Source organism: Erpetoichthys calabaricus, chromosome 8 (genome assembly GCF_900747795.2).
Source record: "Erpetoichthys calabaricus chromosome 8, fErpCal1.3, whole genome shotgun sequence".
NCBI classification, from domain to species: Eukaryota; Metazoa; Chordata; class Cladistia; order Polypteriformes; family Polypteridae; genus Erpetoichthys; species Erpetoichthys calabaricus.
The window spans coordinates 153,618,340-153,762,518 of NC_041401.2; the positions used below are offsets into that span (position 1 = coordinate 153,618,340).

At 38.7% G+C, this 144,179-nt stretch overlaps 1 pseudogene; it reads left to right on the top strand.

Moving 5' to 3' along the window:
- Window positions 1-18,904: 18,904 nt before the first annotated feature.
- LOC114656632 (ATP-binding cassette sub-family G member 1-like) lies at window positions 18,905-57,296 on the top strand (annotated as a pseudogene).
- Window positions 57,297-144,179: the final 86,883 nt, after the last annotated feature.

The window sequence follows — 144,179 nt, forward strand, 5'->3', positions numbered from 1 at the left end:
GAAGTGAAGACAAAATCGAGCCCGGTGCATTCTTTAACTGCCTTGTAGCGCAGTGGTAGTGTTGCTGCTTTGCAGTAAGGAGACTGTGGAAGATTTTGGGTTCGCTTCCTGGTTCCTCCCTGTGTGGATAGCACTTTGAATACTGAAAACAAATCAATGTAATGAAGTATTATTATTCTTATGTGTCCAGCGCTCTCTCTTGCGTGCGCATGCCTGTATGTGTGTGTGTGTCGCTCGCTCGCTTGCTGCACGTGTTCCTGCAGGAATACCAGTAAGTGAATGAAAAGATGGAACTCTGGAGAGAGCAACATACAACTGTCCGTGACTGAAAACTGGTTTTGGCAGATACATACATATCTTTTTGAAAGTTTGGCCCTGTGCCTTATTAATTGTCATCGCAAAGGCAAATCTAACAGGAAATTGTCTTCGTGTAAAAGTAAAAGGCAAATTATCCGCGACAAACAAACTGTTTTACACGCTGCATACCAAACTGCGGCGTAGTATACGCCGCATAATCACGCCGCTTTTTTAATGTTTTTTAAGCAGAGGGAAATAAATGAACATTTGCAAAATCCGTAACGCTGCTTTCAGTAAGTACAATGCACATGCGTTTAATTTGTCGGCCACTTTTTGCCAGCTGTCTTTTCTGGTTTGGGCTGCTTTTGCAGTGTTGCCGCTTGTGCATATTAAATCTTGAAATCCTTCAAGTAACTAATTAACATACACACACAGCTTGTGTGAAAAAAATGCGCCCGCTCTTTCATCATTTTATTGCAGTCTATCAAAGACTTGCTGATCATGTTTTCTAGACTCAATATACATTGGCTTTTCACTCAGCGCGGGGGCGCGCATTGATCTTGGATTATTACATCCTGCTAGACTAATCTGCTACACGGCTGCGTTTGAAAAACCGACTTATCCCGGATGAGTTTCACCAGCATTAATGATTAGGAATCCGGTTGGAACAAAACCCTGCAGCCACAGGGGTTCACCAGGACCGAGTTTGGGAAACACTGCTGAACACAGACGAAACCGACTCAGGTGAGGAGTTGGGGTGGGCAAAGTAGTTGTAGCTATTGATTATTTAGTGTTGTTTGCCTGGGTGTCTGATCTGCTCGATGGGATCAGAAATAAAAGGAAAACAATGTGAAGGCAATGTCACAGGTGTTCCTGTAGTATAGCGGGTCCACAGTTCCCCTTCAAAAGGCCATTTTTAAATAAATAATCATCGAGCTCACAGCGCAGCGAGGGGCGTGGAAGTGTGGCTGAAACAGTTTCAGGGTGGAGTCGTGCTGGGGGCGTTTCTCCCCTGTGCAGTGTGCGAGCGAGTGAGGAGAGAGAGAAAGCCGGTACGTTAGAGTGAGCGAGAGCAGGCTCGAAGGCAATGTGTTCCTGTGGTATAGCGGGTCCATAGCTCACCTTCAAAAGGCCATTTTTAATCAGGCGACTGACAGTATTGGAGTCAGGCACAGAGAAGGTCAGCTGCTGAGAGAGCGTCTCGACTGTTGCAGGGCCTGCATCGGTGAAGCAGGTGAGACGCTAATGAAAAAGAGGCACAGGGCTTATTGGTTTTTAAAGACTGCTTCCTTCATTGTGTTTTAACCTCAGTTTTAAAGGATTGTTTTAAGGATCCCATGGGATACCCCTCGCAAACTGTTTTACACACCTCTATGAACAGTCAATGTGGCTCAGAGGTGCATGTGGACTCTAGCACAGACGAACATAAATGACACCATGTTTTCTGAGTCGTCGCATCCAAGTTGGTGGGCGTGGCTCTGTGAGTTGTCGTATCCAATGGTCTTAGAGTTGGTGGGCGTGGCTCCATCCTGCGTGCTTCCATGGGTGTCTTGCTTGCTCTGGCGGCGGCTTAGTGAATTATATATATAGATATATATTTGTATTGATGGTTTTATATATGTGAGCTTCAGCTTCACCATGATAATAAATTTGATATTTATTTTATATTTTACAAAATGGCTTTCAGGAGTGTGAATAGACTGGCATCAATGGATCCTCAATAGCTTCTTCATCTGTTTAAATATGTAATCAAAAAGAGCAGGTTCAGAAACCACACAGCTGGAAGTTTTTTTGTTTTCCTTAAATTTAAAGGCAACAAAACATCCACCATTTCTAAATTGCTTTTATTGCATCTAGAAATAAAGTAAATGTTTTAGTAATGCGTTATGTGTTATAAAAAAACACTTATGTGCCTAGCATACAAATATGTATTTTAAATAAATTTTTACTATTATATTTTTTGCTCAAAAAATTATTTGAAGGTTCATGTCATAACTGTTGTTATAAGTGGCACAGAAGCAGACAAGAAGCTATATCATGCTTAGGTGTACATTAATAACTTGGAAAGAAGTCAAACACAATCTAAATGTGGCAGCAGTTAGCCCAAAGTAGGTCAGAGAAGACAATGGCTCTGCAGAAAGTCTTTACAGACAGAAGAGAATGTCAGGAAGGGCAAATAATAAGTTTATGTTGTATTTAGAGGCCACTTAAGTCCTGTACAGAAAGGCAGTGAACCCCCAAGTTGAGGGCAACCATGTGTGATTTTTGATTTATGGTATTACTAAAAAGCCTGCAGCCTGTAATACATAATCATGAATTTGAACTCATTGCTTACCCATAAGGTGTTTTTTTGACAGAGGCAAGCTCTATTAAAATATCAAGGCATTGACTCAATGCATTGGAATTTATTACTTTGTTAAATAAATAGTTTTACAGACTTACAATGAATACCTTACTCAATCACATAAAAAACAACATCTTTTTCAAAGGTGATATCTCCTTCATCCACTTCTCTATATAACTAAGAAATCAGAAGGTTTAATGTGAAGTAAGCATACTGGACTTATTAACTTAAAGGTTATGTTGCACTCTAATCAGGGTAACGTTCACCTGGGGCCTCATGTATAAACGGTGCGTACGCACAGAAATGTTGCGTACAAACCTTTCCACGCTCAAATCGCGATGTATAAAATCTAAACTTGGCGTAAAGCCACGCACATTTCCACGGTAACTCATTCCTTGGCGTACGCAATTTATCCGCCCGGTTTTGCAGACTGGCGGCACCCAGCGTCAAAGCAGTGCTACTGTTCCTGTGTGGTTACCCTTTCTTAGATCCACATCCACGGCTGCGGCTTTATCAAATACACTGAAATTAACCGCATATCGTTCATAAATTTAATGCATCTGATTGTAATTAACCTGTAACAATATAATGGTCCACAGAATGGTCAAACTACTGTTCCTGTGTGCTCACCCTTTCTTTCTTAGCTCCACATTCCTGACGCGGCTTTATAAATACACTGAAACTAACTGCATATTGTTTATTAGTGTAATGCATCTGATTGTAATTAACCTGCAGCAATATAATGGGCCAGGGAATAGCCATAGTATTCCAAATACCAGAACTGCTTTAGCGTTTTTACGCTCACTGCATCTTGTTCTTCTTTTTGCTGTTCCCGTTAAAGGTTGCCACTGCGGATCATCTTTTTCCATATTACTCTCACTGCACCACTCGGAGTATTTATATCACTGTATCTGAGTGTGAATCACAGCAGCAGATGATCGGAAAGAGAATTATCGGTATACAGTTTCAAGTACACACTGCCTCAACCACGGCAAAAAGCGTCAAAGCCTTTCCTGTACGGACCTCGCGTTTCAGAAACAGTTTCATCCCAGGAACTATAAACGCACTCAATCACCTCACTGTAAACTTGCACTACAGTTATAATACTGCACAACCTGCGCTACTTTATAAAGCGCGTATGATGACAATATCATTTTTAAGATGAAATGCAGCAAAATATGTTGCTTATAGTATACAGATAAAACTTTAACTTCATTTAAATAATCTGTATTGCTAATAATTAAACATGTGAGGACACGGTGCCGCAGCGTATAGCTAGTTCAAGGATAGCTCCTGCCTTGCGCTGTATTCTTGCTGGTGCTGACGCGACACTGGAAGGATAGATGAATAGAATAATTAAACATGTACTACGAAGATATTTCAATGTTCCTTAAAAGTTTTGAAGAATCAGCGTTCTAAGCTTACAAATGGCTTAACGTCTATTACAGTGCTGATTGTGTGGCGATTGGAGAAAGAAAAGTATGGACAGGAATTGGAGGTTAGTACGTTTGAAAGAGACAGTACTTCTGTAATAAATTATTTCATCGAAGGTCACACATGGCGCAGCAGGCCTCTTGCGTGAGATATGAACAACTGCGCCACTGTGTTCCCATGTTTAATAACATGCTTTCATTCCTATCATCATGAAAATGATATCACGTATACATCTCAGTATTTTAATTATTCAGAGAGCTGTAATATCACGAATGTAATGGATTCTGTGTCCTGCCGGAGAAAGAGAAAGAACGGAAGCACGTAGTGATTCACACACATAGAGCACATAGAAGATCAAACACAGAAAAAAGCGTTTAACATGCTACTTGAGAAACTAGTAAAATAAACGATTTTAAGATGAAGTTTATGATGTTCTACTTTAATGGCAAAATAAACTACGTGATTAAAGTGGAAATTTCGAGATTAAAGTTGACATTTCGTGCTTTTTTCCCACTGTGTGCCTATGTTTTTTGTCTGTACCCTAATACGCTTTCATATGACACTCAGACGGTGGGCTACAACTCGCCTTTTCACAGTGACTTTGATATGTGATTTCTTTTTTATTTCGGGCACTGTGCGACTTTGTGAATTTGATCCTTCGAGTTTTTCCGACACTCTGTCACTCGATCAACTTTCTTTTGTTGATTATACCACTGTTTAAACCAACAAATAGTATGTTTTTCCTTTCCTCCACTTGGTATTCGCTGAAATTCTTATATTTTCCCCTGTGCTTTTCCCATTGTCTTTTCACAGAAGGCTATTTATATTGATTTGCATATTCAGAGAGGCGTAATTCTGGGAGGAGTTGGGGCGGGACAGAAGGTGCGTGCACGTGCGTTACTTTTCACGCAAATCGGGATTTATGTAGTGGAAGAACGTGAAAGTATGCGTGCGCACAGATTCCTGCATCTGGATTTTTCTGTGCGTACGCACAATCCCGCTTTTGTGCTTACGCCATGTTATAGTGTGAGTTCTACACACGGCGTTATACATGAGGCCCCTGGTATCTTCTAAAGCCAGGGCCTAATAATCATTTTAAATAATGATTATCTAAAACAAAGCATTTATATATATCGTTTTAATACAATTTTAAATAGATATACAACTGATATTCAGAGTAGGCTAAAATGAAATCTCTAATTAAATATAGCAGAACCATTCACTAACGTACTGTAAGCAATGCTTTAAAAGAGCATAATTAAAACCTGAATTTCATTATTTGCATGCAGTGAACAAGAAGAAATCATTTTTATTGTATTTTGCAATATAGATTTACTTCTTTTATTATTTAAATATACACAGTGATTCATCTAAATAAATTAGAATAATTAAGAAAAATATAATTGCATAATTGTCATATATATATATATATATATATATATATATATATATATATATATATATATATATATATATAAAGCCAACTGATAAAACATAAAATATTATATGCGGTGTAACATTTATTTTTACAGAAAGGAACTGAGACTGCATCTATAAAGACCATAAAGTATAAAAGCATATTTTTCATGTTAATTTAAAGCATTATCTAGAAATCTGCAGCATTCAATTTTGTCTATTAGGTGAGTAAATCTCTATCCACACATATATTTATATTTCTGCTCTCATTAAAATATTGCTTCATTACTCAGTGAATATTTCATGTATCTTTATATATAATACGCTACCGTGGCTGTTCGTTTGTCTGTCCAGGATTTTAAATCACCTGTACCTCGCAAACTGTTTGAACTATTGACCGGAAAATTAGTACACATATACTATATGATGTCTACTATTTTATTTTATTGTATAATCTATTCTCGGTTGCACAGCCACCATTCTCATTCCCTACCATCTTCGCCGTCACTTCCCCTACCTCTTCATATCTTAAATCATTCTTGAGGCAGATTGAAGACTTAAGTGCCAACTTAAATAAAAAATTAAAGAAAATGTACTAAGTAATTGCAACACAAACACTGACTTAATCAGTTTTAACGTAAAAAGATGGAAGAAGAGTAGAAGCAGGCCGCTAGGGTGGAGAAAAGAAGAGCTGCTCAGGAAGCAGCAAGTGCAGCAACCTCTGAGCAAATGAATGCTAAACGTACAGAGAAAGAGTCTGAAAACTATGAATGCTCAAGTCAAGTGTATTCACTGCATGTTATCGTGCAGTGCGCCGTTACTGGTGTATATGTATTTGTTTCACAGACTGTATCTGCAAAAAAGTATAATTTTTTAATTGTTGTTCACGTTTATTTAATTTCAAAGTAAGCCACAATTTTGATTTAAATTTTATTAAAATTGTTCTACACAACTTACAACAGTGTAAGAATGAATTTACTTTAATTATAAACATACAAGATGCAATTTCAAAAGTTATACAATAAGATCCATCCATCCATCCATTTTCCAACCCGCTGAATCCGAACACAGGGTCACAGGGGTCTGCTGGAGCCAATCTCAGCCAACACAGGGCACAAGGCAGGAACCAATCCCGGGCAGGGTGCCAACCCACCGCAGGACTATACAATAAAATGTGGTGTCTAATTCTTTATTTTCTTGCTAAGTACAAATGCTGGATATTCTGATTAATGTGATTGCTGTAGAATGAATTATTAACATGACATTGAAAATGTCTTTTCTTGCACTGATTTGAAACTCTTTTTTGTTACTAGTAACATTGTTTACATTATTTTTAAAATGTAGTTAACAGTACATCAAAATTATGCACTTCATATTGCAGAGTTAAAGTAAAGTGAAATAATATCTGATTGTAACCAAATGCACACTTCTTTAAGAAGTGGGAGAAAAATATCATGAAGACCTTTGAGAGACTGTTCCTGGACTACAGTAACCCACGTGAACCCACTCCAGTTTGCCTATAGGGCAAAGATTGGCTTATTCTCACCTGGACAAAGCTGGCAGCACTGTTAGGATTACGTTTTTTGATTTCTTCAGTGCTTCCAGTAAGCTCAGAGTGATGCAGATGGATGAGTCTATGGTGTCCTGGATAATGGACTATCTATCAGGCAGACTGCACTTTGTGAGACTCAAGGACTGTGTCTCTGATATGGATGAGATCAGCCCTGTAGCACCACAGGTAACAGTTCTGTCTCCTTTTCGCTTCACTATGTAGATCTCAGACTATAGATATAACAAGAGGTCATGTCACTTGCCAAAATTCTCAAATGATTCTGCACTTATTGGATGTATTGATAATGGAAAAGAATCAGAGTATAGGAGTCAGGTGGAGAATTTTCTATTTGGTACAGAAAGAATTGTCTGCAACTTAATATTGACAAAACCAATGAACTGGTTATTGACATTTGCCACACCAAAGAGCCTCTATGTCCAGTCACTATTCAAGCAATCTCTTACAAGTACTTGTGGATACATATCAATGACGGGTTGAACTGGTCTCTTAACACAGAGGAACAATATAAGAAAAGACAGAGCAGGATTTTTTATTTTAAGAGACTGTGTTACTTAGGTAGCAACATCCTTTAAATCTTCTACAACTCTGTGATGCCAGTGTAACTTTTTATACTGTTGTGTTCTGGGGTGGTCAAGAAAACCTCCTGGGGCCCCTTTATACCAGTACCAATATGCTGTAACTGTGACTGTCAAGTCAGAAGTTTCCTTTCTTTTTAATTTTTTTCCATTTTAGTCATTCTGGTGTGTGTTCACAGCATAGTGTATATATATCTTATATATAAATGTCCACGCGTGGAAGTGTGTGTGCCTGTCCGGCTTGGAAGTGAGAGGTGGAGCTGGGGTGAGGGCTCTGCCTCCAAGGAAACAGAAAACTTGCTTAGCCGCTAATAACACAAGCCAGACAAGCACATCAGCAAAACCTCAGAAGAAAGACAAAGTCATTTAGCCGCTAATATCCCTTTAACTTTTCCTCCTGCTGCTAATGCATAAGCAATGCAAGCATATCTGCAAAACGCCCAGAGTAGTTCCTTTCAATTACCTGAGATCTGTATATTTCAATTTTTTTTCTGATAATTTCAATAGTTTCTAGGACCCTGGGCTTTTTACAACATGGGCTTACACAGCTTGTTTATATATATATATATATATATATATATATATATATATATATATATATATATATATCCATATTACTAACCGAGAATGCTAAACCGGATGGACGCAGGGACATCCGGCCATGGGCCGTAGCCGCAAAAAGACGTACTGCGCAGGCGCCCCAAGAAATGAGGCGCCGCGAGAGGCGGCCGCGACCACATAAAAGCCGCGACCACAGAAAAAAGGAGTGAGCACAGAAAAAAGGAGTCAAAGAAATGAGGCGCCGCGACCACAGAAAAAAGGAGTCAGCACACAAAAAAGGAGTCAAACGCAGGCGACGCACACAGCGCCGCACGAAAGCCATTGCACACAAAACTAGCACACAAAAAAAAAGAAGCCGCTCGCGCCCCACGAATCCCACACCCACCTCCAAGCACCCCCCCCCCCCCACAAGCAACGGACGGGACACACACAAAGAGGACGATTCAACAAGCCCCTGGCACACAAAAAGAAAGAAGACGCTCGCGACCCACCAATCCCACCACCCCCCTCCAAGCAACATGCCCCCACCCCCCCCGAGACGCCGGCAAAGCACACAGCGCCTCACGAATCCCATTGCACACGAAACGGGATGCACACAAAGAGTAGGATTCAACAAGCTCCTACCACACCAAAAAAAAGAAGCCGTGACCGCCACACCAAGCCCATTAGAGACAAAACGGGACAGACTACGGACATGGCACACGAAACGTTCACAACAACGACGATTCAGACCCACAAACACACTAACATCAATAAAAAGTGACACCCAAAGGCCCATTTCTAAAGGAACCGTCCGCAGACACCTGCTAAACGATTGCGCCACTTAGCTGACAACGCGTTCGATAATGAGTCCACTATTGAGGAAAATTCATTGGGATTAATGAATGTCTTTTGCAATCATTGTCATTCATTTAACTTCCCTGAAGAAACAACTGGCAATACAAGTAATGAATTTACACGTTGTTGTCAAAAGGGTCAGATTAGACTGCCTCCTTTACATTCATATCCTGAATATCTACAGAAGCTTCTAACTAACGATGTACCTGAAAGTAAAAACTTTATGAACTGCATTAGATCCTACAATAGTTCATTTGCTTTTGCATCTACCGGAGTAAATATCAGGCCACCAAAAGGCAATGGCCCATACTGCTTTCGCATATGTGGACAAATATTGCATCGCATTGGAACAGTACACCCTGAAACAAATCAACAACGCAAATATGCACAAATCTACACACAAAGCCCCATTTCTAAATGAACCGTCCGTATTAAACATACGTCATCTCAACACGTTCACACTATGCAGCATAGGTGGATCTCATTACAATAAGGCACTATTAACCGTTCAACCGCAGAAAAGGCTCCATATTAACAGTGAGTGCGATCCTCCTTATTACTTATCCATATTTATCACGCTCAAGAACAAACAAGTCATAAATTCACGATCACGGGTACAAATCGATACGGCTCGGATAACGGGACCAAACACAATTCACACTATGCAGCATAGGTGGATCTCATTACAATGAGGCACTATTAACCGTTCAACCGCAGAAAAGGCTCCATATTAACAGTGAGTGCGATCCTCCTTATTACTTATCCATATTTCTAACGCTGAAGAACAAACAATTCATGATTCACGATCACGGGTACAAACCGATACGGCTCGAGTAACGGGACCAAACACACGAACCCGCATGAAAAAAAACAATACACGTCGGCTCCAACGCGCTTCTGAAACTCTGGAAGAAAAAATGTCTCGGCTCCAAAAACGCAAAGCTCAACTAACACAGTTACAGAAACGAACCCAAATGTACAGACACACTGGACGTGGACGCATGCAGCACGCATCTCACAGTACTGCATCGAAACAGGCACGGCTTCAAAACGAAACACCTCCCGTCTCAGACATACAGAAACGGCAGCGAGGGAAGATCAACGACAGACACCTGCTAAACTAGAAACAACTGGCAATACAAGTAATGAATTTACACGTTGTTATCAAAGCGGTCAAATTAGACTGCCTCCTTTACATTCATATCCTGAATATCTACAGAAGCTTCTAACTAACGATGTACCTGAAAGTGAAATCTTTATGAACTGCATTAGATCCTACAAATCGATATCCACTATGAACATTAACAGTGGCACTGCACATGACATCCGTCTTGCAAAACTGTTAATTATTGATGAATGTACAATGGCATCCACTCACTTACTCCACACCATTCATAAACTTCTACAAACGTTTATGAATAGTGATCTTCCCTTTGGAGGAAAGGTACTTTTATTACGAGGAGATTTTAGACAGTGCGTAGCTATTGTTCCACATTCCATGCGCTCAGCTATTGTTCAGTGCACCTTACAATACGCAGACAATTGGCATTGCTTTCAAAAGATAAAGTTAGTACATAACATGCGATGTCCACATCCAGATCATAACAATTGGTTATTACAACTGGGAGATGGTACACTCACCAATACAGATAGACTTCACCCAGATATTATTACAATTCCTCAAGCCTTTATCTGCGCCGACTTAGTTACAGACAGATTTGGAACAGCAATCTCATTTGACCAAATGCCCCTTTTAACACAACGCACTATATTATGTCCAAAAAATATTAATGTGGAAAACATAACTACACAAGTCATTACATTACTGCATCATCTACACCTTCACACTATTCTATATCTCATTCATACATCACGCTCTTTCTCATTTCCAACACCAGGGGTTGGCGAGCGAAGCGAGCAGGGGGCGGAGCCCCCTAGTATATATACACACAGTATATATGTGTGTGTATACATATATATATTATATATATATATATATATATGTAGTCACAGATGGCTGGGGGGGCGACCCAGAAGAGGGCTTACGCCTGCCTCAGACCGCATGGGGTCGACCACCCTGGTTGCTATGGGGACCACGGGTACAGAGCTTGGAAGCTCAACCCTGCAGGGTCCCATGGGAGCCCTGGACCTCAGCACTTCCTCCACACCCAGAAGTGCTGGGGGGGAAGAGAAGCAGAGACACCCGGAGTGCTTCCGGGTAGGCAGCCGGCACTTCCGCCACACTGGGGAGTGCCGGTGGAAGATTGCTGGGAAGCACCTGGAGCACATCTGGGTGTGTATAAAAGGGGCCGCATCCCTTCATACATTGGCTAGAGTCGGGTGGAAGAGGACGAGGTCTCTGGAGAAGGCAAGGAGGCGGCCTGAAGTGAGGAGATAAGGCATTGTATTGGCCAGGACTTTGGGGACTTTTGGGGGTTTTGGGTTGCACTTGACTTTGTAAAATATGTATAATAAATGTGTTGTGGGTGACGTCAACGTGTCCGCCTGTCTGTGTCAGGGCCAGCTACCACAATATACAGTAATCCCTCGCTGTATTGCGCTTCACCTTTCGCGGCTTCACTCTATCGCGGATTTTATATGTAAGCATATTTAAATATATATCGCGGATTTTTCGCTGGTTCACGGATTTCTGCGGACAATGGGTCTTTTAATTTCTTGTACATGCTTCCTCAGTTGGTTTGCCCAGTTGATTTCATACAAGGGACGCTATTGGCAGATGGCTGAGAAGCTACCCAACTTACTTTTTCTCTCTCTCTCTCTTGCGCTGACTTTCTCTGATCCTGACTTAGGGGGATTGAGCAGGGTGGCTGTTCGCACACCTAGACGATACGGACGCTCGTCTAAAAATGCTGAAAGATTATCTTCATGTTGCTACCTTCTGTGCAGCTGCTTCGTGAAGTGACATGCTGCACGGTGCTACACATACTTAAAAGCTCAAAGGGCACGTATTGATTTTCGATTGTTTGTTTTTCTCTGTCTCTCTCTATCTCTCTGCTCCTGACGGAGGGGGTGTGAGCTGCCGCCTTCAACAGCTTTGTGCCATGGTGCTTCGCATACTTAAAAGCCAAACAGCCCTATTGATTTGTTTGCTTTTCTCTATCTCTCTGACAGTCACTGCTCCTGACGCGCACTCCTTTGAAGAGGAAGATATGTTTGCATTCTTTTAATTGTGAGACGGAACCTGTCATCTCTGTCTTGTCATGGAGCACAGTTTAAACTTTTGAAAAAGAGACAAATATTTGTTTGCAGTGTTTGAATAACGTTCCTGTCTCTCTACAACCTCCTGTGTTTCTGCGCAAATCTATGACCCAAGCATGACAATATAAAAATAACCATATAAACATATGGTTTCTACTTCGCGGATTTTCTTATTTCGCGGGTGGCTCTGGAACGCAACCCCCGCGATGGAGGAGGGATTACTGTATAATATATATATATAATATATATAATATATATATATATATATATATATATGTATATATAAATATATATTGTGAGATTTGCCCAGACACCACCAGTTGGAAACCACTTCTTTATAAATTGCACACATTTATTAATCATAAATAAACACAGTCCCAACACTACACACAATGCACTCAGCAATAATCACCCCAAATAATCTGTTTCTCAGTCCTTGGCCGCCTCTATTCTCCTCCTGGGAGCTTCGTCTTGCTCCCACTCCCGACTCTGTCTCCCCGACTGTAGGAAGGCGGTGCCTTTTATCCCTGCCCGGATGTGCTCCAGGTGTCTGATGACGTCCATCCGGCAGCACTTCCTGGTGTGGTGGAAGTGCTGCCCTTTGAACCAGAAGCACTCCGGGCGTCCCTGGCAGGTTCCTCCCCCATCTTGCCAAGTGTGGCGGAAGTAACTATTTCCAAGTCCTATGAGGCTTAAGGCGCACCCTGGCGGTGGCCACGGGTCCCAACAGGCCAGAAGCTCTTTGTTCTTCTCCTGTGGTCCTCTCCTGCTCTATGTGCATTATGGCACACAGACCAGGGGCCTCATGTATAAACGGTGCGTACGCACAAAAATGTTGCATAAGCCGTTTCCATGCTCAAATCGTGATGTATAAAACCTAAACTTGGTGTAAAGCCACACACATTTTCACGCTAGCTAAAGCCTGGCGTACGCAAGTTCTACACTCGGTTTTGCAAACTGGCAGCACCCAGCGTCAAAGCAGTGCTTTTGTTCCAGTGTGGTTTCCCTTTCTTTCTTAGATGCACATCCCTGATGCGGCTTTATAAATACACTGAAATAAACCACATATCGTTTATTAGTTTAAGGCATATGATTGTAATTAACCTGTAACAATATAATGGTCCATGGAATGGCCAAACTATTCCAAATACCATAGCTGCTTTAGCATTGTTACTCTCACTGCACCTTCTTCTTCTTCTTCTTTCAGCTGCTCCCGTTAGGGGTTGCCACAGCGGATCATCTTTTTCCACATTACTCTGACTGCACCACTCGGAGTATTAACAGTCATATGAAAAGTTTGGGAACCCCTCTTAATTCACTGGATTTTTGTTTATCATTGGCTGAGCTTTCAAAGTAGCAACTTCCTTTTAATATATGACATGCCTTATGGAACAGTAGTATTTCAGCAGTGACATTAAGTTATTGGATTAACAGAAAATATGCAAAATGCATCATAACAAAAATAGACAGGTGCATAAATTTGGGCACCCCGACAGAGATATTACATCAATACTTAGTTGAGCCTCTTTTTGCAAATATAACAGCCCTCTAGACGCTCCTATAGCCTTTGATGAGTGTCTGGACTCTGGATGGAGGTATTTTTGACCATTCTTCCATACAAAAAATCTCTCCAGTTCAGTTAAATTTGATGGCTGCCGAGCATGGACAGCCTGCTTCAAATCATCCCATAGATTTTCGATGAACATTATCCTGAAGAATTTGTTGATATTGGGTTGAATTCATCCGACCCTCGACCCCCAGTCCCTGAACTAGCCACACAGCTCCACAGCATGATGGAACCTCCACCAAATTTGACAGTAGGTAACAGGTGTTTTTCTTGGAATGCAGTGTTCTTCTTCCGCCATCTGGCTTGTCTAAATGAGCATTTGCATACAACAAGCGACTCTGTTTGTGGCGTGAGTGCAGAAAGGGCTTCTTTCTCATCACCCTGCCATACAGATGTTCTTTGTGCAAAATTGCGCTGAATTGTAGAACGATGTACAGATACACCATCTGCAGCAAGATGTTCTTGTAGGTCTTTGGAGGTGATCAGTGGGTTGTCTGTAACCATTCTCACAATCCTGCGCATATGCCACTCCTGTATTTTTCTTGGCCTGCCAGACCTGGGTTTAACAGCAACTGTGCCCTGTGGCCTTCCATTTCCTGATTACATTCCTTACAGTTGAAAACTGACTGTTTAAACCTCTGAGATAGCTTTTTGTAGCCTTCCCGGTAAAACAATGATACTGAAACAATCTTTGTTTTCAGATCTTTTGAGAGTTGCTTTGAGGATCAAAGGGAAGCACAACTTGCAATTGACCTCCTTAAATTCCTTTTCTCATGATTGGACACACCTGTCTATGAAGTTCAAGGCTTAACGAGCTAATCCAACCAATTTGGTGTTGCAAGTAATCAGTATTGAGCAGTTACATGCATTCAAATCAGCAAAATTACAAGGTTACCCCAAATTTTTGCACAGCCAGTTTTTCACATTTGATTTAATTTAATACAATTAAATACTGCTTCACTAAAAATCTTTGTTCAGAAAACACCCCAGTACTCAGATGTTCCTAGGAAATGAAAGACATACCACTGTTATCTTTTTTGTTGAAAGTAGACTAAATTATTATGCAGGCTGAGAGGGGTTCCCAAACTTTTTCATATGACTGTATATCACTGTATCTGAGTGTGGAATCACAGCTCTACAGCAGCTGATTGGAAAGAGAATTATCGGTATACAGCATCAAGCACATGCTGCCTCAACCATGCTGTCTATTGAACTGCTTTCATACGGCAAACGCTTCAGAGCCTTTCCTGTAGGGACATCGTGGTTTAGAAACAGTTTCATCCCAAGAACTATAAACGCACTCAATCAGTCCATCAAGTGCTTCTTGTAGAACTGTTTGTACTTGTTAGTACAATTGCCTCGCAGTAAACTTGCAATATAGTTATAATATTGCACAACCTGAGACACTTTATAAAGCGCATATTTACATATGATGACGATATCATTTTTTAGATGAAATGCAGCAAAATATGTTTATTACATTATACAGATAAAATGTTAACATCATTTAAATAATCTATATTGTTAATAATTAAACATGTGAGGACACGGCGGCGCAGCGCTAGCTATTTCAGGGATTGTTCCTGCCTTTCGCTGTATTCTTGCTGGTGCTGGCGTGACACTGGAAGGATAGATGAATGGAATAATTAAACATGCACCACGAAGATATTTCAATGTTTCTTAAAAGTTTTGAATAATCGGTGTTCAAAGTTTACAGATGGCTTAACACTAGAATTACTAGAGTCTACGAAAAAACTCGTAGATCCGGCCCACCTTAAAACCGTTCTCACCTCTCTTTTGTCTTCTAAATGTGCTGATTAAGACGAGCAGCAAGTAGCCGGCTGTTCCATTCCCCACTGTCGCAGAACGTTCACTAAGTTTTTCCAACTCATGCCTTGTTTGATTATAATTATCTGGGAGTGAGTAAACTGCTGGAGTTTTAGAATGGAAATAATAGATTGTTATTTGGAATACACACATTTCATGTGTGTTCCGTTTCTACAGTAATCTGTGTAAACACATTGCTAAAACAGAAACATTTTCATATTTTAATAATAAATGTTACAAAATGTAGGAATAAACTATAGAATATGTGAAGCCTGAACTCCAAACATCAAATAAACACTTTCACAAAAGGTTTCATGGATGATACAACAGCTTCTGTGGCTTAACGCTACAGTTTGCTGACTTGGAGCACAGCTGCCCTATCGTGCTACAGAGACGTGAGTTTGATTCTCAGCTTTGAAGAAAATGTTTTTTTTTTCCTCAAACGAACATTGAATTTATAAATTGGTATGCACTGTAAATCGTTAACTTTAAAATGTCAATCGCGGTTATTTCTGTTGATTAATTCATGCTTTTTTACTTAGAGTCAGAACAGGAGCTTTTTCAGCTTATTCAGCTTCTGACTGACTCAAACAGCGCCAGTATAACTTCACATCCGATCTGACGCCTGTTCGTTTTTCAAATAATATTGCATTACTTCGACGATGTTTTCTGATTGGTACTATTCGCGTCACATATATTTGTCTCTTTCTTTTTTTAAAATGTGTGTTGTAGCACTCAGCAATTGGCCACCTGCATGTTCTTGCGCACACTGAATAAGACAGCGCTATATGCAATCATCAGATTCAAATGTTAACAGTTATATAGCACGGAATGGAAATCAGCAGTTCTTAGCATTCCACCACGCAAGCTGTCATATCAACCGCCTACTGTAACTTGCTTTCTGTTTTCTTCGGTTATAGTCTTGAATAAATGTGCACTTGATTTGTTATACTTTTACATCAACAAATGTTCCTGTGTTTGAGCTACATGGGCATGCTCAAAAAATACATGTATAATGCCACGAAAAGTGCATGCAGACACTTCAGTTCGCAAGCATTGGTACGACAATGCAGTCACAAGTACACTGCAGAGATTTAGCGCGTCTTTATGTGAAAACAGCATCAGATGGGGAGTGTCTGATGATTGCATATAGCGCTGAAGTTACTGCTCTTTACTATACTTTCCTCTGCATGTCCTGGAGTACAAAAGAAACAGCATACAGCAACACGTGGGGACTGGCAATATTGGGGGAAAAAAACACGCGGTCGTATGTATCGTGATACACTGCAGAACCATAGCGCGTCTTTATGTGAAAACAGCAGTGTCAGGTGAGGGGCGGTAAGGAAGGATCCTGAAAGCGACTGAGACCAATGAAAAGTGAATTTAAAAAAAAAATAAAGCTAACCTTTACAAATAGCATAAATTACACCGGCTGTTACAGACTGAAATCAAATGTATCTTTTTATTCTAAAATAGTGAAAAAAAGAACTCTTCTCAAAATGGAGTTGTGTAGGATCGAACTCATGACCTTCGGATTCCCAGTCAGCGACTGATACTGTTGCGCCATGGAAGCAGTGATAGCTAATGCATGTCAATGTCGCACACTAAGGTGGCTTTTTTTGGCGGTAGCTTTTTTTTTTGTGCCTTTTGTGAAAGTGTTTTTTTTGATATTTGGACTTCAGGCTTCATACATTATATATAGTTTATGCCTACATTTTGTCATTTGCTACTAGAATATTGTAAAACGTTTCTGTTTTAACAATGTGTTTACACAGATTACTGTAGAAATGTAACACATATGAAATGCGTGTGTTCCAAATAACAATCTATTATTTCTACTCTAAAACTCCACTTCACTCCCAGATAATCAATCAAGGCATGAGGTGGGAAAAGCTCGTTTACGTTCTAAGTCGTTGGGGGGATGGAATAGCCGGCTGCGGGCAGCTTGTCTTTATCAGTACATTTAGATGACAAAAGACGCTGGCGGAGAGGTGAGAACGGTTTTAAGAAGCGATTTAAGGTGGGCCGGATCTACGAGTTTTTTCGTAGGCTCTGGTAATACTAGTGTTAACATCTATCACAGAGCTGATTGTGTGGTGATTGGTTACTTGGAGAAAGAAAAGGAAGGACAGGAATTGGAGGTTAGTACGTTTGAAAGAGACAGTACTGCTGCAATAAATTATTTCATCGAAGGTCGTGCATGGCACAGCAAGCATCTTGCAGGATGTAGGAATAATCACTGCGCCACCGTGTTCCCATGTTTAATAACATGCTTTAACTCCTATCATCATGAAAATGATATCAAGTATACATCTCAGTATTTAAATTATTCAGAGAGCTCTAATATCACGAATGTAATGGATTCTGTGTCAAGTCAAATGAAGAGAAAGCCCGTTTAAGAAGCACATAGACACACATAGAGCACATAGAAAAACACATACAAAACAAAGCATTTACCGTGCTACTTTAGTTACAATGGGATTTGAGAAACTAGTAAATTAAACGATTTAAAGATGAAGTTTATGATGTTCTACTTTAATGACAAAATAAACTAAGTGATTAAAGTGGGAATTCCGAGATTAAAGTTGACATTTTGTGCTTTTTATCTGTCCCTATTTTTTTTCCTTTTCTCTGTACCTTAATAAGCTTTCATATGACATTCAGACGGTGGGCTATGACTCGCCTTTTCACGACAACTTTGATATCTGACAACTTCTTTTTTATTTCGGATACTGTGCGACTTTGTGAACCTGAGCTTTCGAGTTTCTCCGACACTCTATGTCACTTGATCAACTTCCTTTTGTTGTTTATACAACTGTTTAAATCAGCAAATAGTATGTTTTTCCTTGCCTCCACTTGGTATTCGCTGAACTTCTTCTATTTTCCCACGTGCCTTTGCCATTGCCATTTCACAGAACGCTGAGCTTAAGGGCTATTTATATTGATTTCCATATTCAAAGAGGAGTAATTCTGGGAGAAGTTTGGGTGGGGCAGCAGGCACGTGCATGTGCGTTACTTTTCACGCTGACCGGGATTTATGGAGCAGAAGAATGTGGAAGTTGGCGAACACACAGATTTATGCATCTGGATTTTTTTTGTGCATACGCACATTTCCGCTTTTTGTCCTTACACCATGTTTTAGTGTGAATTCTACGCACGCCGTTATGCATGAGGCCCCAGGTGTTGAGGCTTTAGACAGGACCCTACAAGACATCAGAAACACAACAAAAATAATGGGAGGCTTGACAGTCTTGATGGCTGGAGACTTCCGGCAGACCTTACCAGTTGTCCCAAAAGGAACACGTGCCGACAAAGTTAAAGCATGTCTGAAGTCTTCATACCTATGGCCTAAGACCAACGTTCTTACCGTAAGAATAAACATGAGGGTTTACTTGAACTGTGACAAAAAAGCCAGCGTTCGCTGCTCTCCTCGTTCAAATAGGTGATGGCAATTTAATTGAACAGAACTGTAAAATCAATGTTCCTAACAATCTCTGTCTCCTGGTTAATACCTTACAAACCCTTATTGAAAATGTTTACCACAACCTACAAAATCTGCATTAAAAGGACGTCTCATGGTTGAGGGAGAGAACTATTCTAACACCAAAAAATGACATGACTTCACATATAAAGTCCATTTTACTTCATCAACTAACTTCAGAAACAAAAACACACAAGTCTGTCGAATCTGTTATAGAACTAGAGGATGTGGTGCACTATTCGGTAGAGTTTCTTCACACTCTTAATCCTCCAGGGATGCCTCTGCATATTCTACTTTTGAAGGGTGCACCAATTATGTTACTACGAAACTTACAACCACCAAAACTTTGTAACGGCACCGGGCTTCAGATCAAATCTCTGCACAAGAACCACATTGAGGTAACTGTCTTCACTGGAACTGACTCAGGGGAGACTGTATTTATTCCTCACATCACTCTCATACCCTCTGACCCTCCCATTCCAATTCAAACACTTCCTATTTCCAGTAAGGGTCTGTTTCACTATGACAATAAATAAGTCACAGGGCCAGACTCTAAAAAAGGTTGGCATTGACTTGACACAAGATTGCTTCTCATATGACCAACTGTACGCTGCATGCTCAAGAGTAAGCTCAGCAGACAGCTTGGTCATTTTACAGCCCGAGGACAGAACTACAAACGTCGTTTACAAAGAGATCCTTTTATCCTAAAAATGTGCATTTCTGATATACAACATTTACAATCATAAATTAAACTCTTTACAATCATCAAATTCACTCTCAATACTAAAATAAACCTACGACAATTACATTGACAATCATGTTACATTATTTTTAAAATGTTTTCTTTTCTTTTTCATAACTTCTTTAACACACTACTTCTCTGTTGCGAAGCGTGGGTATTTTGCTAGTAAAAATATGCTTCAACAAATCTTTTAATATAATGTTTGTGCTCCTCGTTTTTTTTAAGAGATATATTTACTTTTTCAATGGGCGCATTATGAGACATTCCTCACAAGACTGACCGACTGTGAGAGAAGTTTCTGAAAATCGTTATACAGAAAATACAATAGGAATTTGTAGTTTTTTGTATTTTGCAATGGATAGTAACACAGTAATGCAGGTTGTGAGAAATTTAATTGAAAATGAAGAGTTCATAGATACTATTTCAAATGCATGCAGATCATATCCCCGCCCAAGTACAATGGAACAAACGATATACGAATTGGCTACGTGTTCAACATCAACAGTCCACACTTCTAGGCAATAGCAGACACCTCAATAGGAAGTGAGTAGTATTTTCAGTAGAGGACATAAAGTGCAGTTGCCGGTGTACAATCTGAGAAAGAACTGTCGATGTTCAGGAGGATTTTACAGGTACGTACAGGCTGTAATGTAGAAGCGCTGTAGACAAACTGCCTAAAGTAAGACATTTTTGTTCTTTGTACTGTGGCGGAGAACAATCAGACTTATATTTATACAAATGATAAAACTAAGCTTTTTTCTAATTTAAAGTGTTCTGCCCTTCTACCAGTTGTGATTTTTTTACAGTGGGACACAGCTAATATAACCAAAATTCTTCCGAAATAAAACGGTTCATTTTGCTTTCGGTAGCATGTATATTTGAATGCCTTTATTTTAGAAAACTTCTTGGATCGGGAAAACCGTCAGTAGAACATCTAACATTTTCCAAAGAAGTTGTACTCCTCCCAGATGCTGAATGCCAGAAAGTGCCCAGAGCTGCAATTAAGCGTGGCTGTTTGTGTCTGGTCATATCAAGTCAGCGTTGGAATTCAAAGTGTGTTGGGATGAAGGCATGGTGATGAAGGCAGTTCATGAAGCTTTCAAGTCAAAGGTTGATACATGCGGGTTAGTATTGCATTTCCTTTTGTATATTTTTTCGCTGAACGTGCATATCTTGTAAATGTAAAATTTAATAAACTATTATTTAATTACGTTTTATATTTAATTTTAATTATTTATGTAATCTGTCAATCATCTAGCCTTTCCAGTTTTTACAGAAAAATCACCTTGGAAAATAAAGGAGCTGTTACCAAAAATGTCGCACATTGGTGTTATTTTACAGAAAACAAGAACTCCGTCTGAAAGGTATACAATATCAGTTTCATTAAATAAATATTTATTCCTTTTTATACCCTGAAAAAACAATGTACTTTTCTGAATTTCAGATATTTATTTCATAAATTAATCAATGTGTACTTAAATATTTTATTGTGAAAGTGTTAATTACAGGTTCATTATTGTTACATATACAGTACATGTAACATATTAAATATGGAAGTAGTTATAGGAATTGGGTTTTACTGAGAATTTTTATCTTTTTATTTATAGATTTCAAGAAGGACAGCAGAGCCTTGGAGTTCTTTCAGGATTGCAGCAGTTTCCACAGCAGCTTCAATCCATTTTATTAAATTGGAGAAAAAATTAACAGCTATTGAGGTTTCGTATGTCAGAAGAAGGAAGCAACAGATATGAAGATGAATTCCTTGTAGTGGTATTTTGGAGAGACTATCTGCAAGATTAATTTTATGTGTATTTTAGAGGTGGCATAGTAGAATACTATTACTTTACAGATCCAGTGTTCTGGGGTGGAATTCCATGCCAGGTTGTTATCTGTGTGAAATTGTCATGTTCTCTCCATGTCTGCCTGGTGTAAGTTAACTGGCATCTCTGAATTGGCCTTATGCAATTCTGAGTTGTGGGTGTGTGCTGTATTGTGTCCTGTGATTGACTGGTGTCATATCCAGGGACTGTCCAGCCTGGTGAATGATCATGCCAGGTTTCACTCTGGTTTCTTGAGACTCTTAACCTGATTACATGTATTTTACAATGTCATGTTAAAATACTACAAAATAATAGTTATATTTAAACTTCATGCTAAATGTTAAATGCTGTCCCAGTCTTAACATTAATCAAGGTTAGGTGTAATATTAAATTTTTTGCTTGCCCTTTTAAACTGAGACACTCAATGAATGTACTGAGGCGCATAGTGTTATGAATATTTCCTCTGTAGAAAATATGGATGTTGTCTTTGCAGCTACGCGTCAACTAAGAGATTTAAAGTTGAAAATGGGTTAACATACTACAATGATGCAGGCCACATTAAGAAGTGGTTCATTGGGGTTTATATGAAACTATATTTAATGCTTGGGTAAAATAATTTTTCTGGTATATTTCTGGTACTGTGGCAGGAGGCTGGGGGCCAGACCCAGCTGAGACGCCTGGAAGGACCAGGAGGAGATCTATATGTCCCCTGGGCCACAAGGGGGCAACCGCCCTGGATAGAAAGGGGACCATGGGGAAGTAGCAGTGAGGCTCAAACCTGTGGGGGCCCGTAGCTACCGCCAGGGGGCACCCCAAGCCTTATAAAGCCCAGGAGATCTGCACTCCCGCCAATCCTGGGAAGGTGGAGGAAGTACCTTCCAGCGACGCCTGGAGTGCTTCCGGGTGCTCATGCGGCACTTCTGCCACACCAGGAAGTTATTTGTCTCAAATAGTCTACACTATACTGTTTTTCTTTTATTACAAAGTAAGATTTCTAGTCCGCCATTGGTTATTAAGTGTAAAAATATAAGTTAAATCTGTGCTAACTAAAGTAACTTTTTCTTATTTTCAGTTTGTGTTGATGCAGTGACACTGGAAGAAATACTTATTTTTGCAACAGGAAGTGATTCAGTTCCTCTTCTTGGTTTCTTTCCTGAGCCATCTTTGGAGTTCTTGTATTGCAAGTCAAAATACCTACGACTGCATACTTAGAATTCCTCTAACCAGCAATTATACTGACTTTAAAAACAATATGAATTTTGGTATTAGAAATTCCCCAAGGTTTGGAAAGGGTTAATGTCAATGATGTATATGTCAAACATTGCACATTAAGCAATAAAAAAATCTTCTGTGGTTTTGTGGTATTTGTACATTTTTGAACATGTCAGAATGTTTTATTTGCAAAACGTTGCACTGTGTTTTTAATTATTGTTCATATATTTGAAAGAAATTAATTTTGTATTGTTTTGTATTGTTAAGGAATCAGGCATTAACAACTTTAAGTTTACTAGAAATATAACTTTTCATTGTTTTCTCTATTAACATTGCTTATGGACTTGTTATTTAAGTGCAGTGTATACTTCAATTTTGATATTTTTGTATTGTGGACAAGATAGTTTCTGTGTTGTGAAAAGTCATCACAGGCTAAATTAAAATTAATTAAGTTTTTTTTTTTTTTTACAATAACTCACTTCTCTCGCCCACCCCCGGGTTTGTTATTTTCATGGGAATTGTTACATATGCATTATTTTCACTTTTACTTTAAAACTTTTGTAAAAACATTTTTTGTCCTTTATTTCCGGACCTGGGCGTGGTTAAATCTCTTTCTCGCAGGACGTATAACACTACTTGCGTTCTGAAGGTGGGGGCTAAACACACGCTAAGGAGATGTGGTCGGAACAGCTGCTGGCAAGCTGCGTGCTCTGCTTGTCACGCTGAGTGTCGATCATTTAAAAGCCTGTACAGCAGCTGTTCTTTTGCCACTTCGTGTCTCTGCCGCTCGCGTTGTGAAGGTGGGGGCTGAACTCACGCTAAGGATCATTTGCTGGCTTGCTGCTGCTGCTGGTGAGCTGCGTGTTCTGCTTGTCGCTTGTCGTTGTTTTAAGAGTTGGGAGCACATGAAGTGTGTCTGTCAATAGCATTCCAACAACTGCTAGGTTAGATGTCTGTGAACTTGTTTTAAATTGTTTGTAAGTAGGGCGTGATGTGTAAAAGTCACCGTCTCGCGGGTTTTGCTTCCTAAGATTGTAATGTCTAGTCTCGTGTGACATCAAAGTGTCTCTCCGAGCAGCGCTACGCTCCTCCCACTTCACGTCTCTCCCGCTCGTGTTGTAAAGGGGGGGGAGATGAACGCTCAAAAAGAGATGCGGACATATCAGCTGCTGACTTTGTGCTGCTGCTGCCAAGGTGCGTGTTCTGCTCTTCGATCATTTAAAAGCCTGTATAGCAGCTGTCCTTTTGTCTCACTGCCTTGTCTCGTGGGACAACAAATTGTATTCCGAGAAGATCACGTCTCTTCTCCCTTCCAGAATTTCCCAAGATTTTTTTTTTATAATAGACAGATTTATTGGCTAATACTTGGGTTATAAAGGAGGCTCAGTTTCAGATCTTTTTATGATTCAAAAATAACGCATTACATTTACAGGTATACAGCACTCTTCTCACTACTTAAAGCGATTTGGAATCAGGAGCCACTTCAGCCATCACCAATGTATAGCATACACCTAGATGATGCAATGGCAGCCATTTGTGCCAGTACACTCAGCACACATTAGCTATTATGTGGTGAAGGGGGAAGAGAGATAGTTAGATAATTAAGAACAGGGGATGACTAGGTCCAGAATGACCAGGCTGTGGTGGGCAATTTAGCTTGGACATCAGGATACACCGTACTCTTTATGAAGCATGCCCATGGATCTTTAAATGATCACAGAGAAGGACAGCACCATTTTTACAGCATAGTGTCTCCATCACTGCACTGGGGCATTGTGATCCACACACAAACTGCAGGGTAAGTGCCCACTGCTGTCCACTCCACCAACTCTTCCAGCAGCAACCCAAGTTTTTCCTAGTTGGTCTTCCAGGCAAGTACTAACTGGGCCCGAACATGCTTAGCTTCAGGTGGATTACCTCTTATGAAGTGCAGATGACATGGTTACAATGGGCTACAAAGAGGCAGTTGTGTAGGTGTGTGGGGTTATTTATTCAGAAATTATGCAAAAGGAAGAAAAAGCCAAAGATTTGATATTGGAAACTTGAACAGTTTCAAGAGCTACTAATTTAAGTGACTTGCACTGAAGACAGCTGTGTTTCTCAATTTATCACAAGAAAAAGAATGCTGAAAATACTGTTCTCATTGGTATTTTAAGCTTTTACTTATACGAACAATATAATAGTAAGCAAAAACACTGTAGATTTAGTAGTGTGAAATTCATTTTAGAAAGAATTTACATATCTTGACAAAACAATATCCTGTCATAACAAAACTGCAGATACTGTACTATTTAATGATACATTATTAATGTAAATCCTTTTGACAAATTCAGCATTTTTGACTTGTATGTACTTATGACGAATCACTACTAGAACTGTAATTATTTTCCAGAAAATCACATAGGGTGAGATAGTGCTGAATTCCATGATTACCATCATCAGACAATGGATTGACTAAGTTTTGTAAATTATTTTCCACCTGATTATCAAATGCAAGTTCCAAATCATCATCATTATCAAAAATATTTGTATAATCAGACATAGGTCAATACCATAACATAATTTAATAATAATAATTTATTCTTAAATTATTCTCCATAAAAAGAAATATTTCTTTAAAATACGAAGACAAAACTCTATTCAGTTTAGACCACAATCTTTCAATTCTTTGATTATGAACACTTTGGCCGACTATTTAACTTCCTTGGTTGACACCTCTTTCAGCAATCATAAAGTGGACTACATCAATATTTTCGCTTCCAGCATCTGTACGTACACAACTTGGTAATCCACATCTGTTTACACCATACTGAAAAAGCTGAAGGACAGTGGAAAACTTACTGTTGTTGGTACATTGCAGGTAGATTATGCATCTACTGTAGCCATCAACACAGCCATGAAAGATGAATTTCCATTGGCTTAATTTGTGATTGCTATCCAAGTGCTTATAATATATATATATATATATATATATATATATATATATATATATATATATATATATATATATATATATATATACTGTATGTTTTAAATAAATGTTGTTTTTTTTTTTAAAGTCTTTCTTACCAAAGTTGATTTGGTATATGAATATTGTATGTTCTTCTATGTTCTTCTTCTAATACGTTGTCTTTTTAGAGCTCTTGCTACAGGACCAATTAGGCAAAGCCGTTCTCTTATTCTCCAACGCTGAATTCTAATTCCACAACCTCTCAAACTTCCATATATATATATGTCTCTCCAGAATATGGTGTGGATGACAAAATATCTATTATTTACTGATCCAACATTGTATTAGACATTACACTGTATTTACCATAGTAGGCAAGATCCAGTTGTTGTCTGTGGTTGACACACATCATCCTTGAAATTGATGTCCAAGAAAATCCTAAATCTCATAAAAAACATGACATGAGCTGGATTAATGTTGTATCTAGAGAAGGAATATTAAGTTATAACCTATTGGAGCACCATTAAACAATACAATGGGAGTCTTTTAAAACAAAATGATTTCCACATTACAGACTACAAATATTTATTCCTTTTTTTTTTAACATATTGTCAATTGCCAGTTAACCTCAACTACATTTCAGTATATTTTTAACAATACAGTAACAGTCTGCATGAGTGTGAGCGTGGGTGTGGGTCCTGTGATGTACTAGTTTTCTATCCAGAGCTGTATTGTAACTGTATCCAGTGGTGGCAAGGCTGGTGCCTCCGCCTCCATGATTGGTATTATGCTTCTTTGAGAATATTAACTTATGTTAATAGCCAACACCTAACACCATGTATTTTAGGTACCTTCGGCTGTTCAGTTGAAAACACCAAAATTAAAAATCGACTCGATCAGATAGGTATGGCATATTGGTTAAGGGTATTGTCTTCACTACTGGCTTCAGGGACTGACATTGTGTGACCATGAGAAAGTTACTTTACCTGCCTGTGCTACAATTTGATGAAGAAAAAAAATACATTAATAAAAAAATTGTAACCTGATGTATCGCTCATGTTGCAAGTAGCCTTAAATAAAGACGCCATCCAAATAATAAGTAATAATAATCAAAATTCATACATCGTGTCCATCGCATGACACACTCACATGAGTGCAGTTTATTACCATCGATTGATTTGACATGAGCATCTTTAAGAAAAATTAGAGAATCTAGACAAAAGCAATGCACAATCAATGTCATGTATGTATTTATGGCATATAATAATAATAATAATAATAATAATAAATTACCTTGGTCGACCCTCCTTGGATATTATCTCACAAACCAGGCGAAATTATAACCGTTACGCATTCTGGATGTGCACCCCCTCCAAGAGACAATATTTGTTCTGAAAGTGAGCCGTAAATATGATTGAGAAATTAAAAAAATCACATCTAAAGAGGATAACAGAGTTTCGTGATGTGTATTTTCAGAAACATGTGTATTAATGGCCAAGATAAATGCAAGAATGATGCGAAGATGTTCCTCGGCACATCTAGATATGCGCTCTAAACGATTTAGGATGTTGGGACAGTTCACAAATAAAATGGTCTAGTTCCATCAAATACTCACTAATTTCCATGCTTGTCATTTTACTCATACTAGTGAAAGAAAGCTTTCATTTTGAGCAATGGTTGAGGTAAACTTCCACAGAAGCCCCTCAGAGTTGATCAGGCTTGTGAGGTTCATCCAAAAATGAGCCCATACAAAAAGAATAAATAAATGCAGCGTTCAAAATGCCGGGCACATACATCATTTTCAAAACATTAACCAAGCAGTGTCTTTTTCTTAAATATTTTTCTGAATATGTTTTTGTTAACTTATTTCAGTCATTTCAATCAATATATTTTGACTTTGACTTTATACGTTCAGGAGTTTATATACTCCGACGCTGACTTTATATAATCAGGCTTTGATGTTATACCATCTATCTATCTAAAAACCAAAGTACTCAGAAAAAATCATCACAAACACAAATAGAACATGCAGACTCCAAACTGTTATTTACAGAACCGAACTCAAACTCATGGCATTGTGAAGCACCATCACATAGTTTCCATTTATTTTTCCATCCTTCTCTAAACTGGTAACATCGAACTTTACAATTTCTTTGATTTAAAAAAGCAGAGTAAATAACAAACAACTCAAAAACTAATTTTTGATAAAGTACCTCTTGTTAGCTCAAAGATGGCTGCTATCATTCTGGCTAATGGGTTCTTGGGCACCATTTTCCAACTTTTCCACTTCATCATTCATCTTGTCTGTTTTCAGTGATTGAGTGATTGCTTGATACATTTATTGTCCCTTACTGGATGCTTTTCATATAGGTCCATGCCCAACATTACAAGTCCTCTCCACATGCCTTGGAATGCAAAGATAAAGCTGAACTGCTCAAAGGCAAAGCTAAAATCTGTGTGCATTGAATAAAAGATTTCAAACATTTCAAGCTTTTAGAGCACATATACTCATTCTGCCCACCATAAAAAAGTGAAATAAATGTATTGTGAAATGTGACAGAGGTGGATTCATCACTGGCCATTCCAGTTGAAGTGATAAAAGTTGTTGATGTAGTAGAGATGGTGTGGGAGGGGATTGATCATTGGAATAAGTTGGCAGTGGGAGGAAAAATCTATTAAAAATATTAGCTCAAGGCATTAGCTTTGACCACATTCTCTTCTAGCACAGGAGGCCTGGATTGCTTGAGCTCAGTAATTATGCTCAGCCCATTCCAGATATCTTTCATGTTAATCTGAGCGAGTCTGTTTTCTATTTTAGCTTTGTAATCTTCTTTTCCTTTACTCAGCTTTTTCTTCAGCACTCATTGCGCATCCTTCTGAGTCTCTTTGTCACTGGATTTGAATGCTCTTTTTTTCTCATTAAAGAGACTTTTAGCTCATTAGTAATCCAAGACTTATTGTTTGCAAAGCAATAAGTCGTCTCTGAGGCTACCACAGTGTCGACACAAAAGATAATATAGTTTGTGATGCAGTTGTGGAGTCTATCAGTATCATCCCCATGTAACTCACACATCATATCCCAATCTATCATTTGGAAGCAGTCATGCAGTGCCAATTCAGTTCAGTCTCCAGGCTGTACTATCCTGGTGGTAACAGGTTGCCGTCTAATAACAAGACTTGTATCTGGGAATAAGATGAATCTAGTTGTGGATAGATCTCCAAAATTGCCAGAAGTTTACTCATAAGGCATCTTTAACATTTGAACAGAGCAGGTCCAGCTTGCTATTTCCTTGAGTGAAAAAATGACAAAAACTGATGGAAGTTTGTCACTGTTTCTTCCAAAGTCACATGGCTGAAGTCACCACTTATTATAACTACAGAGTCAGAATGAATAATTTCCTTTGCCAAGTCCCCATTTACAGAGGGAGGAATATAAACATTAATAAGGATGATGTCATTTACCTCCCTGGGCAAAAAGCACGGACAAATTCCGACAGCCAGAATTTCAGTGTCTGAGTTACAAGCTGTAGTCTTTACTGTAATTTATCAATTGATAAATGAAGTCTCCAGTTACTACAAATTGTATTCCTTGCTGTGGTGCCTACTGGTGGAATTTGCATGTCCTTCTGTTTGTTTGGTTTCCTCCAACAGAATATAACAACATAAAATAAGATTTATTTAAAAAAAGTTGACAAGTTAAAAAATAAAAACAATCTTGAAAAGTTCTCTATCACCGGCTCTACCAATCATTTTTTTCAGAGGCTTCTTGAGTAACAGAAATCTGTATTGCTAAATGTCTTCTTTAATTCCTGAGCATTACAAAGGGCTGTAATAGTGAAATAATAAATACTACCTTAGTTACCTGGCATTACCTGATTGAGAAAATAGAAAGGTGGACATGCAAAATATATTTACAAATTATATATTACCAGACTTTACTATGTTGAATTTAGTTCATAACTGTTGTTTGTACAGGAAAACTTATTGGGAAATCAGATTTATGAATGTGTAAATTAATACCATGTGTTTTCCAGCATTGTCTGGCTGTTATTGCTAAATGTTGCTTTAAATTTAAAATGAACAAATTTTGTTTAGTCTAAATATGATCAGTAATTTTAATCCATGGGGGTGGTTTGGGACAAATGACAAAAATATTGAACAAAAAGCTTAATTAAACAAACAAAATGTAAAATATTGCCAATGCACCATCATCAAAACCTTCATGGCACTCTTCCTCTGTCGATAGATCGTAATGTTGTATTTCTAGCCACTCACTTCAATGCCAAGTGAAAAACCTGACTTGGAGTAATTAGTACCTCTGTGTCAAATTTTAAGTCATTGCGTTGAAAACCAGACAGATTATGCTTTTATGATCTAGAGATTGGCTCTCTCTGGCAGTGCAGACTCTGTTTCTTATATCTTTGATCTTCAATGTGCTCCTTGCTTACAATTATAATACTTACAGAATGCCCATCTTCCTAAATTTTTTACTCCACAAAATTTTATGTAGATAAGCACCCTCGGCATGAAATATTTAACAAAGGGTGTGGTCTTGAAACCTAATACAGTGCTTAACTTAATTTAAAAATAAATATTTACAAGGGCAACCCAAGCATATAAATAATATTTAGAATAATTTTGTAGCAAGTATTTTCTAATATTGAACACTAAAAGAGAAAGGGTGATACACTGAGAAAATGACAGAACTTCAATTAAATCAAACTAATTTTAGTCATACCAGACTTATTTAGAATCTCCAGTTCTTATAAACTAAGACTGTGAAAAAGTGAAAAGAAACTCCACTCTGAAGGAGAATCCCATACAAACACAGGGAAAACCACAGTCTCCAATCATGGTATTGTACACTTTTTTTTCCAATATGAAGATTTCCTGTGTATCAAATTAAATTAATGCAATGGCGTTACAGTGACATATGCAAGACCAGACACTAACGTGTGCACAAAATGATAAAAGAATGATCAGTGCTGCAGTGTACAGTATTATAAAAAAGTAATCTGTGTACAAAATAGCAGTATTTTATCAGTTGGAAATTCAGACAACCTAAAGGAGTATATTTAATGTTTAAAAGAACTATAGGCAATACCTAGCCTAATTAGAGAGACTTGGCAGAGAATTGAAATGTATGCTCATGAGTAAAGTAGATGCTCTTTTATATTGTTTGCTCTTTGTTAGGGGATCTCTGTTAATATGCACACTGTCATTTAAATATAGGAGGCTTGAAAAAGCTTTTAAGTGGCTCAGATTAGGCGTTGGATAAAAGGAACATGAAATCACAGGAAACTGTGTAGCCATGCACTGTTTACAAACAGTATGTGGAGCTTATTTTTGTGCCTTCATATTTATTTTTTTCTGTTCAAAAGTATTTCTTTGTCTAAAGAACCACACAAAAAACAGCAACATTTCCTTTCATGGTTTAACAAAACCAGTGATGTGTTTAAGTAGCACAGTATAAATAGATCCATAGATTTTAGTTTTGCACTATAACAATGATTTAAAAGAATCCACCACTGAGAAGCATTTGAATCACATGCTTCTGGGAATGCTGAAGGGAATTCACAAACCCTCCATCTCTCAGGACTTCTAATCTTTCCTACAGCTGAAAAATAATTGAAGAGTCTTTTCTGAAGGTTTCTTTGTTTACCATTCCCTTCATTGCAGTCCTGCAATCTCATTGAATCCCACCATGGTTAAATGAAATATGGAAAGCCTCTAATGCACTGCTTGTGCATGGTGACAGGAGTTTTAAGAGGAAACAGAATCAGGAAATGACACAGTGGAGTCAGAATTCATGTCAATGTTGTAACAGAGAAACAATAAAATGTAACTGTTTACGGCTTCCTAAAATTTTAGACCATTATTTTCACAATGAAATGCAATAAAGCATTCTGAAGACACATGTGCAAGTGTTGTACTAGCCACTTCTACAGGCTAACACCTCTGCAGTCCTAATTTATTTAATTAAAAACTTTCCTTTTGTGCATTTTTCTTGCTTGTATCAGTGCAGGGTGATCGAAAATTACTATGATCACGTGACTGGACAGATTCAAGGAGCAGGGATCACTTACATTGAGTTTCTCTATTTTGCTCACTCCTATGCTCGCTTGACCTTTACCACTTGTGGCTTGACACCACAGCACACAGAGTAATAGTGGCAGGGGTTTGTCCCGTTAGTCCCAATGGCTTGTGTATCCCTGCAATTAATTACCAAGGTGGGGTTTGTCCTACTCATTAATCTACTCATTAGTCTACTCATTAACCTTCCCCTTATAAATAAATAGTTAAAATTAATTTAAATAGTTTAGACTGTTAGTAATTACAAATGTATATGTTAATATTTGTGTCTTCTTTAAAAGTTTTGAAGACTCTGTGTTCTAAGGTTTCAGCTAGCTTTGCTTTCACTGAGATGTTTTCTGTGTCATAATGAATAATTAATATACAAAAGAGATATAAATCGGGTTAGTGTGGCTTGATGTCGTGATTTCTTTGGTAGTACAGCGGTAAGACCTGCTGACTCCTATTCAAAAGGTTGCAGGTTTGAGCCTTCCCGCATCTCAAAATAAACGTTTTGAGTAGTAAGCTGCTCTTATTGTTACTATTATACAATAAAAACATACATTTGATTTCAGTCTGTAATAGCCGGTGTGAAAGTGTGGAACTTGTAAAGGTTAGCATTTTTTTTATTTAGCTTTATTCTATAGGTCACATTCACGCTTGCCCCGATCTCACAATAAAGATGTGCTATAACAGAGATGAAATCAGATGAGGACAAGGGTTCTACATCGGAGAAAGAGAACAGAAGCTCCCCCAACCCCCACAAGAAACATCCACTCAAATATAAGAAAAATGCAGTTGCACCAGGTGTAAAGATGAAAGATGGCACCATTTGGATGCAGGAAGAGGCCGTGCATCATCCTGTCAGTCAGTCTGTCCCACACCTGTCCTTCAACGAAGCAGCACGGCTTACAGAGCTCGCTAATGTATCATGCAAAGCCCAGTTTGTGATTATGTTTTGTGATGGTCGTTACATATGAAACATTTATGTTACTTACATAAAAGCCAGATCGAATGTTATTTATCTTGATTTATTTACATATCTTCCTACAGCGTAAAGTCACAAGTAGACTGCAGAGCTTCCTGTGTTTGATCGACATCGGCATGCTCACAAATTACACATGTAATGTCACGAAAAATGCCTGCTGACACTTCAGTACGTGGGCAGTGGTACGAGAACGCAGTCAGACTTCTTTTTTGGGCACATACACCGTCCAGATCTAAACATTAGCGTGAAGAGTCACTCGTGTACTGAAGAGTCAATAGCTGCAGGTGGAGGCTGCCGGCGCACTTTTGCCATCACTGTACTTTGTATATAAAAGTCAGATTGTGATGTCAAAATTTTATCATTAGTACTAAAACATGAAAAAAGTTTGACTTTTAGGTATGTGTTCAACATTTCATGCATTTCCTGTCATCCTACACTTTCATAGATCTTTGTAGACATGGAACACAAGTGAAATTCATGTGTTCCAAATAACTATATATTTTTTAGCCTATACAGCTCTAGGTACCTAACTCACTGATAAACAAGGCTTGAGCTGGGAGAGTTTTTTACCGTTTCTGTGGCGGTGGGAGGATGGGATAGTAGGCTGCTTGGGCTTATTGACATATTTACAACACAAAAGACGCTGAATGGAGAGGTGCGAATGGATTTAAGGTGCGGGAATTTACAAGTTTTTTTGTAAGCTTTGGTAATTCTAGTGTTAAAGAGCTTCTTTAAAAGACAAATTTCCCTCTGGGGGCAAATAAAGTTCTATTTATCTTTCTATCTGTGAGAAACAGAATCCTTAAAATATAGGACTGTTTTTTTCAGTTTCTAAGTGACAGTCCAATGATAAGGTGAAATGGCCAGATTGGACATAAAAAATAGAAAAAAAAAAGAAAAAAAAAACATCTGCTGGGGTTCCAGACTATAAGACCATCCAGCCCTTACTGGGCGTTCTGCCCAACACAAATGTTCTTAAGTAGTTCATTATTGTCTTTTTTTAAGGATTTGTTTTAGAGGATTCAAAGCCATTGGATCTTGTGATGAGTTGGGTTATTTACTTTCATTCAGACATCACAGACAGCTGCGCAGAACAGATCAGTTGGTGGAACGCCACCACGGAAGAACCATGAAAGAAAACAGAGAAAAGTAAAGAATAATAATGATTACAGAGTCACTAAAGAGAATAAAAAATCTGTATATATCTAAGGTAATAAGAGTAGAAGTAAATTGGAGCTATGAAAAAGAAATATTAAAAAAGTGAGATTTTAGGAATTTCTTTAAATGTTCCAGCATAGTAGCCTGGTGTATCTCTATTGGTATAAGTATTACTGATTTTGGGTTCATAATAACAAAAAGCCTCCTCACTGCTTCTTTTTAATCTTGGCTCTTGGAATTCTAAGCAGGCTGCTATTAGAAGATCTAAGGTTACAACTTGGAATGTAGGGGGACAGGCACTCCAAGATATAGGAAGAAGCAGGATTACTTAAGGGGTAAGAGAACAAACAGAGCACGATAAAGAGTTGCAGCATCATCCTTGTGTCCCTATATAGTTGAAGTGAAATAATCACAAAAACAAAAAAAAAAAACGTAATAATTGCAGAAGTGTCTTTGCAGATGTGAGTTCCCATTTAAACAGTCTCAATATCGAGGATTTTCTGGTCTTAAAAGTCCTTCCAGCAGGAAGAGGGAAGTTCAGGTGGATGGGTATTCTGGTCAGCAGAAGGAGGAAGAGAAAAGGCATTAGGACACTACACCAACACTCTGGAGTTGGGGGAGCTTCAATCACCAGGGGCCTTATATTTAAACAGTGCGTTTGCACAAAAATGTTGCGTACACCCATTTCCACACAGACTTCGAGATGTGTAAAAACTATATAAAGTCACGCATATTCTCACGTCAGCTTTACTCTGTACGTATGCAAGTTTCCACTCAGTTTTGCAAACTGGTGGCACCCAGCGTCAAAGCAGTGCTACTGTTCCTTTGTGGTTTCTCATTCTCTTTTAGATTCACATCCCTGATGCGGGTTTATCACATACATTGAAATTAATCGCATGTCATTTATAAATTTAAGGCATCTGATTGTAATCAACCTGGAACAATATAATGGTCCACAGAATGGTCAAACTATTCCAAATACCACAGCTGCTTTGTTACTCTCAGTGCACCACTCAGAATATTTTAAACCACTATATCTGAGTATAGAATCACAGCTGTACAACAGCTGATTGGAAAGCTCTATGGTGTGCTGTGTCGAGAGCGCACGGGATTATTGGGATACAACATCTAGCACACGCTGTCTCAGCCATGTGCCCAGTCTATTTGAACTTCTCCCATTCAGCAAAACACTTCAGAGCCTTTCCTGCACAAACCAAGTATACATCTTAGTATTATAAAATGTTCAGAGAGCTGTAATATCATGAATGTAATACATTATAAGTAGAGATCAGTGCTGTAAGAAAAAGCTTGTTTAAGAAGCACATAGTGATTCACACACATAGAATACGAAGAATTTGATGTGTTACTTTAGCTACAATGGGATCTGAGAAACTGTAGTAAATTAAACATTAATTTTAAGACGAAGTTTACAACGTTCTACTTTAATGATAAAATAAACTAAAGATTAAAGTGGAAATTTCGAAATTAAAATCGACATTTCAACCTTGTTCTTCATTATGTCCCTATTTTTTTTCTTTTCTTTGTACGCTCTAATACACTTCCTTATGACACTAAGAGGGTGGGCTACAAGTCACCTTTTCTCGGTGACTTTTGATATCTCACCACTTTTATTTTGAGCACTGTGCGACTTTCTGAACTTGAACTTTCAAGTGTTTCCGCCACTGTGTATCACTCCATCAACTTCCTTTTTTTTGTTTACACCACTGCTTAAGCCAACAAATTGTACAATTTTCCTTGCCTCCACTTCACATTTGCTGAAACTCTGTTTTTTCATGTACTTTTGCCATTGTCTTTTAACCAAACAGTGAATGGGGAAGGTGATATTTATATTGATTTGCATATTAAAATATGCAAAATTCTGATAGGAGTCAAGGTGGGACTGCAGGCGCATGCACAAGTGTTACTTTCCACATCGACCGGGATTTATGGAGTGGAAGTGCGTGGAAGTTGGCTTGTGCACGGTTTTGTGCAACAGAATATTTTCTGCATACGCACATTTCCACTTTTGTTCATATGCCATGTTTTAGTGTGAGTTCTACGCATGACGTGCGTGAGGCCCCAGATCCCTTTAGCTGTACCATATGTGCACATGCGTGATAAAGTCTTGTAAAAACATAAAATGATGTAATTGAATAAAATGTATGTGTGTAAGTACAGAAAATAAGACAGAATGATCAAACTTGTTTGTGTTTTGCGTACGTGACAAAAAGCATATATACTTTCTGGAAGTTTTCTTTCAATGATGTGTGTGACAAGAAAATATAACTTTAGGGTAAAGACTTTACCAATTGGAATAATACAAAATGAGTCAGGACGCTATTTTTATTGCTTACGTGGTCAACGATCAGGAGACTAGAAAGCTATAAAAGAGCAAGGATATCTGCGCTCGAGGCAGATGAAGTGCGGTGTCCTAGGACTGTATTTCTCTGTCATTTTACCCTTGCCTGGTATGTATCAATAAAAGGTTTTTACTAATTTTAATTTTCTTCTCTGTCTTCAGTCACAAAAAGTGTCCACAGTTTTTTGGCGCCCGGACGTGGGGCAAGAGACGGCCTGTCGACTCCTCCAGCGAGACCATTTCAGTGATCCGTCTTACCAGCGGACTGCCGTCAACTTGAGTACTCCGGCAGCAGAGCATGCAGCTCCGGCAAAAGTTAGGACTGCCCTGTCCTGAAAGAATTCTTGCGTGAGGAGCCCCTGGTCTCCTCTTTGCTACATCCACGGTGACTGAACGGATTTCCAGACAGAGCTTGCACACTTCCAGGCTGGGGTAAGCACCGGGGAATTTCCGAACATTTTTTTATTTTCTAAATTACGGGAGGGCGAGTTTCCTGTTGACCGTCTAGTCATATTCATATCTCAACGGGTTGCTTAAGATGATGGAGACTTGACCCAAGCAGTTTGACGCATACGAAAGGTCTGACGAAAGGATACTGGCCTCACCCATATCCTAGACTCGGCTGGACGTATTGATGTAGTATTCTGCTGAACCGAATCGGACACGAAGTCACCTGAGCTGGAATTCGGGGATGTGAGCGGACAGGCTAACGGGACGAGTAACGGGGTGGTATATATATATGGAAACATAAACAGAAAAAGAGCACAGATTGCAGGTTTGCTGTTAGGACGGAATAAATAAATCTACATACTAATAGGAATACGGTGTTCTCCTGGGAACTGGGACAGGACCGATAGTTGGGTGTCTCCCCTTGGGACTAAAGAAGGGAACAGTAAGGGAATAGTGAGTGGCACACTTAATACCTCGCTGATTCATACGTACAAGGGATTAGACGAATCAGTAAATAGTTGGAAAATTAAATACAGGACTCAGGAAGAGCAAGGGGACATAATGGGAACTTATAACAGTAAGCCTGTTAATCGCCGTACAGGGGGATCAAAATCATTAATGCTGGAAGAATTATTTTCGGAGGATCAACAGACGCCCCGAAAAAATGGGTCTCCTAGGAAATTTGTAGAAAAGAAGACAGGTTTAGATTTCAAGAAGGCATGTAGGAAATGGAATAGACAGAGTGGTGGGCGTTGGCCAATAGAGGGGACAGGAGATGTAAGTGAAATACAGGAAGCTAGGAAGATCCTGTGTAGGAATAAGCAGGGTTGTTATAATAGTGGACCGTATCGAATGGATATGTTCGATAGATGGGAATTAGTAATAAAAGACAGAAATTTAGAAGCAGTACAGAAACAGAATGAATTGTTGCGGGCAAGTGAGGAAAAGGCTAAAAAGGAGAAAGAGGAATTACTAATTACATTACAGAAAGTTCAGACAGGCACGGAACCACAGGCAGATGGGAGGAAAAAGAAGAATAATCCAAATAAAGACCCCCTTTATCCTATTATTTGTTCCTCTCCTCAGTACCAACCTCAGGCACCTCCATTATCCCCTCCTCTATCCCCCATTCCGACTGCCCCCCCTGCACTACAACTGGCAGAAGTTTCCCCCGATGATCCCCCAGGCACAGATCACTATGACCCCTCTACCCATCGTTATGACCCACCCCGTACTAGACAAACCCCCGTCTCCCAACGCACTCGAAGTCAAACCTCCACTCACAAACCAGCTCCAACTATTTTCTCTCCAAATCCTTCACCTTTACTTACTTGCCCTTTAATAGAAGTTCCCAATTCTCATTATAACCCTGCCCATCCAGCCGGACCCCAAAATCCCACAACAGTTATGATAAATCGGAACTGGGACATCCAAGAACTAAAGGATGTCGTGAATGCACTTCCAGATCCAAAGGAAGTAGGAGGACTAAAATTTGTTGAACAACTTGATCAGTTAGATAGCATGTATAAGCCTAATGCTGCTGAATGGACCCAGGTACTTCGTCGAAGGCTTGGGACCACATGGGCCACTGTTTGCAAGGGTGTCCGCAATGACGTTCCATGGGTATGGAACCCAGCTTTAACTCGAGGACAGGGGATTGGTGGAGAAGGCGAATTTAACCCACAATGGGAGGCGTTGAGACTAAATATTGCAGAAAAATATAAAAAAGGAACGGACTGGTCCCTTATTTCTGCTGCAAAACAAAAGAGAGACGAGACGGTTGATGAATGGGCACATAGGATTCAAGACCTTATGGCTAATCACTCGGGCTTGGAAAATGTTGATGACCGCACCCGAGCTGCAGTTCCACCTTTTGTTTCCGGTTTGCGCCTTGATATACAAAACAAGGTCCGCACTTCCTGTATTGGTTGGGAAAGTGCCGCGTTTGATGAAGTCAAACGACATGCTGAACATGCCGAAAAACAAACTAAGCAGAAGGAATCGGACTCTCATACCAAATTATTGGCAGCACAGATGAACTATTATACCAGGAATACTCCTGACCGAGGCCGAGGATATGGCCTTAGAGGAAGGGGACAAGGACGAGGAAGAGGACGAGGTGGTTTTGGAGCTCCTCCTGCTGACCACAATAAGAATCCTTTTATTCTCTCTCCCTTTAATCCCAATGTTAATTCCTACTCTTGCTACGCCTGTGGTGAAACTGGACATTTTCGTCGGGAGTGCCCTCACAGACAGCAACAGCCCCCGCCTCCCCCTATTCCACCTGTTTTTTCTGACACCCCTGACCAACAATACTGGCCATAGGAAAACGCAGGGACCTCCAGCCACTCTTTTCAACTACCTTTGCTCACCCATAATTCAGAGACTGATCCTTTACTGACATTGTTCGTTGATGGCACTGAGACTATTTTCTTAATCGACACTGGTGCCACTCGATCTACCCTCTCGCTGGCAAAGGTCCCTGCCTCGAACGAGACTGTTACTGTGCTTACTGCTTCTGGACAACCTCACCTTCTCGAAGTATCAAAACCTCTTCAAGTCCAGTCACGTCCTGGCGGACATACCTTACTGCATCGTTTTCTTTTAAATCAGCTCTGTCCAGTTAACCTTTTAGGAAGAGATCTCATGACAAAACTTTCTCTTTCTATTTCTATGACTGACAAAGGTTTTTTCTGTTCTGCCCCCAAGTTGTTGTGTCAAATTGCCCCTTACCCCAAACCCTCTTTTGCAGCTTGGACTTTAAATATTTCCCCACACACCATTCTCCTCAAAGCCCTACACTCTTTTTCCCCCTGTCTCTTTCCCAATTTACAGGCCCCTGACATTTTACACTGTACTACCCAATACTTCCCTATAGAAGTAGACACCCCCTGGCTAGAATCTTTCCTTACTTCTGGTACTCGCCCCGAAACCCTTCACATCTCCTGTGTTTTTTATTTCATCCACAAAGGCAGCTGCTTCTGTTCATCTTACATGCTCACAACATATATTTTATCTTGGCGGCTCAGTGCCTCATATTTCCTTAGCTAAATCACGCACTGTTAAATGGGGGGAAATAGGACCATGTGTAGAAAAATGCCTTAAAAGAACAGACTGGTTACAAGTTACTCCAGGTATTTTTGATACTCCTGACCGTTTAATAACTAAAGTGGTGCTTCAAACTGTTTTTTTAGTACATCGGGCTTTGTGCCCATTGCAAACCACTTTCCCTTCTTGGCTCTCTATGCTCCCTGATTCACTATGGTCCCAGGGAAAGAATGATTATGGAAGGATAGCCCATTGTGAGCCTCTGGTGATCCACCCGAAATCCTCCTTCCGCCCGCACCATGCCCAATATCCTCTGTCTCCCGAAGCAGAGGCCGGCATCTCCGCCGTACATTCCGATCTCGTTAAACGCGGTGCCATTATTCCAATTGAATACTCTCCAGTCAATTCCCCCATTCTACCTGTAAAAAAGGCTGACGGTTCATGGCGTTTCGTACAAGACTTGTGACAAGTAAATTCTGTCATCTTCCCTAGGGCCCCTATCGTCCCTAATCCTTCCACTATCCTCTCTACTATCCCTCCTTCCGCTCGGTACTTCTCCGTTATTGACCTAGCTAATGCTTTCTTTTCTATCCCTGTACACCCTGATTCTCAATTTTGGTTTGCTTTTACTTTCCAAAACCGCCGTTGGACATGGACCGTCATGCCTCAGGGATACACTGAAGCCCCTTGTGTATATGGACAAGCTCTTGCCCAAAATTTAGAAGGCTTTTGGCCGGACAGAGGTAGTACATTGATACAGTATGTAGATGACATAATGCTATGTAGCGCTACGGAAGAAGATTGTACAAAAGATACCCAGAAATTGTTGCTGTTTTTGGGGGACAATGGCCATGAAGTTTCTAAAGTTAAGCTGCAGCTAATCAAAACAACTGTAAAATATCTAGGTCATGACATTACGTGTGGAACAAGAGCTCTCTCTAGCGATCGCATTACAGCCATCCAAAATCTTCCTAGACCGGTCACAAAACAACAGGTTATGTCTGTTTTAGGTATTCTGGGCTACTGCAGACAGTGGGTTCTAAATTTTACTGAAAGAGCACAGCCGTTGCAACAATTGGCTAATACTCCTGGCATCCCCCTTTCTGGCCAGGTCCAATGGAATGAACAGCCTGAGAAGGCTCTCTGTGACTTAAAAACTGCTCTTCTATCTGCGCCCGCGCTTGGTTTGTCTGATCATTCTCGTCCATTCACTTTGTTCGTGGACGAAAAGCAGGGATTTATGAATGCAGTACTGACGCAACAACACGGAGATAAACAGAGACCGGTGGCTTATTTTTCTAAAAAACTGGATCCAGTGGCCGCAGCACTTCCTCCGTGTCTTCGTGCTGTGGCTGCAACAACAGAAGCTGTATTAGCAAGCACGGATGTAGTTCTCATGAGCCCCCTAACAGTTAAAGTGCCTCACGCTGTACATTCTATCCTAGTACAAGCCAAAACTTCACATCTCACTACTGCTAGGGCAATGCAGAATGTACTCTGTACTTTGTCAAATGTTACAATTGAAAGATGCTCCACTTTAAATCCAGCCACTCTTCTCCCAATTAACAACGAAGGAGAACCACATAATTGCCATGATGAAATAGCAAAGGTTGTAAAACCTAGAGTAGATCTACAGGAAACACCTTTAGAAACTGGAGAAATGATTTTTGTGGATGGATGTTCCTTGCGATTGAAAAATGGAGCACCCTCAACCAGTTACGCAGTGGTCCAAGGGGACCGCCTGCTGGAAGCAAATCGAATTTCATCAAGCTTGAGTGCACAAGCAGCTGAACTCGTAGCACTCACTCGAGCGTGTCAGCTGTTCGAAGGCAAGATCGTAACAATTTATACGGATTCCAGGTATGCTTTTGGAGTCTGCCATGATCATGGAGTACTATGGAAACTAAGGGGATTTAAGACCAGTACTGGCAAACCCATCCAACATCAGAAATTGATCGAATCCCTTTTAGAAGCTATAACCAAACCACCGAAGCTAGCGATTGTTAAATGTCAAGCTCACACAGGAAAACAGGATCCTGTTAGCAAAGGAAATGAATTAGCTGACCATTTTGCTAAAGAGGCTGCATATAATAACACACCAATTTCTTTATTCCAACAGAGAAATGACCAGGACCCTGATAATCAAATTATTTCTTTACAGAGTGCAGCCACGGATATCGAAAGGAGAAAATGGTCCAAAGAAGGGTCCCTCTCTGATGGAGTCTGGACTCATAAACACACTAACAAACCTTTTCTCCCAAAAGCCTCTTTCCCAGGAATGGCAAAAATCGCCCATGGCCTCGATCACGCAGGTAGAGATGCCATGGTTCGAGATGTTGAAAAACATTGGGAAGCTGTAGGTTTCTCTACATATGCAGAGCAATTTTGCAGACACTGTGCAATATGTCAAAAGTTTAATGTGGGAAAAGGTACCCAGGTAAGTCCCCGCCGTTACCCCTAATCCAATGGGTCCGTTTGAACACCTCCAAATGGATTTCATTGAACTAACCCCGTCTAAAGGGTACCGATATTGTCTTGTGATTGTCGATGTGTTCTCCTGATGGGTAGAGGCTTTCCCTTCAAAACACAACAATGCCAAAACAGTAGCTAAAGCACTAATTAAAGAGATTATTCCAAGATGGAGTATCCCTCAAAAGTTACAAACAGATAATGGCACTCATTTTGTGAACTCCGTTATAAATGAATTAACCACCTGGCTCCAAATTAATGTGCACCATTATTGTAAGTACCATCCCCAAAGCGGAGGCATTGTAGAACGATGCAATGGCACTTTAAAAGCTAAACTCGCAAAAATTTGTGAACAAACTAATTTATCATGGCCGGATGCACTACCCTTAGCTTAAATGGGACTAAGGGGACGGACACACCGACAACTGGGACTATCGCCGTTTGAGATTCTGACCGGACGTCCCATGCCCATTGGCATGGTTGTAGGAAATGTGAATTTGCATACTGTGGACAATGATCTTCTCTCTAGTCTTGCAGGTCTCCGAACCTCGTTGAAGGAAGTCCACCAGCAGGTTAATCAAGCCTGGAGGACCAGCCCACCTTCTAAGGATTTACCAATTCCCTTGGGCACCTGGATCCTGGTTCGAGATACTCGGAGGAAACACTGGCATCAGCCTAGGTGGAGAGGACCATTCCAAATTCTTCTATCCACACCACATGCCATGAAAGTTGAAGGACTGCCTGCCTGGATCCACGCATCGCATTGCAAGAAATGGCTATCTTAAAAATACTTTTTCTGTTGACTGTTACCCGCACCCTCTCAGGCTACCCAAGGATGGGTGGTGATCTCTATCTAAGTACTTTACCGCCTCTATGGAAAGGGCATATATGCTACATGAGGAGCACATGTCTCGTATAGCTTCTTCCATTTTCTCCTCCCCTTCCCCTTCCCCCCCCCCTTCCCCTTCATCAACCATTTCAACTTAATTCTACTGCCCACATCATTTTGTTCAAAAAGGGAGGAGTGTTAAAACATAAAAATGATGTAATTGAACAAAATGTATGTGTGTAAGTACAGAAAATAGGACAGAATGATCAAACTTGTTTGTGTTTTGCGTACGTGACAAAAAGCATATATACTTTCTGGAAGTTTTCTTTCAATGATGTGTGTGACAAGAAAATATACCTTTAGGGTAAAGACTTTACCAATTGGAATAATACAAAATGAGTCAGGACGCTATTTTTATTGCTTACGTGGTCAACGATCAGGAGACTAGAAAGCTATAAAAGAGCAAGGATATCTGTGCTCGAGGCAGATGAAGTGCGGTGTCCTAGGACTGTATTTCTCTGTCATTTTACCCTTGCCTGGTATGTATCAATAAAAGGTTTTTACTAATTTTAATTTTCTTCTCTGTCTTCAGTCACAAAAAGTGTCCACAGTCTTTATATACCATTAGTAGTATAAAATTCTAAAAACCAGGTAAACAATGCAACAATGTTAAAACTTGTGAAATTCTTTACTTCCCTCTACCAACTGAGTCCTTGACCAAGTACCAACAGGCTTTCTCAAAGAAGTCTGTAATGTGCTAATTTGATAGTGTATTTGACATGGTGAACTCATTATTAGATACGAGTATTCCCTGACAAAGACTGCAGTTGTTAAACCCCAGTTTAAGAAAAATAATCTTGACTCCTCTGTCTTTGACAATTTTAGACCAATTCCTAACCTGCCGTTCTTATGTAAAATTCTAGAAAAGGCATTTATTAAGCAGCTTAATGATTAATAATAAACATATTTTTGATAAGTTTCAGTCAGGTTTTAGAACAAACCATAGTACAGAAACTGCACTGGTTAATGCAAACAAAGGCCTTATCTGCTCTTGTTCTCTTAGAACCAAGTGCAGCATTTGAAACCATTGACCACAGTATTCTTATAAATCACCTTAGACAGTGGATGGGCCTATCTGGCAGCATCTTAAATTGAAATTGGTTTCAGTCTTACTTAACAGGTAGAAAATTATTTGTTAGTTGTAATGATTGTACTTCGGAGACCCATGATATTGTATATGGTGTAACATAAGGATCTGTTCTGGGTCCACTGCTCTTTTTCGTATACATACTTCCATCAGGTCAGATTATCTCAAAGCACAAGGTGAGCTACCACCGCTATGCAAATGACACACAATTTTATTTATAGTGCCTGATGACCCTGATGCTCTTGGCTCTCTGGTCCAATGTCATGGCAGTAGTTCTGATTGGATGAGTAGTAACTTTCTCAAACTCAATAAGGAAAAAATGTAAATCTTGGTGATTGGAAAATATGGATACGGTAAGGACATTAGAAATAAACTTTGATGCGTTAGGTTTTTATAATGAAGGTAGAGGTAAAGCATTTAGGGGTAATCATCGACTCTGTCCTAAACTTTAAATTGCATGTTAACCAGATTATGAGGATTGCATTTTTTACAGCAAAAGTTAGACCTCTTATAACTTAACAAGATGCTGAAAAATTATTTCACTCTTTTGTTTTTAGTTGACTAGATTACTGTAATGCACTCATAACAGGACTACTTAAGAAAAAAAAAAATGGTTTGCAATTAGTGCAGAATGCAGCAGCGAGAATCTTAATTAGAACAAGAAAATTTGAGCAAATCTCACCAGTTTTAGCATTGTTACATTGGTTAGCCATTTCGTTCAAAATTGACTTAAAAATACTACTAATTGTTTATAAAGCCTTAAATAATCTTGCTCCATCCTATATTTTGGAATGCTTGTCCCCTTACACTCCAAGTTGTAACCTTATATCTTCTAATGGATGTCTGGTTATAATTCCAAAAAACTAGCTTGAGACTGGGCAGTCTTTTGGCCTTAGAAGCCCTGCAGATTTAGTTTTTTTCATTTTTTTGTTTGTTTTTTCAGTACTCTTAGTCATCTAACCTTACCTTGTTTTGCTGTTACTTGTTCTTTAATATTATTGCCTTATCTTAAATTGTTTTTCTTTTTTGTAACTTTTTCTTTGCCATCTTGTAAAGCACTGTGAGCTACATTGTATATGAAAATATGCTATATAAATAAACAAATGTTGTTGTTTACTTCCACCATAACTTTTATTGCTAAGGTGTAAAGTTATTTCTAGTACTCTCACTATTTTCATTTTAATTAATGACTAAAATTTACATTTTTTCCTTTTTTAGTTTGAGAAAGTTATCACTCACTGTGGTGGGCTGGCGCCCTGCCCGGGGTTTGTTTCCTGCCTTGCGCCCTGTGTTGGCTGGGATTGGCTCCAGCAGACCCCTGTAGTTAGGATATAGCGGGTTGGATAATGGATGGTTGGAAATTATCACTCATCCATTCAGAAATACCAGTAACACACTGGATAAGAGAGTCCAGAGTATTACGGTAATCAGGTGCTATCATAAAATAAAACTGTCTCGTCTGCATAACTCTGGTAGTTCTCCTTGTGTTTTGACATTATCTACCCTAATGGCTGGAGCATATAGATTGAAAATAACAGCAGGCCCAGGACAGATCCTTGTAGTATACAATATCATGGATCCCTGAACTACAATCACCACAGTTAACAAAGAATTTTCTACCTGTTAAAAAAGATTGAAATGAATTTAAGACATTGCAAGAGAGGCCTACTCATTGGCTAAGACAATTTATAAAAATACTGTAGTCTTTATAACTTTATAGGGATGCAAAGTAGGACATATTTGACAGGTTCGACGGTAACAGCATTTAAGCAAAAAGACAACTAATTTTTCAAATATTTATTAGTATTCTATAATTAATTCATTATTGTATTACTTATGTTTTTTTTTTATAAAATGACAAGCAGAGATGTAATTTGCACAGCTAATCAGCAGCTCTAATCAGGGTATAGTAGAATGAGTAGAGCGATTTTAGCCTGTATTAATGTATTTGGTAGCTTTGTAAGTGGTATAAAGTACACATGGCAGTAAAAATGAAAAAGAAAAACATACTTCAGAATGATTTTCAATATACAATATATTTATATACAAATATGTATTGGGCTTTTAGCAATCAAAGTAAAAGCTGCAACTTTTGCCTCTAGTGGAGGCCCCAATGTCAAACTTCACTTCTGCTGAGTACCGGTAGTTTGCCTTGGATCAAAATGACTGATGGTACAATACATCTAGAAATACACATCAATGTCATTTAAAAAAAACATGCCTGTAAACTGTTGTTTTGGAATGATTTGTGGCTTAATAGTTATTCTGTAATACTGACAGTGCTATATTCCACACATGAGTACACTCAATTACACCTGTGACATTTGGGAAGCCTAAAGAACATTATCTAGCAACACTGAAAACATGTGGATAAGGATAAATACATATTACATAGTTTCTACTTGATTGCACAAATGTCATAATGACTGGAAAACACCACAAAATATTGAGGAACTAGTTTAGCACAAGGTATACTCTGCAAACCTCCCAACATACAGATGACTTTCCATGATTTTCTGCATCATCAACAATGTACAGAAACGTACCAGATGCAAAGAAGTTTAAACTAAAGCAAACTGCTATGTTTTGAAATTTGCAATGGCGACTTGATTTGGCAATGTATAAGTTCAGCCTATTACACATACAGTAATGTTGTTTTTTGTAAAATTGTATTTCTCATAGTGATAGTTGTTAGGAAATGTCAATTGGTCTTCCCTGTCTTCCCTGTTTGTGTAAAAGGCCCAATGTACAAATCTAAGCTACCTCATTCATTACATTTTCAAGAAATGCCCAAGCAAGGAATGAGAGCAGACTTACTTTTTATTAATTAAATCCAATCACAAATGTGCAATAAGTAAAGGAGCCCACCATGGTTGATCTTAAAAGGTCTTGAAAAGTGTATTTTTTCTTGTGCTTGACATTACTATGAACATCTCTGTACTACTATTAATTGCGAGGAATTTACTGACTTAGAATTGGTACTATAACAATGCAACCTTAGCAGAGCACATCTTTGTGACCTTTTTTAATTACTGTTTTATATTTTTTTTCTTTTCCCACTCATCTACAAAAACAAGGGTCAAATTACAAAATTTATATGCGATGTAATTCTGTGTGTTTTCATTTGACAGTATAAGCTTTGGAATTTTTCATCATTTTATAATAAACATTTCAGAATAATTTAAACAGTGGTAAAAGTAAGAATGCAGCAATATTATATACGTTAGAAAAAGTCTAAATTCTTTTAAATAATTGGGAGTTTCATGAACAGAAGCCTCAACATTACATTAAACTTCATCTTTAGGCAGGTATATAGCAAGTGACACTCAGTTTCCTCAATTACTAAGAGCGACTTGCCCATATCTTGTAAGATGGAGCTGCAAATGGTTGAAATAAAACCAGCTTGTCAAATTAAGTGAGGCTTGCATGCTTAGCTCACTTTGTGGAATATTGCCACCGCCATGAGGCCTGTTGCAAAGACTATTTATCTACAGTAATCCCTCCTCCATCGCGGGGGTTGCGTTCCAGAGCCACCCGCGAAATAAGAAAATCCGCGAAGTAGAAACCATATGTTTATATGGTTATTTTTATATTGTCATGCTGCATCACAGATTTGCGCAGAAACACAGGAGGTTGTAGAGAGACAGGAACGTTATTCAAACACTGCAAACAAACATTTGTCTCTTTTTCAAAAGTTTAAACTGTGCTCCATGACAAGACAGAGATGACAGTTCTGTCTCACAATTAAAAGAATGCAAACATATATTCCTCTTCGAAGGAAACAGAGAGGAAAGCAAACAAATCAATAGGGCTGTTTGGCTTTTAAGTATGCGAAGCACCGCCGGTACAAAGCTGTTGAAGGCAGCAGCTCACACCCCCTCCGTCAGGAGCAGGGAGAGAGAGAGAGAGAGAGACAGAGAAAAACAAAGTCAAAAATCAATACGTGCCCTTTGAGCTTTTAAGTATGCGAAGCACCGTGCAGCATGTCGCTTCACAAATCAGCTGCACACAGAAGGTAGCAACGTGAAGATAATCTTTCAGCATTTTTAGACGAGCGTCCGTATTGTCTAGGTGTGCGAACAGCCCCCCTGCTCAATCCTCCTACGTCAGGATCAGAGAAAGTCAGCGCAAGAGAGAGAGAGAGAAAGTAAGTTGGGTAGCTTCTCAGCCATCTGCCAATAGCGTCCCTTGTATGAAATCAACTGGGCAAACCAACTGAGGAAGCATGTACCAGAAATTAAAAGACCCATTGTCCTCAGAAATCCGCAAACCAGCAAAAAATCTGCGATATATATTTAAATATGCTTACATATAAAATCTGCGATAGAGTGAAGCTGCGAAAGGCGAAGTGCGATATAGCGAGGGATCACTGTACATACAATTTTCATCTACGGAAACAAGAAGCATCACAGAGATGCAACATGGCCCAAATGTAGATAAGATATGGGAGGACAGAAATATATAGATGGAGGTACTGTATGTTAGGGAAGGAAAGTCCTTTCCCTTTCATGCAATGTAATCTTTATAAATAAATTTTTCTATATCAATAAATACAATTTGTATATAATAAAGTGAATTATGAACAACTAAAGTGAAAATACTGTAAAAGTAATGTTGCTGTTGCTGATGTATGTACTCCTTAATGTGATCTTTTATTGAATAAAATTACGCACAAAAAATGAAAAAAGACAACACTGTTTGTAGATTCATTTTTTCCTTGGAACAAAAACCTAGTTGAGACAATGTTTTTATAAGAGAACAAAAGTAACAGAACTTATTACCTCATTTTAGTTAAAATCTCACGCCACATCCACTATACCTTCATGTGTCTATGCCATTGTCTTCTCCATAAAATTTAAAATCTCACATCTCTGATGAAAAGTGACTGCAAATCCCTGCCACTTGACAAGTCAAAACAACCAATTAATCTCTTTTGGATGAAGCTCTATTTGTCAGTGTAGCTTACAAGCATAGAAAGATGAGAAAGGTAATTTATGTCAGTAGTTTCATCTAACTGCCATGCAAAGAATGGTGCTGAATTAATTTCAAATTGAAATTTTACTCTTAACAGTTACAGCAGTAAATTAAGTTAAATAATTCAGTATTATTCTCATGCCAAAAATAATACATGCAAATGCTTGGCTAGCAGTCGATCACAGGGCAGAATCCATTCAGTCATCTCTTGTTTACAAATTCCAAGATTATTACACATGTGAAACCATATTTGGCCATGATCTGGTAGATTGATCATGTGGATGCTAGACAACTGTTTAATCCTAACCCTAAAAGCTAAGTTCATATCCAGTAAATCAGGTAAAAGCAGATACTCATTAATTTGGAGAAGAACCAGAAATCATAATCAGAAAAATAATACTGTGAGGTCAACGTTGGAAAATCCTGTTAAAATCATGGTGTGTGTGTATGTGTGAGTGTGTGTGTGTGCATGCATGTGCATATAATGTATGTGTGTGTCTGGTGTAAAAGAAAACCACAAAGCCAGAGAGACAAAGGCAAAGTGCTTTTAATTGAAAAAAGCATTCTTAAGCACTAAAACACACTTCCTCTTTCCAAAATCAAGTAACACCAGACTTCCTTTGATGTGTGGCATACTAAAGCTAATTGTGTATTTGGGGGCTGGTCTCATGGCCTTAGAACCCCTGCAGATTTTGACTTTTTTCTTTTTTTTTTGTTTGTTTTTTTCCATCCTCCTGGCCATCGAACCTTACTTTATTATTTGTTACTTAGTACTGCCTAATCTTATTTTTATATTTTTCTTTTTTCATTTTGTAAAGCACTTTGACCTACATTGTTTGTATGAAAACGTGCTTTATAAATAAATGTTATAGTTGTTGTTGCATTATGCTGAATTTTTGCATGCTAAATATAATTAAATTTTCACATACTTCTTACATGCGTGTCTCTTTGACCTTCATTCATCAGGGTAATAGTTCAGTATACATTACCAGCCACATGATATTTTATTTGATTACCAACATACACAAAAATGTTTTCTCCACTAAAGACAAAATACCTCTTTGCTCATGTTTTTCTTTTTTGTTTTTGTAAAATCCTTGATAATAAAGCTAATACTCTACTGTGTCAGGCAATAAGGTGTCATTTTGATCATGGCTACACTTTCATACAAGAGACTTTGTATATCAATTACAAAATAATAATTCTCATTTTGGTATTAAGTTTGAACTGTTAAGAGTTACATGCCTACCTAGTGCCTAATTTATATACCACCTTCAAAAATTGTTTGAAATATTTTATTTTAAACTTTCAGTTACTTTAAAACCATTATTCCCAACACTTCTGTACACTGTGAGCATTTGTGCATCAAAATGGCAGACACATGTAAAAGGTACATACTAGTAACTGATTTTGTTGGCAATTTTTCTTATTTCTCACATATCCAGTAATATATATAATGAGTCATTTTTTTTAATTTCTAGAATGTTATTAAGGTGTGAGGCACATGTATAAAGTCTGTTAAATGTCTCTTTAAGTTTGTACCATACGTGTTTAGTTAGAAAGGGCAGACACATTTTAGCTTGCAGGATCAAGTTTTGAATCTGCAAAGGTATTTAGAAAAGCATGTGGAATGAGCAAAACAGCTCAATTTAATTTTGTAGTAAACTTCGGAATTTTAAAAAATTAAAAAGAAATTACGGTTAAAAAGAAGTGGTGTATAATTTATACAATGTTTTTTATGCATACGTTCTGTGTTATGCTGGTTTTTGAGCTAATACTTTTAATTTTTTCTACATTTATTTCCAAAAATAATATTTATTGTTTTGCCAATTGTTCAATAAATGTATTACATTGTGATGGTATTGTATTATGAACCCTGTATTGGAATACAGATTGTATGTGGAGTTAGTGTTCGGATCTATGCTTAATCAGGATATACATGAGGAGACATCAAAAATATCCTTGCCTCAGGTCATGTGCCAGTCCTGCTGTTGTTTATACCCATCCTGTGCCTCAGGTCATGTGCCAGTCCTGCTGTTGTTTATACCCATCCTGTAACTGTAAAGTATGAATAGAATAACTGTTCTCATTTAATTAGCTGGTCTTTTTCTCTTCTCTTATTCTGCATTCACGAAAGCACAGGAGTATGATTTTTACATTTATAAGACGTTTAGAAATATTGATTTTTAATACAGCTTTAAAAGTTTCACTTTTTTATGTTTTTTTCCTATTATCTTGCCCCTTTTCTGTGTAGTTTGCTCCCTTCATTGTATCCTAATAACATCAATTAAACAAATGAAGAACAGATACCTTAGGCAAACAAAAGTGATAGATAGACAGATAGATCCTTATTTGTCCCCATGGAGAAATTTGATTTTCACAGAAGCTCTTTAAAAATATAAAAATAAATAAATAAACATACATACATACATACACACTATGGTCTAAACACACACCAGAATAACTATAAAGAAAGAAAATTCAAAAGAAAGAAAAGTTTTGACTTGGCTGCCATTGTCACAGTTAGGCATTATAAAGATGCATTACTGTTGATATAACAGAGCTCCCGTAGCGTTTCTTGACACACTTCTGCTGAATAATTTGTTAGCTGAAAGTCCTCAGTGTTAGTGTGTAAGCGAGAGATGATGTACAGCATTGTTTACAATGGCATTTAGTTTTGTTTTAATTCTCTTCTTCGCTGCTACCTCCAGGGGGTCCAGAGTGATTCCTATAACTGGGAAAGGCTACAACTACTTCAGTATCAGACCCACTACTAATTAATAAATGGATTAAATAACCAGAATATCAGGATGAAAGTACTGCTAAAATGTAAAAAAAAACCACAAAAAAACTACATTGTCTCCATAAAACTGCTTAGTACATATAAAATTGCCAAACTTAGTTTTACAATTTCTACATTGACACAAAAACACAGAAATTTGGAAATATCAGCTGACTTAATTGGGTAGGAGTCCAACTAAATACAGAAGATGACAGGAACAAAAACTTGCATCCACAATGGGTCCCCCAGTACTGAGTTAGGGAACCACTGTACAATATAAGAGTATTTTTTCCTAAGATAAGTAAAAGGTTAGAGTCCAGAGGTATTATTGTTGAATGTAGAAGTATATTTTTATATTCTGCAAATTCCAAAGAATACTTCTTGTTTATCTAACCTAAGCAGCTTTAAAATATGTGTGTCTGTCTTTTGAAAATTCTGTGTCAAATGAAGCAGGAAGCAACCAGACCCCTGCAGACAGTACTAATTTGAATAAGACTAGAAAATATTCAGCAGGGCATTCTCTTTTCGCACCTGTCTGAATGGCCAGCAGTGATTATTTGGTTTTGGATCTCTCAAATTCTGCCCCATGTGTGATACTTGGGTTCACCACAATTGGCGTTACCATCCTTGAACCCAGGCCATCAATAGTCGCAACCTAGGACAGACTGGGCAATGAAGACACAAAACAACAAAGGTAAGTGCAAAAAGTGTTTGTACTTTTCTTATTGAAACAGTGCCCAAACAAATTAAGAGCAGTGCTTCTTCTTTAAATAAATAAGTCAATAAATAATCCAATAAACTCTATTGTGGAGGTTAAAAGTCACAATAAAAAGATCATAAACAGGTCAAAGGTTAAAATCAAAGGTGAAAAACACATTCCTTTCCTTTAAAATCATTCCCAAGCCTCTGTGCCTCTGATATACTGATGTATCCTTTCTTAACCACTGCAAACTCCTCAGCAAGAGGAGACATTCTCCGACAGGTGCAGTCAACCCTTTAAATCCAGTATGTGTTTCCATCACCATCCCATAGCCTTCAGCAGGAAACTCGGTGAGCCCTGATGCTTTCTTCCACCACTGTCACTCGGCCTTCAGCAGGAGCCTACCTGGAGTGGTTGGTCGCTCCTGCACCTTAAGCATATAATAGGAGCATGCCTGCCCTGTAAGCACTGTCTGCTCAGGTTACACCCCTGGCAAAAGGGAGAATGATTAATAAATCAGACTCAACACACTGTTTCCTCAGCAGTGTTTGTATTACGAATTTATTTACAACAGCAAAATAAAACAACACTTTCAGTACTATAATTGCCCCTTCTAACTCTCTTCAGCACTTTACAGTCTTCATATGCATAGCTTCCACCAACTTATAAACATTATTGCTCATCTTTTATTCTTCATCTCTATCTATTATACTTTCCTTATTTCTATATTTTCTAAATTGTTACAACTATTTACATCATATTATTATCATTCTACACTTTCTCTTACCGTATATACTTGCGGATAAGTCAGGACTTTATTTTACCATATCATTTCTAGTATTTTATAATGTCGGTCGTATAAGTCGAATGCGAAAAACTCACACTGTTGGTCCAAGTGATTATGATATGCTAATACCCACCTGAGAGAGTAAACACGGTGCACACTGCCTTTTTTTTCTATGTGGGTGCGGCAACGCACTGTATTAGCACGTGCTCCAAACCTCTCTCTCTCTCTCTCTCTCTCTATTGTGCCTACGTGACCACACAGTAATACCTGAACAATTCCGAAGCAACGTTCGCACTGATTTGTGTTTCTGTATCTCACACCCTCATACATCTTTATCATAAGAGCATTCCTTATCTACGATAGAGTGTTCGATCAGAAGAAAATATGAAGGTGGTTTTAAATTAAAAGTAGCGAAAGAAACTGGTAACTGCGCTGCTGCAATAAAATTCAATGTGTCTGAGAAACTGATGTGAGATCGGAGAAGGAAAGAAGATGTAAAACAAAAAAAATTAAGTGTTGCCTTTTTGAACGAGCGTATGAGTCGGGGACTGTGATTTTTCGGGTTTCAAGGCCCGACTTATGCGTGAGTATATATGCTATTTATATGTTATAGGTTTCTTTCTTATTTATTATAAACAGTATTATATATTAATATGCATAACAAAAACATAATAAACATGTCATAAATGCTGTATATACAAACTAAATACAGAAAAATACTCCCTTTAAGATGTATAAATATATAAACATAAGCCTAAGGAAATACGAAGGGCATTCTGTTATAATATCCTTAACAAAAGACAGACACTTTTACTTAAAAATTCCTCAGTTTTCCTTATAAACGTTATAAATCTTTAAAACTGACCTGCTGCTTTAATAACAGGCTGAACAGGCTCCTCTTGCATACAAACTGAAGTAACTTTACAAGCAGCCATATATAAGCATTCCTTGTTCTTGAAAATGCTTCATTACCGACTAGAAGTGTTACAAACTTATGCAACATGCTTCTTTCTTTTTTTTCCTTTTACAAACGGGGTAGTTACGACTTATCCTATATTACAACTAAAAGTCTGCTATGATAGACACCATGCACAACCTGTATGCTGAGTGTTTGCCGCATGTATAATAACAGCAGCGTTCTTAAATGGAAAACAAAAGTTGGCTTTCACTATAACAAAAATAAAAACATTTAATGCTATGCTAAACTTTTAGTAAATTCAACGATAAACTTTAATGCTACCTTACTGACCAGATTCAATGGTATTTTATTTGCTATGTACCTAACAAAAAGGGGAATGATTAATAATTCAGACTTAACACACTGTTTCCTCATCAGTATCTGTATCACAAATGGGGAAAACAGGAAGAACATCCCCATATCATATCTGGCAGAGAACCCCAATCAACTTCCCAATCACCCATCAACTTGGAACTGCCAAAGTGATTTACGAAATAATCACACAAAGAAAAGTATTTGATTGTCAACATTCAGAACTTTGCCTATCTTTATATTATTGTTCTCTTTTTGAAATAAAACAGTCAATATCCATGCATGAATTCAAACTGCACTTATTTATCCATTTAACATAATAAGACTTAAGACTGTTCTTAAACCTGAAATACTTTAGCAATAATATGTTCTCAAATTATCTCAATCTGTCACACTTGCTACTCTCAGGATCACATTTTTGACTGCCTGCCTTCTCTCTGTAGAAGCACTGGCACAGCCACAATCCTGTCTCTTCGTCTTGTATTTTTCTTATCCTTTCCTTTAATGTCCACCTCTCTGTTTTTCATATCATTCTTAATCCTTTTTTTTTTCTTTTTCTTCTTGTCTGTCCTGCTTAGACGTCATTTATACTTGAGTGGGCATAGGTGCCTTAATTACAAATTACTGAACTTTAATGAGAAAATCGGCCGAACTGCACCTGTCTGTATGTGAATACATGCTCTGTCAATTCTTCCGTCAGAGCTTCTGTGAAAAAACACCCAGGAGCTGCTCTGCCCTGTTACCGTGCATGCCAGTGCCCCTCCAATTCAGAGCTCACTGCTTTTAATAAAACCTGAAAATCACAACGGACCCCGAAATGCCCTTTACCATACCATGATGGAAGAAAAAGAACACAAAACATTACTACACAGATATCTGGTAACTTTAACAGTGAAGAGCTTATAGCAATCATGGGACCTTCAAGTGCTGGAAAACCAACCATTGAATATTCTGGCTGGTTACGGAGAACAGGAGTGAAATGTGACATTAATGAAGTCTATGTTCCTTTAGGAAATTGTCATGCCGTATCATGAACCATCACATGCTTTTCCCACATGGATCTGTTTCAGGAGGCCATGATGATCTCAGTTAATTTGAAACTTAAAGATAAGCATCAAATCCACAAAGCAATTGGTTTAGAAATACATGTACTCCAAGCTTTGGGACTACTTGAGTTTTCCAAGACCTGCACTGGCAAACTCCATCCATCCATCCATTTTCCAACCCGCTGAATCCGAACACAGGGTCACGGGGGTCTGCTGGAGCCAATCCCAGCCAACACAGGGCACAAGGCAAGAACCAATCCTGGGCAGGGTGCCAACCCACCGCAGGCTGGCAAACTCTCAGGAAGAAAAAATAATCCAACTGTGATTTTTTTGATGAACCTATTAGTGGTATAGACAGCTTTTTTAGTTTGCCTCTCTTTTCCCTCATGAAGGCTTTAGCTCAAGGTGGAAGAACTGTCATCTGCACTATCCATCAGCCTAGTGCCAATTTGTCAAATAAGTTATTTGACAAGCTTTATGTTCTGATTCAATGTCAATATATTTAAATTGTAAAGGTTCAAAATCTAGTTTCTTACCTTGAGATCCTTGGTTTTCACTGCCCTGCATATCATAACCCAACTGACTTTGTAATGGATATTGCATCAGAAGAATATAAGACCAACTTCTCTACTGGTGAAAACTGTAAAAGAAACACATGAAAAGGATGGTGCCAATGTCTCTTTGAATAAATACCAGTGACAGAAAACCATCATACCATCATATCTTCTCTGTCAGCTTCTTCAGTCAATTTAGTATGCTTGTTCAGAAGGACATTTCCTCTAACCTCAACAGATTCTGCCCTGACTCACCTGTGCCTCATATCTCACATTGGTATTGGGGTCTGTTTTATCAGGGAATTGTCAATGATGCAACTAAGGTGCTCAACAACAGTGACTTCACATTTCTCATGTTTGCAGCTTTGATGCCCACAATAAAAATTCCTTTGGTAATTGCAGTTTTTCTCAGAGAACATCTTAATTTTTGGTATAGATTGAAAACATGTTATGCATCAAAGACAAATGCCAATTAACCCTTTCAAAAAATATACTTTGTGTTTTGTTGTGCAAGTGGATCAGTTGTTTCACTAGTTGCACAATCTCTGGATCTGTTTTTTGGGTCCTCCAGAAGCTCAGTTCAGGTATCTATATATGTTGGACCAGTATGTATAGTTCCCATTCTTCTGTTTTCTGGATACTTAGTGAAATTTACTACTATCCACAGGTACTTTCAGTAGTCTCTTATACTACACTTGTCATGTTTGAAGGAATAATACTGTATATACTGTATGTATTTGATTGAGAAGATCTGTACTGCCCAGAAGCTTTTTTTTCAGGAACCAAAAACTATATTAAAAGAAATTGATGTTAACATTTCTGATATGTGAAACTTCAGTGGGTTGCATTAAATTCACAGATGGGGGCATCTCATCTGAAATTAATGGCATGTAAAAACCTGGCATGTGTACCTGGGTTGTGACACCACAAAAGTTGGGAAATATTGATCTTCACTCAATACCCATCAACCTTTTCCCATCAATCTGCAACCAATAACCCGTAATGACAAAGTGTAACCTTGTTTTCATGAAAAGCTTGCAAATTTCTAAACTATGTCCAATCCATACAGTTTGCCACAGATAGACTCCAAACAAATTCTAGACATATCTCAAGGGTAATTAAAGCAAATAGAACATACCTGGGCACAAATTAGAGTGCCACAGAAAAGGGTCTAGATACATCTTTAACTCTTAAATTTAAATTTAAGTTTTTTAATATTTTAATAGACCTGCAAATCTTTCTGAAAACACGTATTCAGTTAGGCATTATGGGTTATTGAGTTCAGACTGATGGGCAAAAATTGCACATTTATCCACTTAAAATTCAATCTATAACACAATAAAGTGTGCAAAAAGTGACAGAGTCTGAATACTTCTTGAATCTATTGTATGTACTAACAGACTTTGTATCATCTCACTCCTGCATGCTTGTCTAGAGTAGATTCTGCTCTGTCTCCCAATGTGCAGGTAGATCCTTGATCAATTCAAAAGTACAAACCCTACTCTAACAACTTCACTTTTCCTAATTAAGTTTTGTTATAGTCATTTCTGGAAAAAATGATCATGTACCAGGTGGCAGCATTGTAGAGTATACAGCTGAAAAACAGCCATAATAACATGAAAGTAGTCTAGTTAATTTTAAAAGAAATCAGAGAGGTAAATGACAAATAATGAAGTTTAGAATTAATTTAATCATGAATAAATAATTCTAAATGTAATTAAAACTAATTGGATTTTTTTTTCTATGTGACATTTAGCTTGGCAACTAAAAGTTCCAAGTTTAAATTAAATTCTTGTCAAGTATTTTTTCAGTTATTATAGAACATTAAACGATATATGCATGAATTCTATATAGGCACACCAAATATAATTTTGCATATAGTGTCTTCCTGAATAAAAAATCCAACAGTAAAATGGTGTTCTCTGTAACATTTTTATTTCAAAGCACCAAAGCTCAAAATTAGTTTTTGTGATTTTATTTAATGTTAGGGGAAAAAAAATTAACAAGGGCAAGAGAAAATAAACTGTTTGCATAAGTTGTCAATCTGTACATTTTATATTTTGTAGGACCGCATTTGAGGCAATATTAGCCTTAAATCTTTTATCAAATGTACACACTTTGATGCTAGTATACCACTATTTTCAATCAGACTGATAGTATGGCCTTGACTTGGCTTTAGTAGGATGTTCGCCTTTTTGTCCTTCAGTAATTTAAAGGTTACTTTTGTTAAAGATCATTGTCCTGCTGAAAAATGCATTTTGTCCATGCTTCATTCTTTGCAGACTGCACAAAGGTTCTTCTGCTAGGCATTTTTCATCATTAATTCTTACTTCTGTTTTAACCAGATACCCAGTCCCTGAAGCTGAAAAGTAGCCCAGCAACAAAAACCGGCTGCCATACTTCACTGTAGGTGTTTTTTGAAGTGTAGTCAGTGTTACGTCTGTACTGCACATATCTTTTTGAGCATTGACTTAAAAGTTCTACATTGATGCCATCTAACCACAAATACTAGATATTCAATCACATCTCTTTCTGAAGAGATATTTGCTCTTTTCAAGCAAAGGCTTCTTTTGTGCCACTGTCCCATATCACCCCATATTACACAGAACTCTTTATATGGTTGATTGTTGTACTTTTATTCTAGTCTAAACTACTGAACCCCTTCAAAGTGATTGCTAAACTCTTTCTAGCTTCTCTCACAAATATTGTTTTTGCTTGAACAGATAGTTTTGAGGGACAAACACTCTGTCAGCATCTGGGTGGTTTGACATGGTGAACACCAGACATGCAAAGAGCTTTTGCCTTTCTTTGCATTTCTTGTATATCAATGCCTAATTCAAAAATCCAAATCTGAAATGTGTTGGTCAGCAGCATTTTTACAATGAAATGCCTTATGGACAGCACATCACAAGTGAAAAACATTTCAGCCTAGTTCTCAGGTGTTTGCACTTTATTGACAACGTACCTGTCACTTTGCAGTAGTGGTGAGAAAAAACACTGAGAAATCCTTATTAAAATGTTCTTTGATGCACTGATAGAGTGGTTTTCTATACTTTACAAACCTGAGCAGAATGTTATTGGGGATAAATCACTTATGGTTTGGAAAGGTCATTTGTTAATGAAGAAATAAGTATCTTCTGTAATTACAAAAGTGAAAGTATCTCTGTTGAATGATCAGCAAAATTAATTGGTAGCTCGATCAAAAGGCCTAGAATCTGCAAAGTGGTAAAAATATTTTTGATAATGCATTTTTATTTTTATTAAATTTTTTTTTTATTGTTCTTATCTTTTAACAGCTAAATTTACTTCATAGTATAAAAATAATTAGGTGCCAGAATTTATTTTTTTCAAATATTTTTATCTTCCTTGCTCCTCTCTGTTTCACTTACTCTCTATACACAGTTTGAAGGATCATTGTTTTTATCATTTGACAAGGAACACTGTCTCTGCTGACAGATGAGTTAGTGTTCTTGTGTTGTGTTCTGATCTTTGTGTGTCTATCCACTACACCTTTTGCATACTCTCACACTGCTTGCTATTATTGTATTTTTATAAGCCACATCTTAAAAGGGTAATTATATCATGAATTAACCAAGGCTCTGTTGTCTTACCTTTTTGGATGGTGTTTACCCCTGACTTCTCATTGCCAGGGCCAGCTCTATCATTTAGGTGAATTAGGCTGTCGACTGGGGAGGCATTTTAGTTTAAACAACACAGACCCTAACTTGAAAACAATCCAACGATACAACTGTCCAACTTTCATTAACCAGATTATAAAGTAATGAGCATGGGGACTTAACATACAGTTTTGAGCCCTCAGACAGCTGGGCATATTTATTGGCGAATACGTAGGGCCTACGTCGTAGGCAACAGGCGCCAGGCGATGGGATTTATTATTTCAGAGAAATGACACATAAAATTATGAAACCTTTAAAAGGCTATTTACGCGAATATTTCATTGCACGTATTCTCGATATTGTGTTTCTAAGGAGGACCATTGAAATATTATTTAGTTAGAAAATTGTCTTATTTGACCGCGTCACACATGTATCGGCTCAAGGCACACCAGTGTGCCGTGGCACACCGGTTGCGGAGCACTGAGGTAAAGAAACTCCTAATTCCTCTCCTCTTTTTACAAATCACAATCACTTTGTTAATGTGCGAGGTGTGAATGTGTCTTCAATGCCACCCTGAAACATTCATATATGAAGCATGCTAATCAGCCTAATACAAATACAGTCATAATGCAGCAGACCTTCTTTGGGTGGTAGAGCAGGGTCCCACTTGATGCATCGAGGCACCACCTCCATTCAAGAGTGCAGTATCTGGCTGCACTTCACAACTGAGCAGGCAAGATCATGCTGGAGTCAGAGAAAGACATAGTACCAGCGTCTGAGTGGGTAAACCACTATTATCTGGCACACGCAATGACATGATCGCTTTTAAAATGAATAGTACAGGCTATATAAAATGCAGTGGGTTCAGCTAGTAACCTTACCAACAAGCCAGCCACCACATACATTACTATCACAACTATCAAAACTACTTTGCCTCAAAATATAAATGAATCACAGGTTGATCCAGGCCACTGAGCCACAATGTTTGTCGTCTCATTTTGGCACTACAGATGACTTTTATGTTAATGAAATGTCACAGTGTGACGATGCGGGTAATGTCACCGATGAGCTGGCAGTGAGGCATAACAATGGAGCAAGGGGATGGTGTAAAAGTGCAAAGTGCTTTTATTATAAACAACGAACAACAAAACAAAGTCCGAATTAAATAAGTGCAGTGTATCACAAAAGTCTTCAAATAAATAAATAATCCACAATAAAACAGTTGTGAAGTGGAGGTTAAAAATAATAGAAAAAAAAAACAATCCTTTAAAACAACGAGGTTAAAACAATGCTGGAAGCAGTCCTTTAAAAACACAAAGCCCGGTGTCTTCTTTACCTGGCGGCTCCCCTGCTTCTCCCATCTGGGCTCCGCAACTGAAGAGTCTCCCTACCAGCAGCTGACCTTCTTCCCACACGACTGATCTGGAGGCTTCCCAATCCCTGGCTTCGGTCTAGCACTCTCCAGATCGAGACTTGGCTTTCAACCCAATGGCCAGGATGCTCATGTTGGGGCTTCTCCTTCCAAGCCTCTCGACTCCCACTGCCTTCTCGGCCTTATGCAGCCAGCCATCCTTCTTCTGGTCACTCCTGCTCTCTACTAAATGCTCAGCAGCAGCGACCCCCACCAACTGCCCTAGGTGTTGGCCAAACACCCTTGCTAGGGCTCACTGTCCAGCTGCCTACCTGTGAGCCTTCGCTCGCTCGTTCGCACCGTCTCTCTCTCCATGCTGCTTCCTGCTACCTCCGTTTGTTTTTCCTTCCTTTCTCTCACTAGCCGTCTCATGCTTCTCTTTATAACGGGGACCTGATTCACGGGAACAATTACGGATGCGGATGACTCCTCACCTGTGCACTTAAGCAAGGACCGCCCGCATCACAAATCATCCCAGGAACCACTTCAGCCACACACCACCATGCCCCCTCACTAAGCCGTGAGTGCGGCGATTATTTATTTTAAAAATGGCCTTTTTGACGTGAGCTGTGGACCCGCTATACCACACACCGCAGGCAGCATGGTGGTGCAGTGGTAGCGCTGCTGCCTCGCAGTTAGGAAACCCAGGTTCGCTTCCCGGGTCCTCCCTGCGTGGAGTTTGCCTGTTCTCCCTGTGTCTACGTGGGTTTCCTCCGGGTACTCCAGTTTCCTCCCACAGTCCAAAGACATGCAGGTTACGTGCATTGGTAATCCTAAATTGTCCCTAGTGTGTGCTTGGTGTGTGTTTATGTGTGTGTGCTGACACCCTGCCCAGGGTTTGTTTCCTGCCTTGCGCCCTGTGTTGGCTGGGATTGGCTCCAGCAGACCCCCGTCACCCTGTAGTTAGGATATAGCGGGTTGGATAACGGATGGATGGAAATGTCACTGCTCTTAATTAATAAAAGCAGTTTCATTCTTGTCAGATACCCTTAGTGCAATTTGAGTGCAGTCAATAGCTCTGATTATATTATGTGCACTAGATACTGCAGCAAATTTCTTTTTTATGTTGGCAAAAGCACGTTATGTTTTATGTATGTGCACCCATCCCATACAGAAACTGAATGTAGCTGATATCATCTGACGAAAAACCAAAAAAAGTTCTTCAGTGCAAATACCCAGCATTTGGCCCAATTGAAAGGGGGCTAAGGTACAGTCTGTACATCATATTCATCACATTTAAAAAGTAATATGGTTGTCATGTCAACACATTGTGAAGGATACCTCATAAGGAATGGAAACCCAGCCAGAGCTGTACTGAGAACCTTATCTGGCTGGGACACCCATGGTGTGAAAGGACAGAGGGAGACAGATTACATAGGCTATTGTCTCCCCCAGAATACTGAATGGTGGCCCCCTGGGTTGCACTATTGCCACGGATTTCCACAGGGCATGTTGGGAATTGGAGTTTGTCGGCTCAGCCCTGTTGCGTTCTGTGGGTGTTGCCAGGGGGTGTTATGAGGAGTAGTGAGCCCTGCTGTGTCAGGGTTTAGTTTCACACAGAAGTGCATCTGAGCCACAGTTTCAGGATGCCGGAAGTGCTTCTGGGTGTTACATAAAAGCAGCAGTCCGATTTTGATGTGGGAGCCAGAATCAGGAGGAGAAGGACAAAGCTTGCTGTGAGGAGGAGAGACAAAGAGAGAATAGCAGAGCAGAGCATATCAGGGCTGTGGAGTGTGAAACTATTACTTGTAAGAATTTCCCACAATAAAAGCCATTTGCTATCACTTGAACTTGTGTCCAAGCCTGTTATTTTAGGAGTCTTGGAAGCTGCAGCGCCCCCTGAGGACCACAGCACATTATAATAACATCTCAGTGATATAAATTATTATGTGTGTGAGTTGTCATTTAGCTGGTTTGGCTGCATTTCCCTACTTTATCAAGGATATTGTAATTTCCAGTTTCTCTGAAATGTTGCATACACATGGGGCAGAATTGCCTTAAATACATACATGTTGCCCTGTTCAGTTTTCTTTTATAAATCCTGATATTGTTTGTGTGTAAAGTTGCATAAGCACATTCTGAGTCTTTTTTTGTGCACATGCAAGCTTTATAAATGAGGCACCTGGAGAAGTTGCGTATCACCTAGTCTTGTCCCTTGCACACATACGCTTTCCTGGGGCATTCTTCAATTGCACCTCCTTTTTTCGTACATGACTCATCAGGGCTCACGACTCCTGCCTTCTCATCCAATCCTTGCACACAATACTTTAGCTCCTCCATCCGGCTTCTGTCATCCACCTGGAGGTCCTCCTCTCTGCTGCCTTCTTGAAATGCCAGACCTAACTATCACAACTTTTCTGTTTAAATAACCTGTGCTGTCAGTTGCTCAGTCCCTGGATAGCACTTTGTAGAAATCTGTGAAACAGGCAATATATTTATAAAGAGTTCACTGTCAGTCAGGTGAACTTGCCCCATGTGACTGATAATTGCTTCAGTCACCTGACTGCAATAATTTTGCTTTATATTTCACATACTAGCGATGTTTGGTCTTAATATCTAACAACTTACACAAGTCCTTCGCAGGCGGTGTCCTAAAACCAAAAAATGCTGCACTGTACTGAGCATCAAAGAGGTTCTCTTTATGATTAACGGGCCTTTTGACTTTTGTTTTACTGTTTCCCTTTCAGCAAGTTTGTTCTTCATTTTATTTTCCATTCTTATTTTGACATTGAGTTGATGCAGATTTTGGATACATTTATTTATTTGTCTTTCCATTTCTTCCTTTATTTTGCAAATACAATGTATTGTAGTTACAACAGATATTTCAAGGATCGCCTTCATTTGCAGCTTTGCCTAGGACAGCAAAAATGCTAGAAGTGGCCCTGATCATAGCTTTGTATCTGTGGCTATGCATTATTCATTACTTTGCAGTTACATAATGCAACAGGTAGGAGATGTAAAAAGTGGAAGTTAGGATTAGGGTGTTATACTAGAATTCTGTACATTTTTGTTACTGCAAAAGCTACCATTTTTTAGCTGCTCTAATGTTTGTGGTGTTTTCATTCTTGTTGTTTTCTATTAACTTTTTTGCCTTTTTCCTGTTGTTTGATTTCTGACTACTGATTCGGATATCTTTGCCTGTGCTTGTCTGCCTTGTTCTCTGATCTATTGCCTGTCATTTGGATTACTGTTTATGAATTTCAATAAAAGCCTTTTCATATGTCTGAGTCATGTCTATTAAAACTTCAGTTCATTCAAGTCTGCATTTAATATAAATTCATGCTTTCCACTTTGAATTCTAGGGTGGTGAGCCATGCTTCATTGCTGCAGCTTGGCTATTCCAGCAGAGAAGCTGGCACTGAAGAATTGCATAGTGCATGTCCCCACTTCTGCAGATATATATGGCTGCCATGCAAGTGAGCCTCAATTCCTTCCACATCCAGATAACATTTTAAGCGATCTGTGGCCTCATGTATAAACGGTGCATACACACAAAAAATGTTGTGTACGCCCGTTTCCTCACACACTTTGAGATGTATAAAAAGTAAACTTGGCATAAAGCCACAGACATTTTCACAGTAGCCCCCTTCCTTGCATACGTAGTTTCTAGTCAGTTTTGCAAAGTGGCAGCACCCAGGGTCAAAGAAGTGCTACTCTTTCTTTGTCATTTACTGTTCTTTTCCATGTTTGCATCAATGACACAGGATTTATTAAATACACCGAAATGAATGGCATATTGTTTACAAATTTAATGAACTTGATTGTAATCATTCTGTAACAATATAACCGTGCATGGAATGGCCAAATTATTCTAACTACCATAGCTGCTTTAACGGTTGTTAGAAGACATCGCAAATAGAAGAATTAGAAGAGAGTGCATATTTATAGATGATGATGATGACTGGCTTCTAAGTTGATTTCGATTTCCAAGAGCTATACTCTTGGAACTGTGTTCTGAACTGATGCTGGGTTTAAAAAGGCAAAATGGTTTTATATATTGCAGAAATGCTGTCTGAGTCCTCAAAACTGAGCAATATTTTTTGCAGCATAGAGGGAGGTGGGAGGTGAGGAAAATTGGGCAGGTTCTGTTTAACAAAGTTTCTAATTTGAAGGTAGTGAAAGAAATGTGTTGCTGGAAAATTAAATTTGGAATGTAATTGTTCATAGGATGCAAAGACGTTGTCTATGTACAGCTCTGTAAGTGATTTAATCCCAGACGTTTTCCAGATATTAAAAACTGCATATGTTTGCAAGGGTGGAAAAAGGTGGTTCTCGTGCAGAGGTGCCACATATAGAAGCTTCTCTGTCTTAAAATACTTCCTACATTGGTTCCATATTCTGATTGAGTGAAGCACAATTGGGTTGTTAGTATGTTGGCGATAACTTGCATTTATTGGGGCACAAAGCAAGGAAGGGGCGGCATGGTGGCACAGTGGGTAGTGCTGCTGCTTCGCAGTTAGGAGACCCGGGTTCGCTTCCCTGCTTGGAGTTTGCATGTTCTCCTCGTGTCTGCATGGGTTTCCTCCGGGTACTCCGGTTTCCTCCCATAGTCCAAAAACATGCAGGTTAGGTGCATTGGCGATTCTAAATTGTCTCTAGTGTGTGCTTGGTGTGTGGGTGTGTGTGTGCGTGCCCTGCAGTGGGCTGGCGCCCTGCCCGGGGTTTGTTTCCTGCCTTGCACCCTGTGTTGGCTGGGATTGGCTCCAGCAGTGACCCTGTAGTTAGGATATAGCGGGTTGGATAATGGATGGATAGATGGACAAAGTAAGGAATTTAAAGAAGTACTGCAGGATTTTATTTCTATTGTGGAACCAAGCCTGTGTATGTTCATCTATTTCTGTCCATGTCCAGGTTTTTGTAGCTTGTATATTTGCTGCCCAGTAATAAAATTGAAAGTTAGGTAGAGCCATGCCACCTTCTGCCTTTGGCCTTTGTAGGGTCGCTCTTTGGATACGTGGATGTTTTGAATACCAAATAGATGTGGTTATGGTTGAATATAATTTCTTAAAAAATTATTTATTGATGTATAATGGAATGTTTTGAAATAAAAAGAGAAGCTTAGGAAGGATATTCATCTTAAATAACATTAATTCTTCCAGCTAGAGTGAGATGAAGGGTTGACCATCTATGCAAGTCTTGCTTAATTTTTTTCATACAAATGGCGAAATTTTGTTGATAAAGAGCTTTATGTTTACTTGTGATATTTACCCCTAGGTATTTAAACTGATCTGCAATGATAAAAGGGAAGGTGTCCAATCTAATATTGTATGCTTGAGAATTCACAGGGAAGAGTACACTTTTATTCAAATTAATTCTGAGACCAGAAATCTTTTGAAATTCTGTTAGTGCTGTTGGACTTCAGGCACAGAATTTTGTGGGTCTGATATATACAGTACCATATCATCTGCATATAGAGAAATTTTCTGCTGAAGTCCTGCTATTGTATTTTATATTGATTTGCATATTAAAATAAGAGAAATTCTGGGAGGAGTCGGGGTGAAGGCGGCAGGGCATGCACATGCGTTACTTTTCGCGCTGACCGGGATTTATGGCGCTGAAGTGCTAGGAAGTTGCCTTACGTACAGTTTAGTGCATCTGGATTCTTTTGTGTGTATGCACATTTCCGCTTTTGTCCGTACGCCATGTATTAGTGTGAATTCTACACACGGCATTATACATGAGGCCCCTGGTGATTAGAAATTGTCCCAGTAGGAATGAGTTTAAATGAATGTACTTTGTGTTGCAATGTCATTCCATCCATGGTTGAGTTTTACTTAGTAGCTGATGCTGAAGTCCATAATTTCCCATTATCCCATACTGCACCAGGTAAACGAGTAAAGTTTTAGTCAGAAAATAAAACTGAAAAAAATTAGAAGTTCCAGTTTGGTAAAATGTATGCATTAATGCAATTTCAGCATTAATCAAGTGCACAGTTATAGAAAGTTTTCAAAAATATTGTATATTTGTATATTTACATCAACATCCTTGGGTGGGTACCACACCATTTTCTGATATTGGAGTGGTGGATCCTAACATTATGTCAGACACTGACAAAATTTGGCAAGTTGCAATTCTGCAAGCCTCGCTGATTCTCGAGGATAAGGTCTCTGTAGAGGGTGTCTAAGAAGGTTAGCAGATGAGACAAAAATGTGTGTACTCACTCCAATATTAGATACTGTATTGAAACAGACATTGTGATATCCATCCCACACTGGCCTGGCACATTCTACTGTAACTCAGTGGTCTATGATGTTTCTGGCATGACTCCTGTCTTACTCCTAATTGCAATGTTTGCTGAGCAGGTTACTTCTTGTTGAAAAAATATACAAACTCAGTTGTATTCATTTTTTATAAATGCCAATATTCATACTTAATGTGAAGGCTAGCGGGTGCCTTGAATGTTGTCTTATTTTAATTTCTTACTTTGTCTTTTATTTTTCTTTTCTTCATTATGTAAAGCACTTTGAGCTACTTTTTTGTATGAAAATGTGCTATATAAATAAATGTTGTTGTTGTTGTTGCCAGTGAGCCCTAAACCCCAAACACACAAACACTGTTAAAATAAAAATGTGATTATTACAAATACCTTGTATAAACAAGCATAAAAGCAAGTCGTCTCTCCTGTCACTTTTCCTCTTTCCAAAGCACTGCTTAGTCGCGTGTTGCCTGCCTTCCTCCCAGCTCTGGACTCACCTGGACAATGCAACACAGTCTCTTTTATTGAGGACCCAGGAGTACTTATGGTGTTAGGGCTTCACCCGTTGGAAGGACTTCTGGATCCTATGGAAGTCCCAAAGAGTAGGGAGTATAACTCCCTGCAGTGCCCTCTTGCGGAACACATGGACCCCAACAGGGATCCGCTTCCAGACTGCAATTTCCGGCATTCTCTGCTGGTTTCTGACTAGGCACCGATATCCAGGGCTGCTACCATCTAGCGTCTTCAGGTAAACAAACATCCCTTAGACCCAGTCCTTCCCTTCCATCCTGGTTAGGGAAAGTACTACAAATATATCCAGTTGGGACGCCTGTCCATCTACCTGGAGCTTCCTGTCCAGGTAAGGAACCTTCCTCTCCTTTGGCTGTGATGTTTATCCATCCACTTGGAGAGTTTTGTTCAAGTAAAGCACCTTTCTCTCTCTCAGTCAAGATGCATGCCCGTCCACTTGGGGCCTTCCATCCAGGTAAGGAATCTTCCCACTCCTGGTTGCGATGTCTGTCCATCCAATGCAGCACTTATGTCACAAATCCCATCTGTGAGCAAACTTGACAGCAATTGTCATTGTGTGATCTAAGATGTGAGAACCTTCCACTGAGTGAAGTTCATGTTTCACCTGAGGCCCAATTAATCACTTTAGGATACATTACAATAATATTAGTGCAATTTATGAAACATAGGACTGACAAATGGATGGACTTTTGTGCTGTGATGATTTACATGATGAGATAATTTTGACCACATGCAACCCTCTCTGTTTTTGTCAATGCTTCTCAATAAGTTTGTACTGCCAGTACAAGTTAAAAGAAGCTGCACAGTTTATCTCAGGAAAAAGAGAAATAAAATACTGTAAACCACTACTAAAAATTGAACTTTGTATTTGTGCTGCATATACCACAAAATAATATAATTCCCAGTCTGCTGTAAAACACTTGTACATATTATTTCCTTTCATATACTGCCATGATTGTTTATGACGTTGTGATGGCAATGCAGAACTCTCGTGTGTTATCTTTCCTGTTCTGCATTATGCCTGGCTTAGTTATTAACAATTAGTTCTTCAATTGCTAAAATGTAGTGAATCACATCTAAATGCAACATTTTGTAATCAAAATGTGAGAAAAAAAGCACCAAAGCAAAACACCCTTTAAACCCACAGGCAGAGGGGTACTATGCTGTTATGATAAAGATTTTTATGCAAAGGCTTTTTAGAAGGCAAGTTGTCTGTGTGCTTATTATTCTTCACATAAAGTAAGTGTGTCACATTGCAAACTCCCTTTTCTCCTTTTGTTCGAGACAGATGATTCAGTTCTGTTAGTTCAGGCAGGAAACTTGTAAAAGGATGTAGTGAACAGTGCATTTATATGGCAATGTCTTCCAGCAAAATACCTATGCAAACAGCATAGAGTCTCTCGTGCAAATGATATATTATTTCTATTGTTTAGCAATATGCTGGACTTAGTTCTAATTATCCATTTTTCTACAGCAAATAAAATGCAGTACTGGTCCAACATACCAATATCCACATAATTTGTAGTTCTTCTCAGCTAAACAGTAGAATCACTTTTACTTTGACGTTATTAGGGTTACAAAGAGATATTTTTCTAGAAATATCTTACATCCTTTCCACTGAGCTGAAACCCTGTAACAACATGATTCATTATATCTTAAAGAATTGTTTCTTACACGCCAAACAATTCTCCTTCCTAGTTCTGGAGGGCAAATCAGTAATTCCCTTTGCTCTCAGATATTGTATATGTCACTGGCTTCCAAGTTTCCAATTCCATGAATCCATTTTTTTCTGTGCTGTTTTCCATTTGAACCACTTATAGAGGCAATCCCATCTTAAATAATAATTCCTTTTAAAAATAGATCAACCATAACTTTCCAAACCAATTTATCAGTCTTTAATTCCATTACCATACAGTAATGAGGCACTTATTTAATATTGTTCTAATAAAAAGATAAGGCTTATTATGTGTACTTGGATGAGATATAATCTTTTAGTAATTTATATTTTTTTACCTTTTCCTCTAAAATTTTTTTTTATCCATCTACTATAGATCATTAGCCTCCCTCTTATGAAATTATGATTTTGCTACTATTAAAACATGATAACAGCCAGTTATTATAACACAATTGCTGTCCATTTTCTTTTATGAGCAAGGATGTTATATTACTAGCTGAATTATTATCTCAACAAAATAAATTTAAAATTTATGTGACATTAATCCAGATGGCTGTATATCTCATGATTTTTCCATCCATCCATTTTCCAACCCGCTGAATCCGAACACAGGGTCACGGGGGTCTGCTGGAGCCAATCCCAGCCAACACAGGGCACAAGGCAGGAAACAATCCTGGGCAGGGTGCCAACCCACCGCAGGACACACACAAACACACCCACACACCAAGCACACACTAGGGCCAATTTAGAATCACCAATCCACCTAACCTGCATGTCTTTGGACTGTGGGACTCATGATTTTTATTCATTAATAATTTATCTTATCTAGTTAACAAAACGCTATTCAGAAGATTAGCTTAATGTGTATAATTATATCACTTCCTGTATATTAAATGGTGCTAGCATTCCCAATATTACTGAAGAATTAAAAGTGGAGTGCTCCCTTTGGGCTGAATGGAAAACTGTAACATTATTACACAGTGTCTTTATGTCTTCATCAATGTTTTTTCCCTTTGCTGATATTATGTTTACTGTTTATATATTGTCTTTTGTCTCATTATTTTTGTCTTTTGGCAACCACTGTGTGGAACTTGTTCTCATGGCATTAGCTTTTAAAAAATAATTGTGTACTTTGAAAATAAAAGAGTTTCAACAGAACACAAATGACATGAACAAGTTACTAACAAACCCAGCCTGTAAATAAGAAATAAACATTCACTTTACTTTATCAGAGCTACAAAGAAAATACGCATGTGGACTGTGATACAAAGCTTTTAAACTTTGTTTTGCTTTTGTTATGTCACAAAGAATAAGAGAGGAAGTATGCAGATTTTTCAAGATGGTACAGTGGAAATGTTCTTCAATCCAACATTTAATAACATCTAATTTATGTTCTCTTTTCAAGACATTTTCCCACAATGGCCTGCAGAGGTTCTTATTTCTTGTAGTTGAGATGCTCTTTATCTTAAATAAGTTTTTCTTTTTTTATCCTATCTTGCCTTGCACCATGCTGAAGGTTACCTAGCATTTAGGACACTTTCACATCATACAAGCAAAAGTTGCACACAAGCATTATAGAATTACCAGTAACGGTGCACTACACGATAACGTGCAGTGAATACACTTGACTTATAGTTTTCATACTCTTTCTCTGTACATTCAGGATTTGTTTGCTTAGAGGTTGATGTGCTCGCTGCTTCCTGAGCAGCTCTTCTTTTCTCCACCCTAGTGGCCCGCTTCTTCTCTTCTCTGTCGGCATCTTTTCGTGTTAAAACTGATTAAGTCAGAGTTTTTATTGCAATTACTTAGTACGTTTTATTTAATTTTTCACTTAAGCTGGCACTTAAGTCTTCAATCTGCCTCAAGAATGATTTAAGATATGAAGAGGTAGGGGAAGTGATGGCGAAGGTGGTAGGGATGAGAACTGCACCCGTACACATATGCCGCATGGCCGCCCTGCTGGCAACTGCCGAGAGTTAATTCTACACTAAAATAAAATAAAAATAAAAAGAGGAATAACCTTGGAGGTCAATCATCAACCCAAAAACGGATAGTAAATGTCACGTATTATATGTATACCAAATTTCAGGTCAAAAGTTCAAACGGTTTGTGAGCTACAGGTGATTTAAAATCCTGGACAGACAAATGAGCAGCGTTTTATATAAGAAGATATTGTTTATAATCTATAACAGAAGAAGAAGAATTATTAGGTTATAAATTAAAAGGACAGAGAGATAATTATTTTCTATTATTATAAAATTGTATTCTAATAATATAAAATATTTAGCAATGACTCAAAGTTAAATACCTGAGTGCAGTTCATTACAAATGAAAATGGATTTGAGACTTCATTTTCTATTTTTTAAAGAAAGTTATCCAACAAAAGTTCTGTTTGTGCTGTTTTGCAGGAATGCAAAGTTAGACAATTCTTATTCTTAGCAAGTAGTTGTAAAACAGAAGTGTCCTCAGTGGAATTGAAAGCGTGGGCTGGGGGGTGTAGAGAAGTAAAATGATCCTTCTAATTTTGACAGGGTCATCACATAAACTGATCCCTGTAACCTTAATCCTGTCACTTAACACACTGGTTGGGCTTAAAAAGGCACTGCTGTCTAAAATAATTTCTGTTAGCTTGTATGAAGTGTTACTATATTTTTTAAATTCTGATTACTAGTTGAGCATTAAATTATATTATCATTATTGAAATTATTAATGAAGCAGATGCTTTTCATGTATTGTACTGTATTTATTGTTATAATAATCATGCAGTGTTGCAATAATAAAGATATTTATGGGGTTTTCATATATGAAAGTACATTGGTAATGAAAAAAATACCATATTTCACAGCCCAAGTTCTATTTTATTGGCAATATTTCATATAACAGTCTAATTAATAATGATTAAAACTGTTTTAGTAATGCATTACTAAACTTTTGGTTAAGTAATACTAAACTTAAGAGATAATTTGTCCTTCATGTTTCTGCTAGGGCGGCAACTGTGGCGCAGTGGTAGTGCTGCTGCCTCGCAGTTAGGAGACTTGGGTTCACTTCCCGGGGCCTCCCTGTGTGAAGTTTGCATGGTCTCTCTGTGTCTGCATGGGTTTCCTCCAGGTGCTCCGGTTTCCTCCCACAGTCCAAGGACATGCAGGTTAGGTGCACTGGCGATCCTAAATTGTCCCCCGAGTGTTTTTTGTGGTGTGTGCCTGCACTGCGGTGGGCTGGTGCCCTGCCCAGGTTTTGCTTCCTGCCTTGTTCCCTGTGTTGGCTGGGATTTGCTCCAGCAGACTGTAGTTAGGATATAGTGGGTTGGATAGTGGATGGATGTTTCAGCTAGAAAAAGCAATGAGTAAAGAGTACTGTAGCACAAATTGCTGAAAAACTTAACACTGTCCATGAGAGAAAGGTGATAGGATGCACAGTGCATCACAGGTTGTTTCTGACCCCTATCCACCACCCAACGATACTACAATGGTCAAATGAGTGCTAGAATTAGACCACTGAGCAATGGAAGAAGGCGGTCTGGTCTGATGATTCATGTTTTGTTTTAGATCATGTGAATGGCCAGGTGCATGTGTGTTGTTTACCTGGGGAAGAGATGACAGAAGGATGCACTACGGGAAGAAGGCATGGTGGTGGAGGCAGTTTAATTCTCTGGGCAATGTTCTGAAAGAAAACCTTGGGTCCTGGCATTTATGTGGATGTGACTTTGACAAGTAACATCACATACACCTCTTCATGGCAGCTGTATTCCCTGCACCCTGCCACACTGGAAAAATTGTTGAGGAATTGTTTGAGAAACATGACAAAGAGTTCAAGGTTTTGATTTGGCCTCTAAATTCCCCAGTTCTCAATCCGATTGATGTTTTAGAAAAACATGTCTGTTCCATGGAGATAGCACCTCACACCTTAGAAGTACTTAAAGGATTTGCTGCTAACATCTTCGCGGCTGGTACCAGAGGACACCTCCAGAGGTCTTCTGGAGTCCATGCTGTTTTGGTGAGACGAGGGGGATCTACACAGCATTAGTCAGGTGGTTTTAATGTTGTGGCTGACCATTGTATACTCATAACATTTTTTGATCATTGGGGGTGCATACAAGCTCCATTTCTTTAACTTACAATATTTAGGTACAATCTGATCTGTAATTAAGTGTGCATAGTTAAAAAGCAAACAAGGAAATACAAATATCAGCTATTAATTACCTACTTAGTTAAGCAAAACTAACATACTGTAGGTCTTCATGTTTACAAATGAAAATTAACACACGGGATAGACTAATGTAAATCCAAGAAAAATGATGGATAACTGTAGTGGTGTCCATGATTGCCCAGTGCTGACACCTAAAAACATAATGGTGTAAGAACAGAGCTCAATCTCCATTACAATATGCTGCAGATACATCAAGGATTACTAAACAAATTGCTAGGCAGCCAAATAATATATAAATATTTAAAAATCATACATAAATAAAAGATTTAATGCATTAACTATAACAAAAGAACTTGAAATGCCATCACCCAAATGCTGCAGCATGCTGTGTAGCACAAGGAAATAAACCCTAGCTCTTAAAAGTAACATAAAACTAAAAGATAAGCCTTACAAAGAAGGTGTTAGTCAACACTTCACAATAGTTTCTAAACAATATATAAACTTCATTTACATTTGCACATATGGTAATGCACACAACTGAAGGATTTCTCACTGCCAAACTTTATCCAGTATGAAAATAAGCAGTTCCCACATAAATCTACCTGACAAAAAAGAAGAAAAAGCAACAAAAAAAAAAAAACTTTTTGAATTTAAAACACCAAAATAGAAAGGAGTTACACCACATTTCTGAATGTATGTTCCAGTTTTCCCACATTTTATTTTCCTTGATGGTATCATGAAAAACTCTAACACAAATTTAATAGAATTTCCAGCTTAGGTTTCTTATGATTATATTACAGATATTCTCAATTTTTTCCACCTAGGACTGTCTTTGTAGCTACTGGGGTACTGAGGTTATTGACTTTTTCACATGTGTGAACTTCAGAAAATATAACTGAATGTTTGCAAGTAAACATAATAACAAGTCAAGGTAAAATTCATTTGAAGAAGCAAACAAAGTAATTGAAAAACAAGGATGTTGGAAAACTAAGAAAACAGTTAAAACTTGTTTTTAAGAAATCCTATTTACTAAGAAATGTGTTGGGTTTGATTGGTTTCTAAAGTGATACTTTTATTAGTTTATGTTTCATATATGTCTTATCGAAGTGTTTGTCTCATAGTAATTGCTTATTGACGTATTTTTAATACTGTATCCACAAATATAAAAAATAATTTTATTTAATCTTTCTTCAGAAATAGTTATTTATAAGCATTTATCTAGGTTTACTATAACTAGAAGAGGTCCATCAAATAAAGATGTTTTGCCTTTTATGCTTTTTGTGCAGTACTTGGAAGACCTGTTTCATTCATTAGTGGCTTCTGTATTTTGTTGGAAGCCCTGGACCTCTATGAAGTTTCCATTACAAATGTTCAGATTTAAAAGAAGCCTGATGTTTAAGATTTTCATTGATATTAGTACAGTACATAATGTATGACTTTTGCACTTGATGAAACAAACATATAATGAAGCTGTAAAAATTCTTAATTAAAAGGCTTAATTATTTTTATTTTAAATATCATGATTCCACTATATTCTGAGAACATGCTTTTAAAATTGCCTGACATCTTTACATTTTCCTTGTTTGAATGAGTGTGCCTTGCAATCCAGTCCATGATGAGTTTCTACCTTTGCTCAGATGATCCTGGGATAGATTTTGGCTTCTCACAGCTCTATAATTTTGAAAAAGGAACAGGAAATGGGCGGAGGTTTCAGAATAATTATACAGCAACTGAGCATTTCACATAATTCTGGATTGTGTAATAATTAAATGGCGATGTTGAGCAGTTGAAGTATAATTTTCTTCCATTTGCTGATTTTATTGCATTATTGTTATTTTAACCAAATGTACTTTTGATTATGAAATGAAAAATATGTTGTGTGGAATGGTTCATAAGGTGTAAGTTCTCCTTTGGTTATTTCTTTCACCCCTGAAAGATGTGCATCTTAGGTTAACTAACCAATTAAAACCGGTGAAGTATGAATGGGTGTGTGGTGTACAGTATGTGTTTGACTGTGCTCAATGAATGTAGAAATGATTCCTGCCTAATAACACCTAATCATTCTTTGATGGGATATGATTTCTTAAGCAGTTTGATTAATTGAATGGGGAAAAAAATCATAAATATTTCTAATTACATATGCAAGAGCCATTTTTAGTTAGTAAGGCTATGTTAAATTGATAGAAGCATTATATTAATATATAGAAGCAGTATATATTAATGCTTAGTCTACTGTATGGGAGATTCTAACATAACCCCTAGCTAGATTGAAATGGAATATTCTAATTATTTCTTCTCCCTCTGAATAAAGTTTAGTCCAAGTACTGTATTTATGATCTGCCTTGCAGTTGGTAAGGCATGGTGAATGTGCAGTACGTATAGAACATACTGAATGAATTAAGTAAAGCATGTGTAAGTTTGCCATAGACAAATAACATAACCTTTATGTATAGAAAGTAACTGAAGTTTAACAAGAAAAAGCTACGTTTGTAGAAGAAACATTTTTTCCCCTTTTGCCTTTATCCTGCATGTGTAAAAACTTTTTTCTCTATTTGTCTATGAACAGTTTTGCTTTAAATTTTCAAAAAAACTTTTTAAAGCAAACTTTATTGGACTGAGAAATTTCTTTTGTTATGCGTTTGACTCATGCTGGATCCTACCTTGCCAGCTCAGTAGCTGCTTGATTTTGGGAAACTGGAAAAGACGCAGCTACAATATATTTATACATACAGTATAATGGGAAGAGGTAATCACGTTTCAAACATGACTTTTTTCATTTTACTGTGTTACAAATTAAAATGTGTATTAAACCAGTAAAACTAAGTTTGCCTTTCACCTTTTTAGTTCTTATACAGAGGCACAACTGTAGGCAATGTGGACAGGGCCGTTACACAGGGGCCCTTGGGGCTGGGGGGCCAGGAATGACTTCATGGTTGTTGTTTCACAAGGCTTTATTATTAAAATGATTGCCTAATTGTCATTGGAATGAAAAAGGGCCATGGTGTTATCATTCCTACAGTTCCACAAGGCTTAAATGTTACTGTTGACATTTTGTATTTTGACATATGTCATTGATGGAGGTCATTTTAATATGACTTAATTTAGTTTTACATGAGGGGACTTTTTTATTTATTGCACTATGGCCCACTGAATTCTAGTTATGCCACTACTCTCATACTGACTCCCAACTTACCAACTACTTCCTATGGTGCAAATGTGAAATGTTAGTAATGTCCACTGCAAATTATTTCAATTCTATATACAGAAACATTATAGATGCACAATTAAAATAGAAATTTCATAGAAACAGTACAATAAAATCCTTTTAACGTAAATAAAATGATACATACAAAGAAAAACCTTGTAACAGTTCTGTTTAAAATTTCTATATGGTATTATGGTAATATTAAAGTTTTATAAAAATAGCATTTTTGATTTCCTTATACTATTTTACATTGATTGGTTTGGCATTAGACTTTGAAACAGATCTAGAAGCATATCATCCATACAGACTGCTAAAATTCCTTTTAACACTTTTAAATACAGAACAATTTGCCAGTTTGAGTGGAAATAGTATTTGAAACCAACTTTTAAGAAAAATGGATATATCAGATCATTTCATAAAGTGTCTTTGTTAATGCTAGTGTCTTAAATTTTGTATGACATATCGACTTAGACAGAAATGAAAAGACTGACCCTGTATTAAAACGGAGCTGTGGAAAATTGATTGATAGAAATAGTTAAATATTTTCATGATGAAATTCAGTCTGTGAATTCAATAATGATATATCCATTGAAGAGTGATGTATGAGTATTCTGGAACATATAAAGTTAAAAGTTTCTATAAAAAGAAAAGTTAAAAGGTGGAATTAAAGAGGCAATTGAGAAAATACGAGTTAGAGAGGGAATTTAGAGAATGGGAATTGCTGAGGTAAAACATAATGAGAATGAACAAAGGCTGACTGAACTGATAAAGATTGAGCTGAAAGCAAAAGAGAATGGGTTACAGCATGTATTTAAATAGAGTTAAGGTCTATTGAGAGAGAGATAGGAATTGAATTAAACATGTTAGAAATGGAAAAAGGCGTAAAAATATAATGCCCCTGGTCTGGTTTAACAGCATTTGATAAAATTAGGCTTCCAAGGCAGCAGAGCTGTCAATGGATGCCTACTTTCCTTGTAAGAGATTATTAATATTTTCATTGCCACTTGGCAAAAACACACCAAATTTGGCACATGTGTAAATTCCCATAAGATACTAGTTCACAGTAAAAATCATGGCTAAAAATTAATTGCTTGACCTGCTTTTACAAGGTGACTTTGAGATGTGTATATAGGGATGTTTTTACTGTCTGAAAATAACATGAGGAGTAAAATATTTTTAAGATTGAAAGTCAGGCAACTGAAATACTGAAAGAAAATGTTGTAGTGTACAGAATATATGGATTATATTTTTCTGGAGTACTGGAAATTTTACATTCTGTGAACACTTTATTAAGTACACTTAGTATGCAATTCTCTATAGTCAGTGACAACATCACCTTTGCTGACAATGCTGTTTAAACTAGGAAGGCAACGATATGGCCAATGACAGTTCTGTGGTCAAAAACAAACTGTTAAAAAAGGTGTTCACACAACATAGACTAACCAACAAGTTACAGCTGACGTACTAAAATGTGACTAGAGCAGAGGTGCCAAATGGGGCATATTAATATGCACATCTCATCGTTCCTTTACATTAATAAGGTATAGCCTCCCTTCAAGTTCAAGTTCTATCAGTAATAATCAAAAGATGCAAGTTTATCAGGTTTTGCGATTCATTTTGAATGCTTTGTTGTTTTGTAACTTTTGTTATTTATCATTACTCTTCAGTCTTGTGCTCTGGTATGTTAAGAAAACAGATCATCCTGGCCCACCAGCAAAAGCTCATCTTCTAAGAATAGGATCTGAAGAGAAATATACTGGCAGAACTCAAATATCACAACTTGGAAAATTTCAAAATTTAGCAATGAGTTCAACACAAGGATAAGGTATCAGTTAAAACCACAAAAAACCATTCCTCTTTTAATTGCTGGATGAAAAACTGAACTTTTGAACTCGGGTGCTTTTTATTACTCAAGTATTCGTGTCTGAGCTGCTTAAAAAATTGAACTACTATTCTTTGAATATTGAATAAGATATATTGGCTATATAATCATAATAATGTATAATATTAAGAGTAAAGCTAATGACAAAAGAAAGCGAAAAAGAATTAGAAATATGGAAATATTCATTATGCAAAAATATATATTTAATTTTTTTTTTCTAAGGATTAAGAGACATAAAAAGAAACTTGCCTACATCAAAAGAAGTAGTACACTATCTCAGCAGGGTAAGTCCTGGGTGTAACAAAAGATAAACAAAAAGTACATAATTTCCATACACCTTTGAGTAAAAATTTTTGGTAAAAAACCCAATGAGACCATCTTGAAGATAGCAAGGAAGGTCTGAAAGGTGTGTCATCACTGCTGAATTCTTGTCGCTACTCTTATTTGAAGTTTTCATGGACAAGATATCAAGGTGCAGTTGAGGATGCCAGGGTGCCTAGTTGAGGATGCCAGGTGTAGCATCACTGCTTTATAGAAATGTTGTTGTCCTCTGCTCTTTGGTTCATCTGCTGTTGCTAAATATACCTCATAGTATATTGATATGAACAGAGAAAGTTTGGCCTTTTAAAATCTGGTTTACACCTAGACTTAGAACATTTTCTCTGTGGTATAAGACAATAAAATACTGCATTTCAAATGACATTATTTGGCACAAAATGAATAATCAAAGGCAATTTCGTGGTAAATTTTGAAGTACAAAGACAGGTGTATCACCATTGTCTTAGAAAATTTCCCAAGTAAAGTTAGGTAAAGCAGTTAGTACTTATATAAATTAGAGATTTCAGATTTTATTATTTAATAAATTTGCAATCCTTTCACTTTGTCGTTATGGGTTACTGAGTGTAGACTGATGGACAAAAATGGCAAATTTATCCATTTGAAATTAAATGTTCCACAAGTGGGCAAAATATGAAGGAGTCTGAATGCTCTTTCTACTGTTCTACTGTTGTATAACATCTGTTTTACACAATGTACTGTTTTTAGCATTTTGTCTTCTTGTTGCTAAATTGTTAGTGAGTCAACAGGAGGCTTGTACAAATGTACATTGGAGCTGGAGCTTCCAAAGAAATATCAGCAGGTGAGCATGGTTTTCTGTGTAATATGCAATGTAGCCACAGATAGCTAAAACAACTTGGCACATCCACATAAAAACAACAAGGGTGAGCTTTCTTGAAGGTTTTTACTGCACATACCTCGTTGTAAACTGAAATATATACAAAAGAAACATACAGGTGTTCACAGGTGTAGAACCAAAGACAATAAATAATGATATACAAATCAATACATAGCAGACAGTATACATCAAACAATAAATCTTTAAAAGTCACTTACAAGACGAGTGATTTCCACAGTTGGATCAAGACAAAGAGAAGCACATAGACAGAGGTTCAAATTGCTGCATACTACAACTAATCAGACCAAGGGGTTTATATACCTTAAAGATACACTTCTGATGTGACCGAAACAAGAGATAAAGTGGGGCTTACGTGAGACACATGGGGTGTATTGTATTTAAATGTTTATTATGGGACCTACATGCTTTACGTGAGTTTCATAGACATTTATAACACCGCTGTGAGTGTGGGATGTGACTGACAGCTGTGTTAATAAATGACAGTGCAAAGGGGGAGCACAGTTTGACAACAGTAACAGCTGACAGCATGTGGAGCAGAACAACTTTAGATATGATAAGATGTTCTGATTTTTGATTAGTAAGCAATGTTCTGTTTATTTTCCATTGTTTACTCTTTTTGTAATACATTTGTCTTTGTGCTTCTGCGTCTTTAAACACACTTCTTTTACACTTCTTTTGACTCCTTTTTCCATCATAGTTGTGTATGTGCTGTTTAAAAGCTAGTTTGTATAGGCAGTTACTTGTTTCTGGGTATGTAGACCAAGACAAGCTGGTGTGGGAAATAGCCCGGACACAGACAGACGGACATCTTTTAAAGTCCAACACACGTTTATTTACAAATATTAAGTGAAGCACAACCCAGTGCCGCAGCACCAATCACCTCAATAGTCCAGGCCAACATGAATGCCTTTCGTCTCTTCAGGCCGCCTCTTTACTCTTCCAGACCTCGTCCTCTTCCACCCGACTCCAGCTCCGAATGAAGGGAGGCGGTCCCTTTTATGTTCCCCTGGATGTGCTCCAGGTGTGCTCTGGCAATCTTCCACCGACACGCCCCAGTGTGGCAGAAGTGCCGGCTGTATCCCTGGAAGCACTCCAGGTGTCCCTGCTCCTCTTCCCCCCAACACTTCCTGGTGTGGCAGAAGTGCTGAGGTCCAGGGCTCTCCAGGCATTGGGGCGCCCCCTGGCGGTGACCACAGGCCCCTCCAGGGTTGAGTTTCAAAGCTCTGTACCCGTGGCCCCCAAAGCAACCAGGGCGGTCGCACCCTCGTGGCCTGGAGGATATGTGAGCCCTCCTCCGGTCCTCCTGGGTGTCCCGTCTGGGTACCAACCCCAGCCGCATGCCACACTGGGAAAAATCTTTGGTAGCTTAATTTTAAGACCTTTGTTCTAATCTTCTTTTATCATGCTAGCATTATTGCTTGTAAGATCTTTTAGCACCACATGCTGTTTTGTGGGTTTTGTTTATCCATCCATCCATCCATTATCCAACCCGCTATATCCTAACTACAGGGTCATGGGGGTCTGCTGGAGCTAATTCCAGCCAATACAGGGCGCAAGGCAGAGAGCAAATCCTGGGCAGGGTGCCAGACCACCGCAGGTGTTTTGTTTAGTAAAATCTAAATGATTCTATTAAACATTTTGAGCCTCCTGTAATTTTTATTTTTAAATTTATAGCTTATTTTTTTTCTTGCATACTGAGTAAGTGCTGAGCATCACAATAAGTGACCCAGAGACTAGGAATAATGTTAATAGGCTTAATTTTTCTGTTTAACTCCTGGTGTTTTGATCAGTATGAAGAAGTGTAATATAAAATGCTTTTCCTTTCTAATTAACTGTCTGCATTAGGTATGGGTGGAATTTTTACTGTTCTTTAAGATGTACAAATCTTAACTCTTTGTATGATTTAGTGGAGTAATTGTATTTTTGAAGTGACTAACTTTTAATCTTTTGTGATAGGTCTCTAATGTAATTAATTACAACACTTTGCAGAGATCTGTTTTAACTTTCACATTAAAGAGTTTTTCAGTTGGTCAATGTCAAAAAAACATAATTAAATGCCTTGTGATTCAATACTGTTTAACAATAAAACAATTCTAAGGGGGTATATGCTTTTTGGAGTGGCGGTTCTGAGGCTAGGGATCTCCACTGGCATTCAGAAGGTTGCCGGTTTGAATCCCGTAAATGCTAATAGGGACTCTGCTCTGTTGGGCCCTTGAGCAAGGCCCTTAACCTGCAATTTGCTAAGCGCTTTGAGTAGTGAGAAAAGCGCTATATAAATGCAAAGAATTATTATTATTGTTATAGGCATTGTACATGCACAGGAATTTGACAATCTCTGCTACTACTGTATAGGGATTTTACATTAGGGCAATATCCAGGCATACAGTAATTATCATCAACTATAAAGATATCTACAAAATATATTCAATGGGTAAATATAAATTATAAATGAGAAATCAAACATATCTAGGTTTTGTTATTGAAACAAAAGATTTCTCAGAAACCAATGTTAATTGCAGGAGTTTCCAACCTTTCCTTAACTAAATATCTTCTTGTTAAAGATAAATAGATTAGTGACCAGTAGTTGCTTCATATTTTATGTTATGGCAAATGTGGGGCTAATCTAGCAAGTTGTGTGTAACCAAGACACTATAGTGTGGAGGTGATTAATATTTCTTCTTTTAATTGTGTGTGTTTATTTTCATGCATTACTATTACAACTGGACAGAAGTGGCACGATTGGTAGAACTGGTATCTCATGGATTGAGCTTTCAGCAAATGAATCACATGCTTAAGAGTTTTTTCATTCTTCCAGTGTTTGAGTGGGTTCTCCTAAAGATGTGCAACTTATATTAACTGTAAATTTCATATTGAACACTGTTTGTGGGGCTATGTGTGTGATTGAGCATTGCAGTGGACTGGCATCCTGCCCAGGGCTGTTCTTTCCCTTGCCTACAGTATGTGATAAGAGGTCTTTGGTGATGTGCGAGTTTTAAATAATCAGAAGTCCTGGAGCATGCAGACTCCAGGTGGGTGACCGTGCACATGTGAGTGTTCACACAGCACACTCCGACATTGACTGGGGTGCTTGGTTAATCGCACATTCACGTGCAAATGAGAGCGAAGGAATGTTCCCATTGAGCAACACAGGATAGCAGTAGTGGCCATGTTGTACAGCGTCTCCCTTTACAGGCGGAGAGAGACATGGGTGGGGTTTGGAGTGGTGTCCTACAGATGCCAAGGAAATGGTGGTGGGAATCCAAACCTGGCAAACCAGGCATTTCCTCTTGCTGCAAGATCCTAATGGGATAAGCCAAGGGAGATGCCAGATTTTGTAAACGGTATTGGGGCTTGTAACGGTTTTTAAAAGAATATTCCGTCTGTGTTTTAACCTTGATTTTATTGGATTATTTATTGATCATTTTTAACTTCACATTTCACATAATGTTATGGATTACTTATTGTTTGAAGAGATCTGCACTACACTTTGGGGCACTGTTTGTTTTGTTTTTGTAAATAAAAGCACTAGACACTGACTGTGTGTATCCTCACTTATTGTGGCTCATCCTTGGGTACCATACTGTTGGTTTTGGGTTCAAGAGGCTCCCGGTAGCAATCAATGCCTGTTTTTTACTCCCAATCCAGTACCATAAATTTGATTGAAATTTCAAAATTTTTCCCATTTGCCCACAATATTTCTCCAGTACTGTCCTACATTCTGTGCCCTACAACATTCTGGATTAAATATTTAAAACTGAATGAGCTTAGGTGTCTGTGTGTGTGTGCATGAGTGCTTGTGGGTGTGCGTTAGTTTGTGTGTGTGTGTGTGTGTGTGTGTGTATGTGCATACCACACAAAGGACTGGTATCTTCATGGACAATTCCTGCATTCTGTTCAGGCTTTCACAGTTTCTTCATAACAGATTCAAAGATTCAGAAAAGGGATGGTTTATTCAAATTTGAAAATGTAGTGATGGTAGTAAACATCTATCTATATTTAAAATTTTAGTAGCCACATACATTAGTAAAGCAACATGAAAACAAATATGAAGCAATGTTTGTCTCAAACAGTCATTGTTTTTATGAATGAATGCTGGTGTATTTGTTTTACAGGCTACTGCAGTTTTTTAGATATTAACCTAAAAAAGGTTAAAAACTGCTTATTAAACCTTTTCTGTTTCTACAAACTCATGTGATCCCCATAGAAGAGCTACTCGGTTTAACCTCTGACTAAATATTAATGCATAGCTTAAAATAACAGTTAACAGTGCAGTGTGTAACTTTCATCTGGCTTTGATTTATACCTATAAATAAAAAGCATAGTGCAGCAGTGATTGATGTGTATTTGTATGCATACAACCATATGTGTACATTTTTCTTTATTTGTATCTATATTGTCGCAGTTTCTTTCCATTCTTTGGGCAGCACATACTGGACACCACAGGAGAAAAATGAGAGGGAATGAAAACTCAATATTCACTCAGACCCTGTTCTGTTCTCATTTTTGGTAGGGACTATAAGAGTAGGGAACCAAACTAACCGAAAAGAAAACATGAAGAGAAAAGATGAACAGACCAGAGGACCATCCTGTTTATCCTATGGTCACCAGAGACATACAGCATCTGATACATCTCAGTTTGTCTGACATGCTAGGAAGACTAGAGCTCACCCAAAGAGATGGCATCTGGCTTCCTGGGATCAATAAAGCTTATATCATGTTACACGACTTCTAGTCAGAGAAGATGTCAACCTTGATGACTGCATTTGCTGACCTTACCACTGGAGCATATCGGTTTACAGAACTAGACATTGCTAGACATGTCAAATTGTGCAGCACAGTTTCATACTTCCAAAGAATGCCGTGCTTGCCCTTTTTTCTAACAGCAAATAACTTGCTGACTGAGGGAGCCAGTGCTGTACATACTTGTGGGATTCACAGTTAAAGGGAGTTTGGCAACTATCTCTGCCCTTTATTCTTTTTTCTATTCTATCATGGTATGTAAAACATGAGAAATCAGACAAACAAGACTCTCTTCTATTTGTGATGTCTAACTTCGTTATTATTTGTAACTGCATTACATGCATTGTACTTATGAGTTGGCACTCTTTAAATATCAGCTTCCGTGTACACATGTAAACAAAGTACAACCTCTTTAATTTTGTTGGGGCAAGGGGTCAGGACAAGTTGAACTAAGTCACTGGGTATATCAGGCATTCGTGTGAGCACACTGCAACTACCTCAAGTCACTAAGGTTTGTCTCAATGAAATGTCTTGTAATGGAAATATCTTGTAATGACATGGCCTTCAGAGAACTCAAGAGCTCATTTAAGTAATTTTAAAATAATTTCAACATGTACCCTTGTTTTTAATAAAGATATTCCATAGTCTTGAGCCTTGGGTAGACAGAGGTTCTTAAATAGTGACTTTATAACAATCCAGCTCAGGACTGAAGGGGACAGAATTTGGTGAAGGGTATGAACAACCACTGGACAGGCAATGGTACATTGTGGACCCCACAAAACCCGATACCACAGTCACAAACTGCGCCAACTCAGAATTTGCTATCAATCTAACATACAAGTCTTTATTTCATACAGAGAACAAGGTGTGCCACAAGGTGTTTGATCTACAGCCCAAACCGATTCCACTAATAGAGCACGTTTTGGCTTTCCCTTCCTAGAAGATAAGCCTCTCGAGTGGGCTTCTGTGTGACACCAACAATCCCAGCTGATATGTTTGAAGGAGAGATTGTAAAAGTCTTTAAAGATACCAGTAAGGTCTGAGTTAGAAGTTAGTTGTTTATTAGAATGCAAACAAGGGTCTAAATAAGTGGGGACTATATTATCACCTTCAGGTTATGGTGGCAGAAGTTGAGTAGGAGGAATCCACATTGATTTCTTTGTCTAAAAAGGGGTTTCCTCCTGAGATTAAAGATGAAATAGTAAGGCATGATGTGGGGAAGACATTAGATGAGCTCACAGATTTATTTCAAAAGTCAAGCCAACAACAAAAGCATCAAAATGTCAAAACAAAGTTTTTCATAAAAAATAGATTTGTTACTCTAAATAAATATAATAAAACTTTCAATAATAGAAGTTCACAAAGTAATAAATAAATAAACAGGACTTAAATTTTAGCTGCCACAATAGATTATCTAACCATGTCTTGGTCCATGTCTATACCAATATGCTGTAATTTGGCCATAGGAACAAAATATCTCTAAGCCACTCACTTCCAAAATACTCCCGCTGTGTTTCTCCTGTCTCTCTCACCAAATTTCCCCCACGCCATCTCTGTCTTATTTCTAGCCTTCATCCAAATGCAAACTTAAAGGAGTAATGGTGCTAAGGAGACTTTGTACCTTGTCCTGCAGCTACATCTGGACAGTACATGTATGTCTTCTGGAAATTCTGAGACTGTCCACCTCAAGGCGATCTCCAGTATTACTGCATCTTTGAGATTCAATATATAGTTACAAGGCCAGAAAAACACGATGGGACCAGTACTGTAAAACATTAATCATGGCAACTCCTTTCCTGTTCTATTTTGTCAGGCAAATTTATTTCGTCCTGCTGCCTGAACTCATGACCTTTCTATTAAACTACTGCCCCCAAGTAATTACTTCTAGGATACTCCCGAAATATCTGTATAACACAGTCCTCCCACGGTTGATGACCTACAGTACCCTTATAGCCTACTCATTTATATTTAGAAGCAAGACACTGCTTTAATGTAACATAAGTCCTGATAGGTATGGATCACCAATGCCTTGACAACTTCCCGCCCCCACCTATTTTAAATCCAGACACCATCTTCTCCAGCCCAATGCCTATCATAGTATATAAATATATATTTTCACATTTGCTCCACCTTTTCGTGCAAGGCTCCCTCTGGTTATCCTTCCATTATATATTATATTTTTTTTCCTGGCCAGGATGCCTTCTTAACGGAAGGACCTGGGGAACAAACATGCACAAGGTACTACCTCCTCTGGAGCGCTAGATGGCAGCCCCCTTGGGTTGCAGCGGTGCCTCAGATTCCCACAGGGCTACAAGGAAGTTAGAGCTTCACACAGCTCTGTCGGGTTCTGTGGGAGCCACCAGGTGGTGCTGCAGGAGTGACAGACCCCTACTACGTCAGGCTTCCACCACACTTGGGAGTACTTCCAGATAATGCTGATGGGCCACCTGAAGTGCTGCCAGGTGCAGCGTAAAAGTGACTACCTCATTTCATTTGGGTGGGATAAGACAAAGCTTGCTGGAGGAAGAGTGGAGGCGGAGGAGACAGAGAGAGGGAGAAGTCAAAGTGCTGTGTACTGTAAATATTGTGCTTGTTGCTTGTTGTACTCTGCATTGGTAGGCAACAGATAGAGAGTGTTTCCCACAGCTACATATGTGTTGCTGAACTTACGTCTGTCTGTGTCAAGTTTAGGGGAGCAAGTGCGCCTCCTGGTGTCCACTATCTACTTTATATATATAAAATCCTAAGCCTAAAAGTGCAACAATTTTGTGCAACGATTTTATGTGACGTTTTTATGTCATGCTTTAAATCAGGCTTATTTTAAAACCTTCATATACAGGGTTATTTTTCCAGAGCAAAGGTCAGTGTTTGTGACCCCAAAATTATAAAGACAAGAATGATCCAAAGCATAAAAGAAGGTATGTAAAAAGGCCTGCCCAAGTCAAAATCTGATTTAAAAAAAATAGATATGCTGTTGCAGGACCCAAAACCTGCAGTTTTTGCTTGAAAACCTACTAGTGCTTCCAAATTAAAGCAGTTTTGCAAATAAATTATGGCTAAAACTCCTCCCTAGGCATGTACAAAACAGACATCGAATTTAGAAAATATTCCGTTGTGGCCTTTGCAGCTGATGCAACCACCTATTAAGTGGGGATAATTACTTTTTCACACAAGCACATATTTACATAAAAGCATTAAATGTTTCTGCCTTATACGAAATCCTGCCAGGATAGGGTAAACCAAAAGAAGATAAGTGGGTTAGAAAATGGATGGATGTTTATTTAATGCTAAAAGGAAGTGCTGGATGTTTTGTGAAATTTTAATAGCTAATGTTTACCATTTTTTCACAGCTATCAATTCTCTTTCTGCAAGAGCTGTATAATGCTTTAAAGCTTGAACTTTATCTTGTTTATGTTGCATGAATTTAAAACTTCTTACAAACTTCTTATAGAAATTTCAGCTTTTTTGATAAAAAAGACTTAAATCATACTTATTTATTAAATCAGGAATTATAATAAAGCATTTTTTTTTACATTTTTTATAATATCTTTTATATATCTTTTAATTAACAAAACCATTGGATACATTTAAGGAAGGATATATTTAAGAAAAAATAAAAACTTTTTAAAATCTTTTTGACATAAGCGTGCACATGCTTTAAACAGGGCTGTTGTGTCAAAAACAAAGTCATGGAGTCGGTATCCGTCAATAAGGGCGCGCACATAAAGGCGACCTTCAAAAGGGCGACCTCAATTGGGCGCAGCGAATAAAACCGCACATAAATAAAAGCGATCTTCAAAAGGGCAACCTCAATTGAGCGCCAAATAAAGGCGCGCGTAAATAAAGGCGAGCTTCAAAAGGACGACCTCAATTGAGCGCCGAATAAATGCGCGCATAAATAAAGGAGTGCTTCAAAAGGGTGATGTCAATTGGGCGCAGAGAATAAAGGCAAATGCAACAAAATTACAGAAAATTTATTAGATAAAGGCAATGATTGAACGTATAAAAAGGTGAAAGCAAGAATATTAAAACATCCAATTAATTAATGCATGAACTTCTAACGAACTACTTCTAACGAACTATTTCTAAAGCTCTCTATATTTCCTTGTTTTCAAAATTACAGAAAATTAGATTAAGGCAATGACTGAATGTATAGAAAGGTGAAAGCAAGTTACACTTGAAGCTGTAGATTATGTGCAATGCCACATAGATATTCGAGATGCGGTCTATTAGCATAATCAAGGACAATTAATTTAATTAGCTCCGAAGGTCATCCTTTTGAAGCGCTCCTTTATTTACGCGCGCCTTTATTCGGCGCTCAATTGAGGTCGCCCCTATGAAGATCGCTTTTATTTCTGTGCACTTTTATTCTCCACGCCCAATTGAGGTCGCCCTTTTGAAGGTCACCTTTTTGTGCGTGCCCTTATTGAATAGAACCCATGGAGTCGGCTCTTTTTTGATGGAGTAAGACTTGAAATCCCAACATTTTTTCAGACTCTGACTCCAGACTGTGTATGTTTAGTGCTGCAGAACTCCAACTGTGACATCTGTCAGTTTGTTAATGGCTACAACACTGTTATAAACACATTGATACACCAACTACAAATGTAATTTGTAATAAGCTTAATTCAAGAAAGTTGACACACACAAACAGTTGGCTGTAACAGTTGTAATGGGGATTCCAAGTGATTTACACAGCACAGGCAAGACATGCAAATAAAGTTAAGGAGTGTCACCAACTGCTTAGACAATACATACTGTACTGTAGAACTGTCTGCCCTAAGGAACTTGGAAAACACAAAGTGACTAACCGCCATAAAATTGATTGGAAATATGGAAAGAAGTGTGTTTCTTGGTGTATGGGGACATTAGGGCGTTTAGATTTCACATGAGGGTTGACCATTGTAAAATTAAGATCTGCAATGTAGACATTGTCTTTTGATGTGGACATACATTTTCGCTTACTGAAAGAGCTTATTTGGTTTGAGATGTTACGGTCCACTTGTTTTTATTAGGGTTGTTATGGAAACGGCAAAACCATGTTTATGGTCAACACACATATATAAAACATGTATCACAGTGTCCCTCATACATTAACATTTATATTTCTGAGCTTTTGGGAATTCAATGAGAAGAAAAACAAAATGTGCCTAGTTATATTTTAGTACCCAATACATTTACAAGAAGCTATCAAATCTGCTATATTTTGTTGCCATATCAATGATCATTAATCAAGAGGCATGAGACATTTGACAGCTAAAAAAGCATATGTGGATATAAGTTCAACGTAATTTACTGTTTGTTTCCTTGCTTAATACTCATAGGAAGCACATCTTTTTTCTCTGTGAAACACAGTTTGATGTGGCTGTTTGATTATTTAGCTCCTTTTCATTAGAATCTAAAACCAGTGAAAGTCTGCTTCAATTGTTTAGTTGCCCTGTCTTTTTTATGGTGCCATACTGGTCATTTTTGATTATCCTTGGCACATTTGCCTGCACATTTTCTCAGTATGTTTTCAATATCTCATAAAAAAAGACATTATGATTGAATTTTTGGTATGTAAACAAAGAATTTTTATAATGTAATGTTTTCTGTGCATAATCAAGCCAATGGCTGTTTAACATCTAGGGTGTTCCCTTGCTTATGTAGAGTAATTTTCATCTTTTGTTATTTCTGTTGTATCTAATTATTTTTCATGTGTTTTTGTTATGTACATTTTGTTAATATTGTTATGTTTATATATTACTTAGTATTTATGTTTGCCTCTGTTCATTGTTTCTGTTTGTGGAATCGTAAGAGACAAGGCCACCATTACAGCACTGCTGATTTACCTCCTGGAACGTTTAGGCTGGGAAGAAGTTCTTTCATAGGTTCATTGTGATTGTTGTGGAGTGCACCTGAGCTATGAGTTTTGTTGTCAGATTATATTTATTATTATTGTGGATATTTAGTTTGTTTTTGGATTACTGTTCTCTGGATTATGATTTAGACTTGTTATTCTTGGATTGCCTTTTCAAGCAAAGTCATTTTGCCTCATTTTCACCCTTTCTCCCTGTGCCTTGGCACTTCTGTGGCTCTTTTCATTTTGTGACAAGTGAGTCATTGTCTTGCACCCCAAATCATGATGCTGAGTCTCAGTACTTTTGCAAAACCAGCTTTATTCAACTTGAAACAGGAACATCATGGTTATTTATTGTAGCAGGATCTACCATTCTCCTATAAACGGACAAAGCAAATGGGCAGGGTTGTGGCCAGGTTAGTGGCCATGTAATACTGTTCCCTGCATGTATAATGTTCCTTGAATCACCCATTGACGACAGGCGCTTATGGCGTGACCGTGATCGGCTCGGAGTTGCTTCCACGGTGATATGCTGCAGCTCTGCGAACCTGCGGTTGTCACCATTACACAGATGCCACAAATGCGCTTTAGCGTGTCATCTCATTCAGAAACCTCACAATTTATATACTTTAAACACATTCTTTATTTAAAAGACACTTTATTTTATGCTGTCCTAAAAGCTAAAGGTTTGCTGTTTCCCTATCAAGTTAAGGGCATTTTTTTGAAACTGAGACATTTAAAATTATATTTGAACTTGTAAAGCCTGTTCCTTACTTTTGAACCTGTGCAGGCCTTGAAGAGTTCTCCTTGAGTTTGGGGTCAGGTTACTTGGGGTGAGGGTTATCTTTGTGGTCAGAGGCAGTGTAGTCCTGGTCTGGCTGGTGGTTTTTGGAGGCCTGCTCACCCGTTTTGCCAGCTTGTGCTGCAGCTTCATAACAGAACAGCTGGAGTTGGATTGAATTATAGATAATTTTTCATCCCTCATTTATCTGTGATGACCGGCAAATCTTGCGCACATGAGTGAAAAGGTGCAGTACCCACAACTTTTACATTGATTTCTGCAATACACACCTGTAACACACATCTTCCTTCGCTGGAACCCTCATTAACATTAACTGTATACTACAAAAGATGAGGGTGGGCATAATTATTTACAACAGTATAAACGAATAATTAACGGCCAAGCAAAGCATCATTTTTATTGACTCTACAAACAGGTTTTGCTTTAATTAGATTGCTATGTCTCTTTGTGTGTACGCTCTATATGTTGCATGTTTGTCCCACTTTTCTGGGTTAAAAAGGAGACACCTTGACAATGTGATTAAGCTCAGAAGAAAACTCTGTTGGATCACTCAATCTTAATATTAATACACCAGCAACACTGCTCTTATTCTTGCAGTTAACACACCAACACCATTATAAATATAACTATTTTAAAAAACAAAAGGGTTCAAAAGTGTCTTCTTATCCTTTTTTAAAGGATGATTCAGGTGAAGGTCCATAGATTTAGGCTGATAAGTTTCTGAATGAAATATTGAATAATGGAACACTCTACCACACAGATGTCGAACTCTGGTCCTCGAGGGCCACAGTGGCTGCATGTTTTCATTCTAACCATCTTCTTCATTAGTGAGTCGTTTTTACTGCTAATTAACTTCTTTTGCTTTCGTTTTAATTAACTTGACTCAGGCCCCTTAATTGTCTCTTTTTCCTTAATTAGTATCCAAACAATAATGAGACATCAAACAAGCCACCATATGACAGAAAAAACAGAAAAATCAACAGATTTGGAAGTGCCTGCTGTGGCAGAATGAGAGCAGCAACAACCCATTGAATTAAATAACGGGCTTAATTAACAGCAAGAATCAGCTTCTCATTAAGAGACTGGTTTGAGTGAAATTGGTTGGAGTTTGAAATCCCAGTTTAGCTGGTCATCTGTTGGCATGTTTCACGTCTCATTTCTGTTTGGCTGCCATTTAATGAAGAAACAAATCAAATCAGAGGACTGAATCCTTAAAAACAGGACTATTGAAATGAATGGAAAAGGAGTTAATTAGTAATGAAAACTACTCACTGATTAGGAAAAGGGTTAGAATGAAAACCTGTAGCCACTGTGGCCCTCCAGGCCCAGAGTTCGACACCCCTGCTCTACCACCTGCACTTTTTAGAAAAACTACATTAAAAAAATGTATGCAGATAGAATCATGTAATTTAAGGAATTAGCAGTTATTTTACACAGGTTGGTGCTACACCATTTGACACTTCATATGTATTTTAAAACATATGATGGTTGTTGTTGAACCTCCGGTTTGAGTGAACGGTGGCAGGGCAGGCCGCCACTGCTTGCCGGAAACTAGACTATTGATTTTAGCTATGACTGGAGATTTTGCTGGTAATATTGCCATTATTGCTGATATCTCTGCGTGGCTGTGTACGGCTGTGTATGCACTAGCTTCAGCCTAACCCCGTTTCAAAACTTACCTGGTTTGTTCTCTGGATGCCTGAGCTGCTTGTGGCCTCGCCTATGTTACCGACCTCAGGCCTAGGGGAACCTGGGCCAGGTACAAACCACTGTTGCTACAGGGTGTAGCCACAGCAATATGGTGTAAAACATAAAAGAAACAGACAGCAGTCCCAAGTCTCAGACCATACTTCTCTGTTCTCTTCTACCTTTATTCTCCTTTTCCCAGAAATATATATATGCTTCAATTTCTGCATAGATGAACATGGTAATCAGTGAAAACAATGGTGCAAACCAATTTACTCTGTATAACAAATAGTGTAAACACATTTACTTTGAGTACTTGATTAGAAACCAATGTCCCCAGAACTCGTTAATTTTCCAAGGAAGCAGACAGTTCTGTATCTACACATTGTGTGAATATAAGATACTAAATCAAAGAAGTCTGACTATTCAAAGCAGGTGACTCTTTAGCAAGACAGGTAAATATTTGTGTCCTGTAGATAGCCATCAGCAATAACCTGTAGCAGAAGTTTCCAGAAATTCTGCCTTTTCTTTAAAACACTGGTTTATAGCCCATTACACCCATTACACTCTCCCCTATTTTTTTTTGAGATGTCTCCTGACATCTTGCTCCAAAGGCTTGCCTTTAGTTCAGTGTCTATTGTGTTTCAACCATAATAATCAAATTCTGGGTATGCTGGATACATTATTGTGGGGCTTGGTAACAGATACATAGGATTCTGTATAACTGCATGGACACCAGGATTCCAAGGCTGGTATGATGGCTGCCCCAGTCTGTGGTATGTGAATACTTCTCTGGGTCTGACAGTGCGAGTCGATCTTCTTAAAGTGCCCCCTTCTCTGTCACTCTGGTGTTCTGTTGCTAGGTATTCTTGACCATTTGTGGGTTCCACTGCTTCATCAATATTCCCCACCTGGGGTTCAGCAACACTGGTCTCCATTTCCAGTCCTAATTCCCTTGATGTTCCTTGCAAAGGATTTCTGTCAGTTTCTCATGGTTCTCGTGGTTCAGGGTAGACCTCTCGGGCCTTGGCTCTGAGCCTGGAGCGTGACTCAGATTCTATGACCTCAGATCTGACATGTGCAGGAAAGCATGGCAAGCGACGGGGGCCATATGAGGTTTCTGCTTCCTCATCGGAGTGATCAGATGCTGAGTCTGGTGTCTCACTATTTGTTTTTGCTGGTCTTTGCATTTTCCTTTTCACTGTGTTCAATTTAGTGTCTTTTTCAAGAGGTAAGTCATTGACAGGGAGCAGGAGGTTGCCGTGTAGTATCCGGGGTGTTCTGCTACCAACTTCTGGCTGTACCTTGTACACTGGGCTGTCTTTAATTCTCTCCACAATACGACATACCTCTTTTTCCCAGTAGTCACGGAGTTTTCCTGAGCCTCCTCTCTCAGATAGGTTTCTGACTAAGACTCTGTCACCTGGTTGAAGAATAGCGCCCCTCACTGTACGATCATAATACTGCTTACCCTTGGCCGATGCTTTCCGACTGTTATCTGCAGCAATCTGGTAAGCTTCTTTCATCTTGGTTGCCCATTTTTGCACAAAGTCCTGGCTGTCTGTTTCCTCATTGTCAGTTGTAAGATTAAACAACAAATTGATAGGTAATCTTGGAGCTCTGCCATACAAGAGGAAAAATGGTGAATAGCCAGTTGATTCGTGTCTTGTACAATTATATGCATGCACAATTTGTGGTAGGTAATCTTTCCACTTTGACTTTTTCTCTTCTTCCAAGGTTCGGAGCATCTGAAGCAGAGTTCGATTGAATCATTCTACTGGATTCCCCTGTGGATGATAGGGGGTGGTGCGGGAGTGAGTTATTCCAGATAGTTGTTGGAGCCTCTGAAATAAGTTATTTTCAAACTCACGCCCCTGGTCATGGTGCAGCTTTGCAGGGTAGCCAAAACGAGGGATAAAGTCTTGGAAAATCTTCTCAGCTGCTGTTTTTCCAGATTTGTTTTTGGTGGCATATGCTTGTGCAAAGCGAGTGAAGTGATCCATCAGAACTAGAACATATTCATAACCTCCTTTACTTGGCTCAAGATGCAGAAAGTCCACAGACAGCAGTTCAAAAGGTTCGCTTGTAGTAATAGAGCCCATAGGTGCTCTGTCTGGGTTACTAGGGTGCTTCTGCTTGATGCAGATGCATTGTCGAATTACATAATCTTCAATCTCTTGCTGCATGTAAGGCCAATAAAACCTTTCTCTGGCCAGATGAATCACCTTGTCAGATCCGATATGTTCCATATCATCATGGAGGCTTTTAAGGACAACTGGTTTCAGCTTATGTGGCAAAACAAGTTGCTTTCTTTTTCCTACTTGCCTGTACAGTACTCCCTTGTCAATGGTGAGTTTGTTCCATTCATGTATCAGTCTCTTTGTTTCAGTTCCCATTTGTTCCTTGTCCTTCTTATTTGGATCCCATCCTCTGCTTTTGAGGTTAATCACTTCACTGATGGTAGCATCTTCTTGCTGTGCAACCTTAATATCATTTGGTGTGATTGTATCAGCACTTCCTGGCAACACATCGTTATCCATTGAGGTGAACTGTAGAGCAGCCACCCATGGCACTTCTTTATCTTTAGCTGCTTTGTCCCCCTGCCAGACAGCTGAGACGACTTCTGGAGATATTGTTTCCTTATACTCAGTGATAGTGGCCTGTAAATCCACAGGGAAGCGGGACAGTGTATCAGCATCTGTATTTGCTTTCCCAGGACGGTATTTGATGTCAAAGTCTGCTAATTCTCCAACCCAGCGATGACCCACTGCATTCAATTTTGCTGTACTCAGAACATATGTCAGAGGGTTATTGTCAGTATATACAGTGAAGTTGGGTGCATAATATAGATAGTCTCTAAATTTTTCACAGATTGCCCACTTCAGGGCCAAAAATTCTAACTTGCCAGAGTGGAGATGGTAATTTCTTTCAGCTGGGGTGAGTGTTCTCGATCCGTAGCCAATTACACGTAGTTTACCATCCTGCTGTTGGTAAAGTACTGCTCCTAGTCCTTCGTTTGATGCATCAGTGTGCAAAACAAAGGGCAATTCAAAATTTGGAAAAGCCAGTATGGGTGGAGTGGTGAGTATATCCACAAATTTAGAAATGACTGTATGATGTTCATTAGTCCATTGAACTGGTGTCCTTGAAGGTAGCTGTACATTGAATTTTATCCTCCCTCTTACTGTAGTCAACAAGCTAGATTTTCCAGTATTTCCAATAGTACCATTTAAAAGTTCAAACAAAGGTTTTGCCAACCTGGAAAAGTCCTGTATGAAGGAGCGGTAATAACTAAGGAAGCCCAGCAATGATCTGACTTCTCCAACTGTTGTGGGTTCCTTTTCCACTAATTGTCGGACTGCTTCCAAATCCTTAGGGTCAATCTGTACCCCCTCTTCTGACACTAGACGACCTACATACCGGATTTGTTGTCTGAATAACTCGCATTTCTCTGGTCGTAATTTTATTCCGTGCTCTCTCATTCAACACAGTATCCGTCTCAAGTCTTCCACATGGTCATGAAATGTTTTGGAAAAGCAAAGTACATCATCCAAATATGGAGTGCAACATTCATCTCTCAATTGTTCCAGTACCCCTTCCATGCATCTCTGAAATGCTGCAGGAGCGTTGCTCAAGCCAAAAGGAATGCGTACCCACTCATATAGCCCCCATGGGGTACTGAAAGCAGTGACAGATCTTGAATCCTCATCCATGAAACCTTGATGATATGCACTTCCTTGATCCAGGATTGAAAACCATGAGTAGCCCCCAAGGTTATCCAGTAGGTCTTGAATGCGTGGCAGGGGGTGTCTGTCAGGGATGGTTTTATGGTTTAGCTCTCTAAAGTCCACACAAAGACGTAAACTTAAGTCCTTTTTCCTGACACAGACAACTGGAGAAGAGTAAGCCGAAGTGGACTTCTTTATCCAACCATTGTCCAAAAGGTTCTGGATGTATTCTTTCACCTCTTTGTATAAGGGCTTTGGAATAGCATTGTACCTTTTCTGCACAGGAGTATCATCTTTCAAGTGGATTTTTAGCTTCAAATCTGGAATGCAACCAATTTCACCATCTTCACGTGAAAATACATCTGATTCTTCATATAACATGTGCTTGACTACCTCTTGTTCTTCCTCTTTTAAGTGGGACAAATCTACTGGTGGGTTCCATTTCTCCCTAGCAGTAACCTTGTATTTGTTGCTTCCCTGATTAACTCTACTGTACTCTGGGTGTGCAGCATTGACTTGGCCATCAACTAGCTGGCTGAGTATTACTGGGTCAGATGGTGGGGGAAGGACTGGCCAGATATCAATAATTTCTTCTAGAGTGCCTAATAATGTTCCACTAGGAAGGTAGATATCATGTAAGGTATAATTTTGGAGAGGTATGGTAATTAGTTTTGAAGTACCAGTTGGATTGTCAACAATGGCAGGGAGTAGTTCAATGCCCTCTGGGCAATGATTCTCTGCTAGTGGCTCAAAAGTCATTGTGCCTCGTCTAGGCAAATCCCTAATTTTACATCTCACTTGACATATTTGACATGCTGGGATAACCAGCCCCTTTTTCCCCATCCTTACTGTAATACCTGGTGATATTGCTTCCCCAGGTTTTACTCCTACTGCAGAGATGATATTATCTGCTGTGTCACCTTTCAGGTTTAATGCCTCACTCAGCAGTGTGCTAAGACTGGTGGTATCGGTCTGGTCACAGTTCTCTCGGATCAGTTCCTCTATAACATTGAAGCCTGACAGTGGACAGTTAACATGACTTTGACTTACTAACAAAGGAACATCAATGGCTACCTGCCCATGCCTGGAGCTCAGTATCTGAAGTGACACCTCAATCCACCCTTCAAATGGAATCTCAGTGCCATTTGCTGCAGTAATACAGAGTGCACTTCCTGTTAATAAACTCTCAAGTGACTGAATCTTAACATCAGGCAATGTCTTCCTTACCCACTCTCTCCCCACTATGTTAACCTGTGCTCCTGTGTCTAACAGCATTTGTGTTTGAATTCCATTGATTACACACGTGACCATGCAGCGACTCCCAATTAGTTGGGCAGCACGTTTTTCTTTAGGGGGCAGTAGATATGTGTTTTGCATTGTGGTCGCCTCAGTCTGGGGGGACCTGTTACTCCTGTTGGTCACTGGTTGTCCCCTCTCCAGTGACCTTCCCCAGTTTCCCGATTCCCATCTCTTAGTACAGCCAACAGCTCTGTGTCCCATCAAACCACAGCGAAAGCAGTGAGTACACCATTCTTTTCCCTGCTGGGCACATTCTTGACATCTTCTTTTAGGACTATCTCTTGAGACCTGAGTGTTTAATTGTGGCAGTGCACGGACATCTGTCCGAGTACTGTTACCAGTATGCTTTGTGATCTTTTCAAATTTTTTTTTAGCATAGACACTTGAGCTGCCAGCTGCTCAAGGGTAGTATTATGAGCTTGATGTGCACAAAGAACTTTCAAATTATCATTATCGTTATGGTTCACAATCTTGTCAAATTGTTTTGCTAGTTCGGACACTCGAGCAGTTAACTGCTTTATAGCTTCACTGTCAACTTGCATTCTATCGTTTGCTTGACTCAGTTCAGTCTGATCAGCCTGTGAACTGCCCTTTTGTTGTACTGAATTTACAGAGACTGACCTATGTTCACTCGGAGTGTGAAGACGCTTTATTCTCTCTGCTTCCTCCCTGGTAGATTTAGTTATCTTCTCTACAATTATATCATCAGTCACCTTCAAGTCAGTAAGAAATGGTTTTATGTCTTGTCTGATGTTGTTATTTTTTTCATTGAACCCTTGATAAAGGGTATGAAGAAATATGCCCTGAACTAATTTTCTGTCGTAACTGAATTCAGCTCCATGCTGCTCTGATGCCTGCAGCACGCATTGTCGAAGATCCATTATCCTATATACAAAATGTTCGGGTGTTTCCCTATCTTGTTGCTTTGTGTAGCTCAGTTCCTGAAACAGTTCTGTGCTGCTTTTATCCCTAATGTGTAACCTAAGAAATCGTTTGAGCTCATCTAATGTGAGATCATCTCTACTCATAAGAAACTTTTTGAAGATACCAGGTTTAACTACTTTTAGTACAGACTTAACAACTTCAAACTCAGTAAATCCCTCATGTAACCCTACATCTATTTGTTTGCAAAGGTTACTGTATGACATTTCAGAGCCCCCATCATAGATTTGCCCACCATGGACTTTGAACTCCCTTCAAGGCAGAAAAGTAGCAATATCAGTGAGTCTTACCACTTGATCTGAAGTCATGTAAGGAAGACATCCTTCCTCCAAGTCCATAGAGTTCCTCCTAAAATTTTCAAAGTTTCGGCCAAAATGTTTAGCTCGGCTCGAATGAATATCTTGATCCGGCCCTGCAGTGGTAACACCTGTACAATCCATACTCCTAGCAGGGTTGAAATTCTTTTTGGTTAGGAGTTGTGAAATCATATCCTGGAAATGAAGTAAGTGTGACATGCCTTCGTCCTCCAAATTTCTCAACTTTTCACTCTTAATATAATCAAAAAGGAAACAATAAAGTTCTTGTTCACCTAGTTGTGAGAGTTCTACAGTTTCATCTCCTCCTTCATCTCCTATACTTGCAGCCAGAATGCTGAGTTGATTGTAATCCAGCAATATTAATTTCTTATGGATATCCCAGATCAGCATCTTGCGTGGTCCGGATGTTGCCATCTCCCTTCTGTACCTGAAGCTGGGCTCTCTGGATGACTCAATTACAGGAGTTGTCCCTGAAGTTCCACAACAGGAATTACCAGGTGTAGTGATGACTGTCTCCATGACAGGGTGCTGATCCCGGACGAGCCCCCAATTGTTACCGACCTCAGGCCTAGGGGAACCTGGGCCAGGTACAAACCACTGTTGCTACAGGGTGTAGCCACAGCAATATGGTGTAAAACATAAAAGAAACAGACAGCAGTCCCAAGTCTCAGACCATACTTCTCTGTTCTCTTCTACCTTTATTCTCCTTTTCCCAGAAATATATATATGCTTCAATTTCTGCATAGATGAACATGGTAATCAGTGAAAACAATGGTGCAAACCAATTTACTCTGTATAACAAATAGTGTAAACACATTTACTTTGAGTACTTGATTAGAAACCAATGTCCCCAGAACTCGTTAATTTTCCAAGGAAGCAGACAGTTCTGTATCTACACATTGTGTGTAGATAAGATACTAAATCAAAGAAGTCTGACTATTCAAAGCAGGTGACTCTTTAGCAAGACAGGTAAATATTTGTGTCCTGTAGATAGCCATCAGCAATAACCTGTAGCAGAAGTTTCCAGAAATTCTGCCTTTTCTTTAAAACACTGGTTTATAGCCCATTACACCCATTACACCTACAATGTGGACTGGTAGGATATTCACTTGGTTTATGTTTGTTTGGTCTTTCCTGTCGCTTGCTATCCAACCTGCAATGGGCCTGCTCCAGTACTCAGCTGCTGAGCTTCTTCGACCGTCTCCACCAGTCTGTGCCTCTGCTGTCTGTGATGCATTTTAACCCAAAGATTCTGAATGGACACATCGAAAGGAATTAACTGGTTCTGGTCAAAGTCACGGTGCCCTCCACATAACACAGATAGAGTTTCTGACCACAGTGTGTTGGCCAGCCTAACTCGATCGACTAACACTGTTGCCAAATGCGACAGCACCATTGTCAATTTAGGTGTACTGAACATCCGCTCACTCACGAGCAAGGGGCATCTCATCCAGGATCTCCTCATTGACCGTAATTTTGGCTTTGTTTAAACGAGACATGGCAACAACCTCAAGATTTTTCTCAACTTAATGAATCCACACCCCGGGGTTTGTTTGCATTTGTCAACCCTGTGCCTCTGGCCGGGGAGGAGGTATCGTGATAATTTATCACGAGAATTGGAAAGTCCTGCCGTTGTCTGCTCCTGCTGTTACCTCTTTTGTATCCACTGTGTGTCAATTGTCTGGGTCTATTCCTACCATCACTGCAACTGTCTACCGCCCCCCTAAATCAAACAATGATTTTTTGAACGACCTTGCTACCTTTCTTACCCATTTATCTACAATTTCTTCAAACATAATTCTGTTGGGGGATTTTAATATACACATGGACAATATCAATATCCCTCTCACTAGAGACTTTTTATCTTACCTTGAGACTTTTGGATGCCAGCAGTACTGATGTTCCCATCCATTGTAAAGGACATATCTTGCACCTGATCTGCTGCTCTGGTGTTGTCCCTCTCGATCTTACAGCAGATGCATTCACCATAACTGATCATTTTCTCCTTTCATTTAATGCTAAATTTACTTTTTCTATTACTAAGCTTCCCCGTCTCATATCTTTCTGCAAATTAAGAATATTAACTTGGATTTTCTTTCTTCTAGAATTGATTCCCACATGGACATTTATAAATTAGTCACTCTTGAAGAACTGGTCTCCTATTATAACACTGGACTCAGTGGTATTCTTAATTCTCTCGCTCTGTTAAAAACCAGATCTGTTTCATTTTCTTTTTCTGTCCCCTGGTTTACACCTGAAATTCAGCTTCTGAAAGCCAAGTGCAGGCAACTTGAATGGCTTCATAAAAAACTGGACTCTTTGTCCACAAAGTCAAGTCAAGTTGGGGAGCATGCACTGGTACAGTGTGTTGCCACACCCACTACACGTTGAAACAGTTTGGGATCCCACCCTCCGGAAATGACCCTCTCTCTGCCGCAGCCAGGTGTTACGTGGGCGACCCCTTGGCCTGGTCCAGCCACTTGGGTCCCCAAAAATGAGGATCTTACGTGCTGGATCACCCGAGGGGAAACACGCCACACAATGCAGGTAATGTGCCTCATTTGGGACTCCATGAGCAACTGGTCATTTGACACAAAGTCAAACAAACGGTACCCAAGGATTTTCCAGAGACACAGTGCCAAAGGAATCCAGTCTTCGTCTCAGGTCACTGGATAGCGTCCATGTCTCGCAACCATATAGCAAGACAGGAAGCACCAGGACTCTAAAGACTTGGACCTTCATCCTTTTGCATAGATATCGGGAGCGCCACACACCCCTTACCAGCAACCTCATGACCCCTCATGCTCGCCTAATCCGTCTACTGACTTCATAGGAAGAGTCATCAGGGACATGAATGTCACTGCCAAGGTAAGTACCTCTCAACAAGGTCGACACTCTTTCTGCAAACAGACACACTGCTGATGGCTGTGCCCAAGAGGTCATAAAGGCCTGGATCTTTTTTTTATCCAGGACACTCGCAAGCCCAGACACTCAGAATCCTCGCTCAGTCTCTCGAGAGCTCCGATCAGAGCCTCCATTGACTCGGTGAAGATCACAGCAAAGTCAAGATCCGTGTACCTTTCTTCACCAACAGATGCCCCACAGCCGCTAGACCCCACGACCTTGCCCAACACCCAGTCCAATACAAATATTGAACAGAGTAGGAGCCAGAACACACCCCTGACGAACCCAAGAATCAACTGGGAAAAACACAGAGGTTCTACCTCCACTCTGCACAGCACTCACAGTACCAGTGTACAGGCTGGCCATGATATCCAGCAACCTTAAGGGGATCCCGCAAACCCTCAGGATGTCCCACAGGGCAGCTCGATCAACTGACTTAAATGCTTTACAAAAATCAACAAAGGCTGTAAAGAAACTCTGCCGATATTCCCGACTTCTTAGGTGTAAAACCAGACTGTTCCGGTCACTGGTGGGTGAGCAAGTGATCACGGATCCTATTGAGGACGACCCTAGCAAGGACCTTACCCGGCAACGAGAGCAGTGTTAACCCCCTGTGGTTGCTGCAATCCAGGCGATCACCCTTCCCTTTCCAGATAGAGTCCACAGATAGTCCACAAAGAGATGCATAAAAATCATGTACTTTATTATAAGGACTCAGCTCAAACCAAATCCAACTATTACACTCTTTGTTGTCATTACTTAATAATGTTACACAATCTCCAGACTCTTTACCATCTCATCTTTACTAGACTGCTTTTTGTAATTCCCTTATGTCCTTTTTTAATGAGAAAATTCATAGGATACATCAGCATCTCCGTCCAGATTCTCTCTGTATTTCCTCTGAATTACACTCATTATTCACTCATTATTCTCTTTCCAGCTTTCCACCTATTTAGAAATCTCTTGTCCGCAAATCTAAGACATCTACTTGTCAGCTTGCCTCCTCTCTCTGGTCCCTCTTATTTCTGCCATAATTCACTCTTCTCTCACTACTGGTACTGTTACTTCATCTTTTAAAACTGCTGCAATAACCCCAATACTGAAAAAACCTGGTGCCGATCCTTCTAACTTCAATCATTTTTGCCCTAATTCTAATCTGCCCTTCATCTCCAAAATTCTTGAAAAAATAGTAGCTATCCAACTTCACTCCCACTTATCTCATAATAATTTATATGAAGACTTCCAGTCTGGTTTTCATCCTCTCCACAGTATAGAAACGGCACTTGTTAAAATTACCAACGACCTTCTTATGGCTACTGACTCAGGTTTAATTACTATTTTCATCCTCCTTGATCTGAGTGTGGCCTTTGATACTATTTGTCATATCATTCTCCTTAATAGATTATCTTTGATTGGCATTACCCACATTCCACTAGATTGGTTCAGATCTTACCTCTCAGGCTGCACTCAGTTCTTTCAGCTTAAAACTTTCACATCCCAACCCACCGCTGTTACTTCAGGTGTGCCACAGGGCTCTGTCCTGGGGCCTCTTCTTTTTATTATTTACCTTCTTCCCCTTGGCAATATCTTTCGTAAATATAATATTCATTTTCACTGTTATGCTGATGACACCCAGCTCTACCTTGCTAGTAAACCACCTCTTCTTTTCCACCATGTACGCTTATTGACTGCATTGCTGAAATTAAATCCTGGTTTTTCTTCTAATTTTCTTAAATTAAACAGTGACAAAAGTGATGTTCTCCTCATTGGTACAAAATCATCATTATCCAAAGCCGATAATCTTTCACTTGTTTTTGATAACTTCTTGGTTTCTCCTTCACCTCAGGTCAAGAGTCTGGGTGTCATCCTTGATAGTACTCTATCTTTCCAATCTCACATTAATAATATCACCCGGTCTGCTTACTTCCACCTATTTAATATAACAAGTAATCTTGTTACTTTTCGTCTGGACTATTGCAATTCACTCCTCTTTGGTCTCTCTAATTAACCTCTCCATAAGCTTCAGCAGTTCCAGAATTCTGCTGCTCGCATCATTACTCGAACCCCACCTTTCACCATATTATTCCGGTCTTGAAGCAGCTTCATTGCCTCCTGATTAAGTTTCGAATTGATATTAAAATTCTGCTGTTAACATTTAAGGCCATCCATAATCTCTCCACTCCATATCTGTCAAACCTTCTTCATGTTGCCATTCCCTCCCGTAACCTTAGATCCTTCTCCTCCATCCACCTGACCATCCCTCTCGCTCATCTAACCACCATTGGGAGCAGTGCACTCAGGCCTTCTGCTCCCAAGCTCTGGAACTCACTACCTACTGAGCTTAGAAATATCAAATCATTTTCAACTTTCAAATGTAAACTTAAAACCCATCTGTTTAAAATGGCTTTATCTTTATGAATACAGTGGCTTTCTTTGTTTTTAACTTTTATATTTTCTGATGTTTTATGTTTTGTTTATAATGTGTTTTTTTTAGTTTATTGTTTGTTCTGTGTCCTTGAGTGCTTAGAAAGGTACCTTGTATACATAAAATGTGTTATTGCTATTATTTAAAACAACAGACTGCTAATGAAGTTATTCTAAAACAAGACTTATATGAGCTACATGTTCATGCCTTTCTCTTTTTGTTAGGATCCTGAAGATTGCAATCAACACTTTGTCAAAGATTAAATGAATCTTTGTGGCAGACTGGACAATAGTAATCTAACAGCTTCACTGTACGAAGGGTACTCTGGTACAAGCTTGCTGCTGTTCCTCTATGAGCAAAACGTCTTTACATTTTTTGCATTCTTTCTCAACTGTGCTTTAATTTATTGCTTTATTAAAGACTGTAATCTTAGATTTCTATTCTCTTTTTATTTCCGATTTAACTAAAATCTGAAGTCATTCTGCACTAATGGCTTCAGTGGATTCTTCCAGCTATATTCATCTGCATGCCTTTTGTGTATCTCATACTGACATTCGATGGATCACTATCCCACTGACATTGACTTTCCTGTGGTGAATTACAACACTAAGACAGTTACCTGAGTATTACACGTAGCTTTATACTGTTACAACCTAATGTTCTCTGAGAGTTTGTTTTCTATGCATCTTATATTACTATTCCACATACTGTATTTACTAGATCAAAAACTCCCTAGAGAATTCACCTCACATCACTTTCCTTGCCTAATATGCATCTTTGCTCTTCCTTAGTGTCCTGATTCTTTGTATTTTTGTCTGCCTTTCAATTTCTCAGCTAAACATTGCATTTATACTATGCTGAAGTGTTCTTGTGACCTAACTCTTCTTTGATAAACATTCTGTTAACAGCAAATGTCACCCTGGAATATAGTAGTCATAAAAATATTGGCATACTTCAGCACATCTTTCCTGAAGTAGGCAATCTAGTTAAGGATGAATTTTCTGCCACTAACATAGCCCTGCTTACCACAGGGTCCATCAGTGGTAAAGTGGTAGCACTGCTTATCCGAAACATGGCAAAACCTGCTGACTTTGCATTTATAAATGAGGGACTCTCATCAACGTGTGTTTAATTCTCAGCAGTTTACAGTTTAGGTCAGAATGGCAGTGCGCCTGTATGTAATTGTTACATCTAATCTGAACATCAAGAGAATACCCACAGAATGGCCATTGTCTTTTGAGTGTTTCACTCTAAAGCTGATAACCATTCTGGTCCTTTACTACTCATCATTCTTATAGCCCTCCAAAATTAACCTTTTAAAAGTAATATGACTGTATAACTTTTATAGACACTCATAGGTGGTTTAGTGTTTACACTGATACTCCTACATACTGTATTAGCTTACACAAATTACGGTATTTGTTCATTTTTTTCTTCTAGAAATTTATATGTTTGTATATTTTATACCTGCTTAGTCAGTGCTGTGGTGTGCTGGAGCTAATCCCAGCTGGCATAGGGAGCACGGCAGGAACAAACCCTGGATAGGGCACCAATCTATCACAAGGCAAACACACACACAACCCAACCACACACTAGGGCCAATCCACCTAAATTGCCAATCCACCTAATTTGCATGTCTTTGGACTGTGGAAAGAAATTGGAGCACTCAGAGGTAACCCATGCAGATATGGGGAGAACATGTAAACTGCACGCAGGGAGCACCTGGGTTGTAAACTCTGATTTCCTTACTGCACGGCAGTAGCACTAGCCAGCTGCCCTTCCCTGATCATTTTTTCTAATTCTAATTCAGAACTTTGTGTTTCATGTACTAATCTTTAATGTTTAATATTACTTTGCATACATATTAGTTTGTATACTGTATATATATTCATGTATAAGTCGGGTCTTGAAACCCAAAATTATCGATCATAAAATCAGACCTTGATGCCTGTTCAAAAATGCGACACTTCATTTTTTTTTTTAACATCTTCTTGCCTCCTTCAATCTCACATCAGTTTGTCAGACGCATCGAATTTTGTTGCAGCAGTGCAGTTACCAATTTCTTTCACTACTTCAACGATGTTTAATTTAAACCAGCTTCATATTTTCTTCTTATCGAATGCTCCATCGTAGATAAGGGATGCTCTTATGATAAAGGTATTTGAGGGTGCGAGATACATAACACACAAATCACTGCAAACATTGCTTCGGAATAGTTCGGGTATTACCTTGTGGTCACGTAGGCATAATAGAGAGAGAGAGAGGAGTTAGGAGCACGCGCTGATACAGCGCATTGCCGCACTCACATAGAAAAAAAAGGCAGTGTGCTCCGTGGTTACTCTCTCAGGTGAGCGTGTTGCACGAGGCTGAGGGTCAAACCCGGCCAGGATGCCTGGAAGGACTGAGAGGTGGCACATTTGTCCTCCGGGCCACGAGGGGGCAACCACCCTGGAGCAGAAGAGGCCCATGGAAGGGGAGCAGGGAGGCTCAAGCCCGTTGGGGCCCATATCCACCGCCAGGGGGTGTCCCGAGTCTCATGGAGCCCGGGACATATTTACTTCCGCCACACTCCTGGAGTACGATCCTTCCAGGGACACCCAGAGTGCTTCCGGGTGCTCTCCTGACGCTTCCGCCACACCAGGAAGTGACATCAGGTAGATCACCTGGAGCTCATCCGGGTAAGGATAAAAGGGGCCGCCTCCCTCCAATCAGGGAGCTGGAGTCGGGAGCAGGAGCAGGACGAAGCTCCTGGAGAGACAGGACAGGTGGCCCACAGACAGTGAGAGAAAGGCCCGGTGAAAAGGTGATTTGGGCGAGGAGCACAGTGTGTTGTCTGGGACTGTGTTGTGTTGGAGAGCAGAAAATAAAGGTGCATTTTGTAAAGATGCGGTCTCTGTCTGATGGTGTCTTTTCAAGTACCATAAGTGTTAGCATATCATAATCTCTTGGACCAATAACAAGAGTTTTCTGCATTAGACTTATAAAGTGACATTATAAAATACCAGAAATTATACGGTAAAATCAGGTCCCAAGTTATCCGTGAATATATACGGTATTTAAGTTTTTTCTGTGTTTTAATTCTTTTTTTACTCTTCTTAATATCTAGTGCAGAGTATATTCAATTCTTAAGTCTGTTTAAAACATAAAGTTTTCCTTTGTCCAATGGATAACTGAATTCTTAAGATGTAAGGAGATAAATACACTCAGTAAAGCATTAGAAGTTAAAATTGGCAGGAGTACCTGCATGTGCTACCAAGCCAATACAGATGATTCAAAAAGCATCAGCATATCTTGTGTTCGATTAGTCAAGACAGGCCTATGTCACTCCTCTTTTAAGGTATGTATTTCAGCAGTATGTATTAAGCTCAGGTCCTTGACGTTTGCTTACAGAGTTGTCAGTGGATCAAAACCTATATATATATATATATATATATATATATATGAAGGCACTCATTAGATCCTATGCTCCTCGTCACCTACTCAGTATGCTAATGTAGATGCTACTTTTGTGCTGGATCAAATCTTAATCCAGACTCTTTTCATATGTAGCTCAAAGCTGGTGGAATAAGCTGTCCACCTCCATCCAAACTGCTGACGCCCTCAATGTGCTTAAGAAGTGTTTAAATTATCTCTTGTTCTGTGAATTTCTAACTGATAATGGCTTTGGTACATTCTTGTAACTAAGGAAAGATTAACTAGTTATGTGTTCTGTTTGGTTCTGAGCTCTTCACTTGTGGTGATCAATTTAGAAACCTTGTTCTGTGACACTTCTTTCATGCAGCTTCCAGATTGATATTTGCTTGATTATGTTGTTCTTATTTGTAAGTTGCTTTGTAGAGAAAGAAAAGTATAAATGTAAATATAAAATTATTATTTCAGGCCATTTGTGCAATGTGACAAAAGTGCTCAAGGAAAGAGAGCAGATACAGCATAATCCTACTTTTCACTTCACAACTTATATTCTAAATTAGGAAAAGCTTTACATTTTTTCTACTGTGTTTTGTGAATGGTGGCTCAAGAGCTGACGATCAATTGTATAAAATACTGTACATATTTCTAATAGAGCATTGCATGAGATTCGTCTTAAGCCTGAAGAATCAGGTCACTTTAATCAGAGTTGTACTTCAATTCTTTGGTTGAAATCTCGTTTTACACTTTCTTAAACATTTTTGTGAAAAATTTAACTGTTCCACCTTTTATTTTCAGAAAAAAAATGCTTTGTGCAACATATCCTAGGGCTTTGTGTTTGGTCTGGTGGAGAGATTTAGATCCCTAGTGATCCTACAAAAAAGATTCACTGCCCCATTAAGATAGTGCTACAATATCAACCCGGGAAAAGGGGCCCAGATGCCCATTCCTGCAGTTAAGCTCTTGTTTGGTGTTTATTGTTAACAGCCTTGTGACTAGGAGACGCATGAAGCTTGATCAGGTTCAGCCAACTTGAACCCATAATGTGGGTTGATCATCTGCAAGGTGAAAATTGGAGGTCTGGTGTAAAGCCAGATGGAGGAATGTCACACATGGGTTTAAATCAAACATATTAGACCGTGTATTATTAAAATATGCAAGTTGCTTTGCACAAAATATTCTCATGAACTTGATGGAGATTCTACATGGACATAATTCCACACTAAATAACAAGGTGTTAAATATGTGTTAAATTATAAATACATGTCATATTAGTGAATTTCTTTTGTTTTGGCAGGACTCCATGTGTGAATCACAACTCCATTTTGCTAGGCTGGACCCCAAGTCCTAGCTAAACAAACTGCTACCAGACACTCTTATTTCCAGTGTGGCAGATGGCCCATGCCTGGTCGGAACGCCCCTTTGACACTGGATCCGGGGAAGCAGTCATGGGATTTACACTACGTCCCCCAGAACACTTGTTGGCAGCCCCCCTGGGTTGCATCGGGGCCAATAGTTTGGAACACTGGAGCTCATTCCTGTTGGGCTCCGTGGCCACCGCCAGGGGGAGCTGCACGGCCTAATGAGCCCATCTGGGTGGGAACGCAGCCACACCCAGAGGTGCAGCCTGAAGAAGCTCACCTAGCACCCTTAGCACTTCGGGGTGGGCTATAAAAGAGGCCAACAGTCATCACTCCGGGTGCCAGTGTTGGGAGGAGGAAGACAAAGCTGCCTTGGAGGAGAAAGAAGAGTGTTTTGTGGTGTGTTTTTTCTTTTCTTTGGTGTTTTTGGGGACTGTGTTGAGCCTGTGGGACACGGGGAAGACGTGCCCCACGGCTGAAGAAAAATTAAAAGTTCTTTTTGGTTATTTTTTGCACGTGCATCCGTTGTCAGTCTGTGTCGGGTCAACGCCTTGTCACAAGAACGACCATGAGACATCAAGAAGGTTTGGGGCAGCCACCCATTTAATCGATTACGGCTGCAAAATTGGTCTAATAAGGTAGACATGTTCCAAAAGAGAACTGACTTCTTCAGACAGTATGGCGGCTTTTAAAGGCCAGCTAAGGAAGTGACGTCATCAGCCCCGGAACCGGAAGGGACGTCATTGGCTGCCCCAGAGCCGGGTGGGATTTCCCTAGAATGGTCTGCAACAGATCGAGAGGGAAAATTAGTACACTCCGCCACCCCCTGGCCTAGCATGGAATTACCTGCATTTAAGCCCTTTGGCTGTCTCCTAAACACACGTGTGTGACAGCCTATATACCGCCTTTGCCACACCAGATAAAAAGTCTCAGTTTACCAGAATGGGTCTCCCTTGGAATGCAGCATTTGCCACTTTATCTAATCAGACGATCAGTTCCAAATCATGTAATCACCGGGACATCTTTTTCCCAAAATAAAAAAAACAAAAAACAAAATAATCATGTGAAAGATAAGTTCTGATTATTTTAAGTATTTCACCCTAAATCCAGAAGGAAAGGGTAGGCAAGCACTTCTCACATGCACACACTCACTGAGAAAAGCAGAATTTGCAGTGAAATTAGAACAGGCAAAATCTATGCAAAACAATTAATGCTCAGCAAGCAAGACTCCACAAACTAGACAGTGAATGGAAATTCAATGAGACAAAAATGTTGGCAGAAACAAAGCACAGAGAACCAGAGATACATCTAAAGCTGGAAAAGGAAAAAGCAAAGCTCCATTAACTACACACAGATACAGAAGTAAGAGTAACAGCAGCCCAGGTAAGAGTTCACAACAATCTCAATGGTGACCTTAGAGTTATGAGGAATAAGATAAACCCAGAACCTACTTTGTCTGCCAAAACACTGAATCTAGAGTTCAGCTAAACTCTGACTCTGTAGCTTTCTTAGCTCAATATTTGTCTCCTAAAGTGTCAACTTCCCAATAATCAGATAGTCTTGCCAAAGCAATCGTGACTTCATTAACCATAAACCAACTCTCTGTCTCTGAATCAACCACATTTACTGGCTATCCCTTAAAGTTTATTCCTTCATGGCATTTATTGATTGAAAGCCCCTTCCATCCTGTGAGAAGATTCTGTATTTGTAAAGGTACCACGGAGGAACTTTTCTGCAGAAACGTTAAGGATGTGTACAAGAGTGCTAGGACTGCACTTAATGAGAGATTTAGAAATTTACTGTACAAAGGAACTTTCAGGACAAGCTTATGAAGTGGCCTAAGATTAGTGCAGATGATCCTCTTCAGGAGTTTGCAGACTTCCTGCAAAACTGTGCTGAGGCTATTTGCCACCTTAAAACCCTGCAAGGTCCACTGTTGTAAAATTACTACATTACCTTTAGCTCTCTTGAAAATATACCTGTAAATGTTTTTTTTTTTTTAAATGACCACATTTACATAGTCATTGAGTCATATTGTTTAGCCCTGCAATGCTATTGGATAGTAAATATGTATATGTGCCTGGCCATTTGGTCATGAACTCATTGAACCTGCAACTGCTCCTTGAAGCTCATCCCCTTGTTTTACTGGACTGGATATAACAAGATTCAAGTAAGTAAAATGCCTGAAATATTTTTTATGTGTTTATTACAATGTCTAGGAGCATGTAGATACTAAGCTACTGTGGAATATTTTCATCAAATTAGATTTTAAGGTTATTATGTCCATGTTGTAATTATATAACATTGGGTGAGGTTGGTAGTTAAAGTAGCATATGCACCTTACATATTGCATAGGGACTTTACACTTCATATTCACATATGGAAATAAAAAAAACTAGAATAGAATAATAGATATGCAATGTCTATGGTGATTCCAAAGTTCTGCATGTAATTTCTTTGTTATAATTTGGAGTTTGACCTGCCTGGCTGGAGTTTTGGACTTTGAATTACATAAAGGAAATTGAGCAGGTCATTGGCATGTACTTGAAGATGGGCCTAGTACAAATGTCTGGAGTACGAATGTATTGGGAGGCAGACACGCGATACACCCCTGTTTCCGATGTGATGTCACGCAACAGATTTCAATCTCTGTTGACATCATTACATTTCACAAACAACTTGACAGTGTCGGAGACAGGAAAGAAAGATAAACTCTGGACACTCAGACCATGGCTTGATTCATTCAGAGAGAAATGCCTGCAGGTGGTACCAGAAGAGCACAACTCTGTGGATGAGATGATGATTCCTTTCAAGGGGAAATTCAGCTGCATCAAGCAATATATGCGAGGCAAGCCCCACCCATGGGGGTTCAAACTGTAGGTAAGAACTGGCATCTCTGGCATGCTCTGTGACTTTGATGTGTACCAAGGCAGTGTTGATGGGATACGAGCCAAATCTGAACTTGGATTGTCAGGTGATGTTGTGATGAAGCTTGCCTCCACACTCCCAAAAGGTCAGAACTACAAGATCTTCGCAGACAACTACTTCACCTCTGTCTCATTGGTAGCTAAGATCCTTGATTGTGGAATTCATTATGTGGGAACAGCCAGGCAAGTATGCCTACCCAACTGTAACCTTGAAGATGAGAAGAGCTTGAAGAAAAAGGGGAGAGGCAGCTTTGATGCCAGAGTGGAGGGGAACCACAACATCTGTGCTGTCAAATGGTATGACAACAAGGCGGTTACACTTGTGTCAACCTTTGCTGGCCCAGAGCCTGTGCAAAAAATTCAACGCTGGGACAAAGCCACCAGAACCTACATTGAAGTTGAAAGGCCTTACATTGTGGGTATCTACAATAAATACATGGGAGGTGTGGATTTGTTGGACTCATTTGCAGCCAAATATAAGTTCCCTATAAAATCACGCCGCTGGGATATATACATCTTCTGGCATACCATTATCCTTGCTGTGATCAACGCCTGGCTCCTCTACAAGCAGGACTGCAAAGCTCTCAGCATTCCTAAGAAGGAGATTTTGAACTGGAGACAGTTTCAGGTGCAGCTCACATCTTCTCTTATATTGATGAATGCTGCTGCCAACAGACTAAAGAGAGGGCGACCATCGTCAGGCAATAAGAGCCCAGAAACATCAGGGATCCCTTTGAATGCACAGAAGAGGCCATTTTCAGGTGATGGGAGTCCAGAAAATAGGATCTCAGCCAAGAGGTCGTCTGTGCATCCTCCACCGGATGTGTGCAAGGACATTATTGCACATTTCCCTGTGAAAACAAAGAGAGGATGCTGCAGACACTGTGGTAAAGGATATACCAACACGCTGTGCAGCAAGTGCAATGTCCGTCTCTGCTTTTCAAATGACAAGAACTGTTTTTGGGACTATCACTGCAAATGAATAGTCATTGGTTATAGACAGTTTTCATTAAGTTGACTAAATACAATTTTATCCTGTTTTCTAAATTATGATTATCAATAAATCATAATTGATAAAAATGTAAATGTTGTTCAATTATTATTCATAATATATAGTCTTATGGTGGTACATGAGCAGTAAAACTTGCAATTAAACCCTTAGGTGTTTATATTTGTTTAGAGAGTGTGAGTACAAAATGTGGAAGTTCTGCTCCCAACTAGACCCAATGTTGCAATATTACAACATATCCCTAAAAACTAACTAAAACAAAAAAATTTTCAAAACTCTTTCATTTCTGCATCAGAGGCCTCCTACAACAACATCTGGAAGGAGAAAAAAAAATTGCTTAAAGGATTGGCCATCCTAAATGATTATGAGGAATATCACAGGCTGCTTAAAAAATTATCTGAGTGGATTGTACGCAGGTGGAGCAGAGTTATTGTAAAGGAAATGGATGCAGCAGGAGACTATCTGGGCTTTCCTCGCTTCACAGAATTTATACAAAGGGAAGCTCAGAGAGCCTGTAATCCCATAGCCTCCTCTCTCATGATGAACATCAAGGCTGCAAATAAGTCACCAAAAAGACTCAGAGCAATTAACACAAGTGCTGAAACAACTAATCTCACCTTAAGGAAGCGTGAGGCATTAGACTCCAAATCAGATTTACCTTGCTTTGTTAGTAGCGATGAAAACCATGGCATTGCTATGCAGTGAAGCCCACTGTAAAGAAGAAAGCTTTCATTCATGATAATCACCTCTGTTTTGAATATTTAAGGAAAGGGCACACAAGGAAGGATTGCAAAAGGCGACACACCAGTCGCACATGTGGCCGATGCCATTCTACCTGCTTGCACGAAGAAAGGTTTGAAAGACTTGTGGAAGCATCAAAGAAAGGTTCCACTGCCACAGAAACTCATGTGAGCAGGAGGTCCAAGGAGTAACATCCCATGTACTCACACAACATGTGTTTGCCACCTCTAGCATTGTTCCAGTCCTTGTGTTGTTAGCGGAAGAGGCAAAGAGAGAGGTTCTAACTTATACATGACTTGATACTCAGAGGGATTCAACATTTATTTTAGAAGATCTGATTTATGAATTAAATGTGGATGCTCAACCAGTGCGGCTGAAATTTAGTATAATGACAGCAGTTGATAATGTTAGAGCAGGTAAGAGTGTCCTTGGCTTACATATTTTCAAAACACATTTTTAAAAAAACAGCTTTCAACATGCTGCGGTATTCTATTGCCTTGCCTTTCTGCATGATCCACTCTGGTTTGTTACTCTGTTCACTCTAAGTGGAAAGTGCATCCTGCAGGAGCTGTGGCAGAGAGGCATTGGGTAGGATGATCCACTCCCTTGAGACCTACACCCACAGTGGGTCAAATGGAAGAATGGTCTCCAAAGACTGAAGGAAGTAAAAATAAAGAGATGCTACCACCCACAAAACTTTGGCAACATTGTCAGAATGGAACTGCACCACTTGCTAGCTGTGTTTGATATGGTGCATGTTCTTACCTGAGATATAAGGATGAAAATGGTGAAATTCATTGCAATCAAATGATGGCTAAAGCAAGAGTTGCACCTACAAAAATTACAAGCATTCCAAGACTGGAACTTTCATCTGTTGTGGTTTCTGCCAGAATTAGTGTTATGTTGAAAGCTGAACTGGAGATGAAAGATGATAAAGAATTCTTCTGGGCAGACTCGAAGGTTGTACTAGCGTACGTCAACAATGAAGTGCAAAGTTTTCATGTATTTGTTTTAAATCCTGTTCAATTAAAAAGGGAAACAACAGATCCCAACCAGTGGTATTATGTTGACAAAGCAGAAAACCCTGCCAACCTTGCTTCCAGAGGTCTTTGTGCATCTGACATCTCTATGTTGATCTGTTTGTCAGGAACTACATTTTTTGGCATCAAGAAGTGAATCCCACAACTAACCTTTTAGCCGAGTTACTTGTTGGTGATCTAGAAGTTAAACCAATTCAGGTGTTTGCAACCACATGGACATTCTTAGCAGCAGAGTCGGTTTTCTTCATGGACAAAACTTACTAAGGTGGTTTCAGGGGTCTAAACAAGAAAATGACAATGAACTTGTGACCATTGAAGAATATGAAAGTGCTGCAGAAACTGTGGTAAAGCTGAGTGAATGGAATAAAGCCCATTCAACAGCATGCCTTTTGCCAAGAAATTAAGTCTCTTTAAAACCAAAAATACTCTTTCAAGTGCAAGTCCTCTCTTCTACCTAAATCCTGTTTTGATTGGGGAATTCTTTGTGTTGGTGATGATGCAAATTCCATGCATTTAAAACTTAATTTTGTAAGTTAAAAGTAATCATTTACTGTTATATACAGTAGATATCATGTTATGTTCAGTCAGTTCCTCATAACATGATTGGTGGGAGAGTAAATGACCATGAAGGCACGTAGGGGACATAATGATGTAGGATGCTGGATATTTGAAGAAACTGTAATGAGATAACGGAAGGCAAACACTGATCTTTGAAACTGTCAACTCTGTGTAAAATTGTAATGTAAAATTATTGCACCCTTGGTAAGCAGCGTGAGGAAAGCAATTTGATTACATGTTTCATTTATTCATTTATGCTGTTTCTTTGTAAAATGTTCAAAATGTATGTATTTTCTTTTCTTTTTCTTGTTTTAACGGTGCTTGTGATGGTATAACAATAAAGTTTGACAAGTAAATAAAGATAAAGGTACCAGGTCTGAGATTCTCTGTGTCATGATACAAAAAAAAACAGAGGCTGCTATAGCTTCTACAAAGAAATGAATGCCACTTGCCAGCAACGGAAACTTCATAACCAGCCAGAGAATGTATCCATCTTAACCTCATGAATTTAAGTCATGTGTCTTTTCCTATAAGAGTGGAAACTTCTGTCTAAGCCAAGAGATAGAATTGATGAGTTACGACTTATGTGCCTTTTTCTACAGGAGAGAAAAAGTCAAACTAAGCTTTTATGTTTTGTGTTGTTTGTGTCCTTTGTCTGTATATATATAGACATATCCTTATGTTATAAATAAATGTATTATTTTTCTTTTGTCGACAAGCATGTCTGGGTTACTGCGGTGGGTTGGCACCCTGCCCGGGATTGGTTCCTGCCTTGTGCCCTGTGTTGGCTGGGATTGGCTCCAGCAGACCCCCGTGACCCTGTGTTTGGATTCAGCGGGTTGGAAAATGGATGGATGGATGTCTGGGTTATTTGTGAAAGCACGTCTTCAGCCATGTTTTGGATCACAATAAAGAACAACAACATTTATTTATCTAGCACATTTTCATACAACAATGTTGCTCAAAGTGCTTGACAAAGAAAATATTGCAAGAAAAGAAAGTCAATTAAGATAAGGCAATAATATTAAAGAATAAGTAACAACAAAATAAAGTAACGTCAAATAGCCAGGAGGACAGAAAAAAAACTCCAGTTAGGATGGATAAAAATAAAAAATTCTGCAGAGGTTCCAAGGCCAAAAGACCACCCAGCCCCCACTGGGTACTCTACGTAACATAAATGTTCCTGAATCACTCCTCTTTGTTTTCATGTTTCACATAATAAAATTCTGATGAAGTTGGTCTTGTGGACAGTTGAGGCACCCACCTTCATTCCAACATCTCCGGCGGTTACATGGTGCCTTAAAAAGGTGGTGGTGGCACAGATTGCTACCACAGAAGAACCAGAAAAGACAACAGAGAATAGTGGGGATTAGTACAGATTGTGGATGACTAAAGAATATGATAATTCTATACCCATACAGTCTATTAGGAATACAACTGAAATGTAGATATCAAAAAGCCATATTAAAATAATGGGTTTTAAGATGTTTTTAGCATGGAAAGTGTTAGTGTAGACTTTTGCTGATTTATGATTCTTATGATTAAATTCTGGTGACAGTGTCTCAGTGGATCAGGTGGTGGGAGTCCGCTTGTTCAGGCAATGAAAGTCTGCAGCATTGTAATTGTATATGTAGAAGGCTGATTAGTATAGTTCCCATATACAGTATGGTTGTTTTAAGCTAGCAACTAGGCTTGATTCTAGGTGCATTCACATACACACATTTACAACATCATAATTTTGTGAAAAGTAAATTGCATAGAAATGTACCTAAGGCAGGTTACATTTTGTTTTGTTGTTGTACACATTATTCTGTTTTTGTCATACACATTCTTTCACATCGAAACCATGTTTTATTAATGAGACCATTGAAGTGGTTGAGTCAGAGTCCAGATCTCAACACAATTAAGAATTTATGGCTGGATGTAAAAAAGGCTGTTTACTAAAAATCCCCATGCAACCCAACAGAGGGTAAGGGAAAAGAAAAAAACTGCTTAAAACTGGCTGCCTGCATATATAGGACACCCTAACTTCATTTGTACCTGTACATTTCAATTAATTAAATGAGATCATATGAAACATTTAAGTTTATATTTTGTTCTCCGATAACAGTTTATATATTTACCCATGACTCTTAATGATTAGCTACATTGAAACTTTACATATACTTGATGGCATAAGGGATGTTACTAGAATGTACCATTTTTTGTATACTGTGTGAAAAGATCAGACTCAACACACTTAAAAAGGTTTGGGGCAGCCACCCGTATATTATCCCTGGCTTCAATGGGTTTGGTATTTCACATAAGTGTTTCTGTTGGAGTCAGACCGGAAGTGACGTAGGGGAACTGGAAGTGACCTTCTGATGTCAGTTGAGGCACCAGAACCGGAAGTGATGTCATCCTGGCCAGCGGAACCGGAAATGATGTCATCGTAGGCATCAGAACTGGAAGTGGCATCTTCCTAGTCGCTGGAACCAGAAGTGACACCATCAATGCTGTGTCAGAGAGGTTTTCCTGCAGCTGGTCTGCAGAGATAACAGGAGAAGGTTTAGTGCACCCCGCCACCCCCTGGCCTGGCATGGGATTACCTTCGCTTGGTCCATACAACGTCCTCCAACTCGCACTTGCGTAACAACTGATTAGTGTAAATTAAATGTATTTTGTAAATTATATAAATGATAAGGCACTGCTCTATTAGATTTCTTCGGACTTTTATTTTGCAATGAACAGGAGCACATGAAGCTCCTCTGGTCAGCTGTAATAAAGAATATCAGTTTTGGTGCTCATTCATAACTATGGCTTAAGACACTTCTTTATCTACTAAGTATTTTCCGCAACACAGAGCTTCAGCAGTTTTGTAAAGAAGAATGGGGGAAAATTCAAGTGTCTAGATGTGTAAAGCTAAAAGAGACCTGTGCACACAGACTTAAGGATGTTGTGGCTGCCAAAGGTGCATCTATTAAATACTCACTTGAAGTGGCCAATTAATTATGTGATCAATTATTTTGCATTTTATATTTTTAATTAAATTAGATCTCTTGGCAGAGATCTGTTTTCACTTTAACATTAAAGAGTCTTTTTTCTGTTGATCAATGCCAAAGCAGCCTAATTAAATCCACTGTGATTCAATGTTGTATAATAAAAAATATTTAAAACTTCCAAAGGTGTGAATACTTTTTATAAGCACTATTTTCATCACTTAACAGTTGAAAATACTGTAACCCCCTCATAATTGGAATTCCATAGTTCAGAACACTAGAATTTTTAATTTCACTAAGAAAACCCAACAGAGCAAGTTAAATGTTTTTCAGGGACTAGACTTTTTGACATTGAGGGTAAATTAACTGAACTTGCCAATAGTGAGGTCACTAACTTGATGTAGCATGTCAGCTCTAATTATATTTGTTTTCATCAGTCAGAGGTATTTAAGTAGAGCTTCAGTATGTGCACATAAGATAAAGGAAAATGTCAGAATTTAATTGTGTCTGGCCTCTGGACTGCATCTAAAGGTATAGCATATGCAAATAAGGGTCTGGCCTTTTTATGGAAGATTGTCTCTACCCAAACTAGTGTGAATCTTTTATTTTATTCCAATGAAGTATTTAGTTAACTATTTAGAGCACCAACCTGGCTCTAACTTTGTGATTGTAAATGTAGACTGTTTACTATCCTATATTTAGTTTTCTCTGTGACATTAAGTATTTTAAGAGTCACAGTGTAGGGGAATCTTAAAAACTATTTTTTGGTACAAATCAAAAATCAGTTTGAAATAAAATATGCAAACAACATATAGATACTATAACTTTACCTTGAATTAAATTCACATCTTCTAGTAGGAATACCTGTTTAAATAATATATTACATATTAAAACATTAGTTTTAACAACAATATTGACTGTAAAATGTCCTTAAAAGATACATGCATTAGTAAATAAGTCTATTCTAGTTAATAAAATTATTTTGAGCACAAAATGTACCATTTGTTTCCTTAACAAATCTTGTCTGAAGCACTCTTTCTTTAGTTCAGGCTTCTCCTGATAATTTTTCTTACAGTTGAGCTTGTACAAATTGTACCTGCATACCTGTCTCTGATAAGTAATTGCAAAGCTTGTTTTACTAGTCATTGGTGACAGAAAGCCCACTGGCTCACTTGCATTCTGTACTCACGGGTGATTTAATACCATGCTACCTATTTCATAAGCAAAATAGTACTATGTTGCAAGAAATCACTGGGTCATGTTAACTTGTTCCGAAACTTACAAAAAGAGCAAAGTGATAATAACATCTGAACTTTTCAAAATCATTCTTTATTAACTTTGGGTATAGTACAAATGTGCAATCTATACCATGAGAAACATCGCTAGAGTCATAATAATTTGATTTTCTTAGTGCATTGTAGCCTGTCACTTTGTTGAGTGCAATCATCTATTCATACAAATTTCAAACAATGCAAAAATCAACAATAAAGGCATATTATGTGGTCCATGATGAAGGCTGAAGCTTTTCCAAGGCAGTTACGTGCAGAAAATTTTTTTTGTGAGTGTAGTATCCGAGGGGCGGCACGGTGGCGCAGTGGGTAGCGCTGCTGCCTCACAGTTAGGAGACCCGGGTTTGCTTCCCGGGTCCTCCCTGCGTTGAGTTTGCATGTTCTCCCCATTTCTGCGTGGGTTTCCTCCGGGTGCTCCGGTTTCCTCCCACAGTCCAAAGACATGCAGGTTAGGTGCATTGGCTATACTAAATTGTCCCTAGTATGTGCTTGGTGTGTGTGTGGGTGTGTGTGTGTGTGTGCGCGCCCTGCCCGGTGTTTGTTTCCTGCCTTGCGCCCTGTGTTGGCTGGGATTGGCTCCAGCAGACCCCCGTGACCCTGTGTTCGGATTCAGCGGGTTGGAAAATGGATGGATGGATAATGGGCATGGATAATGTAAAATTAAGCTTGATTAAAACAATCCAGACAATAGTGGCAAAATGCCACTAGGTGTTGTCCATTTTCATAAGTAGGAGTGCCTAACTATCTTATCAATGTTAACATTTGTATAAAGGTGTTTCCATGCCCAGGAATAGCAACTTTCCCCGGGGACTAAGCGTGACATTTTTTTTTTAACATCTTATTTATTTTATTAAAATCATATAACATTCCACGCAAGCAAGTCAAGTTTAACAAAAGTAGGTTGTATGTAATATGTAAGTAAATAAATTAATACAAATAAATAGAATAAAAAAGAGGGGAGAGAATCTGCCTCATCAATTTAAATGCTTATTCTAAAATGTTATTGATTAGATCCATCCATCCATCCATCCATTTTCCAACCCGCTGAATCCGAACACAGGGTCACGGGGGTCTGCTGGAGCCAATCCCAGCCAACACAGGGCACAAGGCAGGGAACCAATCCTGGGCAGGGTGCCAACCCACCGCAGGACACACACAAACACACCCACACACCAAGCACACACTAGGGCCAATTTAGAATCGCCAATCCACCTAACCTGCATGTCTTTGGACTGTGGGAGGAAACCGGAGCGCCCGGAGGAAACCCACGCAGACACGGGGAGAACATGCAAACTCCACGCAGGGAGGACCCGGGAAGCGAACCCAGGTCCCCAGATCTCCCAACTGCGAGGCAGCAGCACTACCCACTGCGCCACCGTGCCGCCTGATTAGATCCTGTTTTGAAAAAGTTTTGTACAGATCCTCTAAGTTAGAATTTTATTTTTTCCAATTTCAAATAATATATAACATTAGTTCCCCACTGACTTAAAAGAGGTGGGTTAGGACTCTTCCAGTTGAGCAAGATAAGTCTACGTACCAATAGTGAAGTAAAGACAATTACAGTTTGTTTGTCCTTCTCCACTTTAAGCCCATCTGGGAGTACACCAAACACAGCTGTTACTGGATTAGGAGGGATTGTGACACCAAGGCTGTCTGAAAGGCATTTAAAAATTTTGGTCCAGAATGATGTTAATTTGGTGCACACCTAAAACATATGGCCCAATGAGGCTGGAAGTTGATTGCAACATTCACAGGTTGGATCTTGCCCTGGAAACATTTTGGACAATTTGAAACAAGACAGATGCACTCGATATATAATTTTAAGTTGAATAATTGTATGCTTTGTGCACATGGAGCTCGAGTAAATTCTGTGCATTGCTACCTTCCTTTCCCTTTCTGAGATGTTGAGTGAGAGATCCTTTTCCTACTGGACTCTTGGATTTTTGAAAGGGATGGTCTTTAAAATGTTTTTATATACAGTGGAACCTCGGTTTGCGAGCATAATTCAAACGTGCTCGTAGTCCAAAGCACTCGTATATCAAAGTGAATTTCCCCATAAGAAATAATGGAAACTTAGATGATTTGTTCCACAACCCAAAACTATTCATATAAAAATGATTAATACAAAATATAAAGTAAAAATACATAAAACAAATTAACTTGCACTTTACCTTTGAAAAGAATCATGGCTGGTGTGAGTGAGTTTCTAAACTCTTGTGGGATTGCACCCAACGGGACGACATGCGGAAGAGTGTCCCAAAGCAATTGCAGTCTCCTAGAGCTGTAGCAGTTCTCCGTAAAAGCGAATCCGAAAAGATCGCGGACATGCTATAAGCACCTGCCGTCAATGGGTGATACAAGGAACAAGGAACATTATAAATGTGCAGGGCCCTGCCTGACTGCTGTGTCTGTGTATAAATAACCGAGCTGTTGCTGTTTCAAGCTGAATTAAGCTTGTGTTGCTAAAGTACTGAGACTCAGCTCCGTGTTTTAGGGTGCAAGACAGGGACTCGCACGCCACAGCACACACACACGAGCACGCGCGAGCACACATTCACACACACACGCACGCACACAGTCACAATGCTAATGCTGTAGTAAACACTATACGCTCGTATGGATGTTGACTATATGAGTGAGGCACGCCGACTCAGACAGAGAATAGGAGACGATTGCCCACAATCCCGCAGTGAGAGAGAGAAGAACCATCAGCTCAGTTGTGATCACATGACACTCAGCAGACAAACTACTTGTACTGCAAGACCTTGCTCGTTTATCAAGTGAAAATTTATTAAAAATTTTTGCTCATCTTGCAAAACACTCGTAAACCAAGTTACTCGCAAATCGAGGTTCCACTGTATTATGGAAATGCTGTCTGAGTCCTCAAGACTATTCAATATTTTTTCCGGAATAGAGGTAGGTGGGATGTGAGAGAAATTGGGCAGGTTTTGTTTAACAAAGTTTCTGATTTGAAGGTAGTAAAAGAAATGTGTTGATGGGAAGTTAAATTTGGAGTGTAATTGTTCGTACGATGTGAAGACGTTGTCTATGTACAGATCTCTAAGTGAATTAATCCCAGATGTTTTCCAGACATTAAAAACTGCATACTTTTGAGAAGGTGGAAAAAGGTGGTTCTCATGCAGATGTGCCACAGATAAAAGCTTCTCTATCTTAAAATACTTTCTACATTGGTTCCATATTCTGAGTGAGTTAAGCACAATAGGGTTGTTAGTATATTGGCGATGACTTCTACTTATTAGAGTACAAAGCAAGGAATATAAAGAAGTATTGCAGGATTTTATTTTGTTTATGGACCAAGCCTGTGTCTGTTCATCTATTTGTGTCAGTGTCCAGGTTTTTATAGCTTGTTTATTTGCCGCACAGTAATAAAATTGAAAGTTAAGTAGAGCCATGCCACCTTCTGCCTTAGGTCTTTGTAGGGTCGCTCTTTGGATATGTGGATGTTTTGATTTCCAAAATAAATGAGGTTATGATTGAATCTAATTTCTTAAAAAATGATTTATTGATGTATATTGGAATGTTGTCAAAAAGAAGCTTAGGAAGGATATTCATCTTAAGAGTGTAGATGGAGTGTAGACTAGTTATGCAAGTCTTGCCTAATTTTTTCCATGCAGACAGCAAAATTTTGTTGATAAAGAGCTTTATGTTTATTTGTGATGTTTACCCCTAGGAATTTAAACCAATCTGTGATGATAAAAGGGAAGGTGTCCAATCTAATATTGTGTGCTTGAGAATTCACTTTTTTAGCTTTTAATAAAGCCTGATTTGGAACCAGCAGGCTTTGGAATATGTGTGATTTTGTGGTTTGGGATTATGTTCTGCAACATATATTACATTATCTACATGATGATGCAAAACAACAAAAAAAAATTACAACAAAAACATCTACATTAATGAAAGTCTCTGTAAAGTTATTTATGGCGGAACTCTGGTCAGTATTTCTCATTGACATAGTAATCAGAAATGAATGAAAAATCACTTAAATATCCCAGGAACCTTCTCCCTTTTTAAAATCAGATTGCAGAGTCAGCCTTGGAAGTGATGTGCTGGGATAACTGGCGTGCCAGTAGGTATCCAGGTGAGTACGGATCAGGTAATTTGGATGGGGAAGGACTCTTTTACTCATGTAAATTCTTCTTGTGCCTCAGGAGTACAAATTCATTTTTTTTAGTAAATTCCCTGTTAATGAAAGAAATGGGAGAGATTCTGTAAATAGAAATTTATTTGGTTTCAAATCCTTCTTTTGTTTGATTCACCATTATTACTTATTATACAGTTTTGTAACCAAAAAACATTAACAGACTTCTTACGAAATTCAATATTCTTAAATTTCATCTACAGATTATATGTATCCAGACTAGTCAGAACCTTCTTCATGTGTTCTATATTTTTCTCCATATTTGGTAAGACAATTATAATGTCACCAACACATAAATTCCCCAGCATCTCTAAATATGTAACTTACAAAGATTTTAACAACACTGTAATGTTAGAGAGACCATATGGCATAACATGGTATTTGTAGCACCCACTGGAGATACTGAAGGTTGTCTTTCATTCATCACCTTCATGGATATGAAATAAATTATAAGAATATTGAAAATTATTTCAATTAAATTTCAATAATCTGTGCATGAGCAAATTGAACCATGAAACTTCTCAACAAAGAAAAAGCCAGAGCTGATGGAACTGATAGACTATTGACCAAGCTTTTCCTTATATGCGTAATTGTCATGGAGTTGGATTTAAGATGAAGGAGGGCATAAATTTTCCCTTTGGTAAAGTTGCACCTGGTAATAAATCAATGGAACAATCATAGGAATGCTGACATTATAAAAATAAAGAAATTTGTTTGCTAAGAAGTCCAAGTGTAACATATAGTTCTGGGACAGAATGTCTGCAAAATAGCAACGGAATTTAAGAGGATTTATCTTACAGACATGACATAAAACATTCACCACTTACTAATTAGTTAAAAACAGAATCAGTCTCATGAGGGATTAATAGTTTTGCAGAGATTCCTGAAAGAATTTTTGTCCCACTAGCATCCAATAAAAAAAAATTAGATCTGCTATGTACAGAGGCACCTCACTTGCAAGAGTAATATATTATATTATGCCTTTATCTATAAGCCTAGTGTTCACTGAAAACATTCCTAATTTAATTTTAAGGGGGTCTATGAATCAGCAATTTATTCAAAACACCAAAATAAAGCTCTTGTTTGGCCCCAATAGAAAATGCAGAGAGGTTTTCATAAAAATGAAAATGGACTGGGAGAAGAAAGAGGCAAAAATCAAAGTCAAAAGTAAAGCAAAGATCAAAACTAGAAAGTCAAAATAAATGTGCATTAAATCCTAAATGGTAATCCCAAAATCTATAGCCAGAATGATAAAGTAGAAGTCAATGTCATAAGATTTTATAATGAAATCTCACCAACAAACAAGAATTTTTTTATCTCTGCAATCTTGGAAAAGTTGTCCTTCAAGATGTTAACCTTCACACAGTGGCCTCCAAGACCACATACTCATGCTCCCTAGTGACAAGCTATTGTCCCCTACTAAACAAAACAAAAAAAAATCTATGCCATCGGAAATAAAATAATCGTAGTGAAAAATGTTATCAAGAAAATTTTATTTTCATACCCTAGGAGTTTCAAAACCTCAAATCAAAAAATATTTGAATACAAGAATAAAATGTAATGGGTTCAAAAAAATACAAAAAAAACCCCTTAGCATAACAGCTCTCAGCAAAGCCAGTAATAGACAAGCGTAAAAAAAATATACAGTATATATACTGAATGCGAACAGGTAACATTAAATTGTTTTGTGAAAATGTGACTGCTTCACCTACAGTAATTCTAGGTATGGATTTTGTTTCTGGTCTAATTTGGTCAATCAGCAGCCCTATACCCACTATCTCTGCAATAAAAACACATACCTTTCAAAAAATCTTTATTGCACTCCTTGGGACTAATCTTAAAGTTACTTTTTTCTGTAGGAAAGAAAGCTTTTTTCCTCTTGAATCCAGTTCAATGACTTCCATAAAGCAACAATCGATCATTTCTTGATGCTGCTGATGATCACTATGAACTGAATGTTAGTCTGTACACACCCTCTTCTATCTCAGAATTGCCATTTCAAGTTTGAGTGTTTTGTTCTGATCGACCAGGTAGATGCTGGATTTGATATTATTATTTTTAAGAGCTGCAAAATAGGAGATAAAACTAGGGAAAATCATAACCAAGCAGTGTGCTAAAACAAAAACACTAACTAGAAGTTATAACAAAGAAATAAATGTTGCAAAGTCCTCATTTTTGCCTAGATTTATTATTATTTGTGTGGGTTGTTTTTTTGCATGTAACCAAAACGTGCACCATCATTTAAACAGCCTGATGTGATGACATTACATGTAACAATGACACACAATCACCTGGGTTGCCAATATGGTTTCAGGATAACATTGCTCACTCAAAGACTGTGCTGTGTTCAATGTAACCTTTTCTGATCAAAAATAGATGAAAAATACAAGATAAGAAGAAGTAAAGCAATAAATATATCAGTTGAAAACTCACAGAAAAATCTCTTTTCCAAGTTTTGAACCAGATGACTAACTAATGTAACAGCTTGAGGACAGGTAAAGCACTTCCTGTACTCTGGATGTGTCTGTGAAGTGTTTGTGATTCCTTTGCCAGGGTTCTGCCTCTTACACACATTCAGGATAATGCGTCTTGTCTGTGAAATTGACTCTTTCCGAGTGCTTCTGGCACGTCAAAGTCTCTAAACAGAGCATCTGTGTAAAGGGATGTTTATTAGGCATTTTATGAAACATTTTATTCCAGGGTTATTCCAAACAGAGGAGAACAGATGAAGAACAGATGTCCTTTACCAAGATTCAGTATTTTAATTTAATAATTTCTTCCTCTTCATAATGTTAAACTTCTGTCTCCATTTATGAATGCCAGGTGTTTCTTTAGTTTCCACACTGCACTACACCATTTGAAAGAGTTTTTATTCAGCCTCCAATTAAGAGCCGTGCTTGTGTTTGTTGTTTTTGTTACGTTTACACCTGCTCATCAGCAAAGAAACAGTACTATCAAAGTTTATGATGCTTCCGAGCCAAATTGTAGATGAAATAAGAGAAAAACACACATTTACAGTGGATTTGTTTGGAATATTAATTTGTGGATTTTTTTTCAGTGTGAAATTTTAATAACTTCAAAATATCAAAAACCTGTAGGCAGCTCTGACTTACAATGTTAGTTCTTGTGTCACTACAAGGGTTAAAAAGTGCTCCTCTAAATGTTTTGGTGTAGCAGGTGCTTCTAGGAACCCACTTGATGTCAGAGGCAGCTAATAAAGCATGATGCTTTACTTAACACCCCTCATGTTTTAAGCATGGGAACTGAGAGGATTTTAAGATATTTGGAGCACAGCAGATGTTGTAGGAGAAAGTCAGAGAAACTGAACATGGTGACAAGCAGTGCAGTGAACAGTTCAAGGGCAACATTAAAATAATGTGCCTTCAGTTCATGGTTAAGTTCTAAAACTACTGGGGTAATTTAATATTAGTAGATGACCCTTTCTACAGTTTGTAGGCCTTATAACTAAATATTCAAAGTCTAAGACTGGTTTTACTTATCCTAGGAATTTTAAGTCCTGCATTTTGAAAATACCAGGTAATTTTTCTTTAACAGGAATTAAGAAGTGCTGTTAAATAAAGTGGTGACACTTTAGATGTCAAGAAATGTTCAGGGTTTTACCAAGACTCCATTGCTGGCTTTAGTTTTATGAAGTATTTTTCATTTGATTCCTTTCAGTTTGTTAATTGTCATTGGCCATCAGTTCTTGTCATCAGTTGTGTTAATTCTGTTAGATCTCTTTATATTTATTAACTATTTTTTTTTACATCTCACTTTTAATTGAATCTTGAGCAGTGGGGTAAACTGAGAATGGCCCTCCAGTAGTGACATCTCAGTTACCCTGCCTCTTGGGGCTCCACCCACAAAGTAAAAGGAACATTGTAGAACAATCCTAACCCTAATTATACAGCTTCTTCTTCTTTCGGCTGCTCCCATTAGGGGTTGCCACAGCGGATCATCTTCTTCCATATCTTTCTGTCCTCTGCATCTTGTTCTGTTACACCCATCACCTGCATGTCCTCTCTCACCACGTCCATAAACCTTCTTAGGGCTTCCTCTTGTCCTCTTCCCTGGCAGCTCTATCCTTAGCATCCTTCTCCTAATATACCTAGCATATCTCCTCTGCACATGTCCAAACCAACGCAATCTCGCCTCTCTGACTTTGTCTCCCAACCGTCCAACTTAAGCTGACCCTCTAATGTACTCATTTCTAATCCAATCCATCCTCGTCACACCCAGTGCAAATCTTAGCATCGTTAACTCTGCTACCTCCAGCTCTGTCTCCTGCTTTCTGGTCAGTGCCACCGTCTCCAACCCATTTAACATAGCTGGGCTCACTACCGTCCTGTAGACTTTCCCTTTCACTCTTGCTGATACCTGTCTGTCACAGATTATAACCCTTATTATACATAGACAGTAAATAATAACCAACTTTAAATGGACAATATATAATTAAAAAATAATAAATAACAGAAATAGGACAGAATTATTTAAAGTTAATGGAAATGGAAAATACATACCGTACAAGCCAAGGGAATAAAAACCTGCCTGTAATATAAAATCTTTGACTTTCTAGCAGCCAACTTATTTAAGGGACAAATACTGCAATAAGACAGTGCCTGAGGTTTGCCTAAAAAAAGAATAAAATTTTAAAATAATCTTTTAGCCTTAATTAAAAAAGAAAACTATTTGAAAAATGTTGCTTCCAGGTTGGTTTTTATTTGGTATCTGTTATTTAGTGCTTTGACCCTTTCCTGATTAAAAGTATGTAGAATGCCGTTCTTGTTCTTTACCACTTACAACAACAACAACATTTATTTGTGTAGCACATTTTCATACAAATGATGTAGCTCAAAGTGATTTACAAGATGAAGAAAGAAAAAAATATATATACAAATTAGGCAATACTAATTAACAAAGAATAAAATAAGGTCCGATGGCCAGGGAGGACAGAAAAAAAACAAAAAAACTCCAGAGAGCTGGAGAAAAAAAAACCAAAATCTGCAGGGCAATGAGACCGCCCACCCCCAGTAGGAATTCTTCCTAACATAAATGATTTAAATCAGTCCTCATGGTTTTTAGGCTTCACATTGAAGAATTAAACAATGATGGTCATGTCATGTGGACCTCTGGCCTTCAATCCATCATTGTAGGGACTGCACAATGCTTTGATCAGGTGGTGGTGGTGTAGATCGCCACCCCATTAAACCGGAAAGAGAACAGCAGAGAAAGTAGGGGTTAGTACGGATTTTGGAGCCATGATAAAAAATGAAAATTAAATGCATATACAGAATATCAGGGTTACACTAAAATGAAGCTATGAGAAAGCCATGTTAAAGTAATGGGTTACAGTACATAAAAGTACATTGTAATCAATATACTTATTTTCTTGGATAGATCTATAGCATCATTAGTCCTTGTTTTAAATTATTTGAATATCATGAAGCAAATTATTTGAACATTTTGGAAGGGTTCTGACAAACTAAAATTCAAGTTCTTGAATTTAGTTATCAGTATTTAAACATTATATGTAGATTTATTGAGTTAGCCATTCAAGTGAGTGAGGAATTCTGTTGATCAGTGAAATTAGGCAAAGTGTTTTCTGCAGCAAATATGCTGTGTTCACGGTTGACCCTGTGTGCAGAATATTTTCCTGGAAATTCAGGACAGCTTAGATAAACATTGCTTTCCCCAAGTGCCCCATTATGCTTTGAGAGGTCAAGGTGACATCACAGAGCTGAAACAGCCATACACAGAACTTTAATGCTCGGTGCCTGATCTACTTCAGGCATGACCTTATCCAGCAAGATGTGCTGCTTTTACAAATCAAAACAAGCTGTTCCTCCTACCCCTTCTTGAGACCCTGTGAAATAGGAATAATAATGAAAAATGTATTACCATTTACAAGACATTTCTAACTTCTTGATAGAAGAAAAAATTTCAAAGTATCTGCACAGATAAATTAGAAGTAAAAAAGTCATCACAGTTGCCTCTGGACCCCCAACTTCAAACAATGGAACGTGCCATTCCCATTCTGCCATGTCATGGTACGGCCATTGTGTGTTCCAAGACTGGAACTTTGTTAAGTGCAATAATGCCCTTCATCCTGTAATTGGAGTTCATAGAGGCGAGGCCACCTGATGATGTAGCTGCTCCAGAAATTTCAGTGTTCACTGAAAATAAACAGAAATAGGTGGCTCAAAGCATTCTGTGGTGAAGGTGGAAAATTTGACTTGTGATTTTATCTGCAGTGTACACACTGCACCAGCTACTGTGATGGTAGCATTGTTTCTTTGTTTTTTAAGAGTGTGGATGGCATACCTCTCCAAAAGATTTTTTGAATTTGCAACATACTTGTACACCTCATTTTCCAAATCCTAAAACTTTTTGTCACCCTCTAGATCCATAATTCTTGTGAGGAAAGATGAGGCTTCAGCCAGCTTATCTTTTATTTCCTTCAGATGGTTAAAAATGCATAGCCATTGTGGCAGATCGCCGGGGCCTTTACCCTGCCAGGACGCCCTAATCATGGAAGGAGAGAGTATTTTCAAGACTGTTTCTCCTCTGGACTGGCAGATGGCAGCCCCCTTAGCTTCCAAAGGGGCCACAGGTCATGAGCATGGAAGCTCAACCCTGCTTCGGCCCATGGCCACCACCAGGGGGTGCCTGGACGCTTGCAGGGCACTATTTGGCAGCACTTCCAGGTGTGCCAGAAGAAGATCGTTGGGCACATGGACTCCTTCCAGGTGCCCTATAAAAGGAGCCAGTCACCACCTCTCAAGTGCCTGAATCGGGAGGAAGTGGACGAAGCTCATGAAGGTGGAGTGGAGACAGAAGGACTGGCTGGCTGGCTGGCTCTGTGTATTGCACTGTGGGGGGCAGAGAAAAACGCTCCCCAACTGTAAATAACAGTGTGCTGTGTGGTAATTTGTGTCCTGCCTGTCTGTGTCAGGGTTAGGGAGGCTGTACGTGCTCCTGGCTTCACACTATACAATTGGAGACAGTCCTGTTTCACTGGTCAACAAGCATTTTGCTACTGGGAGTCTTTCATCTTTACTTTAACAGGTTTCACTTGCTGACTCCAAATCTGAAAACTGCTTTCGTTCAGCACATCCCATTTTTTAGTTATGATGTTCCAGGTCTTGGACAACTAGGGTGACTGGACTATAAAGCAGATAACCATTTTGATAAATACCGGTGATTCCACTAAGGATGTCTTTGAGATAAAAGAATTCACCACACGCTACTAACAGCTGTGAGTTGTTTAACTTGTCATTAATTTTTTTTTTAAATTATTAGCAGAAAAAAATATTTTGTTACTGATTAGCAGGTCTTATATGAGTCTAAAGCATAATGACACAACTCAGACATGACGGTGCAGTAGGTTGAGGTTTTACTGTTAAACATAACATTGCATTTCAGGACATTTTGTTCGTTAGATTCACCATTACTTTGAAAATTCTGTCAAGGCGATGGATAGAAACGGTGATGCATTTAAGAAATAAGTTTGGTCTCGAGGAAAGTGAAGCCAAAATTAAGGAAGGTGTTTTTGTTGTTCCTGAAATCCATGAACTGATGCTTGACGATGAGTTCAAAAGGAAACTGAAGCTAACTGAATCAGCACCCTCATTCGTGCAGGTTGTCCAGAATTTTCTTGGCAATTACAGAGCAGAGAATAATGCTGAGCTTGTGGAGAACCTGCTGAAAGCATATCAGCTTATGGGAGCCAGAATGTCACTGAAGATGCATTTTTTACATTTTCATCTCAACTTTTTTCCACCAAATCGGGGCAATGTCAGCGATGAGTATAGGGAAAGATTTCATCAAGATAGAAATGTGATGGAAAACTGATATCAAGGAAAATTTACTCCGAGCATGATGGGTGACTACTATTGGTTCTTGCAAAGAGAGACGGATGTGCAGTACAAGCGCAAAAGCAAGTGCTTCTAACATTTTGGAGCACGCTGACTTTACTTTTATATTGAGGTAAATTGACATAAATATACTTTAACGTGTCTCTGGTATCATCTTCTGGTTTGTTTTCAGAATAAACACATCAAAACAATTTTGGTGGGACATAGTCCAAACTCCAGATATTGTGTTGGTATATTATATTGATATTCAAAAGTGTCAAAACGGCAATGTGTATCTCAAAAACCTGTGCTAGCTTAATTCCGATTTCATATATGAAATCAGTGTAAAAAACTTAATAAAGAGCTGCTCTGAAGTTCCCAGTAGCAAACAAAAAATATTTTTTTGTAGACCAGTGTTTTCAAGGCATCATAATATTCTCTAAAGTAGCCATCCATTGTCATTGCAGAAGCCCTTAAACACTGCAGCTTCTTCGGAACATAATAAAAATAACTGTTTATGCTTTTTTATTTTTAAGGCAGAGGGAAGTTCCTGGAGATGATTGGCAGGTGGCCCCACCTCTTGGGGAACCATCCACAAAAGATATGGAACACAGCACAGGCACAGAGAACAAAGAAAATAATAAAGTAACCTTAATATAGAACAATGACACAAAATTGAACAAGAAGTACATAAAACAAGAATGTGAACCCCAGCAAGGGGAAGAATCCTGGGAGAAATATAACATCGCCAGTCACTGAATGTGCTTGGTGGTATGGTGAGTTCTTGTTTTCTTTATTTGCTCCTTTAAATGTATTGTTTTTTTGTGACTTCTGCTACTGCTTTAAGAATGTTTGAGGCCTAGTCATAGCCATTTTTCTTGGGCAGGCTTATCTTGAGTGAGACCTGTTTTGTGGGTCATTTTTTGGAGGCCTTGTCCTTTTGTTATCTTGTGAGGCCCAAGATTCATGATAGCATCAACCATAAACAGTTGCTGATTGTCCAATTAAATTTGCAAGGCTGCAGTTAAATCAAAATGCAAAGGCTAATGATGATAGTATTATCTGCATCTACTATCATTTACAACACAAGTTTGGTCTGTTTTGTGTTGTGACCAAGAAGAAATGCATAGTGAAATGGCTCATAAAACACAGAATTACAGTACAAAGATTAGAGTTGCAAAAATATAATTTTCTGTAAAACTTTAGAAAGAGGTCTTAATAACAATAAATCAAATAGCATTGCATTATAAAAGAGTTAACCATGTCTATATTGACAAGATCAGGAATAATAAAGATGTATTAAGCATGTTCTGTATTGGGGGTGCATCCCATGCAAGTAATTATATCAACACATTTTTGGGAATTTTATCTATTGTGGCAGGCAGCCGGGGTCCATGCCCAGCCGGGACGCCCCTGCACACTATATTCAGGGGGAGCAGACCTGGACAGTGCAATACCTCTCTCTGCACGCTAGATGCTGATTTGGAGCGGTACCTCGGTTTCCCACAGGGCTCCATGGGAATTGGAGTTGGGTGCAGCCCTGTTGGGTCCCGCAGGCACCAACAGGGGGTGCTGTGTTTGGGGCTCCTGAGACCGTGTGGGCAGCACATTCATCACACCCAGATGTGCAGCCTGCAATTCGGTGATCAAACACCTGGAGCACTTCTGGGTGACCTATAAAAGGAGCCAGCGAGCACCACTCAGCAGCCAGAGTCGGGTGGAGGTGGACAAGGTTGCCTGGGAGGAGTGGTGGTGCCAAGAAGAAGAAGAAGAAGAAGAAAGTGCTTTGCATTACTTGTGTGCTGTGCTGTGGGACTGTGTGTTGCCTGTGGGACACGGGGAAGAAAAAAAAACATTTGTTTTATTTTACATGTGCCTCCCGTGTTCAATCTGTGTCGGGTCAGGCGCTATATAAAGTCTCTCTTACACTATATACAGATAATATGTTTTAATTTTGAATTTAAATGTAAAATTTGATATCTGTCATCAACTTAAATTTAATAAACCAGTAACTGTAGGAAATTATATTTTTGTGATTAAGTTCTACTTGACTACTAAGATAACTACTTAATCTTATGATATCTTAAAGTTAATCTTACATTATCTGTTTTACTATTAATGAGATTGCCCAACTGTGTTGTATATCACTTTTTTTTTGTTTACACCAGGTATTTCTAAATAACACTCAAGTATTATTATGATTTTTATTTTTAATCTGGAATGTGAGCAGACCAACATTTTTGGTCCATAAAGACTAATCTGCAACTTTGTTATTCTACATTTACATTTTAATTTTCTGTATTCTGAATGTTAAAATAAAAGCATGGTGAGCCTTTTTCACTGTAAATGCTTATGTTTTAAAAAAGCTACTTTATCTAAAGTCTGTTTCACACGGAGTTGTAGTTGTTTATCATCTGATCTGTATTATTAGTCTTCAGTGTAAGGTTTAAGGTATCTAGATATGTCAATGTGATTATTTACAGTAGATTCTGGTTCTTAACTGAGCATGTACTGGAAAGGGAAATAATACAAAAAGGTAACTAAATAATAGGATTAACTTACATTCTTCAACCAAAGAGAACTTAAAAATCTAAACTGGAGTACATGCTGGAGTCCCAGCCAGAAAGTCTAATGGCACTTTAGTACAGCTTTTTGAATAAACAGCTGTCACCAGCAATAATTAATAGGCTGGTAGAACAAGAAGAAACGGTTGCTTCCTTTGATGGACAGAAGCAAAAATAATCATATTGTAGATGTTTTCTAGGCTTCTATGATTGTATCTGTTGGTGTTTCTAATATACCTTTGTGCTATATATTTTATTGATGGAATATACACTGGAAGGCTAACAATGTATCCCTCTTTGCAATAATATTTTCTTAGCCGGCTGCTGATGTTACAAGATAGCTGGCTGGACATAAACAACATTCACTGCCTATTTTCATAGATCAGCTCAATGGAAATAACAAAAAAGGCATCATTGATTTGCCCACTGGATTGTTGCCAATATTTTTTTCAAAAGGCAGAGTTTAAGTACCTTTATGATACACAACATTGTGGTCAATAAATAAAGCAGCAATCATTGCCAGGAAATCTTCAGTAACAATTATTAGCTAATCATGTGCTGGTAAATTTAACCCTACATCCCAGACCTCACACTGAAATCTAGGGGACCATTTATTTCTTTATCTGAGCCTAAACAGATAGATAGAACTGTTTGTAGCTACAAAATAGCTTGCTAAAGAAATGCTGAATATAGCCAATCATGTTATTGTGTAACAAGTACCATTAAGACTTGTTTTGGATATAATTATAGTTCTATGTACATCATTGGAGCGGAGTGGTGGCTCTGAGGTTAGGGATCTGCACTGGCAATCGGAAGGTTGCCAGTAAAAATCCCGTAAATGCCAAAAGTGACTCTACTTCATTGGGTCTTTGAGCAAGACCCTTAACTTGCAATTGCCCCATCTTGGGTATGATATTAATCTGCATCCAGCCCTGCATGTACGTCCTCCAACCTGCAGGGAAAAACCTGGGGTTGATGGCAGATTTGGCACTCCAGCCACCATAAAAAACTTCACATTGTTTCCTTTCCATCTAAACTAGTGTGGTGCTGAGGTGTCACCCGTTGAATGGCTGCACTCTGGTCCTAACCTGGGGTCCTGATTTGGTTTGTCATGTGGTGGGTTTGGCAATCCACTGTATCAGTGGGTGCTCCTAACCTCTCTCTCTATGTACATCAGTAGCACTCATTTTATAATTGTTCTTATATTAAACTTTATAAGAAATAAAGATAAAGATTGAAAAATTTGTTATCAAATGTAACGCAATATATCACTCAGATTCAGATTAGAGATTTCTTTCTTATTTTTTTTTGTTTTTTTAATTAAACCTAACTCTGATCCTGGGGGACTTCAGTTGCTGCAGATTTTTGCTCCTCATCATTTTTTGGAGATGAAGCACTTACTGCTCAAGGGACATCTTTCTGCTTAATTTTAATCGTCTTGCTTGTTAAGATTTTGAACCCATAACTGCTTATTTTATTCTTAACCACCTAGGTTCACTGTTTTAATTACTCCTTACTAGAAATAAGATGCAAATGACAAAGGAACCTAGCAGTTCTCTACCCCCGTGTTTCCATTGACATATGTGTGTATTCATCATTCATTATTTGGTTTAATAAAGTAAGCAGAAAGAAAATGAAGAACTGAAAATTGCTAATCTGTTTTAATCTTCAAATCATTTGAATGATATCACTAGAAAGGAAAAAATCTATGATATAAAAATGAACTGACATTGCAGAGTTAAAACACTAACGAGTTGCGATATTAAATAAGATATTTTATTGTGTGAGGAATGTTTTCTAATTAAGCAATTGGTTTGGAGCAAAAATGTGTAGCTGCTGCGGCCCTCCAGGACCAACATTGATGACCCTTGACCTGTACCTTAGATCCAGGCTCAATCAATGCAATGAAAAACTATATACTTAAACTATAATACATGTTGTAAACTTAGTTAGTATTACTAATACATCCTTATTAAAAGGTAATGTTTCTGATACCTTAAAAGTAGCCATTGTTAGATCTTTTTTGAATAAATCAAATTTACACCTAAAAAAATCATTTACAGTATAGACCAATTTCAAATACAGATTACGTGGGTTTGAATACTGTCTTTATCACTGTCTATGTGAAACTTGCACTGATTCCTTACATCTGTATTGGATTTACTCTGGGCAGTCCAGTTTTCCATAATATCTTAAATAATATTTTAGGTTAAATGGTTTTACAAATTATAGTGTGTGTGTGTACCATGTGATAGATTGCCATCCTGCCTAGTATCAGTATTGGCTCTGGTCCATAAAAATGGACCAGGAAATAAATGAGCAGCGACAGAAAATGAAGGAACTGGGCAGAAGAGTATTCATCTATGGAGATGTTGATAACATTCTACCCGTCTGGGGGCACTTTTCTGCTGTTTAGTTTAATTAGGTACAAGATACTAGATTATGCAAGTCTTTCTGCCGATACTTACTCTCAATGAAGATCAGTTAATTCATTAATTACAGGGGAATAAATTTACAACTCTTTTATATATTTTTTAAATTGCACCTACATTTTAAAGGAAAACCACAGATGAAAATATAGCCTATTTTAGTAATTGGTTTGTTCTTAGATGTCATTTTTGACATTCCCTTTATACTAGAAAGTATTTCTAAAAAGGAAGAAATCATTTTCTACTATACTAAAATAAAAACATAAACATTAAAGAAACAAATTTTCTCAGTTCATGTTTCTTTACAATTTCATTGAAAATGGTGACAACAGCTTTCCTGGAAATGTTTCCAAAATGTGTATTCAAGCCGAGTTCTTTTTATTTGATCCTAATTTAACTGAGGTTGGAAAAAGATTTTGAGTCATTAAGTCATTTGCACTCCTCTGGCAAAATGTGAGGTTAATTTATGTTGTGCGTTCGAATAATACAAACAGATGCGTTTTCAAAAGAATGCTCTTCCAATTGCTGCCATCATGTTCAGTTTGTTGAATAGATCCTGTATTCCTTTTATATTTATAATATCTTCCTTCTCATTGCCAAAGTCTTTTATGTATTAGAATAATGCAAACAGATGCTACTTCAAAAGATGAAAAATTATTGACTATAAAAGAAAGCAGTAACACATACGTCTCCTAACTCTTGATGTCGAACTCATTCTTCTGCAGTCGGCACCAACACGCATCTCTTTATTAGGAATAATTTATAAGACTGCACACTTTGAGTTTTTGTTACCACATGCATCAGAGTTTTGTAACGGCAGCCAGCTTGGATGTTGGTGTTGTTAAAAATGTCTGTAATGATTAATTTGTAAGTAAGTGCTGTTGTAAGAGGTAATAATTCACAGTATTAAAATGTATAGCTACAAAATATAACCTTCAGAGATCACTCAAAGTATAGCTGATGGTCCTTAAATAGGCAAAATGTTAAATTAAGTGCAGTTATTTTCGTAAATGTAACAAAAAATAAAATACTTTTAAGCAACTTATTTTAGTAACATGGATTAAGTAAGTGAAATTATATATTTGTTTGTCTTTGGAGTCAACATACCGTCTTAAAAACACTTCATTCCTAAATAGATTCAAATAATATGGACTCTGATTTGGTGAATCTTATATGACAGCATCATCATTAAAACACACAAGGTACACTAAATATCACAGTAGGATGCATCCCTCAACAGCAGTCTAACAAACAAGGTGACAAAGTATAATATAAGCATCATATTATCCAACCTGCTCAATCTAATTCATGGTTTTGTGGTTTAGAGTATATCTTCTTCTTCTTCTTCGTGTTCATTGTTTCCATTTTTATGTGGGGTCAATATTTTTGATCAACCTTCTCCAAACAGTTCTTACCTGCACTTCCTTGCCAGTCAAACCCTTTTCCTTCAGATTTTCTTTTACTTTATCCATCCACCTCCATCTTGGCCTCCCTCACTTTATCTTCCTCTGTACTTCCATTCCCATCACACTTCTGCCCACATGTTCATTGTCTCTCTTCATCACATGTCCATACCATTTCAACCTACATTCCTGTACTTTTAGATATCTCTCCCACTTTTCTTGTACCTGATTGTCTCATTTCTTATTTTGTCTTTTTTTGTAACTTCACATATCCATCTCCACATTATCATTTTTTGCCACTTATAGCTTCTTCTCATGTGTTCCCTTTACTGCCCATGCCTCAGCTCCATACATTATTGCAGGTCTTACCACTGTTTTAAAAACTTTACTTTTAACCTTTGCCTTAATTCTTTAATCACACAATACAGATACCTCCTTGGTTTTATATACGAGTAAGACTACGTGCGAAAAACACAAAGGGGGCTTAGTCCATGATATCTGCAAATCCTCAAATCCTAGAAATGCCTCTGAGCTGCAGACCTCCAGAGCTTCATCCAGTTAGGGTTGTGGAAGGGTTATCTGAATCAAATAATCATGACTGTCCATTATGTCAACTCTACCTATTTAGAGCTCCAGGGTAGAGGTTACAGACTGCAATGACACCAGACTCAGTCTGTTGACATTAAATTTGTATTTTACTATAAACACAGTGCACTGTTAGCATATTTTTTTCAAACTTGTACATAAAAATATGGCACACAACATGGAAAAGGTTGTCCATCTCTGCTCTAGTTTCTGAAAAGACTTGAGTTTGTGTTTACATGTTTTAATGACTCAGAGGATCCTTGTCCTTCTTCACTTCTGTCTCCTTTTGAATCTTAAGTAGTTAAATGGTGCACATTATTGTTTTCAATTGATCACTTAAAGTTTCAAAATATACATTCTTCTTACTGGAGATTTACCATTTATTTTCATTTATTAAAAATGTAAACGTTTATTTTTCATAGAGCTAGCTTAGAGCTAGAAGAAGTGGCCGGGGAGAGGGGAGTCTGGGCATCTTTGCTCAAGCTGCTGCCCCCGTGACCCGACCTTGGATAAGCGGAAGAGGATGGATGGATGGATGGATGGATGGATGGATGGATGGATGGATGGATGGATATTTTTCATTCTAATATTACCCATGGCTTCTACAATGAAGAAAAAATGTCACAAATATTCCTTTGAGTACCTTGCCTATGTTTTTTTGCACTGCCACAAACAATAAAATGCCAGTGTGTCTGATATGTAAGACTACACTTTCTAATCAAAGCCTGTGACCATATAAGTTTAAGGTGCACTTGGAATCATCCCACAAAAACAAGAAAGGCAAGCCTTTGCAGTATTTCTAAAAAAACATTTTAATACCAAGCCAAAAATAACACAAATGTTTAGTGAAAGGGTTGATTTTTTCATAAGAAATTTCAAGTATATGTTTTAGGTCTTTTTTCATAATTTTGAGCACCTAATCCAGGGATCTCCAACCTTTTTTCCCCTGAGAGCTACTTTTACAAAATAAAAATGGCCGAGAGCTACTCATGTTTTCTAACGTTTGTTCTCATAGCTTATTTCAACCCAAACAAACTGAATAAGCTTGTTTTGCCTGAACATTTACAAAATGTTGGTGTCCACAACTCACATTTTGCATCAAAACATCACAAAAATATTTAGTTCACCTGCAAGTGCATTTTGTATGTCTGTATGCATTTTCTTGTGTATCTCACAGTACTGAATTAAAACATGAATGCTGTCAAAACAAGACAATGCAATTAAAAATACACAGATATTACTTATTCATTTGTCATTTTGTTACATGTCACTGTTTCACTTCACAAGAGTATTCACATGTCCAGTTGCATGTGTGATGTGTATTCAGTCTTTTTCAGTTAGTGAGATGACTGGCACTGCACGGAGTCAACAAAAGAGGTGTACGGTGGAGTGTAGCCACTTAGGTTCACTCTTATGGAGTCATTTAAATGTTCATCTGTCAGTTTTGTTCTAAACTTTGATTTCATGACATTCATGTCAGAAAAGGCAACAAAGCAGACATTTTCAGAGCTGCTTTGTGAAGATTCTTAGAGTTATCTGGCTCTACTAAGCTCCATAAATGCTGAGAATGCTGTTGAGACTTTAACTGCACATTATTTTGAAGGTTTATAACCTCAATTTCCATTTCTACAGCATCAACACAGAAAGGTTCAGACATCTGTCCTGAAATCTCACTTATGGCCACATCCATGAAAGGGTTGGCCATAAATGTCACACAGGGCTCATGTTTCTAAAAGTCACTGAATCTGTCTTCAAACTCCTGTCCAAGCCTCAACAAGAAGTCACAATACTTAAAAACTGGCTACATCTGTGTGACTTTCCAACATCTTTGAGACAGAGGGGATGTTCTGAAACCTTTTATTTATCACTTGCTGGATGTACGACAGTTTTGCACAGAATGCTTTAACAGTACTGATCATATCAGATATGTTTTTATCTTTGTCTTGTAACTGTACGTTCAGGTGGTTAATTTTCTCAGTTACATCTGTCAAGAAACCAAGATCAAGCAGCTACTCTGAATCAGATAATAGGGAGGTATCTTCTTCCCTCGTTTCCATAAAAGCCTTGATTTCAGCCAGCAAGGAAATAAAGCACTTCAGTATCTTACCCCGACTTAGCCATCTGACTTCAGTGTGGAAGATCCCCATACTCTGCAGAGCATTCCTCCAGGAACAGCTTGAAGCTCCGGTGTTGCTTTGCCTTTGCTCGAATGGAGTTGATGATCTTAACAACAGGCGCCACTACATGATGTAATGATAGTTTAGAAATTTAGGAAAGTCCAGGTCCACTTTGCTGTGCGCAATAAATCCTAAGTGACAACCTGTCATAGCAGGTGCTCTGCCAGTTGTCACAGACATCAGCTTTTCAACAGGGATCTTCTCTACAAAGTAGTTGTAAGTTTCAGTGGAAGTAAGGTCAAAACTCTTCTTTGGTGGAAAAGTCACCAAACACCATCCAAATGAAAACAGCCAGCTAGGCTGTATCACTGGAGTTGACAGACTCATCACACTGAATTGAAAACCATTTGCACCACTGCATTCCATCTGTTTTACCGCATCCACAGACAGTGCAGACACTCTCCTTGCCACAGTATTTACACCAAGTTGTACATTGGCAATAGCAGACAAAATTTCTGTCTTACTTTTAATGTCCATGAATAACATTTCAGCCACGGCCATCATGGCCTCCTTTACAATACCGCCATCGGTGAAGGGCTTTTTGTTCTTCGTTAAGATGGGTGCCACTTTAAATGAGGCTTCTGTCGCTGCATTAGCCTTCTGCGTAGGTTTGGTGAACAGAGACTGTTGTCTTTGAAGCGTTGTTTTCAGCTCTTTTCTCTTCTCTTTTCGTAAACTGCTACCCGCAGGAAAGTCTTGTGAAAAGTTGTTGCGGACCTTGATGAAATGGCGCTCCACGTTACATCTTTTACCAACTGACACGCTTGCACTGCAGATCAGACAGACACACTTATCATTTACATTTGTGAAACAAAACTTTGTTTCCCACACTTCATGAAAATAGTATGTTTTAGCCTCTTATTGGTATGGGTACCTGCCGAGGCCATGGTTGTTGCCCATGTCACATCACCACTGACTCATCAAGCTTGACAGCAGCGCAACTGTTTAATTGACAACTAATTGGCAAATAATCATTTTGTGTAAGAAGGGGATGGTGCACCTATGAATTAGATTGGATATACATCGTGGTACCAGGATGGGAGTGGTACCCAGCTGGGACACCCTAGAAGACCGGAGGAGGGTTTGTGTCTCCTTCAGACCTAGAGAGGGCAACCGCCCTGTGGGCCTCGGGTACAGAGCTGGGAAGCTCGACCCTGTAGGGGCCCATGGTCACCACCAGGGGTCACCCCAATACCTGAAGAACCCTGGACCTCAGCACTTCCGCCACACCCAGAGGTGCTGGGGGGAAGAAAAGCAGGGACACCCGGAGTGCTTCCGGGGATACAGCCGGCAGTTCCGCCACACTGGGGCATGTCAGTGGGAGATTGCCGGGAACACACCTGGAGCACATCCGGGTGCTTATTTAAAGGGGCCGCCTCCCTTCAGAGGATGGCTTGAGTCGGGAGAGCAGAGTGGATGAGGTCTCTGGAGGAGAGAAGGAGGCGTCCTGAAGAAAAGGCATTGTGTTGGCCGGAACTTTGGGGTATTGGGGCTTGTTGAGCTGAATTGTGATGATGGAAAACCTCAATAAATGTGTGTGGGGTAAATCTAACGTGTCTGCCTGTCTGTGTCCGGGTCATGTTCCACAACATGTAAGTTGGTTTACTGAGTGACTAATCAAATTTGGCTTTAGGGTGCACAATCTTACGATTTTAGATTGTGTTCGATCTTAAAGAAGTCCACAATCTAATTTTCAAGCAAATCGTACAGATCGTAATCTTTTATATTCTTATAATCTAATATATAATATATAAAATCCAATGTCTGTCTGTATGTCTGTCCACTTTTCACGTAATAACTACTTAACGGATTTAGGTCTGTTTTTTTTTCTATAATTTTCTTGAACATTCCGGTTGATTTTACGATTTCCCTCATTTTGCTATGTATTATAGTTTGCTTGTGGTACCGATTTATTTGCGCAAATCCGAGAGACACGCAGCTGGCCGAGGCGAGGGGTGCAGGGCCCTCCTCACTCACTCGCCAACTTAACTCCGCTTAGCTGCCGAATGAGAGATCAATTGAATTCAACTTTGTTTGATATTTAAAATAAAGTGTTACTTAGGTCTTGATGAATTTGAGTCTGGATATTCTCTAAAGTGTATTCCACATTGAAAAGATAGGTTGCAATTCAGATTGTGGATTGTGAATTTGGTTTAAGAGGATCGTGATATGATTTTTTTGAAAAGATCGCCCACCCCTTATTTGACTAATCAAGTTTTCAAATTTATGTAGGATTCATTAACCCTTTTGCAAGCTACTTGAAAAGGGGTTGCAAGCTACCAGACATGCTGGCCTTTGGTTCATTAAAAATTAAGCACCTTGCATACAGCATAGCCTGAAATCTGACATTTGAGCATTTTGTCCTTTGTCCTGCACCACCTCAATCCTGACAATTGTTCTGAAATCCTGAGGAGTAAATGTATCATTTAAGCATTTTTTAAAACAACTAATATTCTTCTTTTTTCGGCTGCTCCCATTAGGGGTTGCCACAGTGGATCATCTTCTTCCATATCTTTCTGTCCTCTGCATCTTGCTCTGTTACACCCATCACCTGCATGTCCTCTCTCACCACATCCATAAACCTTCGCTTAGGCCTTCCTCTTTTCTTCTTCCCTGGCATCCTTAGCATCCTTCTCCCAATATACCCAGCATCTCTCCTCTGCTCATATC